Genomic DNA, 123,884 nt, shown 5'->3' on the forward strand with positions numbered 1-123,884 from the left:
AGGGAGAGTGAGGGGATTAAATCAAAAAAGGGAACTGTGGTGGAGTGGCAGGTGCAAGTTCTGACAGTTTTGAATGGTTGCCAACCAGCCTCTGAAATCCTCCGCACATCTGCTCTCATCAGTTGGACAACAGATGGGCCCTGGTTTTAATATTTTTGGATTCGGTTAGATTTAGGAGCTGATGTGAACTGATTGCAGAGCGCAGGTGTGGAAGAGGCAAGCAGCTTTTCAGGCAGGAAGTGGAGGGTCAGACCGCGGCGAGGCGAGGCCTCCCTCGTTCAAGTCTGGGAAACTGTTCGGGGGAGAGTGAGGGATGGATGGATGGCAGAGGACAAGCAAGAGGAAGCCCGACAGCTCCAGGGCTTTTCTCACGCTGCTCGGGTTTCGGATTATTTTTAGTTAGTTGCTTGAGTGTCTAAAGGCAGGGGGTTTAAGCTGGTCAGGAGGGAGCCATCATGCCTCCTGGGCAAAATTTCTAGGGAACCAGCTGCAAGGGAATATGCCAAAAAACAAAAAAACACTTGAGGCTAAGAAGAGGACTGGGAAAATTCTATGCTGGCTGCAAGGGAGGGCTGGAAGAGAGACAGATGGGCAGACAGGCCACTTCTAACCAGCAACAAGACTGTTAAATAACAGCCCAAAGAAGAAGCCCCAAAAACAAAAAAAGCCCAACTCATTTTCGGTTATTGACTGAAATAACCTGCAAGTGGAAATGCTGAAAGGTGAGGCTTTCCTGTTTCTGCAGTCTTCACCGCACAAGAACACAGACCAGACCTTGCTGAGGCTCCACAGCGGAGCTCTTTCTTCATTGCCTTTGGCTATGCTTCTTTGCGACTGGCCATTCTGTCCATGCTTAAGCACAATTTCTTTGCAGGTCTGTGGCTTGAATATTGTGCTTTCTCAGCATTCAAACTACAAGAGCACGGCAATTTCAGTTGTAGAAGAGGCCATGTGGCATGTGGCTTCCCAACTATGGACAGCCCCTGTGACGCCATCAGCGAGGAGAGATTAGCCATCAGCACCCTTGCCTGCTTTTAATCCCATGTCAGGAGGATCATGTTGAGCAGCATGCGAGAAATTAGGTTTCTGTCAAGGCAACAGGGGCGGGGTACTGCCTTTACTTACAAGTTGGGAGTTTACAGCTCCCAGAAAGTCCTGGTCCAACTTGCTGTTCGGCTGAATGAGAGGAAAGCATTTGGAAGGGAGGGTGCTGTTGCCCTCCTGTCCTGCTTGCGGGTTTCCCATGGGCAGCTGATTGGCCACTGTGTGAACAGAATGCTGGACTAGATGGACCTTGGTCTGATCCAGCATCAGGGCTCTTCTTAGCTTCTTATGAAGCCGGATTGATTGGCAAAATTAGATGGCCTGTGCAAGATGGATGGACCAGTTGTTTCTAACTAAATGCAGCAGAAGGCAGCGTCAATGTGTGTGCATGTGTGTGCATGTTACTGGAATTGTACAAGGATTTATTCAGAATGCCGCGTGCTCTGGACCTGGGGTGTCCCAGTGTGGTTCCTATAGGCACCAATGTGTCCGTGAAGACCTTTCTTGGTACCCGCCAGGTGCCTCGACCCTACTGCTTTTTGTTTATTTTTAAGAGATTTTTAATTACTTTTTTTTTTTAATTGGGAGGCTGGCATGCTGCGAAGGGAAGGGCTGCCCACCAGCGCCATTTATTTGGGTTCAAAAGAGCAGTTTTGTGTTTTGGACCTCAGACCACACCTCTGCCCTGTAGTTAAGTTTCTTGGGCAAGTGACTTTTCGTTTAGTCTCACCAGTTTGCCTTCTGGGAAATGATTATTTTGTGACCAGCCATGCTCACCATGGCAGCCATTTTATGAATGGGCAAGCCCCACCCGCCTGGCAGTTATTTTGTGAAAGTGCCCACAACACTCTCTCAAAATTCCAAATGTGTCCACTGACCCAAAAAGGTTGGAGACCCCCAAACTCTAGTCAGGACAATTAATTTAGTGGCCATCATTGTGAGGGACAGGTCTTGGGGGGGATCTGCTAGAGAATTTTCAGAAGGCAGACTGCAAAGATAACTCACTACATTTGTCTTGAGAAATAACTGGACTGTTGTATACATCGTACAATGCATGTGGGAGAGGAGGAGGAGGCCCTGGGCTTATGGCTGAGGGACACATGGGCTCCCCCACCCTGCAACTGCCTTCTTCCCAAAAGAGAGGCTTGTAGGAAAGCAAAAGAGTGAATGGCTTAGTGGCCAGCACACAGGACCTCTGGCCTGCTAAGCTCTCCTAGTGGCAAGAAAGCAGGCTGGGTTCATAGCCCTGCTTAGCAGTTTATTACTTCTTCATCACTAGCCCAGAGAAGATGGAGAATGAGAAGGCAGGGAGAGTGCTTTGGGCTCTCCGAGCAATAGGATTAAAGACAGGCCAAGCAGCCACGCTCGGAGATAATGGAAACCCCACCAGCTAACTTACATGCCACGTCTGTCTTTCTGGGGCTCCAAGGGCTCCGGAAGCCAAGCCGCCTTGTTCCCTCTCTTCCCTCCATCCCCTTTATCAGTGACCCCTGGCCTGAGAGAAGGTAAATCCGGCAGAGGCTTGATGATAAGAGGACAGCCTGTGCTGAAGATGAGCATCCCAGAGGGCGGGAGAAGAGGAGTGGAAAGCAGAAGCATTCTCTCCTCTCTCTTAGCTGGCTCTTGCCTGCTAGAATCCCCACCCGTAACTAGCACAAGGGCCCTCTTGACAGGGCGTGCGCATGCATATCCACTCCAGACACCCCTAGCGAATGTGGCTTCTTGCTGTGGTGAGAAGATGGCCTCCATGGGCACCTGAAGGGAACTTAAAGCTGCTTCGCCCATCAGAGCCAGCCCGAGGACTTGGAGGGCTCTTGGGCAAGGCACCCTCAGTGGGCCCCCTCCGAGAGTCGACCTTCTCACTGCTCCTCATCCTCTTTCTCATCATTGCTTGCTTGACAGGCACAGAGCAAGGAGGCCTTGGCATCTCCTGCTCCTCCTTCTGACCACCACCGTTGTCTGGGCCAGAGCGAGAGGCAGGTGAACAAGAAGGTTGCCATGGTGAGGAAGAGGAGCAGGTCCAGGCGCCTCTTATCCGTGGGCCCCTGCTGATGTGTGGGCCCTCAGGAGGTGTCTGGCTATGCCAGCCCTTGATGCCAGCCCTGCCTTAAATTGCAACCACGCAATACCAGAGGGGCCTTTAACCCTTACAGGCTAGCTTGAGAGAGGAGCAAGAGGCAGGTGAGCAAGCAGGATGCAGTGGTGAACAGGAGGAGCAGGTCCAGCGGGCTCTTGTCAGTGGGGCCCCTAGTGGGCTCTGGGCCCCAGGCAGGTGCCCAACCAGGCCAACTCTTGGTGCCAGCCCTGTCACCCATGACATTGATCAGTGGAAGGCCACAGCATGAAGGGGAGCTCATCCACACACAGTTCGCATATGTGCGAATGAACTTCCAGAGACACCATTCCTATGGGTTTCATTCAGCATCATGTGAGTGTGACTTCCCCTTGCTCCCTTCCCCCTGCAGCCCCCTGCATGCCCCCGAAATCTGCACAGCAGGGTCCCCCAACTGTCTGGAGCAGATTGAGGGGTGCGCCGCAGGCTGCCGGGCAGAGGGGAAATCCATTCCACTGTTTCTGTTCCACTGGTGGACGGCCAGCTTTGGATCCAACCCCATGCCACCTCAAATGCATACCGGTACTGTTCAAGGATCAGAGCACATATCTGGCCGGCTGTCATCAAGCATCAAGTAACCAAGTGGTAGAAACACTCAGGGACCTGGAGGGAAGCGAAATTCATCCAGCCCCAGCTAGGGATGGGTGAATCTTTTTATTTCAGTTTCTCTCTGTTCCCATTTTTCCAATCTTAAGTTTGGTTCATCTTGAACTTTGAGAATTTCTACAGACTTCAGTTCGGGTCATCTTAAACTTTGAGGGTTTTTTTTAAAGTTTGCATGAAAATTCATAAGCCTTTTAATGCACATTACCCCTAATATGTACATTTTTGTATGTATTTTGCCTAACAGACACATTTCGGCAACCAATTTTCCTAAAATGCATTTTGAAATTTGCACTTCTCCAAATTTTTGTCATGGAGTTCTCCAATCAAAATATTTGTACAAAAATGCACATATTAGGGGAAGTACCATTCCCCTAATATGCACATTTTTGCACAAATATTTTGATTGGAGAAGTCCATGACAAAATTTGGATCAGTGCGAATTTCAAAAGATAAATGAGTTTTGGTTAGCATACTGGTTCAAAATTAGGTAAGCTGGCATTTAAAATGCAAACAGAGCAAATTTCTCCCCCACACCTAGCCCCAGCCTTCTCCCAAAGCAAGACCACTGACCCACCAACCTCCTTATGGACCCACCTATCCAGGCCAGAGTCCCAGTTTAATGCATTCCCTCAGAATGCCAAAAGAGCCATTCAAGTCCAGACCTCTTCTGGAGGGGGCAAACTTCACATTTGAACTCAGCAGAGGCCTTTGTGAATTCGCCACTTGTCTTTGAAGCCTGAGCGTGCAGCTCACCAGCAGCCGGCTGATTTGTATAACCGGTATGTGCGGACAATTTAAAATGGACTCGATTTCAAATTATGCACAGTGTATCAGGAATTAGTAGTTAAAAAGGGGAGGGGCACAACTTGACATTTGAAAATTGTTCAAAATAGGTCACCAGAAAGAAGGGTTGTGCGGCATCTGTTAGATAACAACACGTGGACAAAAGAATGGCCCTGGGGGAGCAAAATAATGTGTCTGGAGTGAGCTGTAGGCAGCTGTCTAATGGGAGCCAGGCTATGTGCTGGGGAGTCAGAGCCAAAGAACACCCCAGGGCCAGGGAGAGTGTTGCTCTTCCAGCAAAGTCTTTGACCAGACCGGAAGCACCCTCTAGCCCTTCCTGTCTAGGAGGGCCCCATGGCTGGTCTCGTAGGGTGGGGCCCCGGAGCCTGAAAATACTCCATTGCTCTCAACAGGGGTCGACTACCCTCCAGATGTTTTGGCCCACAACTCCCATCAGCTCTCACCAGTATAGCCAATGGTGAAGGATGTTGGGAGTTGTAGTAGGACAAAAAAAATTCTGGAGGGCCACAAGTTGCACCAGAAGGTGCTAAAAATTGCAGTGCTGGTGTTCCACCACACAGGGCGGCTGCACACAGAGCCAAGGGTTCTGAGTTCCAGTTCCAGTGGCTTTTTACACAAAACTTAATCCTGTTCGGTATTGTCTGGCCAACTATTTGCCTCTGGAAGCTTTTGATAAACGTCTCTCTGTCGAGGAAAGGCTCCCTGTGGAACCTTAGTTTGGACAGAGGTACAATGTCCCCATGTGGGTTGTGCCACCACCCACCCACTGGTGGACTTCTCCATGCCTGCTGTATGGACAGGTGTGGTATCGATGCTGGGTGTGAATGTGCGCCAGCAGTTGGAGGCACTTCCATGTAGATACACCTGGAGATGAGAAAGGATGTGATGCCAGATGACCTTGCACCAATGTGCCCAGGCAAACAGTGGCACGATGCTTACGCCGGTCTGCAGCGCATAATCCGAACCTCAGTTGCACATCAGTGGGCAACCAATGAAAAACGGCAGCCATGGTGGGGCGGATCCTGCAAGTCAGTTGCACCTCAGTATGCACTGTGAAGCCCACTCACAGAACTGAGCCTGTGTGGGCAGGCCTTTAGATCAGCCTAGGTAAGACAGCATCTCTGGTTGCCTCCAAAGTTCTCCACCACACACCAGCCTGGTACCTGAGCTCAACCGTGTCATTGTCGATTTTGCATCGCTTGTGACAGGGTCACTAGTTCCCAGATGGCAAGAATTCTACACCAGAATGTAACGGAAATCACCATTTGGTCTAGCACTTCCTTCCTTCCCCCTACCACTTCTCTCTCCCTCTCTCTGAAAATTGATAATTAACCTTTTGTCCACGTGGCTGTTGTGTTTATTTGGTTTGAGCGGCTGCAGGGTGCTGATATGGAAATTGCAGTGCGCAGCCAACACCTCATCCCCAACACAATCTGTAGCCACTCACAGCCGTTGGGCAGAGATAAGCAGGTGCTTATTCACCAGCCGAGCAGCAGCTGCAAGGCCCACACTCCCCGATCACGCCGATCTCGGTGAAAAACTACTCAAGGTTGGGCTTACGCGATAGTGGCGATACGCACGAGGCGGGAGGGGGCGCCACCTCTGCTCCCCTCAACTTGCTCACTCTCTTCCACCAGCTTTTATTTCCTTCCCTCTCTCTTAATCTCATTTCTCTTTTCCTCTCATACACTTGCCCCTTCTGTCTTCTCTCTTATCTCCCACTCCATACCTCCCTTTGATTGCTTTTTTTTTTCAAAAAAGAATAATTTATTTGAGCATGTTGTGTCCCTTTTCTGTCTGTTGCTTTCTTGCTTCCTGTCCTCCTCTCCCTGCCACCTCATCCCAGTAATTCTTGTTTTCAAGGGCGACTTTGTACCTTTCTGATTCCCATGGGAATCACAGCGTGATGGCTAAGAGATTATGGAGGACACGAGGCCCAAACATCAAAACAGGGCATCCCATCTGGAGATGGCATGGCAGTCATGGAAGGCACTTGTGGACGGGAGATTTTCCACATGTCAGACCACCGACCTGACCCTTGCCAGTTCCCTGTGAACGATGCTTTTCTGCACATTAATCCCCGCTGATCCAAAAGGCAGAGCCCAGAGGATTAGAAAGGGGAACACAGGTGGCACAGTGAAAGGTGAGATGAGTGGGTCATATTCATGCAACTTTGCACCACTTTTGCTGGTGCCACTCCAGGTATGTCTGGCTTCGAAATCGTCCAGCTAAAAGTTCAGTAAGCTGCTGTCTAGATGCACCCTGATTTTGCAGTTTCCTCGTTGTGGGAATGTGGCAGAACCAGCTGAGCTTGTCCTTGGGCAGAAGGCAGCCATGGCTGAGTAAAGCACATGCTTTAGGCAGGGAAGGTCCCAGGTTGTCTCCGGCAGAGGGGTTGCCCAGAATGTAAAAGATTTGGGACCCAGTCTTTCCATGGGCATCAACAGACTGCTGCATTCTACGCTTGTCAAGTGGAGGGGGATTTTCATGGGAGTTTTGGTGGTAACCTTCCCTCCCAAAGTGTTACCCCCCTGGAAATCCTCCCCTGCATGGCAGCTAAGCTTAGGGAAAAAACCTCCCGTTGGTCCCAAAGGATTTTTTCCTTAATTGCCATGTGTGTGGGGGGGGGGGGATTGCAGCATATGAGGGGATTAACCTTTCTCTCTGCAGCTGCAATCCCCCTTGAAAATTACTCATGGCAATTAAGCTGGGGGGGAACCCAGTCCATTGGTACAAATGGACACTCAAGACTCTGGGGAAGAGATCCGGGGTTGTGGGAAATAGGTTTGGTGGTCAGGGCCCGTGAAACCAGGCCTAGCAATGCCCCTGATATCTTGCATTTACAGGCACAACTAGGCTCTCAGGCAATCCATGCCCAGGCTAGAACGGCCAATGCTCTGACTCCAGAGAAGGCAATTTAATATCTTTCTGTGATAAGTGACGATTGAAATGGTTGGTGTTGCAGAGCTTTGCCAGTAGTAGAGCAGAGATTGTAGGAGTGGCAAACGCCGTTTTATCTGGGCATAGCAGAAGGCAAGGGTGAGCGCTCTACGTTGCACGAATTAAATCAAACAGGAAGGCCCAGCAATGCCAGATGTATGCTTGTCTTTATACTGGTGCCCACTGGAGGGCTGTTTTTGATTCTACACTGGGAACAAATTAAAAAAAAAACAGGGTAACTACTGCAAATGATATGCTTGAGGAAAACCAAGAACATTTATTATGGCAAATTTGGAAGCTTAAACTCTCATTTTTAACCTCAAGCAGTGGTGTGTAGAAAGCCTGAAGTTGCAAGTTTGCTCCAGGGCAATCTCCTTTTCTCCAGTGAGATCCATTCACAATCAAGGGAGGACACATTTGAAAGTAGCAATGAGGTTAGGGCAGCCTTCCTCAACATGGTGCCCTACAGATGAGTTGGACTGCAACACCCATCATTCCTATGCCTCCCGCCCTTGCCTCCTGCAACCCATCCTTTTCTGATCACCCCTTCATCTCCTGTTCTGTCCCATGGGGTGCAGGTGGGTCAGTGGGTACACATGGAATTTTGAGAGATTTTCATGGGCACTCTAACAAAATGGCCGTCATGGGGGTGTCTTGCCCATTCATAAAATGGCTGCTAGAGTGGGCATGGCTGGTCACAAAACACTCATTTCCTAGAAGGCAAACTGGTGAAACAAAATGAAAAGAGACTTGCCAAGAACCTAAGTGCAAGGCAGAGGTGGGGTCAGAGCTCCAAAACACAAATAAAGGTGGCCCTGGAGGGCAGCACTTTGCATGGCAACCTCCCAGTTAAAAAATAACTCAGACAAATCATAAGAAATAAAACAAAAAACTGGAGGGCCAGGAAGCCTGACAGGCACCAAGAGAGGCATTTGCGGCCACATCGGTACCCATGGCCACCACTTTGTAAAGACCCCCAGGAAATGCTTGCTTCCCTCCTGATCTGGGGGGTTAGAAGAACCATAAAAACAACCCAGAACTGCTTCTGTTTGTGTGTTTGTTCCGCCTGCCTATGTGGGTTTCTTCGCTGGCGCCTTCCTTGCATTGCACATACAGGTTGGCAGTGGTCATGTCATCTGTTTAAACAGGTAGGAGTTGGAGCTCAGATATAACCATGTTCAGAGGGGGAGCAACACACGGGCTTGGTATGCAAAAGGTCCCAGGGGTGGCACCTCTTTTTAAGGAACTCAAGAGGTCATTGTCAGGGGTGGCCAGGGGTGGGGGCTTTATCCAAGACCTGGTGGAAATGCTGCCAGAGACAAGGGGACTTTGTTGGACTAGGCAGACCATCATCCTGACTCAGAGGCCCTTTTCAAACATGTGGAGAGAAAAGTTCAGCAGCGTACCAGCTGTTCCCAGCCCTGGCCTCCAGGTGTTCAGGCAAAAGTGTGAATACAGCCTACATGCACAGTTTTTTTTTTGGGGGGGGGGAATTCCAGTCATTTATGTAAAATGTTTATATCCCGTCCATTTCAAAGAAATTTACAAGGCAGCTTCCAAAAAAACATAGCAAATAGCATTTAAAACTGAACAAAACACACGATCAGTGAAATGCACTGGACAGCAGAGCACATATAAAACAATAAAGCAATAGAGCAATAACATTTCAAAGCTGCACTTTGGAAAACACACACAGACAAGTGAAATAGTGGCACCTAAAATGTACTTTATGCATCCATTCATGTTTAAGGCCTTATATACCACCTTTCAATGATGTTTCCAGGGTGCATGACATAACCATAAAACCACGATATCATCAAATACAAGAATGATAAATCAGCAATAATAAACACAGCTGTTAAAACAATCAAACTTTGAAAACCTGGGAGGTTTTTAAAAATTTAATCTGGTGACAAAAGACAACAAAGTTGGTGCCAGGTGAACCCCCCAGAGAAAGGAATTCCACAAAAAGGATGCAGCTGCCAAAAATGTACCTTTCCTGCTCGCTGCCTGCCCACCTCAGTTGGTGGGGGCACCTGTAAGAGTATTTGTGTGGTGGCGCCCAGAAGAGAGCATCCAAAGGCAACCTATGGCAGGTTGATGTGGGAGAAAATGCTGCCTTATGTATCCAGGTCCCAAATCATGTAGGGCAGAGGCGTTGAACCTCTCTCAGCCTGAGGGCTGAATTCAGCTTTGGAGAGGCTCTCAGGGGCTGCATCCCAGTGGCAGGTGGGGTGAAAGGCAAAAGGATCAGAGCCCAAACCACCAGAAAATATGAATCTATTTTAGCTTAAGCTCTGACAGCCAGTCACTCAGCCTTTGGAGGGGCGTTTCAACCTTTTAGAATGTGGGGAAAACTGTGCAAAAGCCAGGAAACCACCAAACAATTGGTGGTTGGGGGAAAGGGGCGGGGCCAGGGGACGAGGTGGGTCCATGTGGGGAACTCCAGAGGGCCAGATTAAGACCTCAGGCAGGCTGGATTTGGCCCGTGGCCCTGAGGTTCTGCACACCTGATACAGAACTGCAAAGGGAAGTACCAACATTTTGAACTGCACTCGGGAAAAGGCCAGAAGCCAGCGAAGATCTTTTTGGAGAAGTGTTCCCAATGACCAGTCTTGGTTCATTGCCCAGCAGCTGTGTGTTTCGAACTGACTATAGTTTGGGGGCAGTCTTCAAGGGCAGGCCCAATCACACATTACACTAGTCAGTCCTGAAGGTTACCAGGACATGGATGGCTGTGGCTAGCCCAAAACTTAACCAGGTAGGTAAGAGGAGAACACTGGGGGGAGCACTGGAAATCTGGAATAGATGGACCAATGACCAGACTCTGCACCTTCATATATAAAAACACTGTCAAGCTTCAAGATGTTTGATAGGTGACCTTCAATGTCCTCCATGGCTGTTAACAAAGACACATTTTATGCCGATCATTGACTTTGCTTCCATACTCCGCCAGCAGCTTGGGAGTGGACATGGCAGCAAACAGATAAACCCTACATCAAGGTCCACAGACCACAGCATCTCTGGCTAAAAACAGCTGAGGAGACTGAGGGTGGGGAGGGGGGAACTGCTCTTGGCCTGAGACTTCGGAGACCTGCTGTCGGTCAGGACTGGGCTGGGCAAACCAATGGTCCAACTCCATCTAAGTCAGCTTGCTATGTCCACCTTTCACAGGCAGGTGGGTGGGATGCATGGGATGTTCTTGGGACGTGGAGATCATCTGAACTAGAGGTTCCAATTATGGCCACAGGAAAACACCATCATCTTCTGGCATTGCAGAAGTTTCCATGGTGTACTGCTCTAAATCCATACCAGAGACGCCCTGCACCCAGCCCAAGAGCCAGGTGAGGCAGTTGCTCAGGCAGATTTGGGATGTTTTAAAAGGGCAGCAATTGTTATGTTATTTACTTTGTTATTGTCATATTTCTACTGTCGTGGATGAGGAAAGGTGCTTATGGGATTTTCTGCCTCACGTACCAAAATCACTTGACTGGTTTTGGATACTATGCACGTTGGCCTGGGTGGGCCTGTGGGTGGATAAGTGCCATTTTGCTGCTCTGCAACCAAATGTCTTCAGCTGGCCCTGTCTGGATGGTACCAACATGTAACTGGAGGGCCAACATTTGTCTAGTGAAGGGCTGTGGCTCTGCTTTGCATGCGGAAGGTTGGACTGGCTCTGTAGATGGCAGCTTCTGATGTTCCTGTGATCTTGTGGAACCATCCCAACTGACCTGTTTATTAACACATTCCAGAAAACAGCAGCCTTGTCCAAGAGAAATGCTCCGTTCTCGGTTGACTAAGGCATGGATCCACCCTGTGAGATGCTGAGAGAACTGAAATGGCCAGCAGCTGTTGGGGGGGGGGGTCCCTTTCCACTCTGTTCCCTCTCTGGGCCCGATTTGTGGAAGAGGATGTGAGAGCTGCTGCTGCTCCTCTGAGCTCAACAGGGGTTTTCTGCCCTGCCAAGAGCAACACAATCGGTTCTCCTCTTGTTCATAATGAAACTACAGTGGACTGGGGGGGGGGATTCCCCACCCTAAAATAACAGCCAGGGTATATCATGTGTGGACACCGTGCCAGATTTCTCTTGCACATGAGGCACCGGTGCATATGCAATGGGCATCTGGGGGGGAAGCGCAGGCAGGTGTGGGATAGACCAGCATGGAAATTCATGTCTACTGAGGCAGTGCAAGCTGCTGCAGGTGGCCACACAGAGCAGCGGTGCCTCACCCCAGCTGCCGGCCTGCGTCGGGCCCCTTGCGTCATGACTGCACTCGAGGGAGGCTGCGGGGCAGGCACAGGCGGCGGCCCCGTTGCCCTAGGATGTGGCGGCAGCATGGCAACAGAAAGGGAGGGCGCGAGGAAGGCAGAGGCAGACCAAGAGCGGCTGACAGCCATGCTAACTGAAAGGGGAGATTCTGTGCTCCAGGATGGTATTGCCCTACGAACGGGATGCTGGAGCAAACCATGCGGGGCGCTCTCACCCCCACAGGGCCCATTTGTGCACCCCCCTGCAGAATCAGGCTGGCCTGTCCTGGGAAACAGAATGGGGACAGACTGAAGCTCGGTGGCAGAGCCCCTGTTTTGCATGCAGAAGGTTCCCAGTTCCATCCACAGCACCACCAGTTAGGAGTTGCCCAGGGAGCAGGTGATGGGAGAGACCCGTCTGAGCCCGAGATTGCAGAGTTGTCACCAGTCAGCAGGGGAGGCTGGTGGCTCTGAAATCAGTGGGGCATTGAACCTGCTCTGGGTTTCAGTCAGAGCCACTCAGAACTCTAAAGGAGCTAGATACAATGACCCACTGGCACTGGAGCCACCACCCTCCGCTGCCAATCAGAGTAGACCATGCTTGACTTGATGGACACATCCTCTGACACGACCTAAGGCAGCGTCTGGGGTCCTAGTGCTGAGGGGAATGAACTGGATCTTGCAGGGCAGATCAGGGAAGCAGAAGGAGCACAGAGAACTTTCCCCTAGAAGGCATCCCACAGGGGAGGTGCCACACCTGAAAAGGGCCCTGCTGACTGCCACCGTGACTGTCGAGAGCAAAATGCAGCAAAGGCATCACGCTCTCTGAGGATGTGGGGGAGGCAAGCCAGAGGTTGGGGCTGAGAACAGGAGGTGCCGTTTGATGCCATTTTCCCTCCTGCCCCTTTGTCTCTGCAAGAAGTTGTGAACTGGTGCAAAAACCATGGGTCCTTTGTGTCACTGTTCCAAGAGGAGCGCAACATGAGGTTTAAATTCACAGAGCTGCTGGGGGCTCGTGATGGCAAGACTACCCCAAACGTAGAACTCAAAACACAGGAAACCCTCTTCAACCAGGTCAGGCTATTGTTCTGTCTGGGCCAGTATGATGTACTACAGGGAGCCCTGCAGAGAGCGCACAGCTGTATTTATAATGTGGATTTCCTCCAGCCATTCACTTCTCTTTCCAACAAGTCACTTCTTCTCTTTCCCTCCCTGCCACTCTCCCTACTCCATCCATGTTGATGGAACTGGCAGGCAGGGAGCAGGAAGCCTGGGGGAAGAAGGACAGAACATTGCTAAAACAGGGCAAGCATGTGCAGAAGAGAGTGCCTCTGATCATATGCAGAGTACATTCCTGTTAGCACTGACCAGCCACTGACCACTCACTCCTTTTCACTCTGCACACTGAGAGTGTGCATTCACTCATGATGATACAGGATATAATTCAAGGCTAAAAGAGAGAAGAATCGGGGGGGGGGCTGTTTAGAGGGGTGGCAGCAGAACTCAACATGTGCCTGGAAGAAGCCCTGTTGTCTCATGTCTTCCCAGGTGTGGCTCAGCACCTCCTCCAGTGTTCCACAGATGAAAAGGGGGGATATGATTACAACATCCCAGCTGCCCCCTGAAGAGCCCTGCCCCAGGGCTCATAGCGTAAGACTCCACTCCACGCTTGCTAAAAATATTTTCTCTGCAATGCACTAATGGGTTAAAGATAGGCTTTAAAAACACATTAATATATTTAATTTCTATCCTGCCTTTCCACCAAAGAAAGAAAATAAAAAAAGTGGTGTTGAAGGATGTTAACAATAAAATCCAAATTAAAAACAAAATCTTAATTAAAACATAGCGCAAAAATAAATTAAAAACACAATAAAAGAAATAGACAGCCCTCAACTAATTTAAAAAACCCTTCTGCAACGCACCAGCTTACATGCCAAAGGCCTTCACAAAAACGGCTTTCCCGTTCTCCCCGCCCAAGGAAGGCCAGCAGAGAGGGGGCCAAGCTGGCCGCCCTGGGCAAGGCGTTCCTGAGCCAAGTGTATGGTTGGGATTTCCGTGTGTGTGCGTGTGCGTGTGCGCACACGGATATTCTGCAATCTGCTGTCGAGGGTTCGACATGAGCCCCGCCAGCATGCGAAGCGGGCAGGCAGCGCACAGCGGGCTCCGCACTGTCCCCGCCTGCTCCGCGGAGATGCCTCGCCACTCGCATCCAGGGGCGGCCTCCGCGAGGCCCTGCCGCGGATGCAGAGGAGCCCCGAAGCACCGCCACGCCCGCGATCAACCCGCGGTGCACGAAGGGCGCCTCGGGGGCGCAGGAGGAGCCGAGAGGCACCGGGGCGAGGGCTGGAAGGAAAGACGAACCGGCCGGCGGGCCGCGGAGCAGCGGCTGCCTCTGGGCGGGTCTTGGCTCCCGCTGCGCAGCTTGCGCGAGGGAGCGCGGACCCGAGCGTCTCCCGGGACGGGCGCTGTGCCGCGCCTCGGCCGCAGGCGTGGCCCGCGGCCCGACGTCCCGCCGCAGCCCCGCGCTCACGCCGTGCCTGCCGCCACGACGCAGCTCCGGGGCGCTGCCTCCGGCGGCGGGCGCGGACGAGGAGGCCGCCCTGCAGCCCCTCGCCGCGCCCTCGAGGGCCCGGGTCCTGGCGGGCCTGCCGCGGCGCGGGCCTGGCTCGCACGTCTGGGGAAGCGCGAAGGGGAAGCGGTTCGGGACAGTCAGGCCGGGCGGGGCCAGGCCGCGCCGGCCCGGCCTCCGGCACAGATGGTTCCTGTCGGCGAGGAGGGGGCGCAGCTGCCCCTCGCTGCGCTGTCGCCGCGGCGCAGCTGCGTCGCCTTCCCCTCCCGCGACGGGCCGCGCCCCGGGCGAGAAGCAGCCGGGCGCCTTGGGGCCCAGCCTTCCAGCACCGGCGCGCTCCGGGCGCCAGGCGGCCAGCTTCCTCCCCCCTTCGTGGCAGCGCTCCTGCGCCCTCGGCAGCTGCCGGAAGAGGAAGAAATCCTGCGGGAAGAAACCCTCTTCTCCCCTGCACGGAGGCGCAGCGGCGCGGGGAGCGGCTTCGGTGGCATTCCTGCCTGGCACAAGGCTCACGCGGACTGCCTAGCCGGGGCCCGGCCTTTGGCGATCCGCCTTTTGCAGGGGCGCACCTGGGCCCAGGCGGGGACGAGCAGGGGCTGCAGAAGTCGCACCTCCGGGGCGCTGACACTGCGCAGGGCCCGGAAGGGCACCCAGCGCAGGTCCACAGTCGCCGCTGGCTCCCCTGCTGCGGAGGCACCGCAGACCACCTGGGGACTCGCGGGGCCAGAGGGGGCTGCAGATCAGCTATCAGTGGTGAGGCGCTCGCGGTGCGAGCAAACAAGGGCAGAGAAGTACATCTCTTCCCACCAGCCCTATGTACCACCAGGCCCAGGCCCTCTTTTCTCGAACCTGGCCCTTAAAACAACAGCGACACCAGCAGGAGGCAATCTGGTGCCCTCCAGATGTTTTGGACTACAACTCCCAGAATCCCTGGACATTGGCCATGCTGGCTGGGGCTGATGGGAGTTGTGGTCTAAAACATCCGCAGGGCACCAGGCTGCCTACCCCTGACCTACATCTATTTTTGTCATTTGGGGAGAAATAAGTCCACTGGGTTCTAGGGAACTTACTCCAAAGGAAGAGTGCAGCGTAGAGCAGCCAGGTATCTTAGTTTATAGATGACAGGCCTCTATTTGAGGGGCTGTTGGAGGACAGTTGCCTGTTTGAAGGCATCCTCTATTTGCAGGGCTGTCCAGTCCAAGTCCAGCATATAAAACAGGAGCCATAAGAAGGGAGAACAGGAGCTGTGAAGTTGTTCACCAACAGTGCGCACCTGAACTGAGCAGGCATACAGATAGATCACCTGGCCAGTCTTCCCTGCTGTGGGGAGATGGACTGTCTTTGTGTTTAAAACATAGTAATTATTTCTAAATTTGCATCTATACATATAAATGGAGAAATACAAATTTTATGCAAATCTGTGTCTCCTATTTGGTGATGTGTAAATGGCTACCTTATCACAGCCAGGTTTACACTTCTCAGGACGCTCCTTTCAAATGAGGTGCGACAGGTGGTTACCAGAGAAGACCTTTTCAGTGGTGGCTCCCCAGTTGTGGAATAACTTTCACCAAGAATCTCATCTAGTGCCTATGTTATGGTCTTTTCATTAAAGATTTTTAAAATAAAATTTCCCAGATGTTTTAAGATTGTTTTAACATCATGGCTGGTTGGGGATTGCTGGGAGTTGTAGGACTTTATTTCTGTCTAAACCCGCATAGGATTGCACCCTTGAAGATCTTTGGTGTTTTAGCTTCACCATGTTATTATTATGCTGTTGCTGGTTTTATTTATTTAGTTAGTTTGTATTGTGGTTGGATTTATTCCGGTTTTTTTATTGTTGTTTCGGGCTTTCTTGGTTCTTTTTATGTTTTTTAGCTTCACCGCGCAGAGGACCCTGTTAATTGGATGGTATACAAATGATGTAAATAAATAAAATCAATAATTCCTCTAAGATGAAAGGGAGGCGAGCCAACACGTCCTGTTTCACCACAGGCACAATTCGATGCACACTGAGGTCTGTTCTGAGGAAACGTGCACTTAAATTTTTTTAAGGAAGACTGCAGTGGCCCATTTTGGGATACGTAAATGGGCCACTGCAGGAAAGCCTATTCCAGACTCCAGATACAGCAAGGAGAGAAGTGATGCTATCAATGTTGGAGGTGACTCAGGCAGTAGTCCTTGGAGGGGAGAAGCAGGGAGTAAGGACTGTACAATTAGGAACATTGGAGGCTTCCTTGGTCTGTCTAACCCAGTATTGTCTACTCGGGTAGGGAACCTCAGGCCCCGGGGGCCATATGCTGCCCTCCTGAGCCCCAATCTGGCTCTCTAAGGTTACTCAGAAATCCATCCCCCTTTCCCTGGCCTAATCCCCCTTTCCCCCAACCAGTGATCATTTTGGTGGTTTCCTAGCTTTTCTCCAGTTTTTCCCCATTTCTAAAACGTTGAAAATCATCTCCTAAGACTTAGTCAATGGGAGGAAGCACTTTCAGCTAAAATGTGCAGGTATTTGGGGGTATTTTTGGCCCTGCTCCCTTTGGCTTTGGCCCCACCCACCACTGGAACGCAGCCCCCAAGAGCTTCCCTGAAATAGAATTTGGCTCTTGAGATGAAAAGGGCTCCCCACCCTTGGTCTGCTGTGACTGGCAGCAACTCTCCAGCATCTCGGGCAGGGAGAGAGAGAGAGAGAAGGAGGATTTGCCTTTCACCTCCTTCATGCGATTGTTTTAACTCCAGATGCCTCCAAGAACTGAACCAGGGATTGTCTGCATGCAGAGTGGGTGTTTTACCAGTGAACTACGATCCCTCCCCAAAGTCCGCAAGCGTCCCTGTTTTGTTACTGGAAAATGTCGGAGGCCATGGCAGACGCGGTCCTACTATTGGGGCTAGCAGGGCACCGCCCACCCATGTCAAACGCACCCATGCAAAATGCAGAAGACACGTTGCTGCACTTGCTCCCTAGAACTCCCTGGGTGTCCTCCTGTAGTCCTGCTGCCTCATTTTCCCAGGCTCCTGTGCACGCATGTCAGGAGGGCATGCTTGGAACGTTGCCCCACAATCCAAAACAAGAGCCTGTGTCAGTCCTCAGGCATCCCTGCTGTTGTCTGTAAAATGCTGGAGGTCGCGGAAGTGATTAGCTCTGATTCTACACCAACCTTCACCAACTTGGTGCCTTCCAGGTGTGCTGAACTGCTGCCCCACACAGATGGAGGGCACAAGTTTGGGGAAGGCTGTTACATACATACATACACACACACACACACACACCCATCCTATCCTTCCCTGCTAAACATCAGAGCTGTCTACTTTGTTGACACACCCGGGGACAATCTGTTGACTCATCCCGAATATCAAACAGTCTTTCGGGGCAGAAGGATGTTGTGTTCCAGCAAGGTGGACAGGTGTCAGTCGAAAGCGAGCCGATCACAGCAAACACAGCGCACGGCAGGGCTGAAGGGGCAGATCCTGGCAGAGCAGGTGGGAGATGTGCCTATTTTCCAAAGGGGTGTGTATGGCAGCCGGGGGTTGACATGCAGGAGTCAGAGCCAAGCAGGAGGCTCCACCGCCTGGACATAGCTCCTCAGCAGCTAAATATGTGGACGGATTGGAAGGAGAAGCAAAGCCAAAGGCAGCCACAGCAGTATGTGAGGAAGCACTTGCCTTTGGGGGACTGAAAAGCCCATGCCCTCAGAGTGGCAGAAATAGGTTGCAAGCCTGTATCTTATCTGTTTGGGCACTCAAGCTTGGAAAGGGCCAGTGTGGCTTGTTGGATCTGGACCTGGGATGCCTAGGTTCAAAATTCCACTCAGCAGCAAAGTTTACAGGGTGATCTTGGGCCAGTTGCTCAACCTACCTACCTTACAGGGCTGTTGTGACAATTAAACTACATAATAACAACTCCATATCTGGTGCTCTGGGCTCCTTGCAGGAATGGTAGGCTAGATGTGCCCTCGACTGAACCTCCTGAGCATGCAGCTGGGGCAATGGCTCACAGGGCATTGTTAACCCATCAACAGTCTGGGAGAGGAGATCAATGGTTTATATACATGCTGGCAGCTACCTCACTTCCTGCTTCAGCAGTTGCAGCTGGGACTTTATATACCTACTGCCAACTCCTGTTCTCCCTGGTCCTCTGCTGGTTCATTGTTCACAGCTGGGTCTGAGCTCTTTACTCCTGAACCGTCTCCTGGAGACAGAGGCAGCCAGCAGCCAGACAGGTGCTCCTCTGGGGGCTCTACCTTTGCCACCGGATCTGCTGCCACCATTGCTCTGGATGCCTGTGGGGGAAAGGGAGGCAAAGCAAGGAATGAAGCAGGGTTTGAGTCAGGACAGGTTCAAGGGGGGTATTGGGGACGGGGGTGGCCAGGCGGCCTCAGGGCTGCCTCTGTTCTGCTGCCAGTTCCTCCTGGTCTTCCATGGCACTTCAGTGGATTCCAAGCCTTCTTTCTGAACAGGTCTCTCCGAGGTCCTGGTCTGACGGGATCCTGGAGGGAGGAGTTGGGATTTTCAAGTAGAAGAGGTGCTTCGGATCTGCTCTGGGGCTGCCTGCAGGCAATGCAGCCTTTCCCAACCTGATGCCCTCAGGATGTGTTGGGTTGCAAATCCCATCATCCACAGCCAGCATGGCCAATGGACAAGAATACTGGGAGCTGTAGTGCAAAACATCTAGAGGGCAACAGATTGTTGAGGTCGTACCCACCAGATGTGTTGGACTGCAACTCCCACCATCCCAAGCCAGCATAGCCATTGGCCATGCTGGCTGGGGATGATGGGAGTTGCAGTCCAACAGATCTGGAAGGCACCAGTTTGGGGAAAGCTGACATGAAGCCTCTGTGCTACTGTTGAGCTATGGCCAATAGTGTGGCCAGTCTTCAATTCCTGCTCCAATCTCACCTCCTAGGGACCCCCACTTCCATCCCCTTTCCCCAGAAGTGCCCTGTGGTGGTAGCAATGTACCTACCTCCTGGTTCCCAGTTGCATGCTGAGGGCTAGGAAAGATAAGCCATTCTGGAGCTCAACACACGCGTGCGCACTGGGAGGGCAGCTCCCTTGCCGACACTTGGGGCAGTCAGAGATTGCTGTAAGTGAATACTCAGGGGAAGCGAGATGTTGTTTGGATGCTGGCAAGGGAAATGTGTGCAGGAGCTCCGTACACTTCCCAATCTCCTCGTGGCCCTCGGCAACATGACATTCCGCCCTGGCCCACCCTTCACCCTGGCTACGGCAGGCGGGAAGCCTGTTATCTCCCAGAGCACCGGCGCAGGCGGGGTGGGGCTGGGGAAAAGGAAGTCGACTCAAACAGGCCAGGCGGCCCCTCGGCCACTGATAACAAAGCCCTGTTTTTAGCCTGGGAACTTGGAAATGGTGCAGGTGGCCAAGGCCAGGCCACAACATTGGCTCGCTTCCCGCAGGGCCTCCGGTCTGTTCCATTCACAAAAGTGACTCACCAGGGGCAGACAAAAGCCCAGCGGTCCATGCGAGGTTCTGACCACAGATCAGCAGGCATTTCAAGCACAGGGCCAATGCCACGGAGGGCCTTCTTGGGGGCTGCTCCCAGGCTCTGGAACTCCCCGCCGAGGGAAGCTTGGTTGGTCCTCTCTCCGTTGTCCTTCTGCTGGAAGGCAAAGGCATTTTTATTCATAGAGCTGGTTTCTTGCTGAAGGGGCTTTTTTAATAGATGGGTACTGCTCATTTCTTTTATTGTTGTGTTTTTATTTATTTGTTTTTGTGTCATGTCTCAATTAAGATTTTGTTTTTAATCTGGATTTTATTGTTAGCCACCTTGAGTGCCACTTTTGGGCAGAAAGGGGGGAGATATAAATTAAACAAACAAACACCAGGCCCAGCTCCAGATGTTTGAGGAACCCTTGCAAGACACCCTCAATGCCTCCCCCATGAGTCTACATTCTCACCGCCATTGTCATTTGTCACCAACTTCTCTGCCTCCCCTGCATGGCTCCTCCTGGCTTGCTTGGCAGGCAGAGAGCCAGGGAGCCAGGACGCTGCGGCATCTCCTGCTCCTCCTTCTCACCACCACCACTGTTGTCTGGGTCAGAGCAAGAGGCATGTGAACAAGCAGGTGAAAAAGAGGAGCAAGTGCAGGGGGGTCTTATAAGTGCTGGGGGGTGAGCCCTCATCAGGTGCCCAAAGATGCCTGCCCTTGGCATCATCGCTGCCGGGCCAAGAAGAGACAACACACCTACAACAGGTACCTTAAGGAATGCCAACTCCCCTATCAGTATGTTCCTGGGGATTATTAAGGACTCAACTGAAGCCCTTTGCTGGGGACCCTGTGGGTTATAGAGCTCCCTCCTCAAAGACAGATGCCTGGGACCTCTTTTACTGTAGGTGTCATGCAAAAACTTTGCTTTCAAGTGCTGTGCAAACACCGTTCTAAACTCCTAGGATTTTAAACTACCACCTATATTCTTTTGAAACATTGGTGGGGTTCATTGCATAGCTCACCCTGTTGTTCTTCCATGGTTTTAGTACTGCTGATGGTTCTTTTTTGTATCTGCAGTTGTTTTTGCTTGTGTTTTATTGTTTTAATTTGTATTTGTACTGTAAACTACCCTGGGACATTTATTATGAAGGGTGGTGCATAAATGTTAGAAGCATATAAACCAGCTTTCCCCAACCTGGCGCCCTCCAGAAGTGTGGACTACGGATCCCAATATCCTCCCCCCAACACCAGCCACCATGGCCATTGAAACTATTGTTTTACCCACATGCCAATTCAGTTAACTAAAATGAATACAATTAATCAGCTAAGATTTCTTTAATCAGGTGACAGCCCTATGAAATACATATGGACTGCCGCAATCTCACAGGGTGCCCGTCCGGGGCATTCCCTTCTCTAGGGCTCGTTGTGGGATTTGGGGGCTCCCACATTTCAAGTCAGCATTCCTTTCTCGTGTTGCTTTCCTGCACACACCCCTTCCCTTTGTTTCTGCAGGCACCAAAGCGTTCCTTGCCCAGACTGGGGTTGATACAGCTAGGGATGGATGAAAGTCCCTTACCTGATCCCGCAGCTTGCTTCGCGGTGGGGGGGAGGCGCTCCATCCCTCCCCCCGAAATTCTGGGCGGGGTGGGAGGCGCCCCATCCCTCCAGCCGCGAATCTCATCTCCTGCCGGGATGCAAATGGCGGCGGCCATAGCTGCCGCCGTTTGCGTCCCTGCAGTCAGCCGTGATAGGCTACGTAAATGTTTATGTAGCCTATCATGGCTGACTTTGGGGGGGGGGGGAAGGCGCGTACGCAAATGGCGGTGCCCATGGGCGCCGCCATTTGCGTTCCATATTTGGGCACGTGTAGTCTATTTGCGTTGCCCTTATTTTCGCCATAGACTATGTAAACGTTTATGTAGACTACACGTGCCCAAATAAGGAACGCAAATGGCGGCACCCATGGGCGCCGCCATTTGCATATGCGCTTTTTTTCCCCCCCTCAAAGCCAGCCGTGATAGGCTACATAAACATTTACGTAGCCTATCGCGGTGTTTTTTGAAAATCTAGCCATGATAGGCTACGTAAATCTTTACGTAGCCTATCACGTTTGTTGTTTTGTTTTGTTTTTTACTTGGAAATGGCGGTGGCGGCAGCCGGTCAGAAGACTGGCCGCCGCCGCTGCCGCCGCCACCAAACCGCCGCCGGGAGCCGCCGCCGCCAGGGACATTCGACAAAGGTAAGTCCCATTCCGGGGTGGGGTGGCGGGGGGGTGGCGGACCGTTTCTCCACCAATTTCGGGGGGCCGAATGCATTGGCATTCGGCCTCCCGGAGATTCGTGGAGAAATTCTCCGACATCCCTAGATACAGCTGTCTTCCAGCCTGGGGTTTCACACCCAGAGCTGCCTTCAGCCAGGCTGGAGGACTGAACTGCTCTTCCTTCCTCTTGATTTGTTTCACAGGAGTGGGAGGTGCTAGGAGTGCAATGCGAGCTAATTAAATGCCCATCACTGAAGGGCCCTCCTGCAACCAGTTCCACCCCGCTGAATCATGATGGAACCTGGGCAAGCAGTCCATGAGGGGAGCTGCTGCCTGGCAGAGATAAACAAGAAGGCTACTTGCCCCTCTTCCCTGTCCTTAGCCAGATATCCCACATGGTTCTCCTGGCAAGGCCAGGGAGAAACACTAAGGCAGCAAAATCCCACCATCAAGAATAGGCTGTGTGGGAGAATGGAGATGGATGGGGCAATGGTCCAGGCCGATGTCAGGAGTCGGCATGGTTGGGCACCTGCTGAGGGCCCACAGCCCAGCAGGGGCCCACTGACAAGAGCCCCCCGGAATTGTTCCCCCTCTTCACCACTGCAGCCTGCCTCTCACCCTGGCTTAGACAACAGAGGTGGCGAGAAGGAGAAGCAGGAGATGCCCTGCCCGCTTGTTCCCTGGCTCTCTGCCTGTCAGGCAGGCAAGCCCGTGGCAGCACTGAGGGGAAACAGGATGAGGAGCAAGAGCAGCACTGGGAGGGCGGGCTCACTGAGGCAGGGGCCCGTTGAGGGTGTCTTGCCCAAGGGCCCTCCGCAGCCAGGCGCTGGCACCTGGAATGGGTAGCAGCTGGGAAGGAGATGGGTGAATCGGACCAATCTGCTTTCTCCTGCATTTGAATGTTTAAAGCTCAACTTCTTTCTCTCCTGCATCTGAAGAACTCTGTAGGTTTTGTTAATTCTTATCAAAAATGAACTGGAGCAAAATCTGCGCCCATCTGCGCAAGCCAAACTCAGTAGGTGCAGCTCCTCTCAGCATGGAGAGGGCCATGACATAGCCGCCTGCCATGCAGCTGGAAGACATGAGGGAGCCTGTCAGAAAAAAAGAGGTGGCCGCCCTAAGTCAGCACTAACATGGCTGAATACGCAGGGATTCAGAACCAGTTTGGGAAGAGCCAAGCCCTCAAAGCCCCCGGCCTGGATGAACAAATCTGTCTGTTTCGGTTTTTCTCACATTCACATTTTTTTTAACTCTTGGGTTCTTTTTGTCACAAATGTAGAGAACGTGGGAATTTTGGTAAATTCTTATCAAAACTGAACTGAAACAAAATGCCATTTCTCACCCATTTCTAGGAGAAACAACATGATGGAGCATGAGATTTGGCTATGGGAAATCCCAGTTCAGTTCCTACCAGTCCATGAAGCTCATGGGATGACTTTTGGTAAGCTGCTCTCGCGCACGCTCTCTCACTCTCTCTCAATGTAGCCAACCTCACAGGGTTGTTGAGAAGATAAAATGCCACTCTGAGAAAAGGTGGAATAAGCATGTAATAGATTTTAAAAGCAAAAGGCTAGTGATTAAATGGTAGTGGAAGCAGCTGGGAAAGCAGTCTTGTGGGAGTTGAGGTTTTGGGAAGAATCCATCAGAAAAAACTAGGCAGGTTTTGAGGAGGAACATCGGCTGCCTCACCATATGACCATGTCATGCATGCCAGACACGTGTGAAATGCAAGTCTTTGTGTCATAGAATCATACAGTTGGAAGGGAACTCAGATATCATCTAGTCCAACCCCCTGCTCAAGGCAGGCTCTGCACTGCAGGGTGCAGCTACAGCACCCTTGACCGATGACCATCCAGCCCCTGCTTAGATACCTCCAGTGAAGGAGAACCCACCACCTCCTGAGGCAGAGTCTTCTCCTCTACTGAGCAGCTCTCACTGTTAGGACATTTCTCCTAAAGCTTAGCCAAAATCCGCTTCCCCACAATTACCACCTGTTGGTTCTAGTCCTGCCTTCTGTAGCCACAGAGAATGAGTCTGCTCTGTCTTCTGCATGGCAGCATTTCAAATATTTGAAGAGTGCCATCATGTCTCTCCTTAATTGCTTTCAATTGTTTCTCATAGGACTTGGTTTCCAGACCCTTCACCATCCTGGTTGCTCTTTTCTGGATGCACTCTAGCTTGTCAAAGTCCTTCTTGAAATGGGGTACCCAGAACTGGACACAGCACTCCAAAAGCTCTTACTACCCACGCTCAAACTTGGGAAAGGCATTTTAACCCATTAGAAGGGAGGAAAAACTGCACAAAAGCCAGGAAACCAGTGGTTGGTGGTCAGGGAAAGGGGGTGGGCCAGGGGATGGGAGCATGGCCATCGGGGAAACCCAGAGGGCTAGAGTGGGACCCAGGCAGTCCTGATCTGGCCCACAGGCCTGAGGTTCAACGCTCTTGAACCAGAGGGCCACTGATTCTTCAGCCCTGGCAAATACAATGCCAGTTAGAGGTGCCAATGGTGTGACTTCTGGTGAAGCAGCTTTAGATGTGCCAATACTTAGCCAGCTCCCACCTCGGAAAGAGGAGGGAAGGCCCATTTTGGGGAGGGGGCAGGAGCATTGGCTTCAGCAGCTCTTTTGGCAACTCTGGGACCTCCAAGAAAGAGAGAGGCTTTGGCTCAGCCCCGAAGATCCCTGGAAACAAACAAACAAACAAGGGGAAAAAGAAGTTGTGGCCAGCAACAGCCATAACAAAATAAATCAGCCCCTTCCCCCCACACACATGCACTTCTCTCAAGAACTGGCAAGAGGAACTTCCTGCCTCCTCACAGATGTCGCCCAGGCGGATGCAGCTGCGAGCCGCGATAACTCCGGCGCACGAGGGAGCTGCCTTCCTCAGCCCACTGGCTGCCTCCAAGTCCCTTATCTCCTCCACGCATTCCGACCTGAATTAAAAAAGCTGAGAAAGGGGAGTGCTTCTGTTTCAAATGAAATTAAAAGGCAAGCACGTGCCCTCTGCAGCCTGGCTCCTGGGATTAGCTGCGAGCTGGATACAGACACCGAGATTAAGACAAACACATTCAGGCATCAAGGTGGGGAGGTGGGGAAGGAGGACGCACTGCCTCCTGAATACCAATTGCCCACCTAGGGCAATGGGGAAAGTGTGCATATGTGTGTGCAAGGGGAGGCATGGAGGGGAGAATTAGGCTGCCTCTGCAGCAGCGGAGTCCTGCACAAATTGGTTGCACAGCACATGCATATCAATGCATGGCCGAGTAAGCATCTGCAGGGCTGACATTGGGTCTGGCCTAGAACAGTTTGTCCGTATTGTGGCTTGGCCTTGGCCATGGCAGGGGGAAGGAATAACAGAGTGCTGTCAGCTCTAACCATATGTTTTCTTTCCCTCTCCTCTGCAAAAGGGCAGCCAGCCTTCAGGCTGGCTCACAAAGGGTGGGTTGAGCCCTGTTGCTCAGGGCCGGCCCTACTATGAGGCAGAGTGATGTGCTTGCCTTCAGGCAACAGATGCTGGGAGACAGCTGTTGGAGGAGAGAGCTGTGGGCCCCTGCTGCCACTCCTGTGCCCCCTGAACTGACCCGCTGTTTTCAGGTGTAGTGGATTGCCAGGGCTGGAGAAAGGTTCAGCTGTTGGCCCAGTTGGCTTCTGTTTGTAAGATGGGAGGGGCACCATTTTGTCCTTCACCTCAGGCAGCAAACGGTCTTGAGTCGGCCCCTGAATTGTCTCGAGAAACTCACCCCTGTCCATGTGCATTGCAGATGGATCCAGCCGTAGCGCTGGCATCTCGCTGTACGAGGAGCAGCGCTGGCACCAGCTCACCCCATTGCAGGTGTAAGAGGGACCATTCGCATTCCTTCTACAGGGGCCAACTGGCTTGCTTTATCTATTTAGGGCACAACCCTGTGCATGTTTATACAGAGAAACGTCCTAAAACTCCTGGCATTCCCCAGCCAGAATTGTAGGATTTTTTTTTTTTTTTGTCTAAACAGGCCTAGGATTGTGCCATTTGTTTTATTTATTTATTATAGTTCTATAGTGCCCAGTAGCTGAAGCTCTCTGGGCAGTTCACAACAATTAAAACCATAAAACTACAACATGATAAAGTATAGTATAAAATAAAAACCCATATAAAACCTAGCATCAATGCAAACGTTTAAAATACAGTAACAGATTTAAAACAACAGAAACTGAAAGACTAAAATGCCTGGGGAAATAAGATCTTCCTCTGGCATTTCATCACAGTGTAGGCACCAGGCACGCCTCTCTGGGGAGCTCATTCCACTACCGGGGTGCGTTGGGGTACGGCTTCCGTAGGTTCATGGGCATTTTGATGCACTCATATCTGCATTTGACCTCTGTGGTGCACCTGCCCCACATGATCTATGCACCACCAGCTGCTTTGTATGAGTGGCTTGCCACCTATGCACAGTGGTGTGTGGTACATTTGGGAGTGCAGACGCTCCTTGTGAAGTCCCCATAGCCACGCCCCCAAGGAGAGTCCAAAAATGCAGGCAGCTGGGTTGATCTGTATCAACAGACCACTTCTAGGAGTTTTCATCTCCACAGGGAGCAGCTTTTTTGTAAAGCTAATGGGACAGAATTGCCCATTCCAGACCAAGCACCTCAAAATACTTTGCATTACAACAGGGAACACTATATTGTTGCTGGGAAAATTCATTTCCTCCCAGGTATTGTGAGGCTGCAGCTAAGCTCAGAGGGAACAGAGAAGTCTGGAGGGTGAGGGTGGCAGATGACGAAAGTGTCCCTGCTTCTAAAAAGGTGTCGGTGCTGCTTCCCTGTGAGCCCTGGCTCCATTACACCACTGCCAATGTGCCCCAGTTGCTCTTTGGTTCACGCTTGAGTGTCATTACTTTAGTTTTATGTTGCTGCTGGAAGATTCGGCAGGAAACTTTAGGAGTTGCCTTCTACAAGGTCAGACCACTCGTCCATCTGGTCCAGTACTGCCTAGTCTGACTGGCAGCAGCTCTCCAGGGTACCAGACAGAGAAAGGTCTTCCCATCACCTGTTTACCTGGGATTCCCTTTCCTGGAGATTGAACCTGGGACCTTCTCCATGCAAAGCAGGCATTCTACTACTCAACTATGGCCCCTCCTAGGACTGTATTGCTGCTTCCCTGATAGAGTGGCCAAGTGCCCACTTTCACTAAGGGCAGACCTCAATTTAAAAGGTTGCTAGAAGACTGCTCTCTATTTTGAAGTCATCCTCTGTTTGAAGGGCTGTCCAGTTCAAGTCTGGTTTCAAGACAAAGAACCATTAGAGCAGAGAGCTGGGCCTTGGAGTTGCCCATCAACAGCAGCAGGACAGCCGCCTGAGCAAGGCACACAGATCACCTGCCCAGTCTTTTATGTCTAGATTTGCAGCTATACATATAAATTAGCACATCCACATTTTTATGCAATTTGGCGTCCTCTTTTTGGTGATACATTTCTGCTTTGGGGGGAGGGGATTCAGAAGCGCCCACCCTATTACCTGAGAGTTCAGATGGTGCAAGAACAAGATGCCATTCTTTCTGTCCCCCTAGGCAAAATATTTGGGTTCACAGGACTGATCCAAGACATTTGGAAAGGTCTTCACCAGGACCCTTGTAATCATTCAGAAGTGGCCAGGGAGCAACTTCCAGATGTTTAGGACTGCAGCCTTTAAGGTACAAGAAGCTTCTCTGAGCTTGCAACCCTTTGGGTTTACTATGCACAGCTGTTGATACTGCACAAGAAGCACAGCTGGGGCAACTCCCAACTTCCTTGGCTATGAAAGAAGTATTATTACTATTATTATTGTGATCCTTGTGGAATCCAGATTTCCCCCCTTTTGAAATCCCTTCCCATATAAATCCAGCATCAGTGTTGTACTAAAGGTCTGCATTTAACCACTCTCTATGGCTCCTCATCCTCCAGGAAAGCAGGTTTATTTGGAAAAAAAGCTTACCTGTGTTGTAAAATGTGCAATGGAGTTGGGAGAAGATACAACCTAGTCCCACGCTGTGACAAAATAACCTGCTATTATGAAAGACTCACCTGCTTGTTATGTTAATCTGCTTTATTTTATTAATATTAATGTATTTAGTTTTGCAGGAAATGTATGTACAGGTGAGAAAGATTAACTATGGGCAGGATGGGGCTTGTGCGTGATTGGCTGTTTTAGTTCTACGGGGAGGGGGGAGTGAGGACAAGAGGTTTTTTTCCCAGTTGGTTTTGGGGATGGGAGTTTGGTGGAGCACCATCTTGGATGGGGAGGGAGGATTTAGAGGCAGGCTTAAGTTAATTAGCAACATCTATGTAAATCATAGTAACATCTACAACACCAAAACAACATCTTGTAAAGAATAAACTTCTATTTTATCTGAGTTAAATCCAGGTGCCGGCTTGGTTTTCGTTTACATGACCTAGCCAGCACCCACTTCTGAAATTAGAAACAACAGTAATAGTGATAAGTTCGACACACTTGGCATTGATTGTGCCTGGGTAAAAGGCTAGCTAAGTCAGTGAGTACAGCTGTTTGGCAGTGACATCCTGCTCCTGAAGCTTATTGTCCTAGGTATGCAGGGGAAAACCTGGGTGAATGGAGGGGTGGATGTCACACTTGCTCTGCTCCAAAGCTGCTGGACAAGCCATGAAAGTGCCCTGGCCAATCCAATGATTGCCTCAATTTTTCTTTGGTCTAAATCATGAGTAGGCAACCTCTGGCCCAAGGGCTAAGCTGGCCTATGGAGGTTGTCCATCTGGCCCATGAAGGCCTGGGCCTCCTCCATAGACCCCCCCAAGCCCCACCCCCAGCCTGGAGGCAATCAGGGGCTTGTTATCCAATTGGAGATGGGATGGGACATAACAAGGAGAGTCCCCTGCATGCCCATCCCAATGGAGGGCAAACAGCACACAGGGAATCCCCTTGTTCGTCTCTACATTGTACAGTCCCCCACCCACGCACCCAGGCCTTGAGATGGGGAACGGCGTCGAACTCTCTTTTCTTGTTAGAGGAGAGATCTGGGACTTGGGGGACTCTTCCATGGGAGCCAACCACACTCGGTGAACAGCAGAGGTCCTTCTCAGGGTGCTGTGCAGAAGGAAGTGTGATAGATCGATGCCACGGGCTTGCTTGCTTTTTAGTTCGTTCTTTTTTTAAAAAAAAAAACCTTCCACGTAGGGGAGAGGGAATGCTGCCAGAATACCAAGCAGCTCTTCTTCCCGATGTACCCAGAATGCTATGATCTCAGCAAACAACTTGGCGTGGGGGCTGTCAGGGGAGTAAGAAAAACTAGCAGGCCAGAAAGGCAGAAAGACAAACAAAAGGAGCAGGAGAGACACCGGCACGGGGCAGGTTGGCAAAGCCAGAAGAGGGAGAAGGGCAGGAGCTGCAGGCCGGGTCAGTCCCAGAGACACAGACATTCCCCCACCCCACTGCTCCAGTGGAGTGGCTGGGCCCATGGGCAAAGCCCAGTTTCCCTTCTGCAGAAGACTCTTGCCCGCTCCAGGTGAGCGCTGCACAAAGCAGATCCTATTGCCTGGCTTGGCTCCTCCTTACCTCCCTTTTTCTGTCTGAGCCTCAGAAGCAATCCCCACACTGCTTTTGCTTCTGGCCAACATGTCTCTGTGTTTCATGAAGGGAAGGGAATTCCTGAAGCTCCCCTGCCTCTTCACTTGCTCTCCCTAGCGTAATTCCTAGGGAAAGGACCATAGCTCAGTGGTAGAGCCCGCACTTTGCATACGGATGGTCCCAGGTTCAATCCCCAGGAGCATCTCCTGGTTCGGCTAGGAAAGACCCCTGCCTGAAACCCTGGAGAGCCCTTGCTGCCAGACAGTGTTGACAACACTGGGCTAGATGGACCCAGGATCTGACTCCATATAAGGCAGCTTCCGATGTCCCTGTTTCTGGAGGCATAGGGTTGCCAACTTTTAAACGACCCTCTGCAACTATGCCTTTAACATCAAATTTGATCTTCAGCAATTGGCAGGTCAAAAATATTGATTTCCCCACTGTGGAGAGAGCATCACCTGATGATTTTTTATTTTTTTGCAGATCACGTTCCTGTTAAAGCTATTTATCCAGTTAGTTGGCAACCTGCTAGCAATGAAGCAGTGTAATCATACATGCTTCTAGAGGCCAGCTCCAGAATTGCAGAGGATGCCGTGATTGACACTTGTGAGTGGCAGCATGTCTAAGGCCAGCCCTGCCTCCCCCTCCAGTGATCACCCAGCATCAGCATTCGAGAAGAGATCACCACTAAATATCTCTACTGTTTAATGCAGAAAGCATGATGTCACCCTCTCATTTCTACTTAGGGGGGTGATGTGTGTGTGGGGGGGCACATTTTAGCTCATCCTCCCTTTTTCAGCCAGAGGTTTTCTGGAGGTGAAGATGAAAAGCTCACGCACAACCAGAAAGCAAGAAAGGTCCCTGGGTAAATACACACAAAATGGTGTCACACACACACACATCACCTTCATTGTTATGCATGATGAGCTCTGCCAGGATTAAAGGGCAACTCTTCTGGGAGTGGAGTGAGTGATGCTGTCTCTTGCAGAGTTTTGGAAAGAGGAGACAGGGGGACAGAGGCAGGAAGACTGAAGCTCTTGCTGGATGGCACAAAAGCTTTGCTGGCATCCAAAATCCAGTTTAAACATCCACAGGCTGGTTGTCCAAACCTCACTCCCCAGAGGAAACTGCCCCACCTTGCCTGACTCATCTTGCTAAGGAGAAAAACCAGCAAAAAGAGTCTTGTGGTACCTGAAAGACCAACACATTTATTCCGTTAAGTTATTCTGTTCAAATTCATAACTGCTAAGGAACACTCGCTTGTCAGCTCTGTGTGGCACAAAGCAAGGACATTGAAGGGACATTTGCACATTTTCTCTCTCTCACCCTTTGCTGTTTTGGAAGATCCTGACACTGCCCAGCGATTGACAGACGAACAAGTCTAGGGATCCGCTTAGTATTAAAGAGATCTGCTGCACACATCCAGCAGTTCCTACCAAAGCCCCAAAGCCCTGCTGAGAGGCACCATATGTCCAACAGCAGAAAACAAAATAAAACAAGGGCAGCACCCCCACCATGACCCACCCCTTTGGGCTGTAGCGAGGTAGCCCTGAGCCATCACAAGGTGGCTTGTAGCCCACCCTGCGGGGGCGGGGGGGATGAATGCCAGAGAGAGCTGTGCAGCTCCAGCCAAGAAATGAATTCCATTTCCCCCCTCTAGACAGGAGTTGTTAATTAAATAATGAAGTGTTAGGATTGGGGGGGGTTAAGCTCCCCCTCCCCAAATCTTTGTTCAGATAATTTGCATAGAGGGAGTTAATTTTAACGTGTGTGGCAGGGAGGGATGGTGGAATAGAGGCCTTCTCTTTAAAAAATATCAAAGTGCAGTGGAGAGGAGAGAGAACGCAGAGAAGTTGACAGAACATGGACCCTTAATCCCCAGAGCTCAATCCTTGCACACAGAGCCATCAATCATGTGTCTGGGTGACTGACAGAAACTCATTAGAACACTTTACACACACACACACACACACACACACACACACTCCTGCCCACTCGCTGTCCCAGAACACAGGGCTCTTGATGGCTGGTGGAATCGGAAGCAAAGAGAGCAAAGGAGAGAGGGAGGCGAAGGCCACGATCCTGAGGCCCAAGCACATGCATTGCATATACAAAGCGCAGGTCCAGCATCTTCAGGGGTCACAGGCATTGGGACGGACGCTGTCCCAGGAGAGTCATAGCCAAAGAGATTCGATGGTACCAGGCTAGACAGATGGACCCTTAACCTGGGGGGGGTCTTGCCTGTTCAGAGGACAGACCTAATATAAAGAAAGCTCATGGCAGTTGCGGGGAAAGCATGGCTTCCTCCTGAATTCACAGCCAAAATGATAAGAGGTGCATTCCAGCAAACTGAACACTAGGTCTGCCATCCATCCTGCCTGTCCTGCTCCCACGCTTCAGGCCGGCCGACCGTCTTTTTAAAAAATAAACAAAATTGTACATTTACCCATGTATCCATTTATTCAAGGGTGAACCAGTTCTTAGCATGGGGTGTGTGGGAGACGTTTCTGGATGACATTACAGACATCAGCCGATCAGTAGTGTGCACAGCCAGCTTCTACTTGCAGAACTGTTTTTTAATGGGTATACCCCTGGAGACGAACGCTGCATTTGGACCGAACATGGTGAGGACACTTCAAAAGTGGCCCCACACTTCCGAAAAAGATGTCACAGGGAACCATGGCACTCAGGCATATATATATATATCAGATGTTTTTGTAAGGTTGAGGGCAGATGTAATGTCTTCAGCCTTCCAGAAACAGTAGGCCAGCCTTCCCCAACCTGGGGCCCTCTTCCTGTGTTGGACTGCAAGTCCCATCCTTCCCAGCTGCTTTAGCCCAGCACTGTCTACTTGGACTGGCTCACCAGTGCAATGTTCTTTCCAGCTCCTGCTACCTGAGGTCCTTTTAAATGGAGGCTGAACATGTGAAGATCTGCATGCAAAGCCAGTGTGCTCACTGAGCCATGCCCCCTCCTCTTTGTTTATTCTGCTTCGATGCAACACAACTCAGCCCTACAGTCCTACACACACTTCCATTGTCATTTATGTCAAGAAGTCTACCAACACTCATGGATGGTGCAAAGCAGCAAATAATTCTAGTCAACGAGTCTTTAAGATCTCTTCCATTTTTCAAACGTTGATATCCCTTTCCAGTACACCTTGGCTTTGGAGTCTTGTTGGAAGACCTTCCAACAATACATTAGAGCTGTGCAAAGAACATTCCTCCCCTGTGGCTGATCTTCTCTCTCTTCTCCTTCCTTCCCAAGGGGAACCAAGTGCATGGTGATTGCAGAGAAAGGCTTGCATAGGCAAGATTAGATAGGGCGGGGAGTAGAGTTATGCAGTTCTTAAAGTTCAGCCAATCCCAATGGATAAAACGGAGCAGATAATGAAATTAAACTATTCCCAACATTAAACCTGTCACCACCACCCCACCCGCAAAATAAGAAGGCCTTAACAATTCTTCCACAAGACAATCAGGTTCAGCCTTGAGTGAATCTCCAAAGGTTCAGAATTGGGTCAGGCAACCACCAAGAATGCTTCCCAGTGATCTCTCACTTAAGTGTGCAGTGAGGCATGATTTTTTTTCAAAACTCTTTCCCCTGCCTCTACTGATGTGAGAGATGATGGGAGGATGTCAGAGAGTTGGAGGAAAAGATTTCCTCGCTTCACAGGCTTCTTAGGTTTGTATGCCTCTAAGAACATGCCTGCAGACCAACCACCTGTTCGTTTTCCCCTTCCCAGTGGAGAAGCAGCCTTGGAGACAACAAGTGGGTGGTGGTGGGGGGGGGGAACTAGGACACTCCAGTTTTGCAAGCTGCAAACTGGTCGTGCAGATGAGACAACCTGGGCTGACCCTTGTCTGTGTCGGCTCGATGGACTCGTGAGGGCTAGCGTGGGCCAAAGTGCCCATGGCACATGGAAAGTGTATATCTGATGAGCTGTATGAGTCTGAGAGCCTCCCATCCCCAAAACAGACATTGGACAGATGTGTCTCGACTGCTGTCCCTGAGAGTGAGGATGGCCTGATGGCATGAGCAATGCAAGCAGTCTCTTGGGGCAGCTATGAAGCAGCCTTGTGCAATCGGAGAGGTGCATCACAGGGTCTCTTACACTGTCCAAGAGGATGTTGAGAGCACACTCCTGGATGATGCACAGCTGCAAATCAGCAAAGACTTGAGCCTCCCCAGACCCCCCCCCCTTTGCTACATTGCAAGGACTCTCAGGAAGCACCTCTCCACTTGTACCATGCAACAGCTTGGTGCGCCAACCATGCCTTTACCCCCACCCCCACCCCACCTGGATAAAAGCTGTGGTTAAGTTGCAATTGAACCAAAGTGATGTGTCTTGTGTTTAACATTCCTACACAGCTCTCACAACAAAACCAGCTCAGGCAGATCTTGATTTTTCCCAGTGGTAAATTATGACTTCAATAGGCTGAAATTACAGCCCTTGCGCATACATCGGAGCTGGGGGAGAGAAGGACTTTGGCCATGCAAACTGACATTCACAGGCAACAGGGAGGAAAGGAAACATCACATGTAATGTGATCATCCCCCATTGTGGCAGGTTTGCCTGCCAGCCCACAAGGGACTATAGGCCCTTTCCAACCCTACTATTCTATGATTCTATGACTGCCACCTTGCTTGGAGCCAGCAGGGCCTGGTGCAGGCGAGGTTTGGGAGCTTGGGTGAGGCAAAGCTGCCCCTCCTGCTAACATCACAGCAGGAGGGACTCCTCTTCTGCATTCGACAAATCCCTTTCCTGAGTCTGGGCCTCAGTAGATAGCTGCTGTCAGTGAGGCAGGAGACCTCTGTATCTGGAGGGTATCAATTGCGAGGCTGGCTGGGTGCTCCTTTGCTCAGTGATCCTCGATGTGGCCTCCCTCTCCCCAGTGCAGCCATGTGCATGCATATCAGAACAGTGCAGATTTGCGGGGGGCGGGGGAGCCCAAGACCCAGCTCACAAGAGCAGTCCAGTTAGGTCCAGCTTTTGGTGAATTAACATTTTATCTTATTTTGAGAGCAGTATAACAATAGCATATTAAATGATCTGACAATGGCTGCTTTCTTGTTTTCATTTTTAATTTCAGTGACTTCACTAGGCTATTGCCTTCCACCAGGTCATGAGTATTCCTCCATCTAGCCTGGCAGGGGTTCTCTAGGGACTCAGGCACAGAAGAGTCTCCCAACACCCAATGCCTGATTCTTCCACCTGGAGATGCAGGGAATTGAACCTGGAACCGTCTGCATGCAAAGCAGGAGCTCTACCACTGAGCTATGGTCCACTATCACACTGCGGTGTCGTCACATGAGTTAATCTGGACTAAATACCACTGCCACATTGCTAAACTAGATTACAATCCCCATTTCACTTAAAAACATGGCTTGAAAAGGGAGATAAATCCAAACATGCAAGCTGTGGTTCTCTGTTTCTTTCTTCCCCCACCCCTGGGGTACAATGATATTGCTGAAGGAAGCACCCCTGGAATTTTGATACCCAGGCCTTGCCTAGTTTGCAAATGGCCCAAACCCAGTTAATGTTGATGGAAATTTTTACATAACGAAGGAAACAAAGAAAAACACAGGCCAACATTTCTATCCCTTGGTGCAAGGAGGAAGGTTGTAATAATTCATTCTAGCTTCACAACATATTATCTTTTCCTGGTCTTGTTTCAAACTGGATTGACCGTTTTCTGTGTGGGGAGGTCTAACCCAGATTGCGTTAACTCTCCGCAATTGAGCATAAATAGGTTTGCCACTTTTTGAGGGAGCCTAACTCAGCATTTACATTTTACTTCTTAGGCATAACTCAGCATTTACATTTTACTTCTTAGGGCTGCCAGCTCCTTTTTCCCACTAGCCCCTTCTCCTGTGCCTCTAGCAGCAGCTTGATTTGGAGGCATTAACTGGCAATCATAAATATCTACATTCAGCAAAGCGACCTCTCCTTAAAAGCACAGGAGCAGGCCAGACTTGGGTCAGTTGGCAACCCTGTTACAGGCATTTTCAGCACTGAGAAGTGGGGCAGGGGGAGAATAATACTGTACTGCATGCTGTTCCTGACACCTGTCTGGGATTTGGCTTTGCACACAATGAAGTTAGCTATTTTGACTCCAGATGGAGAAAAAAAAAAGATTGACAGGACTTCTGAGTGATGCATACAGTCAACATCCCCTGACAAAACCCCAATTCCTGGCAGGTATAATAACAGCAGCACACACACAGTTCTAGTGCCAGGGGCCCAGCAGTGGCACCAGCACTCTGATCCTGACAGCAAGGCCTGGATCGGAAAAAAGATATCTTCCTTTGCAAGGAAACACCTGATAACTCCTGAGCAGGAGAGCCATGAATAAGTTATCCATCTCCTTGCTTATGAAGATAAATGCCTTATCAGGCTGAAACCATCATCTGCACTGAACCGCATTCAGTTGCTGCTGCCTGGGGTTCCGTCCCTATCAGCTCTCCGTAGGCCAAGTGACTCAGGCGGTGCTCAGCCTTCAGACAAAAGCATTGCTCCGGCCTTTTCAGGTGGAGGGCTGATGCGCAGGAAATGTCATCTCCCTCTCCACAGATGGAACGCTGCCGGTAACCTTCTTCGCCTGACCTTGCATCTTGCCTTCAGAACAGGCTGAAAAGAGAAGTCTTGAAAGGGCAGGCAGCACAGCCCACGCTCGCTGGTTAATAAACCTGCTACTTTGCAACAAGCGCCTCGATCCTGCAGACTTGCTTCCAACCTGCACAGTAAGCAGCTGAAACCAGGCCTCTGCCCTTCCAGCCATCTGCAGGGGCTGGGCATATGGGGACTCAAGATCTCAGGATGAGGTGATTGTCATGACTGCTGCCCGGCCAATCACTTGCTGAGGAGACGCCTTGGTGGCAGATGTTTTCCCAGGGGAAGAGCTGCGCACACAGGGGGAAAGCACTTTCCTTGCATGCAGGAAGTCCCACATTCAGCCCACAGCATCTCCAGGTAGGTCTGGGAAACCCTGCCTGGTGTGAGGTAGTGGATCTCCTTCATACAATGGAGGCTGGAGGCAGTGTGGAAAGACCATCAATTGCCCTGCAGTATACACACACATTTCTTTCCCCACACTGCTGCCTCTGCTCAAATAGGTTTTGCAGGTTTTTGAAACAAGACAAAAAGAGAAACCTGCAATACCTGTTTTTACAGAGGGGAAAGTGGGTTGAGCATCCATGCTACAAAGCAACAAGTCTTTCAAAGTGCTTCCTATCCTCTGGAGAGAAAAATGGCTGTTTCACCGAATCCCCATTCAACCTTTTATGAGGACCACCAATAAATTGTCGCAGTGATGAGGAAATGTTCATGTTCTGGTGAACAAGGAAACTTGTTCAATGGGCCAACATGGCTACCTGCAATACCCAACAAAACAATCCTATCTGTGTTTACTGAGTCCCACTATGTTCAATGGGGCTCATTCCCAAGTATGTGTCCATAGGATTGCACCCTTTGACACTGTAATAATATACATTATCTACTCAGAAGTAAGCCCCATTGAGGTCATGGGGCCAGGTGGCTGCAATGCTATAGTTTTGCAGTGCAATATTATGCACATCTACTCAGAAGGAGGCCCCATTGCATTCACTGGGGCTTACTTCCAGGTAAGTGGGCATAGGATTGTAGCCTAAAGGTGCAATCCTATGCATGTTTAGACCTGAAAAAGTCCTACAACTCCCAGCATTCCTAGCTGGGGAATGCTGGGAGTTGTAGGACCCTTTCTGTCTAAACATACATAGGATTGTGCCCTAAGTGTCTTTTGGCCCAGGCCTGTGTGTAACCTGTCTGGCCATGGACCCTTCACACTTCCCACCCTGCTGCATTCTAGAATGATCTGTGGGGTTGGCCTGCAACAGGGGATCATTCTAGAACATGATCCCATGAACTGTCCACGAAAGCTTCTGCCAGAATAAAAGGGTGGGTCTTGAAGGTGCCCCAATCTGCTTCATTCCTTTTGCTGCAACAGACCAGCATGACTTCCCCTCTGGCAATCTAAATCCATCCATCCATTATTATAATTTCATAGTAAACTTTTAGTTGATTACTTGAGCCCTCCTGAAAATGACCTAATCAGTTGTTTTGGGAAGACAACTGATCGAAAGTTGACCTAACGATTCAGAGAGCGAGCGAGAGAGTTTTGAACTGGAATCCTATACACCAGAGGTGAGCAACTTGTGGCTGTCCAGATGTTCTGCCCTACAACTCCCATTATCCCTGACCACTGTCTATGCTAGCTAGGGCTGATGGGAGTTGTAGGCCCAAACATCCGGAGGGCCACCAGTGTCCCCAGCCCTGCATGTGCACACCCACACTTGCGTGGGAGTAAGTCCGCTCGAATTCAGCGGCACTTACTTCCGAGGAGGCCCTGCGCTGGCTGGAACTTCGCGAGGGCCTCGTCCTGCCCCCGGATCCTCCTCACGAGCGCCCGGGAAGGCAAAACCGCGGAGGCGCGATTCCCGCCGCGCAGCCGGGGGCGGCGGCGGCCTTCGGTGGCGCGCACATGAGGCGCTGGAGAGGAGGAGCCCCGGAGCGAGGCGGCGGCGGCGGCGGATCTCGCTCGCTCGCTCGCCTCGCCGGGCTGCCGGGGGGGGGGGGCGGGCGGCGGGCGTTGCCGCGGGAGCGGAGCGCCCCCTGCCGGGAGCGGCGGGAGTCCCGCGCTGAGCCAGCCCTCCGCCTCGGCCGCAGCACCCGGCAGGCGCGCTGCTGCCCAGGCAGGCGCCGCAGCCCCGCGAGGAGGAGCGCGGCGCGCGGGGCTGGGCTGGGCTCAATCGGAGCGGGAGCGGGAGCAGCAGCAGCCGCCGCCGCCGCCGCCAGCGGAGGCAGGAAGGCGGGCTGGGGGGCTGCCGCCCGCTGCCTCCCCCGCGGAGCCGCCCGCGCGCCCCGCCAGGCTTGCCGGCCGGCCGGCCGAAGCAGCTCGCCTGCGCCCGCCATGCCCCAGGCAGCCCGAGAGCCGTCGCCTCGCCGGAGAAGCCCGGAGCCCGGCGCTCGCAGGCACTGAGAGAAGGGGCGAGCCGGCGGGGGGAGCGGAGGAGGCTTCCCTCCCGCGCAGCGCGCTCGCCTGGGCTGGAGGGAGAGGGGAAGGGCGGGGGTTCGCTGCCCCGCCACAGGCTCTCCTCGGAAGCCCCTTCCGGAGCAGCGCTCGTCCACCGCTCTCCGGATCAGAGCCCCGCTCGCCGCGGGCTGCCACTGCGGGGGGCGGGCAGCCCCCGGAGGTTTGGGGGCCTCGGGAAAGAGCCGGGCGAGGGGCCGTGTTTGCCGGACGGCGCGCCCGTGCGAGAGCTCGCGAGGAAAGGAGAGGGCATTGGCGCGGGTGGGCGGGGGTCCCTCGCCAGATGGCACACCGGAGGGACGAGCCGAGGAGGAGACGGCGGCTGCAGTAGCTCGAAGGCAGCCCGAGGAGGAGGACGGCGACGAGAGCAAGGCGCGGCGCCGTCGAGGGAGGGACCCCGCCGATCCCGTGTCCAGCCGCCCCGTGCGCCCTGCCTGCCCTGGGAGGCGCGTCTGGCTGGCCTCAGCCCCGCGGCCCCGACTGGGAGGCGGGAGCCCCCGAGGGCCTGAGGGGGCGACGAAGATGCCACGTCCAACAGCAGCGGGGCGTCTGCCTGGGCACGCGGAGGGCGGCGACGGCAGCAGGTGAACGGGGGACTCGGGCGCAGGAAGCGCCACTTACCAAAGAGCCGGAGAGCCGCGGGGACTGTCCCAGCGCCGCCGCCCCCGCACGCTTCTCCCCGACGCCGCTTCGCGGCCAGGAGCCCCGGGTCGTAGCGGCTCGGGAGAAAAGCGCGACTGCTCTCCCGGCACGGGCAGGCGCGGAGGCGTCGAGGGCGCACCCGGCGCAGCGCTCGGCCGTCCCCGGGACTTGGGGCGCTCCCGCCGTAGCCCAGCCCAGCCCGCCCCTCGAGCGCGACTAGCCTCGCGGGACCCGAGGCCCGGGAACCCCTTTTGGATTAATTGCCCCCCGCCCTTTTTTGTGTTTTGTTTTGTTCTCCGGGACTTGCCCGACGCTTCGCCGCGTTCCTTGGCTTCTCCTGGGACTATTACCTCACCCCGCCACCGACCTCAGGACTGTAAGTTCTCTTCTAACCAAGCTGGCTTTAGAGCTGCGGCGATGGGGAACATTGAGATGGGGGGGGGTAGTCGCCTCATCTAATGCCTTTCTAGAAATGTCGTGGATTGGGGGGGGGGATCCCCACTCCCTTTCAAGTCTTCCTCGTGTCTTTGTCATTTTGACCTTTGGGGGGAAGGTTCTGCGGCGAAGGGAGGGGGGGGAGGCAATCTATTTCTTGGCCTCTGGATTTCACACTTGTCCTCACACACACACACACACACACCCAGCCCGGAATGTTTGTGGTGTGTGCGGTGGAGGGTGTGTGTGAATTCTTTCAACTACCTGAAAAGACGGAGGGATCCGCTTCCATCTTCTCTGGTCCGGCTCTCATCTGGGAGGGACCCCCTGGATAGTACCGCCACCCGTAATCCTGCCACTTCCAAACAAAGACGGAGGAGTGTGGGTGTGTGTGGAGAGGGAGGCAGAGAAGCATGTGGCCAGATGTGCTCCTCCGGAGCCTCAGCGCGCGCCGCTTGGGGAGGTCGCCAGGGGCTCCGCGCCGCGCGCTTTCAGGCTGCCCAGGACGGGAGGAGTCTAGCAGCCTGTCTCGCCCTCCCCAAGGGCTGGCAAAGCCGTGCCCTGCGCCAAAGAGCCCCGGACGGCTGTACGGACTGGGAGGAGGCAGAAACTAGAAACAGGCACAGCCTGATGGGGCGGGGAAGGTGCGCGCCTCCTGCCTTCTCAAACTGCCCGGTGGCCCGGCCGTGGCTTGCGTTCGCCTCCTCGGCTGGCCGGTAGAGTGGACCGCCGGGGCGGGGCGGCGGGCGGCTCTTTGGGGGAGGAGGCGGACAGATCGTGCCCTCACCCGTGTGGCCCTTGCGCGCTTTGCTAAAAAACAGCGGGCGCTCGGGTGCCAAAGCCAGAGCCCAAGCGCGCCGCCGAGGCGGTCGCCCGATCGCCATCGACGCGACGTGGAAGCGAAGGTGATTTGCCCTCGCTGGGGGAGAACAGCTCCATCTCCGCAGAGGAAGAGGGACGCCGAAGTTCCCTTCGCTGCCCGAAGTCAGAGCGGCGAAAGTGCCCCAGAGAGGAGGTCCCCCGCCCGTGCCGGCGTTGGACCCCTTCCACACACGCGCGCCCTCGACGGATGCCTTTGTTTGCCCGGCCCACGCTCCCGCGGAGCCCCCGTCCTCGCCTGGCCTGGCCAGGGCTGGCCCTTCGGCCTAAACGCCCAAGCGAGCACAGGCAGGCAGGTGCGGTGTGGAAAAGCCGTGCAGAGGGTTTGTCAGGAAGATGAAAGGGCGTGGTGGGAGACACTGACCCAAACCTGCAGGTTGCCGGGGGGCCCTCCTCCGCCAGGCTTTTCAGCGTCAGGATCTGCCAAATCACCCCCTGTAGAGATGGAAGACCATATGGGCTATATGGAAGAGATGGAAGACCATAGGGGTGGGCTAGCGAGGGGGAGAGGTGAGGTGCAGTTTTAAATCAGCATTTTGTGAGACCCTCTAGATGTGGTTTCAGATGTTACTCTTGGAGCCATTGTCCAGAGACACTGAGTCAGAACAAGGGGCGGCGTTTTCCCTGGGAAGTTCTCCTGCAGAACCCCTGTGGAAACGAGCGGAGGTGCGCAACAGCGCTCCTCTGCAGACGCCCCCTTCGTTTCATTGGGGCTTATGCAGAAGAGCCTCCTGGCACATCTTGCCCCCTTGGCCTGCCGCTCAGTCTGGCAGACTTAATAGCAGGCTTCCCCAACCTGGTGCCCTCCAGATGTGTTGGACTACAGCTCCCAGAATCCCCAGCCAGCTATGGAGGGCACCAGGTTTGGAAAGCCTGCTTAATGGCATCCACAATATTGCAGCTGCCTCCCTTTCCTGTCTCTGGTCACACTTGCTGAAGGAGCTGGGTCATCCAAGCTGAGTCCGGGGAATTTCATTTTTAGGGAATGATTGGTGGATGATGTTCCGGAGAGCTGCCCTCCTGGCTGAATAATGATCCAGCCCCTAATAAGACGCTTAATGCATGTGTTTGTTTTTTTAATGGTACCACCACCCTGACCAAGGAAAAGGTTGACAAACAGACTCCAGTTTGGAGCTGTTCACTGCAGAATTTGTGGTGCATTCACATAGCTAGATTTGCCCCCAGGTTGAGCCCTAGTGTACATGAATGTAAAGAAAGAAGTGCCCCTGACAGCATGCAGAGTATTACCTCTACTGTCAGAGGCACTGTGCTCAGGAACACGAGTGGGAGGGTTCTGTTGCACTCCTGTCCTACTTGTGGGCTTCACTGTGGGGCAGCTGTTTGGCCACAATGGGAACAGAACGCTGGACTAGAAAGGCCTCTGGTCTGATCCAGCACCGCTCTTCTGATGTTGTTCTATTCTCCTCACACCTGTCTGGGCCAAAGCAGCTCCCAGGCCCATTCTGAGATGTGGAACTTCCAGGTCAGAAAATGTGACATCCAGACAGTCTTAAGCCCCAGTACCTCTCATTTTAGAAATCATACACCAGTTGTGTGTGAGTAAGCAGGGTGGGGTGGGGGGATGCAGTAGAGTGTGAGCATGATGAATCTCTCCAGTTATGACTTGGCAGAGTTCATACATTTATGCGCTTAAGATACACACGTGTGTGTGTGTTGGTCCATCACATCAGCTACCATCAGTTTCCAAAGTGGATTGTCCTGGTGCTCAGAATTATATGGTATTTGTCTCTTTTGACTCCATAATCCCTGGTGACTATGGCAATGGGGCGGATTCATTTTGCCTATGCTCAGAGGCATTTTCTTCTTTATTATTACTTTCTGGTTCTCTGGGCTGAGCCCCATAATTGAAAATGACTTCTGGGGCAAAACAGGGGAGAGCCCCAGAAAACAATGTAGGTTGCACACTATTAGTGGCTTTGTCTGGAGCCTGTGTCTGTGGCATGAACTGCTGTAGAAGATTAGATGCTTTGCAGACTCAGTAAATGATCTACCTGCGCATTTGTGCAGGATCGGGGTGCATGTTCACAACTCTCAAGTTCTAGACATTAAAAGAACAAAGGGAGTGGATTTCTTCCACCCTGCCCCTGCCCCACCTCCCAAACCTGCAAGCACTTTCAGCAAAATCTTCTCTTGAACAGAAAGTGTTGTTGAAAGCTGTGAGAAAAAACCATCACTAGGACATTTTCCTGTGCAAGTCCCATAGAAATGAATGGGTTGGAATGGGAGGGGCTTTGGCTGATCCAGATTGCTCAAAAACCTCTTGCTGGGATTTGGAAGTGCCAGTTGGAACAAGCAGGTTGCCCCCATCCTACTAACACTCCCCACCCCCTTTCAGATGTTCATAGGCCTCAATCCAGAGAAAAGTTTTTTGCACTTAAGTTCCATATATCAGTCAGGATTTAATGACCGTAGGGTGAGGGGGGCTTCAGGTGGCCTTGTGTATTGTTTCAGTTGCGACACACACAGACAACATTCCTCCTTGCCCCTAACCGCCATTCCATACTTTATAACTGCTTCTGCATTTCTGGCATGTTAGAACAATAGCAACAAAATGGTTTGCCAACCCTGATTTTTTTTTAAAAAAAATCTGAGCATGTGCGGTTTTGCATTTTAAACTCCCTTAAATCATTGCACCATCAAGACCACAGGAATACAATGGAGTTCGCTTCTGCTACTCTGATGCTCCCATCACCTGCCGCTTTCTGGGGGGTCGTTTGGGAGGGATCCTAGTTGCACCACTGAATACAATTTGCTTTCTCCGGATTGGGGCCATGTGGGTTGAAGCCACGTCACCTGCATCCCCTCCAACTGTACCTATTGAATACATCCACGCCCTCTCTTCTTGCCGTGTGTCTACAGGCTGTGGTATCTGTGCTTGAATTTGTGCCTACTTAAAACTGGAACTCATCTGCCAAAGCGTACTTGTTTTTGGGAGGGCAGACAGCAGCATGACTGTTTGCGTTACAGAGCTGCTGGAGCTTCCTGGGGCTTTTTGTTAGCCGGAGGAATTGAATCTGGATGTTGCAAACAGATTGATACACCAGAAGCTGCAGTCCAAGGAGACTGGATTGCCACTTATTGTTTAAGAAGAGCAAGTAAGGGTGCAATCCTATGCATGTTTAGATGGAAAAAAATCCTACAACTCCCAGCATTCCCCAGCCAATGCTGGGAGTTGTAGGACTTTTTTCCATCTAAACATGCATGGGATTGTGCCCTAAAAGGACTTGCCACGTGATCTGCTGGATGCCGCCTCTTCAACAGGCTTCCCCAAACTGGTGTTGTCCAGATGCGTGGGACAGCAATTTCCATCACTTCTAGCCACAGGGCGCCCGGTTGGAGAAGGCTGCTCTACCATGAGAAGGCATTATAAGGACTGATCGCTGCTCCATTCATGGCTCAAAGATTGGTCATATGCTAATTAGCATGGAAGGAAGCATTTTAACTGAGTGGCTGCAATCTGCAATGAGCAGATCTTTAAGGTTGGGAGCTGCAGTGAACGGTTAGACAGGAAACGGGAAAAGCCTGACCAAGGTTTGGATGGAACCAGTGCAGGCCCTGACACTGTGGCCACCAGCCTCCGCTGGATGGAGCCCCCTTGAAATGTAGGGTGTCGTCACTTCTTGACTGTTTGGTAGTAACTTACCATTTGTTTTCACCATAGGCCTGGGGATAGCCATATCACTGGTTATTTTATTTCATGGATTTACAGTTGTAAAAAGATTGTGCCATGACTGGCAGCTAAAACACTAAAGATGGCAATATCCGGGAACTAAGATGCATGACCACAAATGTGTAAACGGATGGCATCTAAATACAAGCGTCTCTGTGTTTTTCTGCATTACAGTGGAAATGTCTATCGTAAAGAGACAATTCTTGAGAAAAGTATTACCCAGGGGCCAGCCCAAGACGTTTTGCTGCCTGAGGCTTTACAGCAAATTGTGCCTGCCCCCCTCCCCAAATCAAGATTCAGAGTGCCCAAGCACCAGTCAAGTTATTTTGACACCTGAACCATTAAATCCCACAGGTGCCTCTTCCCGCTTCTTGGCACTAAAAATACAGTACAAAATACAAATTTTAAAAAATAATGAAATATGTAACAATTTGCTGCCCTTTCATTATGCTCAAAATCAGCTGCCTGAGGCGCCTGCCTCCGCCTGTCTAATGGTAGGGCCGGCCCTGTATTTCCAGACCCCTGGAAGAGGCTTGTGTATTGGGCTTGCTGAAGTTTGCATGCTGTGTTGGGGAGTTGATTTCCAGGAAGGTTCTATCCTGATGCAGTGATTCCAGGAAGGTTCTGTTCTGATGCAGTGATTTGGAGGCAATGGTGTTTGGGATCCTTTTGACTCTTCACGTGCACCATGCCATCATATCATGATATCCTTTCATCACTCCATAAAACAAGCATCCTGGTTTTTACTCTGTATTTTGGGCCCACACTTTTTGCCTCTGGCCCCACCCACCACTGGAATTTGGCCCCTGAGAGCATCTCCAAAATTGACTTCCGCCCTCGGGCTGAAAGGGTTTCGATACCCCTAATGTACAGAGAAGATTTTGGTTCCAGTCCTTGCCCAGTGAGCTCACAGTCTTCTGGTTGACTCCACAGTATGTAGATGATATGTGAATGAATCATGCCTACCTGGATATTCGTCTCATGAAGTAGGCTCTTGTCCATGAAAGCTTTTTGTTTATTAAAAATAAATGTATTAGTCTTTAAGGTGCTACAAGTCTCTTGGTTGCTTTTGCTGCAAAAGACTGACACAGCTGCTTCCCCCTCCCTTCTGGACGTTGCTGCTGCCCAAACCTCTGGACCACTTCACGCGACATAGTGGCGTGCAGCACTGGTAGAGAGGGGAGAGGAGTTGAAGGGATAAAGAACGTGGTTCACTTTAACCAGACCATGTCCAAACCAAACCTGGTCATGCAGTCTGCCGGAAGAACATCAGAAGAGCCCTGAGGCTGGATCAGACCCAGGGTCCATCTAGTCCAGCATGCTGTTCACACGGTGGCCAACCGGCTGCCCACAGGAAGCCCACAAGCAGGACACGAGTGCAACAGCACCCTCCCACCCATGTTCCCCAGTGACTGGTGTACACAGGCATACTGCCTTTGATACTGGAGGTAGCAGATAGCCATCAGGACTAGTAGCTACTGATAGCCTTCTCCTCCATGAAATTGTCCAGTCCCCTTTTAAAGCCATCCAAATTGGTGGCCATTGCTACATCTTGTGGAAGTGAATTCTATCATTTAAGTCTGTGCTATATGTGAAGAAGTAACAATGTGCCATCTCTACTACCACCAATCCATGCCTCCTCCCTCAATGTTTCAAGGCCTGTCCAGGGGAACTGGGCCTCCATCCTTTCTCTTTCCACTTGTAATGGTAAGGAACAGAGGCATTGCTAGGCACTTACAATATTCAGGGCCCAAACTTTCCCTTGGCAGCAATGGAAGGGTTCACCCCCCCCCCAGCTTAATTGCCATGTGGAGGGGGATGTGGCAGGAGGGGGCAGGTGCAGCATGTAGAGATGGGAGAGTTATCCCTTCCCTCCCCAGGTACAATCTCACTTGAAAATTGCCCCTGGCATGATAACTAAGCTGAGAAAGGAAACCCTTCCATTGAGATCAGTGGACACTCTGTGGAATAGATCCAGGGCCCTGGGCAATCCATGCGAGGGCAGGGGTCCCTGAGCCCAGGCTTAGCAAGCCCCTGATAAGGAATGCAGTTGGGTGTAGCTGTTGCAATAGCAAAGCAAATGATGAACCATTGGAGGAACTAACGAAGAGGGTGCGTGTTGCGGGATGGAGTCAGACTTTGTGGGTGAGAGTTTCTATTTTCTCAATGACATAATGGCTATTTATAAGGTAGCTCCCTCTGCCTTGCTGATAGACTGAGAAATGAATGAAATCCAGCTGTTGGGTGCAGAGGCTGAGTTGCTGCATGAATGTGTGTGTATGTGTGTGTGTTGTAGGCACAACTAGAGGGACATTCATTCCCAGTTGATTTGGAATGGGTCAGGATTCCAGTTTATTTCTGATGTAAATGAGAGGAGACAATTAGTGTGTAATCCCCCCAGCATTCCCCTGCCAGCTGGATTGTACCCTTGCGCACTTTCCCGTTGACACTGTCCAGACCAATGCTGGAAAGAACTGAGACCCATGAAAGACTGAGGTAGCAATGGAATAAACTTAACTCCAGCAAGAGGAATCTGGCTTGAGTGCAGGAGTACCGCCAGGCACTTCAAAGATTCAGGGCCTAGGCCCATAGGATGCAAATCTGCATAAAATCTGCATATGCTAATTTATATCTCTATATGCACATTCAGAAATAATTATGACTATTTATTTAAATTTCACAGGAGATAAAGCAAGTCAATTAAATTCTCATGTAAACCATCTCAAATAAAATATTTCTTCAATTAATTTGTTCTTTGATACAGATCATCCCCAACCAAAAGAAAAAGGATGTGTGTTTTTGTAAGCTTCATTGCCATGCAGGGAAAGGGTTTTTGAGGGGGCATGTGGGAAGGGGGGAGTTAATCCTCCACCCCCCAGCTGCAATTCCCCTTGAAAATTGTCCCCTGCATGGCAATGAAGCTGAGGGGAAAACCCTTTGATTGGCACCAATGGACATTCAGGGCTCTGTGGGAGGGATCTAGAGCCCTGAGAAATAGATTTGAGGTCAGGGATCCATGGGGCAAGGACTTGGGTGGTTGTGAGCAGGGAGAGAGAGTTTGAAGGCAGGGCTGTCTTAGAGAGTTTTGGCCTCCCCCAGGCTGCCGCTATTCCTTAACAACATGAAATGGGTTTTGGGGGGCAGGGGACATGAATTTCTTGGGATATTGATATCTTCCATTTTTAATTTCTTTCTTTAACACGGTAGCGTTTATCAGTGTCACTGTACTGTACAGTGCTTTAAACATTTGTTTAGAACATAATATTTGCATCCTTTAGAACCCGGGGTCATCCCATGAAGCTGATTGGTGGGAGATTCAGGACAGAGAAAAGGAAGGGCTTCTTCACACAGCGCTGAGTTAAACTATGGAATTCTCTACCACAGGATGTGTTGATGGCCACCAATTTGGATGGCTTTAGAGGGGGGTTAGACAAATTCCTGGAGGAAAAGGCTATTAATGGCTACTAGACTTGAAGGCTATGTGCTCCCTCCAGTACCAGAGCCAGTGAGCTTATGTACACCAGTTGCTGGGGAACATGGGTGGGAAGGTGCTGTTGTGCTCATGCCCTGCTTGTGGGTTCCCGGTCGACAGCTGGTTGGCCACTGTGAGAACAGAATTATGGACTAGATGGACCCTTGGTTTGATCCAGCAGGGCTCTTCTGATGTTCTCAAACCAGTGGTCTTCAACCTGTCCAGACCCGAGACCCACCTCAATTTCCAGCCTGCAACATGGAACCCACTTTCACATTTTCACTTGTGCAAATTGGCTGCGCAGCCCCCAAAGTTAGTTAGCTGATTGCTTCAGCTCATTCCTCTCGCACTTGGGAAAATCTTGGGATTTCAGACGGCCTGTGGCTGCAGCCTGCACTGGCCAACCCAGTGCTTTCCTGTATTGCATACCCAGCTTTGCCCAGCTACTACTGTGGTTGGTTCCCCAGGGGCGCCTGGCACGCTGGGTGTCTTGGCACACTAGGCGACTGGCTGCCCACTTTGCCTCTCCCTGGAAACAGCGCTGGGTGAAGAAAGCTTTGTTGGCCTGGGCTGCTCTATGGCAGCCTTCCCCAACCTTTTGCCCTCCAGACATTTTTGAGTGACAACAGCCATCAGTGCTGGCCAGTGAGCAGAGATGATGGGAGCTGTCATCCGAAACATGTGGAGGGCACCTCGTCAGGGAAGGCTGATCTGTAAGGTGGATGAGGGGAAAAACCCCGGACCTGAGCCTCCGTGGTCGAGTGGCAGGAAAGGGGCGGCACTTGGTGTGAGATGAGGCCTAGCAGAGGTCTGCCCCAGAACTCCTGTGCCAGGTTTCGACCCCGCAGAAAGTGAAGTAATAACATGATATAGTTCAGTCTGAACCTCGATGCCTCTCAGTAAAATGTAAGCGTCAGGAAGGGGAAGCAGACTGTTTAGTCCAGCTGTTACAAGGCCTACTTTAAGCAAATGAGGAGAAGCCTCACAGTGGGGACGTCGATCTCCCCCTTACTTCAACAACTCCCCCCACCCCCTCTGCGATTTGCGGCAGCCCGCAGATGGTTCCAGTTTGAGTGCCCATCACGCCATGTCTGGCTGCTGTGATCCTGGCCTTAGAACAGACGGGTGTGTGCCACAATAAGGAATTGAGGGCACGAGCCCCTGAAGACTCTTGGGGAAGGGGAGCTCACTGAAATCGGGAGGCGAAGCTGGAAGGTGGCCAGCTGTGTGCAGGGTTGTGTCCACAACCACGAGCATTGAAATCAGGCTCCCGAGTCCTACCAGGAGCGCTTGGCTCAGTGGCTTGGCTCATCTCCCCAACAGCTGGCACATCCCGGACTGTTCCCAGCACTGTTTTCTGAGGATACAGAACAATTTCCAACCCCTGGGGACCAAATTACTTTCTAAAATGAGATACGGCTGCACTAAAATGAGATATGGCACTTCATAAATAGTTTTTTCAAGTTGTATTTTATTTCATCTTTCTTCTTTATGGCAGTCCGGGGGCTCATGCAGACAGGGAACCAATGTACGAATCTGCCTTATACAGAGTCAGGCTGTTGCTGGCCCAGCACTGACTGGCAGCAGCTCTCCAGGGATTCAGGCAGGAGTATTTCCATCCTACCTTGAGATGCTGCTGGTGTTTGAATCGGGAACCTTCTCCACCACTGAGCCACAGCTTTTTTCACACCCCTCTTTCTGCCTGGAGTGTTGGGAGGTATTTAGGAGGTTCCTGATCATGTGACAATCCTTGTTCTTGTTTAATTTCTATCCTTTCCTTCAATTACATTTTCCAAGCCTGTTCACACAAGCTTCAACAAAATCAGTCAACAATATGAAATACAATAAAATAACAAGATTAAAACAGCAGATAAAAGCAGCAAAAGCAAACCTCACAACAATAGAGGGAAGGGGCGGGGGGGTTGCCTTAGACCTGGAAAGAGAGCAGCAGAGGGTTCATGTGAGCTTTGCTGGGGAGAGAGTTGCACAGATGGGGAGCCACCACCAAAAAGGCCCTCTCCCAAGACACCACCAGCTTCCCCTGTGTCATTGTCAGCTGCCTTGTCTAATGTGCCTCAAACAGAAGGAGACAGAGGGAAGAAGATACCAAGCCATTTTAAGGAGGTTTATTGTTATTCAATGCAGGGTTATCATCAGAGTACATTTACAAGACAGGTCTCTGTCCTGAAGGAGTTATAGTTTAAATTTGATAGATGGGGAGATAACAGAGGAAATGGAATGGAGGGGAGGGAAAAACAAAGTTAGGAAAGGACGGATGTGAACATACGTAGCCACAAGAACTTAAAAGGCTTTATAGTAAGAGGAGGAGGAGTACGTGTGTGGTGTGTGTGCGTGTGTGTAACTGCCATTTAGCCCCCAAAGGTTCCCATGGCAATATACATTTTAAAACACAATAATACATATCAAAACGTCCAATTAAAACAGAAGAGAACATCAAAAAAACAAAAACAAATCAGAGAGCAGAGTTTAAAAACCATGAAAAGCCGTGTGGAACAAAACAGTTCCCTAAAGCTAGGGTGGGCAGGCATCTGACTTTTCCCAGGGCGGTCCTCTATTTGAGGGGCTGCTGGAGGACCTCCCTCCATTTGAAGGGCTGCCCAGTCCAAGTCTGGCTGGAAGCCAAAGAGCCGTGGGAAGGGAGAGCCACAGGGGCCCTGAAGCTGCCCATCCACCGAGAGCCCCTGGACAGCCGCAGGTCACCTGGTCAGCCTTCTCCACTAGGTGAGATGTATTGTATTTCTATTTAAATAGTTATTATTTCCAAGTCTGCATCTACGTATATGTGTGATTTAGCATATGCAAATATCATGCAAGTTGTTGTCCTCTTTTTTGGCAATTCATCTTCTCTTTTTTGGAAACGCATAAGTGGCCACCCTGGCAGAAATGCAGCCAGTGACCGAATTCACAGGACACTCTGGGCTCGTTGGGGGTTGTTTAACCCCGATGAGCTGTGGTTTATGCCGGGAGCATTTTCAGTACCCCTGCTCGGGGGTTGCCATGTTGTGCAAACCCAGCCACCGAGGGGTATTTGAGGGCTAAACAACCCTCACATATCGAAGGGTTATGCGAGGGTTGCTTAACCTCTAATAACCCTCAGTGGCCGGTTTCACACAACATGGCACCCTCTGAGCAGGGTTGCAAATTCAGAATGGTGCCTGGCATTTAAACTCATTTAGAGTTCTGACTGGTTCTGACTGAAACCCAGACTGGATCCCTCCCCCCCCCGATACTGGAGGCACCAGCCTCCACAAGAGGAGGCCCTTCTCTGAACACCATCAGTGGGAGACATACACTACGCATTTCCAAAAGGAGGGGGCTTCCCCGTTGTGGCACCCTGACTTTGGAATGCCCTCTCAAGGGAGATACCAATTGCCACTGACTTTGTTGTCTTTTTGGCACCAAATTAAAATTTTGGCCAAGCATTTTAATATTTCAGAATTTTACCTTAGATTCTGGATTATTTTCAAACAGAATGGATTGTTGTGTTCTGGTTTGTCTCGCTGGTTGAAGGGTTGCTGTTTTAATTTGGCCTTTTAATGTGCTGTGGTTTTATATATTGGATTTGTGTGTTTGTCTGTAATGTTGCATATTCTGTCCTGGGATCCCTTGGGGAAGAAGGGCAGTTTGTAAAATTGAGGAATAACTACATAAGAGAGAGAGAGGAAACAGGATGAAAGCAGGTGGCGGGGGGATGCTCTATATTAAGTGAAGTGGTGAGGAATCAGAGAGAGGGCATAGGAAGCGAGTAGGAACGAAGTGACACCCCGAAGCAATGGGAATGCATCTTTCCCTCCAGCAATGGGAATGCATCATTCCCTCTTCTACACACCCACCACACACAGACTGCATTTCACTTTGGTTTGTTTCTGGAGCTTGCACCAATCCATCTCCAACGGATACTGGTGGCTCCTGTCCGCCTTGCAGCCTCAGCTTAGCTGGCACTGCCCACCCAGCGCACTGCCTGGTGCCTTCAGCTTCTCAGCAAGCTGGGGAGCCCAGGCCGGGACTGCAAGATCGGACCTCTGCTTTGCTCGTTTCTTCCATTTGTTTCCATTCCCACATTTTGGGATTGAGCGTTTGCTTAATTCGTGACATATGGCTCGGGGACAGGACCACCTGTGGCAAGACGAAGGGGTAGAAAAGCAGAGAGAGAGAGAGGCTGGGGAGGCATTTCTGACTCCCGTGGCAACCTGGTGGAAGGAGAGGAGAGGACAGTTTGGTAGCTCCATCATGGAGCACACACCCTGCATGTGGAGGGCCCCACTTTCAGTCCTTAGTCAGAGAGGCACTGCGGTGTAGTGGTTAGCGTGTTGGACTAGGACTTGGGAGGCCCAGGTACAAAGCTGCCATTGTGAAGTGACTGTTGGCCAGTCACATACTCTCAGCCTAATTTACCGCATAGGGGTGTCGTGAGGTTAAACTGGGAGGTGGGGACTCATGTGTGTTCCTCTAAGCCGGTTGGAGGAAAGGTGGGATAATGATAATGACAATGTCATCAATAAATCCACAGCAGAGGGATTTCAGCCCCAAACCTTGAAGAGGTGCTGTGGGCTAGACTAGGGGTGTTGAACCTCTTTCAGCCTGAGGGCCAAATTCCATTTCGGAGATGCTCTTGGGGGCCGCATTCCAGTGGAGCTAAAGGCAAAAGGGGTGGGACAAAGGCAAAAGGGGTGTGGCCAGAATACCAGCATACTTTAGCTTCAAGCTTTTACTCCCACTCACTGAGCCATCTGAGAGGCATTCCAACCTTTTATACTGGGGGGGGGGGAGTGCACGAAAGCTGGGAAACTGTCAAACAATTGCCAGGCGGGGGAAAGTGTGTGGGGCCAGGGGAAGGGGGCATGGCCATCCAGTGAATGCCAGAAGGCCAGATTTGGCCCTGGAGCCTGAAGTTTTTCACCCCTGGGCTAAAAGGACCCATATTCCAGCTCAATAGAAGGCAGCCTCTATATGCCGGTATGAGTGGCAGGAAGCAGCTGTCTGAAGCTGCCTTAGACTGAGTTCATCTGGCCCAGTATTTTTGATGCTGGCTGGCAGCAATGGCTCCCCAGGGTTTCAGGCAGGAATTTTTCCAGCCCTACCTGGAGATGCTGCTGGGGATTGAACCTGGGACTTTCTGCATGCAAAGCAGGGGCTCTGCCACGGAGCTATGCCCCCTCTCGCCATTGATGGATAGTATCTGGGAGGCAGGCAGTAGCATCTGGATCTCCACCCAGCATTGTGCACCCTCCCTCCCACCCACCTCCAAGGAGCACCCGGCTGTTGAGTGAATCTGGATCCAGGCTCATGGATTTTCCCGAACTATCCCCCTCTGCCTTGCTCCCGGTCAGGCTTCTCCGTCTTCCATTCTCCTCCTCCTTTGCCTTGCTCCTAAGCCCAGCTGAGGGAACGCTGGCTGCAACATCTGAGTGGTGAAGGAGAGGCACTTTGCACATGCTCAAAGGCACTCTTATTCCTTTAAATGATGCAGACTGAGCCCTGGTGCTAGGAGGAAACAGGTTTGGGGTTTGAGCTCCAGCTCAAATTAAGCCTTGTATGGGACCCCTAGAGAAAACCTTGATGGGGACTCCACTCTAGTTCAAGAGAAGAGGGATCAGAGAAATAGATTGGGGGATACACAGCTGCCAGTTGTGCTTGTACAAGAATTCAACTTCAGTGCCCATCACCCAGTCTTTGAAATCACTGCCCACTCCCCCTTTTCTGTGTTTTTAGGAAACCATGCCATTTTCAGAACTTTTCTCCAGATCCTCGAGGACTATTTGCAGCCTTCTCTTTAAATGAAGTTTAGTTTGGAATACTGTTCAGCCTGCAGCTTTTGTTAGATACATTTTCCTGGGCTTGCCATCCCATGGTTTTAGAGACACAGGTTCATGGTCCTATCTTGGATACAGCATGCAAATACCTGTTCCTCCTCCTCCTCACCTGTCTTTTCAACATGCTGGAGCCTCCTCTGGTTCCCTGGCTGCAGCTGCACCCAAGGCCAGGCTAGACCGTGCTGCTGTGTTTACTCACGGTGGCCAGGGAGGACATTCGCGTCCCCTGAGCACAAGACAGCTGGTAAACAGTGGTGCCGTTCGCTGGGTGAGCTGGTAGCCAACTCCTTTGTCCAGTGGTGAGATCAGTAAGGGCTCAGCTTCCCACCTGTTCTGACAGGAAGCGGCCCAGCTGCCTGGTCCCTGTTTCCTAGGAACAGTAGACAAGATGGTGGAGCTGACAGTGCCTTCAACCCGAGGATACTTCTGTCAGCCCAGTGTCACCCAGTCCATGCTCTGAAAATAGAGCCACATTATTCACACAACGTGAGCACCCCTTAGCAGGCTGGAGAGCAAGCGGCACAAACCAAGTGAACATCAGAACATCAGAAGAGCCCTGCTGGATCAGGCCATCTAGTCCAGCATTCGGTTCCCGCAGTGGCCAACCAGCTGCCCGTGGGAAACCCACAAGCAGGGCATGAGTGCAACAGCGCCCTCCCGCCCATGTTCCCCAGCAACTGGTGTACATACAGTAGGCACACTGCCTCTGATACTGGAGGTAGCATATAGCCATGAGGACTAGCAGCCATTGATAGCGCATTCATTTGCTGCCATGGCAAACTCCCTTAACTCCAGAAAGTATACTTTCGCCTAGAAAACACCAGTGTGATCACAGTCTGGTTGCCTTTATTCACAAGTGCAGCCTTCCCCAACCTGGTGCCCTCCAAATGAGTTGGGCTGCAATTCCCATCACTCCCAGCCATCAGAGCCAATGGGAGTTGTGCTCCCACACAGCTGGAGGGCACCAGGTTGAGCCTAGGGGCTCCCTCCCTGGAGTTCTTGGGAAATGTGAGCTGATGGAGTTGGCGCAAGGCGTAGGAGCCCTGAGCACCTTCTTTGTGTCTGTTTGTGGAATGTGTCGCACTTCCCTAGACACCGAAGTGGCAAAGGGGGCCTGGGATAGGCGCTGTGCATTGTCCTGCATCCAGACCAAAGAGAAGCACACTGGGGACTCCAGTGCGCAAAAGGTCTCATAGATCCTGGGGTTTGCGCCACAGCTGCCTGGTTGGAAGGAGCGCTTCTCCATCCCGTCGTTCCTTCTCTTTTTTAATGAAGCATCTTTTTAGTTTTGCATTTTGCTGCTTTTTCAGCAGCACAGAAAACTCGCTCCCAAATGACTATGCGTTTCAGAATTTCACATCCTCCCTGTATTTTAGCCATCTTGTTATTTATTTATTTATCCATTTCATTTCTGTACCACCCAATAGCCGAAGCTGTCTGGGCGGTTCACAAAAATTGCTAGACATGGTGCTGGGCTGCAGGGGGAGATGGGTGTTCATGATGTGTCAGTGGGGCCAATCATTTACCTCCAGGGCTCTGCAGCTTGCAGGGTTCCTTTCTGCCACCTCTTACTAATTATCATGCTGAGCTTTTGGAACGAGGTCGCTTCCCCCTCCCCCCCTTTCCAAGCTGGCACACATTTTCTAGCTCCTTGGCTCCTAGGCATGAAGGAAGATGTGGGGTGGGGGGGAGTGTCTTCATTCTTCTCACTTTCTCTGCCATAGGACGCTCTGTTATTTCATGCACTTTCAAAGTCGCACAGCAAAGCTGAACCTGCAATGACTTTTTCGGTGCAGCTGAAAAGCACAAAAAAAGGTTCGCTTGCAAAATACATAGCATGTGAAGGGGGGGTGGATTCTCTTCTTCCCTTTACTGATGCTAGGAACTGCTACAGCTACGTTCCTTTCTCTCCCTTCCCCACTTCTCCCTCCCCTCATCCCCACTCCCCCGGCTCCAACTGCTCCATCTGCTCGCTTGGAAAGCTTCCCACAACTAGGATGCGTGCAAGAAGAGAAGGATTAAGGGAATCTGGCCCCATGAGCCAACAGCCTGAGAGGGCGCTCAGCAACACCAACATGCCGCCTGTTCAGAGGGGCTCTATTGGACAGGCCTGTGCCATTCCCCTCTCCCGGTCCCCGTCGCAGTCTGCCTCGGTGGGAGACAGGCAGCTGTGCCGTTTAAAAACACAGCCCAAAAAACATGTTGTTCTCCTTAACTCGGTTGGGTCCAGGTGACACCAGGCGATACATAGTGCAGCTAGAGCCAGGAAGTGCCCAGGCCCCAGATCTATTTCCCAGGCCCCTAGCTCTATTTCCCAGGCCCCTGGATCTATTTCCCAGAGCCCCGGATCTATTTCCCAGAGCCCTGGATCTATTTCCCAGGGCCCTGAGTGTCCCTTTGTGCCATTAGAAGGGTTTTTTTGTTCTCCGCTTTATTGCTATGCAAGGCACAATTTTCAAGGGGAATTGCAGCTGGGGAGGGAAGGGTTAACTCTCCCCTTCCCACATGCTGCAGCACCCACACACCCCAATAATTTTTTTCCTTGCATGGCAATTAAGCATGGCGGCGGGGGGGAATCTTTTACCATTGGTTTGGGCCTGGGTGCAAATTAATTCAAGAATTTATTTTATTTGAGATTATTTGGATGAGAAATTAATTGGCTGCCTTTGCTTCCTGTGAAACTGAAATAAATTGTAGTCATTCTTTCTCAGTTTGCCTACACGGGTATAAATTAGCTTATGCAGATTTGTGTCCTGTGAGCCTGGGCCCCGGATCTTTCAAGTGCCCAGCCAGACCCCTTGACAAAGATGCCAGCTGGACTGCGGTCACACTCTCGCCCCCTCCAGTGCTAAAACCTATTTTGCAGGAACAAAGGAACATCCGAAGTGGCGCCACCCTATGCACGTTGAGAGAGAGAGAAAGTCCCACAACTCCCAGCATTCCCCAGCCAGCCATGGACTTTTTTCGGTCTAAACATGCATAGGACGACGCCCCTATAGCGAGTCAGAACCTGGGTCCATCTTGCCCAGTATTGTCTACACAGATTGGCAGCAAAGGCTCTTCAGGGTTTCAGGCAGGGTTTTTTTCTAGGAATGTCAGAGAGATTCGCAATGGAAGCAAATGAGTTCAGATTTTCATGAATCCGACCTGTGGATTCTGTAGTGGACTGGTATTTCCCATTGGGTGAATTCCGCAGCCCAGTTTTCTAACTTTCCAAAATTTTGTGCAAATTTCATCATAAAAAATGCGCAAAATAAAAAACACAGCCAAAAATGTGCGTTTCACCCATAGGCTAAAGTGTTTCAGGGGAATTTGCACATTTTCACAGTGCAAATTTGCACAAATGTAAAAGCCCCCTTGAAAAATTAAGTTAATAAAACATTGGAAAACGTTGGGGCGCCAGGTTCCCCTTCCTGTTCCTGAGCTGCCGCGGATCAGTTGCTCAGCAGGCAGGAAGAGAAAGCAAGGCCAAGGGGAGAGGGGAGCGAAGGAGCGAGGCAAGAGGCTGGGAGAGGGGAGGAAGAAGAAGGCTCGGGGTGGCGGGGGGAGAGAAATAGCGAGGAAGGGGGTTGGGGGAGCGAACAAGCGTGGCCAGGGGCTGGGAGAGCAGAGAGAGGGAGAGCGCAAAGGGGAAAGGTCTGTGTGGACGGAAGAAGACTCAGCTGGCCAGGAAGCAACTCTTCCATTTCCCCCTCCCTCCCAGCCTCTAGCCTCACTATTTCTCTCTCCTCCGCACACCTCTTGACTAGCCAGGCCCTGCACGGCAGCCATTTTGTGACAGGCCACATCCTCTGTGGGAGCCATTTTGTGGTGGTGCCCACAGCAGTTTCTCAAATTCCCAAATGTTTCCACGGGTCCAAAACTACTGGGGACCCCTGATCTAGTCCATCATCCTGCCTCCCACAGTGGCTGATTAAATGCCTCTCAGAATGCTACAAACAAGGCCAGGACAACAGCAATCCACTCCCACCAATGCCAATATTTGGAGGTAGCCTGCCATTTCACCTGGAGATTCTGTTTTGCTGTTTGCAATTGCAAGGAACGTGGCCTGTAAAATGTGTCTGTATATATAAGTTGTCTTACTTTCTATACCTTTTCCACATTAGACCATTGTTTATGTACTAGACCACTGATGAAGACTGTGTCCAACGCATTTGGTTTGGGTTTTACTTGGTACTTCTGGTAATTTGTAGGACATCACAGCACAATAATATTTCCTCTGTTGTTTTACTATATGTTTTTAGCCTGCACAGACAGCATGCAACTCTCAAATATTCGTGTATATATTCTCTATCATCACCAGTGTTGCCATCCCAGTTGTTGTATTGTCGGTCCTGATCAGCCTTCATGACTCGTGGCCACTGAGAGACTCCTCCTCAAGCATCAAGGGTAGGGATGGCTCAGCACTGCCGAGAGCCCGCCTGCCACCAGCGGCCCACTGACAGGAGCCGCCTGGACCTGCCCCTCCGCTTCGCCACTGCAGCCTGCCTCCCTCTCTGGCCCAGACAAGGAGGAGGAGCAGGAGATGCTGCGGCCTCCTGGCTCCCTGGCGCCCTGCCTGTCAAGCAAGCCAGTGGGAGCAAGGGGGAGGAAGAGGAGGGGCCGAGGCAGCTGCTGGCCGCGGCGGTGGGCAGGTGGGCTCCCGGAGGGAGGGGCCCACAGAGGGTGCCTTGCCCAAGGGCCCCGGACCCTGGAGCCGGCACAGCTCCTCCCCCGCCCTTGATTCCACCAGTGAATTATGCCCCCTCTGCGTCCTTTTTCACCCTGAAGAAATGTTTATTTGGAAATGAAGGGTGGTTTTTTTTAAAGGCAACAAAAAAGAACATGCATAATAATATTAAAAATCACTAAAGTAATAAAGTCGCTAATTCTCAGTCCATTGCCGACATGCTTGTGGAATGGCCAGAGTGGATCGGCCTAAGCTCACAGTCTAATGGAGGAATGAAAATGCAAGCTACATAGCACACATGGGGGGGGGGGGGTCTGTCGTGTGCACAGTCGTCCCTCCCATTACGCAGAGCGAGGCAGCTGCCTCAGACAGCGGATTTTTGGTATCGTGTAAAGGCAACAAATTGTTAGTTGTTAATTTTTTATTATTGTATTTTAGCATTATTGCATGTTTACTGCCAGGGACAGGGAGAAGCGGTGGTGGGATTTTCTGCATCAGGTGCCAGAATAACTTGGTTGGGCTTGAGTACTGTACCCCTTGACTTGAGGAGTGGGCACCACTGGCTGATCTGCCTCAAGCAGCACAATGCCTTGAGGCAGCTCTTCGTGAGTGTGCGTGCATGCGTGCGTGCGCGTGTGTGTGTTAGTCAGAAAAAATATAGACAGCTGTACTTGGTTGGAATGTGATCAAAAGTCTGAAGGGCTTCCACAGAGGAAATAAATGGAAACCATGGTGTCATGATATCTTTCTTAAAATTAGAATTCCTTTCTGCACTTGCTGAGTAAAGTTATACATAATCATATTCTCCCAAATGTTATCATCATGGTTCCTTTGGAGCTTCCAGTTATGTGCTATACCTCCTTTTGTCTGTCCAGAATCTTCTGGCCACCAGTGCCATTGGGTCACCCCTAGTTCTGGTATTACAAGGGAGAAAAACCTCTCTCTCTCTCTCTCCCCTAATTTCTCCACACCATGCATATTTTTTTTAAATTATACATAGGGAGAAAGGCTTCTTAAAGTTTTCCCTCCATGCTGCTTTAACCCCTGCAAGGGAAAAGATACAAGAAGAGAAAAGTGGATAGTCCTTACTAGGGAAAGAGCCCTTACACCTATTGCCAACACATTTCCTTGAGCACATTCTTGTTCATGTAGATTTCTAACCCATTCCAATCTTAACGGGGTCAGAGTGGTAACAACATTAAAAATCACAATAGAAGACATGCATGTAGAAAAATTTAAAAATAAAAGCTACCGTTGCAAGAAACTGTTGCAAGAAACCCCCTGCTGATCCCTAATATTTGCCTGAACAGAAAGTTCAGACACTCTGAACTTGCGGACACTCTGGAAGAAACTCAGGTTTAGGAAGAGAGTTTCAAACCTGAAGAGCAGCCACTAAGAATGGCCTTTGCTACCTTGCTGACTACACGGAAGGTCCCTTTGCAGACAGTAGCAGAGAACCCATCATTAAACCAGAAAGATGTCATTTCAGAAGGCACTCTACTAGTACGCTCCCATCAGTAGTAACGCCCACCCCCCACCCCAGTCACCATCTTCCCATGTGTGCACCCACCAAAAGAAAAGCAAAATTGCAGTGGCAGGGCGTGTATTGCCAAGGTCTGTGCCACATGGTTCTGCTTTCTGGCAAATGTCTTGGAGTTTTGCAAGTGCAATGTTTCCTGCAGCGAGAGGAGGGGAGAGAAAGCTGCTCAGCGCAGACAGCCAGGAAGGAGTAGCGGAGAGGTGGCATGTATGGTGCGCAGAACATCCAGCGAACTCAGCTGTTTTTGAGACTTAAAATCAAACATCTGGACTCCCCCCTTATGCGCGGAGCATGCTCATGTGCAGCTCCTGTTCCTTTCATTGGCGTTCGAGAAGTTCCCGTTGTGCCACACCTGGGTAGTATCACCCGTGTAAGTCCTGGGTAATCCGTTGAGCTAGGCAGTGAGCTCGCACCCTGCAGCTGGCTGAGCCATCTCCGACTATCCCGGGAGGTGGGTGCAGAGTGGAGGAGGAGCTGTGCAGATGCAGGAGGTGGTGCAGGGGGAGGAGGGAAGGGGACTGATTCTTGATGCTCGCTTCTCCTGCGCTCTTCCCCAAACAGTCGAGAAGTGCATTGCAAATACCCTTCTTGATGGCTACAAGCCATTCCCACCTTAATCCATCATTAGCCGGGCATATTTCAGATCTGCGCCAACCGTGAATTGGTGTGCGTATGGTGGGGTGGGGGTGGGGGTGGGGGGAGTGGATTCTCTCGCTTGCATGCTTTCCCTTATTCCCATGCCATCCTGGCTGCTGCCTGTGTGTAATTAACAGAGTAATTAAAAACAGGATGAGTTAATTGGTATTCATTTATGTGGCAGATGTTTTTAATTGAGATACGAAACAATTTACCTGTTTATATAAACAATAGTGAACGAAGGCTTGTAAAACAGAGTGGTTTTTTTCTTCCTCCAAGTACAGCAGAATCAGAGGGATTTCCAGGCCTTTCCCCATCAGGCCCAAGGCAGAGTTGATGAAGGGGACACAGGGAGGGGCGGGACTGAGGACCAGTTCCAAGGACTTGCGGCTCCTGTTAACTTATTGTATGCCAGCCTCACCTAAGGACTCCTCTTGGGGTTTGGGACCTCCCTCGATATGCGGGAAACGCCCCACGTGTCCTGGGTAACATGGGCTCTGCACTCAGCAGCCTACAGCTGTGTTACTGAGTGCAGCTTGAGACTTGGGACATCTTTTGTCCCTTTGCAGGGTATTTGGGGGCACACTGTTTGGATTGCAACGCATGGTACTTTGTGGATAGGATGGCCATTTATGGATTGCCAGACAAGAGGAAATGAATCACCCCAAAAAGAGGGGGGAAAGAGGACACTGATTTGCATAACATTTGCATATGCTAATTTATACATATCGATAGTTGGGTTTGCAGTACCGTCAGGCAAGCCTTGAAACTGGCCCCCAGTTATTCCCCTGAGTTCCAAATCGTACTGTTTCATTTTCAATGCGTAGAATTGCCCTATGACACTCAGCCAGCAGCACCCCAAACCCACCCAGACAAAACCGTTTCTCAAGACAGACGTGTTGCATCCATTGCAGCTTCCTGTGATAGCTCTGTGGGTGAGCGCATGTGTGTGGGGGGTACATTAACCCAACATGGACCAGAATATTTCTGAGGGAGCAGAACCTGCTGCACAAAGGTAGTGAATGCACACACCTAAGGATCACCAGTGTAATGCTGTCGCTCACAGCCTTCCCCAACCTGGCATCCTCCAGATGTGTTGGATGGAAGTCCCATCATTCATGGCCTGCATGGCCACTGACCATTGTTTGATACGTTGTTTTATTTGCAGATGGGTTTTTAGCAAGTTTAAGTGGGAAGGTTGATATGTTTGTGGACATTCTCAGCACTACCGTGGGGACACCAAAGCACTGTGGTTTTTCACCACAAAATACTCGGCGCAGTTTTATTAATTTATTTTAAATATTTCTTGGCCACCTTTCAGGGCAGGAGCCCTCCCAAGGTGGCATGCAACAATAAAACACATTATAAAACCTGATATGGTATTAAAAACAGCAAAAACACAAAAACAGCAGCAGCAGCAGCAAACATTCTAAAGAACAACAATCACCAGCATACAGCAAAGCTTATGACAGACTGCTGTAGCTGCAACCTAGTCTGGTAGAAACATAATCAGGGAAGGCCAGAGTAAGGTAGTACGTTTTCAGAGCCTTCTTAAAAGCCTGCAGTGACGGGGCCTGGTTTTGAACTGGTGATAATTTGAGGGAGTGACAGTTCATTACCAAGAGCAAAGCAATTTGTTGTGCAAACCACTTTTGAAATTCGGGGCATTGGGAGAGCCTCAAAACCTCACCCAGACAAACCTATGTGCTAAAGTTCACGTATCATTGCAATTTGGTAGTAATGATATGTTGTTCAGGGGTGTGTCTTAAGTAAGTTCAAAACCTGAGAGCCAGTGTGGTGTAGCGGTTAGAGTGTTATCCTGGGACTCACGAGACCCGGATTCTTTGGCCATGAAGCTCACTGGGTGACTTTGGGCCAGCCACTGACTCTCAGCCTAGCCCACCTCACAGGGTTGTTGTGAGTATAAAATGGAGAGAAGTGGGATCATGTATACCATCTTGGGCTCCTTGGAGGAAAAGACGGGATATAATGTAACACACAATAAAATCATATCTGTCTGTCTATCTAATTCACACAGAGCTGAGCAACAGGTCATGCACAGGGAGTTCCTGAAGGGATGAGAGAATCATGAAACTGATTCTCTCATCCTTAAGGAAGATGCGATATGTCCAGTCTTATCAAAACCTGAAAAAGAAGCGTCCCCATCCCACCATAAATGCTGCTCTCCCTCAGGCAGACTCTCTTGCTCCTTCTGAAGGAAAGGTCCAGCCTTTGTGGGCAGAGGTGAGGGGGTTTCCCTTGTCAGGGCAGTTCCTTTAGCCTCTGCCTCAGGTGGAAAGGGTCTTAGCATGCCTTGCTTTCCCGGAGCCATGGTCCACAGCAGATAAGAAATGTGATAGTGGAACATTTGGCAAATGCTGGAAAGAGGTCTTGGCAGTCTGCCGGCAGCATCCAGATGGCTGTAAGCCCAGCTGCGGGAGAGCCGGCTGGTCTCAGGTGTGCTGAGTCCTTGAACGGTCCCAGGAAGCCTTGGCATCATGTGCTAATGAATATCGAAGAGCGGGCAAGGAGAGAAGTCTCTGCTCCTTAACACCGCGATTTTCTATTTCAGCAGGTACTGAATCACTCCTGTCAAACCATGTGCCAACGGTGGGATGTTGAGCATCTCCTAATAGCAGTGTGGGCTTTGAATTCCCTCTAGAAGGAAGGAAAGGGGATGCTGTCCTTTTTCTCCCCCCCCCACACACACAGTTCAATAGTTTTATGTAGTAGTCTAGCATGGAAGAGCTCTTGCACATTTTTCATGACATGCCCAAGGCAGAAGAGCGAGGCCTTTGCTTGTGTGCTGTTTGACCTTCTTTTTGCTGTTCGCCTCCACATGGAAGGGGAAGTGTTCAACAAGATCCTGTGGATGTTTGGGGGATGCTGCATTTATTCAGTGTTGGCTGAGAACAGCAGTAGCATAAGATAAGGAGGGGAAGAGAGCATTGACTAGGGATGGCGGGGGAAACACATACCTAATTTTGCACTTTTGAACCTGAACCAAAACACAATTATCCTTCAAAGTTTGCATTTTCTCCAGATTTGACAATAGAGTTCTCCAATCAAAAACCGTGCTTACACATGGGTATATTAGAGGCAAGTGCACACAAAAATGAATATACTAGTGAAACTAACATTAAAAATGCATGATATTAGGAACGTTGCTTGCAAAAATTTGTATATTGGGCAAAATTTCATACAAAAATGCATGTATTACGAGAAATGCATGTGAAAATGTGTACAAATTTTCATGCAAACTTTTAAAAAATTCTTGAAGTTCAGGATGAACTGAACTATAGATTGGAAAAATAAGAAATTGAGAGAAACTAAATTTGTCCATCCCTAGCATAGAGAAAGGAGGACACCTCTGCATTTTTCATCACAGGTTTGGCTGTTGTTGTTGTTTTAAAATAACAACATACACACAGACACACACTTCGTGTTGTTAGAAAATGAGAATTCTGTGATTAACCATTTGGAAAATTTAAAGTGTAGGAAATAAGGAATTTCTAAAAGTCAAAGATGAATTCAGGGAGGATAATCTGAAGTCGGCTGCATTAGTGTCGGGCATGGGGGACTTACAGGGAGCAGTTCCCTCGTCTGTCCCACCACCACTTGGCTCCAGACATTTAAGGGTCCCTGGGCAAGACCTCCTCAGTGCCCCCTCCCTCCGTGAGTCTCCCTGCTCACCGCAGCTGTCACCAGCTGCTTGCTGCTCTTCCTCCTTGCTACCACTTGCTTGCTTGGCAGGCAGGGAGCCAGGAGGCCGCGGCATCTCCTGCTCCTCCTGCCCACTGCCACCGTTGTCAGCCACAGCGAGAGGCAGGGGAACCAGCAGGCTGCAAGGGTGAAGAGGAGGAGCGAGTCCGGGGGGCTCTTGCCAGTGGGCCTCTGCTGGGGTGTGCAGGAGCCTGACAATGCCTACACTTGACAGGGGCCTGACCAGTTTCCTCCAGCTTTGGGCCTGTTCTCTGGTGATGGCATATAAATAAATACAGCATCAGTAACCCCTAAAACATTTTCTGCTCTGGCCAGGCACGCTTTTATCATGGCCTGTCCCATTTCCAGCCCTCCATTTGATGGGGGAAGAGGTGGGGGCAGGGGTCATAAAGCAGAGTGGTGCTGCCCAGCAAATGTTCTGATGATGCTGGCGGTTTTATTTGCCAAAAAGATTTCAGAGTCCAACTGAACTAACCACCCTAGTTACTAGGGTAACTCTGCTGAATCACCAGTGATGCAAATCTAATTTTTAAGGACATGTTGTGCACATTAGGAGAAATATCAATGTTAGACAGATATTAAGTTGGCACTGTTGGTTTTATTGGCAAGTTTAATGTTTAATTATTTTAATTGGCAACCTCTGGTTGCATGGATTATTGGAACACTTTTTTTGGATTTTTAGAATTGTATCCACTTTGTGCGGTTTTTCTGTTGTATGCCAGCTTCAGAAGGTTCCACCCTTAAAGGTAGAATTAAAAAAAAATCAGATAGACAGACAGCTAGATGTGCACCAAAATGCATATAAATTTTCATACAAAATTTTTAAAAATCTTCAATGTTCAGGATGAACTTGAGTTAAGATAATCGTTATCTTTTGACCGATGACCCAGCAGTGTCATTCCACAAACTCAAATAGCACTGGCAGAGCTCCACTGAATCTTTCCCTTGTGCAACTGGTGGTGCAAGCAGTTGTGCGGCTGGTTACCTAATGCATTGCACAACACATTACACAACGTGTTGCCGAAGTGTTATGTACAACTGTGCTTGCACAAATGTAACTTTAGTTGGATTCTTCTCTTGTGCACAGTTCAGAACCTAGTGTCCGCTAGCGCATCACCATTTGCACTAATGGAATGACATAGTTGGATATTGCCCGTGATGTCCTCTGCATGTCCCCGTTCTTCTGAATTTGCTTGTGACAGGTGTCCGAAGGTCTTACTCAAAGGGCTGCCCCACAACTTCCTCCCCCTCCCACCCCTACTGCCTTCCTTCATTGTAGCTGATTATTTATTTATTTACAATATTTATATACTGCTCCACATCTAAGCAGATTCTGAAGCAGTGAACAATAAAAGATAAAAAGAAAAAAAAATTATTATTATTATCATCATCATTATTATTATTATTTAAAACAGAATACCAATGAACACTGTGGGTGGCCAATCAAGGAAGGCTTATTGAAATAAAGATGTCTTCAGTGGGCACTGAAAACAACATAGCGTTGGTGCCTGCCTGACCTCCAGAGGCAGGGAGTTCCAAGATTTATAGCTCATAAGCCACATGGAGTGAACCTCTGGCTTTCATGGGGGACACAGTAGTATCCCTTTGCTTGCTCCCCTCAGAGGACATTACCTTATACTGAATCAGACCTCTGGTCTAGTTTCAGTTTGGTTTTGATAAGAATTTCCTAAAATTCACAAAGTTCTCCATATTTGGGACAAAACAAACTTAAGATTTTTAAAAATTGAATGTTGGAGAAACTGGAATGGATAGATATGTCCATCCAGGCCCAGGGCTTTGAGTCTGGGTTTGAATCCCTTGGTATGCAACCATGTTAGTGCTGAATTTGGGTCGCCACCCCTTTTTTCTGACCGGCTTCTCTTCCTAACAGCAACATGGCAGCCAGGTACAACATGGGTCTCTCCATGCTGGGAATAGCTGAACCTATTGAATTTGCTGGTGCAGATGGATGAAAGTTTCATTTCAGTTCATTGTTGTTAAGAATTTACCAAAGTTCTTCAAACAGCCAGTGTGGTGTTGTGGTTAGAGAATTGGACTGGGACTCAGGAGATCTGGGTTCTAGTCCCCACTCGGCCATGAAGCTCACTGGATGACTTTGGGCCAGTAACTGACTCTCAGCCTAATCTACCTCACAGGGTTGTTGTGAGGATGAAATGGAAAGGAGGAGGACCAGGTAAGCTGCGTTGGGCACCTTGGAGGAAAGGTGGGATATAAATGTAGCAAAAATAAATAAATAAATAAATAAATATAAATAAATATAAATAAAATGTGGCAGAGAAAGAAGCTGAGATTGTAAAGATTCAAATGCGGGAGAAAGCAAAACTGACTGATTTGCCTGTCGCTACACTGGCCAGCAATGGCTCTCCAGGAGATTCAGACAGCACTCCTTTCCAGCCCCACCTAGAGATGCTGTGGGCTGAACCTGGAACCTGCACACAAAACATGTGCTCTATGACTGAGCTACGGCCCTGGAAGGAGGGCACATGGGCGTAGGCCTGTGACTTCTTTTGTACTTGTCGTTGGTGATGCTTCTAGATGCAACCCGGAGTTTGGCTGCTGGAAGCTTCCACCAGCCCTGGTATTTTAACCCTTAGGGACCATGGTGGGCAGGGCTAGTGTGCCCTCAGCAGTCAGCAGGGCATCAAAAAAGAGGTGAGGGGGCCCAGAGGTGCCAGCTGTCAAGCCTCTGAGCTGACAGAGGGTATCATTCCAAAGAAGCGAACAGGAAAGCAGGGAAGGAGACCCAAGTATTTCCGCATCAGGGGAAGGCAGCAAGAGTGGCAGCCTCATTATGGATCCTGCCCAGCTGGTGTGGGGAGGCTAGTGAAGGGTGAGGAGGACACAGGCTGAGCCCCCCTTCCCCCTCCCTCCCCGTCCTCTGGCTTTTCCCACATGCGAGAGGCCTGCAGTTCATCCCCAGTTTGCCGCCGGCACTGAGCGCTCTGCCTAACACGATCCAGATGGATCAGCTCCGTCCCTGGTGAGCTTATCGGGAGTTGTTCTTGGCCCCGCTGGCACCGGCAGCTGAGAAGCAGGAATGCGCAGCCTTTATTTGGAAGGAGGAGGCAGCGGCCTCAGCTCCTCTGGCATCTGGACTTCATTTGGGGAGCGTGAAATGACAGGCTGGGATTTCATGCAATTGCCTCCTTAACCCTTTCCTCTTCACCTTCCCTCCCTCGGGTCAAAGGAAGGGGGGCAGAAGGGGGCTTGGGGCACGCAAATGCCCTTTCCTGGAGGGCTGGAATGAAGAACGGTGCATGTCTCTCATGCGCCTGCCATCTCTGCCACCCTGCAATTCCCACGCTCAGACCCCAAAGCGATCGCTGGGGCCCCTGGTGCGTTTGGGCTGGCCCACCAGGCGCAATGTGGCCTTCCCATCAGGCCCTTTGCCTTTCTCATTACACTTCCACATGCTACTGATTTGCCTGACCTGCACAGGGCTCCAGTGTCATTAGGGACTGATTCCTCGGACTTGGTGATGGAGCTACTCAAATCCACTTGAGGGGAAATTTTGACGGCTTTCCTATGTCACAATCAGGAAGCTAAATAATAATACCCCCTTCAAGTAGAGCTAGCATAGCAAGGAACGAGCTGGGCAGCTTCCTTTGTCCCTAATGGGCTAGATTTTTGTTTGCATGGAATTTACATCAGGGAAGGGGAGAGCATTTAAAAATGGCACCTCGTCACCTTCACTGTGAAGTCATCTAGTCCACTTTACCAGTCTTATTCTGCTGCATACACAGTTACAACCTTAGGGTGTGACTAGAAGTGACATGGGAGTTCCGCGATCACAATTTCCCACTTGTTTTTAAAAAGTTAATAGCAGCCACAGGCCCATGCTTGAACCAGATTGGGACCACATCACTGGAGGAGAGAGGGCTAACAATTTTTCTCCCTCTCTCAAAATACTAGAACCCAAAGGGGTCATTCTATGAAGCTGATTGGTGGGAGATTCAGGACAGATAAAAGGAAGGACGTCTTCACACAGCACGTAGTTAAACTATGGAACTCACTAGCACAAGATGTAGTGATGGGCACCCATGTGGATGGCTTTAAAAGGGGACTGGACACATTCCTGGAGGAGAAGGCTATCAGTGGCTACTAGTCTTGATGGCAATGTGCTACCTCCAGTACCAGAGGCAGTGAGCCCATGTACACCAGTTGCTGGGGAACATGGGTGGGAGGGTGCTGTTACACTTGTGTCATGCTAGTGGTTTCCTGGTTGACTGCTGGCTGGCCATTATGTGAACAGAATGCTGGACTAGATGGCCCTTGGTCTGATCCAGCATGGCGCTTCTTATGTTCTTAACCCTTTCATTTTGTGTAGTTTTCCCAACCTCCTCCCTCAGCCAACCTGCTATTTGCCCATAACAGCAAACACATCAGCATCATATGGATAATATGCCTGTAGATTGTGCTCCATGGAATAGATAGCAGCTTCGGAAGGGGGGATTTTAATCAGGGAGGCAGCACAGAAAGGCCGGAGTCCAAGGAAGAGAGAGGTTCTCCCAGCGTTGTGACATGACATCCTTTTAAACTGAGCTGCTGCCAGGGATCGGACCTGGGGGCTTCAGCATGCAAAGCATGGGCTTTCCCAGTCAACTGTGGTCTCTCTCCAAATCACAACCTCCCCCCAGTAGCCTTCTAAAAAATAGTAGCTACAGGGGACAACCATAAAAGGTAAGAGGGCAGGCCACCTCTTCGCCCCACCCCAATAATTTGATGCCTGAAGCAACATCAAGGTTCTAATTATGGACGGTGTGGAGAAACTGGATAGGGAGAATGGTGGACAGGGAGAATGGTGGATCTCCCACCATTCAGCTTTATGGGATGACCCCAAGTGCTCGTATGACGGGAGAGGGAGAAACTCCAATGGTGTTCATGGCATGAAGCAGAATGGTGGGAGACCAGGGACAGACAGAAGGGAGGACTTCCTCATGCAGTGCAGAGCTCAAATGCGATGGAGTGGTGGCCTGAAAAGGGGGTTGAGCAAATTCATGCAGGGCGAGACCATCAGTGGCCCCAGTCATGTTGCCCACTGTGGGAACAGAATGCCGGATGAAATAGGCCTCTGGCCTGGCTCAGCAGAATGCTTCTCATGTTCTGAGGCTCACAGCCTGCACTTGGCTGAACCCACAGGGTGCCATGGCCGTTTAGTCATGACTTGCGGGTGGCTCAGGCTGCGAGGAAGGGCATTTTGGCATGGGGGGGGTTACTATTGCATGATTTGTGCCATCCATGCCTAATGCTCTTACCAACGTCGTTTATTTATTTATTACATTTCTAATCCACCCAATAAATAATGTTCTCTTTTGCTCTTGTTCTTCCTGCAATCACCACCTCCTAGGGTTTGGACTGATCAGGCCCAAGTCAAGGAAGTAACAATGTCGGCCATTTTTCCCCAACCCAGCACCCTCCAGTTGTTTTGGACTACAGCTCCCCTAATCCCCAGGTGCATGAATTATCGGAGTTGTAGTCCAAGAAATCTGGCGGGCGCCAGCTTGAGGAAGGCTGGTTTAGCCTGTTGGGTTTATCTATACCATGAAAGAACATTTGTTCTCCATCAAAACCAGCATACAGGCATTCCCTCCTGTATCACTTCGAGCTCCAGCTGGAATCTAAAAGCGGTCCAGCTGCATGGGATGGAATTCACCAAGGTAGCAAACCTCAGGCTTCCAGTCACAGGAGAATTAATGGGCAGGGAGAGGATGGGAGGGAGAGAGACCAGGATTTGGCCTTCCATTCCCACTGGAGGTGTAGGGTGCCAATGGCCAGCCCTCTCGGTCCAGAGGACAAAAATAGCCATCCTTTCATTTTTTTAGATCCTCACTCTTGCCGTCTGCGCTGTGCTGCTCTTAATGGAAAGCAGATGTCGGAAAGCAGACACAGCTCTCTGCAGTCGGGATAAATTATTTCACTCCCCCCCCCATTCCCTTTCCCACCCCAAGGGAAAAAAATAATAATTCCTGCATCCTTTGAGTCATTGTAGGGAATCGCTGTGACATTTGTAACTCCTGCCCAAAGAAGCAGCGCTGTTCACAGGCTCCTGCTGCATAATATGGAAATAGAGTGTGTGTGTGTGGGGGGGTCACATGCTCCTTCAACACACAAACACAGGCTCTCTGTCCTGCATCCCCAAGTTCCAACAATGGTTGCTAAGCTCACGCGGACTGTGCATAAAGGAGCAAAATGGTGCTGGGTAAGGCCAGGATGCCTTCGAAATCCGCCCAATGCAGGCGTGCACAGAAGAGCTCAAAACACGTCACAGCAAGTCCTCTGAAATTGAAGGGAAACAACTTAAACTCTCCTCCTTAGTGAAAACTGGGTTCTGTCTCCACTGAAACATCTCTGGTATAATAATCCTTAACATGTTGCTTTCACATTGCTGTTATCAGGCATGTGTGTATATGCTACAAATCTGTGCAAGCACAAAAAAGCAACCAAATTGGGTACAGAACCTTATCAAGTTTCTAGCCCTCATTACTTTAAAATTCATGGGCAATGCTAGGTGCAGTCTTCAAAGCTGGAGGGAGGAAGTTGAGAGAAGAGATAGCAGGGTTTCCGGGGGAACAAGGGGCAGGATTCCAGGCCCTGCCAAGCTCCTTGCATCTTACCATGGCTAGCAGAAAGGGAGAAGCCAAACTGTCTCTTAAAGTTTCACTCCCTGGCTGGTTCTCCCATAGTTAAAAGAATCTCAAGTCCCAAAGTCTGGGAGAGACCCTTGCCTGAGATTCTGGGGAGCCACTGCCACTCAGAGAACCGATCCTGACCTTATATGGGCTAATAAGGCAGCTACATATGGCTCACAATTATACTTATGCAAAGTAAATAAATCAATGCAGATTTGCAGAATTTATAGAAATCACAGAACCTTCCTTTTGTGGTTCTGAATTTCAATTCTTTTTCTGTTCCCCTCCCCTTTTTCTTTTTTTAAGCACACGCACCTCTATTTTGCTTGTGGGGAAGAGACGTAGCTCCCCGGTAGAGCCCCTGCTGTGCATGTAAAAGGTCCAGGGTTCGATCCCCAGCATCTCTAAGAAGAGCTGGAAAAGCTCCTGCCTGAAACTCACGAGAGCCACTGCCAGTCAGTGTTGACAATAGTGGGCTAGATGGACCAACTATCTGACTTGGTGGGAGGTGGCTTCCTGGGTTTCCTAGGTTCCTTTGCCGTAGCATCCTTTACAAGACTTCTTTTCAAACCAAGACTTCTCTTCAAGGGGGTTTGAATGGCAGGGAGAAAAGAGGCAAGGCTATGCAAAATCTGGGACAAAGTGAAAGAGCATGGACTTCCCTTGCAATGGAAGTCCATGTTCTGAAAACGTCCTGATTGGACTACTGTAATCTTATGTAGTTGGGGCTTCCCTTGAAGATGGTCTGGAAGCAGCAGCTGGTGCAGAATGCTGCTGCCCATGTCTTGACAGGGCCAGTGAGATGTGAGCCTCTCACACCAGTTCTGAAATCTCTGCACTGGCTGCCAGTGAATTACTGGCCCCAGTTCAAGGTGTTAGTGCTAGTGTGCAATGCCCTAAACTGCTCAGAGCCCAGGTACCTTGTAGGCCAGAGAGGCTTAGTTTGTGGTGCCCTTGAGGGATGTGGTTCCTGTGGGACTACCAACGTGGCAGGGCCTTTTTGCTGGTGGCTCCCTGGCTGTGGAAATCCCTCTTAGCAGAGATTTTGCTGTCCCCCATATTGTTGTCATTTTTTGTTGTTCAGTCATTCAGTCGTGTCTGACTCTTCGTGACCCCATGGACCATAGCATGCCAGGCCTTCCTGTCCTGCACTCTCTCCCGGAGTGTGCTCAAGTCCATATTCATTGCATCGGTGATGCTATCTAGCCATCTCATCCTCTGCCGTCCCCTTCTCCTTTTGCCCTCAGTCTTTCCCAGCATCAGGGTCTTTTCCAGAGAGTTTTCTCTTCGCATTAGGTGGCCAAAATATTTGAGCTTCAGCTTCAGTCTCTGTCCTTCCAATGAGCACTCAGGGTTGATTTCCTTTAGGATGGACTGACTGGACCTCCTTGCAGTCCAGGGGACTCGTAAGAGTCTTCTCCAGCACAGTTCGAAAGCATCAATTCTTCGGCGCTCAGCCTTCCTTATAGTCCAGCTCTCACAGCCATACATTACTACTGGGAAAACCATAGCTTTGATTAGACGGACCTTTGTCGGCAAGGTGATGTCTCTGCTTCTTACTATGCTGTGTAGGTTTGCCATAGCGTTCCTCCCAAGGAGCAAGCGTCTTTTAATTTCATGGCTACAGTCACCGTCTGCGGTGATCTTGGAGCCCAAGAAAGTAAAATCTGTCACTGCTTCCATTTCTTCCCGAGTTTTTCTACATGAGGCTGTTAATCTGATATATCTACTTTTGGTTTCGTCATAAAATTGACATCCAAGTGCTATATGAAGAGCTTTTCCTTTCCTGCTTTTTGCTACATAACCTCTAGGTGCTGCCGTGTTATAGTGGACTAATGCAACAAGTAGGAAAATACATTTTCTTTCGCTTTCACACATACTACTCTATTTTCCCCACTCTAAAACCCCCGAAAGTGCTCTTAAAAAACAGAAGGGAAACTGGAGGGTCACAACATCGTCTAAGAACCTGTAAACAACCATGAATAAGGAATGACAAACACACAATAAATGCTTCATGTAGAAAAGCTCAAGGACCTATTTATTTGTGTGAGCTTTGGGGTATGGGCAAGTGCTCTATTTGTTTTTGCTTTTTCTTGTTTCTGTTGATGGTTTTATTGTATTTTATTAAATATTTGTGATTTTGGAGTTGTGATTTTAATGTTGTCTGTGTGGTATATTTTGTTTTATATGGGTTGTTAGCTACCCTTCGTTTTTTGTGAGGAAGGGCGGAATACAAAATCAAATCAATCAGTCAATCAATATTGGCAGGGGCCTGTTCTGAATTTGCCCATTAAATACCGACAGTTGGCACCTCTAAAGAACACCATGGAACTTGCCGTGGGCTCCGGAAAGCAGCCCTGGAAGGGCCCTGTGATGCCGACCTCAGTGGCTCAGGGGGAGCTTTGTTAGGCCCTGTAGGTGCTTCACTGGGTTTCCATTGGTGGGGGGGGAGCCTTGCCCTTTAGACCTCAGCGGCAGAAGCGAAACGCCAGTAAGTCAGGATGTGTTGAGGCACATATTAGAGCTGCGTTTATTTCCATCATTCCAGTGAAGCTGAGGGTGTATTTGACCCTGGAGGGGCGGGTAAGGACATGGCTGTGTTTGGTGCTCTGCCTCAACCAGCAGGCGTGACTGGGTGTGAGTGCACACTGCAAAAAGACAAACCCACCCACCCCCAGTTTTGAAGAGCATGTGCCTGTCATTAGACAGTGAGCATGCCTGCTTATAGGAGCTTTCTTTGTGGGACGGGATGGGACAGTTATATCTTTTGAACTGCCAAAGAAGGCATAGGTGACTCAGGAGCAAGGGCCAGGATTCTGGGAATGGTGCGGAAGGATGCACCACGAAATTCTTTGTGACACTGCAAAGATCCTGGAACAACTTTTCAGATGATGCATTGCAAATGGTTGCATCTTGGGAGAGCTGTGTTCCAAATGCCCAACCCCCATACTCCCTGTGTGCTGCAGTGGGGGCCGTCAGCCCAGGCTGGTCCTTTGCTCCTGCACGCACGCAAAGTGCCTGCGTAAGAGGGCTTGGGTTCAAATTATTGCACAACCACAGAAACTCACCCTTCATTCTCTCAAAGCCTGAATCTCCAGTCTGTGAAATGGGAATGACTGTGGGCTACCTCTTAGAATGATTGCATTTGATTGAGTGATTGATTGATTGGGTCTTGCCCTAAAGCAATGCTTAATCAGAGTCAGAGATTTGACAAAAGGACGATAATACTTTTTAATGTCCTAGGAAGGCCAGTTTATACTTCTTGGTGGAAGCTCATTGTTCCTAGAAGAGGATTCTTTATGCAGAGAGGTATCTTTGGGATGTTTTGAATGGGGAAAGCTATCTGAGCATGGAAAGCGACACAGTGAAGTCCCAGCAGAGGAGAGGGGGTAAATGCTTGGTGGGGGGAAAGATCTAAAGGAGAGATTTTGGGATAAGCAGGAGGGGGGGGGGAGAGAGAGAGAAAGAGAGAGAGAGAGAGAGCTGTGAGTGGATGGGATGCAGGGTGCCTCTGCCTGGTGACAACAGCTCTACTGCCTGGTAGGAGGGTGGATGTCTTGTTTGCATTTACACTCTTCTTCACTTCTCTGCCAGTCGCCTAAAACAGACAAGCGGGCCCCTTCCCCCCTATTGTAGGAGTGGTCCTATTTCAGGCTCCATATCTTCCCCAGGCTGCAAACTGTAAGGAGGGAGCTCAAACATCAGGGTTGGGGGGTTTTACACAGGGCTCCCCCTTTGTTTTTAATTTGCTTTTTTAAATGTGCACTGCTGCAACCCTTGCTGTTCCCACAAGAGTGCCGATACTTCCCCCTTGTTTGGCTCCAATCCGATCAGCCCTCAATCGCCCGAGATCAACATTAAAGAGAATGAAATTACAAAAATGCCGTAAGCCCCCCGTGTTCTCTCCTCCCAGAGGAAGCCAAACCTGAGAAGCACCAGCCCGGAGCATCGTCACGCTCGAGGAAGTGGGGAGCATGTAAAACTAGGAATAGTTGAGCAGGTTCGCACTTGAGTATTATCATGCATGATGGTTGTGCAAAGGAATGGGATACAGATGTCCTGTATGCACTAAGCAGCTTAGTAATAAGAAAGGTTGCGGCAGAGGTGGGAACTGACCAGCTGCTATGTAATGCTTCCATAAGGGCCCTGACGGTTACACCGGCCTGCCTCTGAGCAGCATTGCACTTCATGCGCACTGAAACATCCCATTTCGCAAAGGCTCTGGCTCTTCTTGCCTGCATTCCAGATCCGCTATCTCTTTGCAGTCTCCCAAGGATGACAGTACTCCGGACATGCCAGGCCTTCTGCTGGCTCCCATCTGCTGTTTGGCTGCGCGCTGTCACTCAGGACAGTATTTATAAAGAAAGCAGGAAGTGTGTGTGTGTGGGGGGGTCTGTCAGTGGGCCCACACCATGCCAGGCTCCATTCTCAGGCATCAGTGGTGGCCGGAATGCTGTCATCAGTCAGAGCGATGCACAGTATTCCACATGGTGCTTCTCACCGCTCAGCACTTCCAAAAACAGCATGGGATAGCAGAGAGGAGTGGAAAATTTATAGAAGCGAGCGGACCAGTCTGGAAATCTGTCTGAAAACAGGATCTGGGCCCAAGAAAGACTTTGCGGCAGCCAAAGCGCGACACAACAACTGAGCCCCTGGGAAACTGTAAACGCTTTGCCCTCAGGCATCTGAGCATAAGTGGAGCGCAGTACCTCTCACAAAGGTTAAGGCGAAAGGTCCCCAAGGCTGACCCACTTCTTTCTGGCAGGCTTGCCTCTCAGCCCCTCTCGGCTGAATTAGAAATTAAGCAGCCAGTCTTGGTCTGCAGAGAGCCCACACTTCGCATGCAGAAAGAACGGGCATCTCTGGGTTTTTTTTTAAAGATCAGGGATGTTTCCAAATGAGGCTTTTATGGCACAATTGCCCTGCCTCATTCATGGAAGTTTATGAGGGGGTTCCAGATGTGTTGGACTACAGCCACCATCATCCAGCACAAGCCATGCTGGCTGGGGATGATGGAGGTTATAGTCCGATGCATCTGGAGAGTCCCAGGTTGGGCAAGGCTACCCTGGAGAACCTCTTCGAGCCAGGTGGACAAAGGAATCTGTCCCAGTATAAGGCTGTTGCCTATGTTGCATGCAATGAGCACTGGTTTAATCTGGGGAATGAGGTCGCTCTCCGCCCAGCCACAAGCACATCTGGTCAGGTTCAAGCCATTGTTTCTCCCTTCCGACTGCCTTGAGGCCAGGTCCAAGTGGAACTGAGGAGGTCTGAGGAGACATGGGTACCACAGCCAAGGCTCAGGGGCCTGGCTTGCCAAAACAGCACTGGCTTGCAGAGAGCATCATGCATGCAATGTTTCAGGCAGCCCCATTCCCCTTGATTCCCACCGCATAACAGTTGCTAAGTCAGTGTAGCTCAGTGGCAGAGCCCCTGCTTGGCATGCAAAAGGTCCCTGGTTCAATCCCTGGTATCTCCAAGTAGGGCTGGGAAAACTCCTGCCAGAAACCCTTGCTGCCGGTCAGTGTGGACAATACTGGGCTAGATGGACCAAGGGCCTGACTCAGGATGAGGCGGCTTCCTGCAATCCTGAGAGAAAAGTGGCTACCTAAATCCCAGCCCTGCCATCCTGTGCCTTGTTTTTCCTGCCTCCCCAGCCAAACGGCACTGCAGCCATAACATATGGCCTTCGTGCCCCCAGATTGCCTTCATAGCATCTTTCTGCTCCCAGCGTTTTGTGTGTGAAAACTGGCCAGTCCTCACCTCACAGCTCTGCTCCCCTGGGTGTGTCTGGCTCAGACATGTCTGGTGTGCATTTCCACCGCTGTCAGCTGTCTCAGTAAAGCGATTGCAGCTGTGGTGTTGCAACCACAATTTTAAACCCCCTCCCTCAAGAAGTAAAAATCCCTAGAAAGTCAGACAGACCTCGTGAATAGGGGGAGGGGGGATCCGCTTTTTGTTGGGACCTGACCTATTCTCCAGCTGCCCCTATTAACCAGGGACAGCTCCTGCTTTCCAGCCCCTGGCAAATCACTCTCTCGGTTGTGCTCCTGTGTTTGCATTTGCTTTGTTCAAATGTTAGTGTGAGCTGCAACAGCAGCATCCCACAACCTGGAGCCCACAGAGGTGTCGGGCTGCAAGTCCCAGACACCTAGATTAGAATGATTAAGCCGGTGTGGCAGGGTGACAGAGGGTCCAATCCTGAGCATGTCTTACTATGTTTGATGGGGCTTGCTCCCAAGTAAGGGTGCATAGGATTGCAGCCTGAGATATGAAGGATAAAGTCCCCAGTGCAAATTTCGCCTCTGACATGGACACAGTAGGGTGGCCTTAGCTGAGCTATTTGCTCTCAGCCTTCCCCATCTGCAATAGGGGGGTAACAGTACTGACCCACCATGCAGGGGTGTTGTGAGGATCCCAAGGATTATTGGAATTTGCTGTTTCTGTTGCCTCCACCAGGGCTTCAGAGCTGCAGCAGTATGCCAAGCAGATGGCGGACAGTGAGTGACTTTGCAGCCAAGATACAAAGGGTGTGAGGCAGTAGACAAAACCCTCTGAAACGGTATCCAGCCATTGCTGCAAAATGTATTGTATGGTCTAACTAACTGCCACCAGCTGCCGGTCTTGTTAAAGCCCTGTCAAAATTTCCAGCATAAACATCTTGCTTGCAGACAATCCATTTTTTCCTTGGGAGAAAAAACAACAACATCTTCTGTGGACAGATGGAGACTTGCCATTCCAATGCTCAACCAGAAACTGGGACAGTTTTAGTGATATTTGAGAACATGACTGGAGCTAGGATTGGTTGGTTGGTTGGTTGAATTTCTAGCTGAACAGAGCTCTCCTTGAATTCCACAAGCAGCTGATATTAGAGAGCTAAAGAATATCACCAAAGGCATCTTGGATGGGTCTGTGTCTGTTAAGGGGCTCCCAAAAGTGGATGTAAAGACAAAGAAACATCAGGGCAAATTTCCACTGCGCAGTTGACAGGTTTGCTGCAAGCGGGCATGCTCAGGATTTTCACTTGCCCATTTCAACAGGCTGAAGCCGAAGGTGCAGCCATTTCCTCTTAAAGTGCAGAGGTTCCCCATTAAGAACAAACTGCCGCAACTCCGGATTCAGCCTGTTGGAATCAGCAAGTGACCACGCTGAGCATGCCCACTTGCAGCAAACCTGTCGCATTCTATGGTGAGAATGAGAGAGAAAGAAGACTGACAGCTAAGACTGTGAAGGCGCAATCCTACACATGTTTAGACAAAAAGAAGTCCTACAACTCCCAGCACACCCCAGCCAGAGTTTGTTTTATTATTCAGTCAGAATATGTGATGAAAGTTGGTTTTGCACAACAATCGACAGCAGTCCATCGGTGCAACAGGCTTTACACATGTTTTTAGGTGTTCATTTGCTAAACATCTCAGGCATGAATGTGTATTTGAAAACAGCTGTCTTGTAGAAATCAAAGGGCCAGGTCTGCCTGCACCTCCACTGTTGAATGCACACTTGCTGCCAAACCCTGGCTTGGTTCTGTGCAATTTGTGAAACGACGGTTTGCTGTGAGATGGTCATCAGGGGACCTAGCAGCAGTACCTTGTTTGGAGAGAGTGGACTCATTCGCATCTCCTTCATGGCACCATTCCCTGGGAAGCTCTCCTTCCTTGCCTTGCTATGTGTGGGCACAGGGCGGCAAGGCTGCAGCAATGAAGGGAAACTATTTTTTATTTACTTATTATATTTCTATCCCACCTGTTTTCCTCTTGCAAACACAAGGCGGCTTATGTGGTCCTTCTTCTCTCCATTTCATCATCACACACAACAACCCTGTGTGGTAGGTTAGGCTGAGAGTCAGTGACTAGCCCAAAGTCACCCAGTGGGTTTCATGGCTGGGTGGAGACTTGAACCTGGGTATCTGCAGTCCCAATCCAGCACTCTAAGCATTACACCACCTTGCCTCGCCATATCATTCAATCTTGCGTATACAGTCTGCACTAACTGGCAGTGTCTTTCCAGGGTTTCTGGCAGGGGTCTTTCCCAGCTCTACCTGGAAATGCCAGGGATTGAACCTGGGACCTTTTGCTTGCAAAACATATGCTCTACCACTGAGCTATCAGTATAGCCCTCATAGCTGGTTACAGAGAGTGCGTGACTCCCTTGTTAAAACAGCTTTACTGGCTACTGGTCTGTTTCTGGGCATTACTGAAAGTGCTGGTTATGACCTATAAAGCTCTATATAGCTTGGGACCAGGCTGCCTGAAAGGCCACCCCCTCCCGTATGAGCCTGCCCAGGGCTTAAGGTCTTCAGGAGAGGCTGTCCTTTTGAGATTGCTACCTTCAGAGGTGCATTTGATGGCAATGCAAGAGAGGGCCTTCTCAGTGGCCGCTCCCAGGCTGTGGAACTCCCTGCCGAGGGAGGCTAGGTTGGCTCCCTCTCTGCTGTCCTTCTGCTGGCAGGCAAAGACTGCTTTATTCAAGCAGGGCTTTGGTGTGTAAACAGGTCTGTTGGGTTGGATGCTGTTTTTATTCTGTTATTGTTGTGTTTATAATTGTGTTTTAAATCATTTGTTTTATTTCACAGTAATCACAAGTTTTACCTATGATTGTAAGTGGCTTGGAGTGCCATTGTTCTGGGTAGAAAGGCAGGGTACAAATCAAATCAAAAAATGAATCGCTGCACAGATGCAGTTGTGCACCCCTACATGCTCAGAGGCTCTTCCTGATTTCTCGGTATTACTCCAGGCTGAACTCTGCCGCTGCAAACAGGTTCCAGGGCTGGGCCCTTGGGAGCCCTGGCTCACATTTTAAGCCCTGTGGACAGGGGAACGGAGGTGGGGAAAGATTAGGTAAATGCATAGCATCCCCCCAGCCCTTTTCCAGCCTGTACTATGGAGAGGCCAGGAATGCTTTGCAACGTCAGGACAGGCTTCGGAGCCAAAGGGACTCCAAGACACCGAGCCAGGAGAGGAGCCTCCTCTCCCTCTGCTTGGCCTCAGCCAGAGCTGCCTCGTGATTTACAACCGGCAACGCTGGTGTTTGTTGGCCCAAACTCAGCCACATGCTGGGAATGGCGAGAAGTCAGCCTTTGCTGGGGGTGGAGGTGGTCCATCGCGGGCTCCCCTCCAGAGCTCTCTCCACAATGCATAACTCTTTGGAGGGCGGAATCTAAAAAAAATAATATGGAAAATGACCCATCCGTCGGGGCTTTCTCGCAGACACGGCGGCGGCTGCCTGGGAACCTGGCTGCACTGCCTGGAATACTGGACGGCCCTTTGCATTTTTGGAGTGGCTTCACATAAGGCCTGCTACGTCCGGGGCTTGGGAGCATCCAGGGCTGGCAGGCCATCCCACCCTCCCGGGGTCCAGATCAGGGCAACGCCTTCAATATTATTTTATTGTTATTTATTACATTTCTATACTGCCCCATAGCTGAAGCTCTCTGGGCGGTTTACAAAAAGTTAAAACATTAAAATGCAATATACAAAGTTTAAAAGCCATTTACACATAAAAACACAGGGACAATATATACAAACAACATATAACTAAAAACAACTTTTGAACTAAAAAATAAAAATAAAAAAATCCAACAATAAAACAGCACAGCTTAAAACAACACAACTTAAAAACAATATACAAGAGTCAGAAAAAGGAACAAGCGTTCTAAAAAGGGAAGGCCTGACAGAATAACAGAGTCTTTAATTCCTCCCTCTAACTGGCAAAGAAAGGAGAGGTCTTCCAGCTGCACATGGCATCATTTATGGGCCAATGAGGCAGCCTCCTCAATGTGCGTTAGAAGGAGGAGGGAGGCATCCCAACGCTGGCTACATGGACACTTTTTAACCAGCGGGACTAGAGAATGGTGAATACTTAACACTGCAAACATTTAAGGCAGGCGTAGCAACGTGGGGCCCGAGGGCGCCCATGTGCCCCCAAACACTTTTCTTGGCACCCACCAAGGTGCCCCTCCCACTTAATTTTCTTTTAATTAACACATTTTATTACTGGCAGCTGCAGTCTCTGTAAAACTGTTGTGAAGGTTCCTGATGGTGCTGAAAATGGTGGCTTCAAAGGAATTGTTTAGTGTGTTGGGGCTCAGACTCCACTTCTGCCTTGTACTCAAGTCTTTGGGGCAGATGACTTGTCCTTTGCTGTCTCCTCCCATGGCAGCCATTTTGTGGTGGTGCCCAGGACAGTTTCTCAAATTGCCAAATGTGACCACAGCCCCCAAAGGGTTGCCTAGCCCTGATCTAAGGGAAATGGCACAATCAAATGAACAATGGGTAGTGTTTCCACACACCCCACCAGGAAGGGAGGAGCGTCCCGAGAAGCCAGAATTATGAAATAAGGAGCAAAAGTCTCTGTGTGTGTATGAGAGAGAGATCCTGTGTTATGAAACAATGTGGGAAGGGAGAAGGCCCAGGACCCTTGCAGGGGAGGTTCAGGATGGCCAAAAGGAAGGACTTCTCCATACAGCGCAGAGTTAAATGATGAAATTCATTTCCACAAGAGGTAGTGATGGCCACCCACTTGGATGGCTTTAAAAGGGATTAGACAAATTCCTGGAGGAGAAGGCTGTCGATTGCTGCTAGTCCTGGGGGCTCTGTGCTCCCTCCAGTACCAGAGGCAGTGAGCCTGTGTACGCCACTTGCTGGGGAACGTGGGCGGGAGGGTGCTGTTGCGCTCATGCTTGGAACCTGCTTGCGGGTTCCCAGTCAACAGCTGGTTGGACACCATGGGAACAGAGTGCTGCACAAGATGGACCCTTGGTCTGATCCAGCAGGGCTCTTCTGATGTTCTTATGGCAGGAAAAAGGAATGTAACTCAGTGGTAGAGCACCTATTTTGCATGCAGAAGGTCCCAGGTTCAATTCCCAGCGCCTCCAGTTGGGACTGGAAAAGGCCCCTGTCTCAGATCCTGGGCACCCACTGTCTATCCGTACAGACAGGGCTGGCCCAAGACATTTTGCTGCCTGAAGCAGACAAGATGGTTCCTCCCCCCCCACCCCGCTTCTGCGCACAGAAGGATTGGCAATTGAACCCTAGTTCAACACTGGCCACGGTACGTGGCCCTCAGCCACACCGCAGGCCAGCAGGCTAGCTTAGGGAGTGCAGGACAGGCTGTGGGGCACAGACAGCTCCGGCCTCCAAGAGAAGGGAATGGCTAAGGAGCTCATGAGGAACAGCTGAGGGGCTGCCACTGCTGCTCCCCAACAGCTGGCGCCTGAGGCATTTGTTTCCCTCTGCTTAATGGTAGGGCCGGCCCTGAACATAGACCATACTATGCAAGATGGACAGCCTGGCCTGGCATAAGGCAATTTCCTATGACAGAGGAGTGGATGCTGGCACACAACCCTCCGATCAGCGAGGCAGCCATGTCCCTGCCCCGCCAGCTTGGGCATGTGCTGCATCACTGCAAGAGATCCTGGGACTGCAAGCCTTCCTCAGCCCGAATGCCCTGCAGATTGGATTGCAGCAACCATCATCCCCAACCAACATGGCCATGCTGGCTGGGGCTGATGGGAAATGTAGTCCATCACATCTGCAGGGCGCCAGGCTGGGGAGGCTGCCGCAGACAGTGCAGTACAGCTGCTGGAGGGTGACAAAAAAAGGAAAAGAATTCAGGCTGGCCTTGCTTACGGTTCCATCGAGCAGGGCACACAGCACTTCTGGATCTGTTGCTTCCACTATAGGGAGATTCTGGCTTTGGGCATGGCTGCGATACACACCTCCCCATATTCCTAGCTCAGCCCAGTAATCCAGAGCATGGAAAATGGCCTCTGGAAAAGGCAACCTTGTTTGCAACTGAAACCGCTGAGGCCAAAAGCAGGAAGCCATCCTTGGTTGCCAGACAACTGGAACTGCTCCCCCTGCTACAGTGGAGGGCAACACCTGGACTACAGACCTAATCCTGCCCACCTGGTTGCCCAGCCTCTCCAAACCCTGCCTCCTTCCCCAACAAGCCCTGTCCCCTGCCCCAGGGAGAGGAATCTCTGATCTCTGATGGGAGATAACAAGGGGAAGCCCCTGCACTTGGCCAAGTGTGAGAGCCAGTGTGGTGTAGTGGCGAGAGTGTCGGACTGGGAGCCGGGAGATCCGGGTTCTAGTCCCCACTCGGCCATGGAAGCTCACTGGGTGACTTTGGGCCAGTCACACACTCTCAGCCCAAACCACCTCACAGGGTTGTTGTTGTGAGGATAAAATGGAGAGGAGGAGGATAATGTAAGCCGCCTTGGGTTCCTTGCAAGAGGAAAAAAGATGGGGTATAAATGCAATAAATAAATAAATAAAGCTTGCAGGGGCGAGTCCTGCAAGCCCTGGCCGAGCCCAGTGCCACCGGTTTGGGACATGAACAGGGCAGGAAGGAGCTGCTCAGCTTGGCCGGCGCTTGCCTCTGTTGCGATACTGAGCCACTGCAGATCAAGGCAGGCTGGCACAGCTCAAGCATATGTTCTGCAGACCTGATGCATGACCCCACCAGTGTTAATGGTCAGAGACCCTTCTGGGAAAGGGCCGTATGTAGCTCCTTGGTAGAGCCCCTGTTTTGTATGCAAAAGGTCCCAGGTTCGATCCTTGGCATCTCCAGGTATGGCTCAGAACAACCCTGCCTGAAACTCTGAAGAGGTGTTGCTACCGGTCAATATCAGCAATACTGGGCTAGATGGACCAAGGGTCTGACTCGGTATAAGCTCTCAAGAGAACTGAGAAATACGTGCTTTCTCCAGGTGCGTCCTTTTGCGCCCCCTGCGTGGAATTGAGCTCCAAAGCGCTGCTTTGGTGCCCTTCATTGATGCCAAGCTTCTCTGCCTTGAGAAGTGTTTCTCTGCACTGTGACCTCTGCTCCCTGCAGAACTCAGGCATCCAGAATCCCTACCAGAGAGCCGGACCAACGAGCAGTTAAAAGCTTAGCTTGCGCTTCGGTGGCTGTTCTGTGAACCCCAATAACATCTTGCTTTAGTTAAGATCATGGCTTTATTTAGCCTGGAGCGCATTCTCTCTCTCTCTCTTTTGCTCTCTCTCTCTGTCTTGCGAGGTTCAATTAATTGTGCAACAGTTGCAGTGGATTAGGAAAGTGCGGCAGATTAAAGTTTAACAGTAGCACCCGTCTGCTCCAAAGCTTGGCTGATCTTATAAAGGCAGTGTCACCTCGAGGAGACGCTGGCTGACCCCAAGCATAGGCGGCAGAAGGGGATACCTTCCTTCTTTGGTTCTCATCGGGGCCTCGGAATCGCCTGGCTGCCACGAGGCCCCGTGATGGATCGCCACAGCTGCTGGCACACTTGCGCTCAGCCATCAAACTCAAGTGCATCCTCTCAATGGGGCAGAGAAAGAAATGAACTTGGCGGCCTCCGAAACCCTGCGGCAGGTGCCTTCGCACAGACCAGGCTGGCAGCAGCTGCTCCTTTTGGCCCGTGGGCCGTCCTTCTCCGTCGGCTCCTCTCCTTGCCCTCGTCCCATCCTGATATCACTCTGCACCGCCACAGCCATTACCCCACAAGCCACCATGGCCACTGGGAAGCTCCATGTCCAGAGGCAGGATGCCACCAACTACAGCGGGGGCGGAGGCTAAATGCCCTGCTTGTGGGCTTCCCAAGAGACACCTGGTTGGCTATGGTGGGATGCAAGATGCTGATGAAACAGACCTCCAGTCTGATCTAGCAGGGCCTCTCCTGCATCATGTTCTATTACAGGCTTCCCAACCTGGAAAGGTGGGGTGTTAATCAAATAAATGAATAAATAATATCTGTAACAGTATTCCCCAGTCGTGTACCCTCCAGAAGTTTTGGACTACAACTCCCAGCATTCCTGACCATTGCCCATTCTGTCCAGGGCTGAATGGGAGCTGTAGTCCAAAACATCTGGCTGTGCCCGATCTCAGAAGCTAAGCAGAGTCAGCCCTGGTTAGTACTTAGATGGGAGACCGCCTGGGAATCAGGCTTCCTGCACTGAGCAGGGGGATGGACTCGATGGTCTCGTAGGCCCCTCCCAGCCCTATGATTCTATAAGATGTGGATCTATAAGTATGAGACTGGGGAAAGCTCTTACAAATATTAGTTATTCATTTGTTTGATTTATACCCCATCTTTCCACACACACCCCAAAATGGGACTCATGGCAGCTAAACAGTAATAAAACTAAGTTTAAAATAAGTGTAGTTAAAAACAATAATAAAAACAAAGTAAAAATGGAATTAAAAACGAAGCTGTTACTACATTTTTATGTCATTCGTACATCTCATGACATAAAGTTCTCTGGGAGGCTTACAATAAAGAAACATAATTAAAAAAACCAAAAAGAACGTAGAACATAAAACCCTAAGCTCAAAAGCAGCATTAAATACAACAACAAAACAAACCTCCCATACTGCCTGTGATACTGGAGGTAATGCATAGCCGTCATGCCTAGTAACTGTTGAGGACGAACCTGATCCTTCAGGGCAGCCTTTCCCCAGCTGGCACCCGCCAGATGTTTGGGACAACAAGTCTCAGCATTCCTAACTATTAGCCCTGCTTGCTGGGGCTCATGGTAGTTGTGGTCAAATGATTTGGAATGCACCAGGCTAGGAGAGGGCTGCTTTAGACGGGGAGCAACCCCATCTGGAATAGGCTGAACACCATTCACCTGGGTGGATGAAGCACCGTCCCACAAATCCCTCCGGTCTTGTCTGGATTGGGTCCATTACCATGACCTAGCTAGCACTGGTTCAGGACAGCCACAGCCTCACCATAACAGCAAAGCAGTTCAAGATCGAGGTGTTCTCATTTCTGGATTCTGCAGAAAGGTCTTGCCAGAAGGTTCACACCCACTGCTTCTGGTCTGCTCGGAGGCCCAAATCTGGGATGGGGCTGCTCCCCTACACCCTGAAGGTTCTGGAAAGCCCTTTGGCAGCCACAGAAGAAAGGAACTTTTCCTGCCGTGAATTCCTTTGTGCCTCCAGAGGGCATTCCACTGCCCTCCCCCAGGGTGGGCTTCCAACAGACCAGGACGTGCATCTTCTGCCTTGCCGTACACAGGGGGGAGGCGGGCAGTGGGTTCCTGGGATGATTTCCTCTGTGTGCCCTGTTCTGCATTTTCCTTTCCTCTCATTAGTATTGTTTTCTACTTACAGAAAATCCTTAGCACAGGTTGGTGCCTCGCTGTGTGTGGATTAAGGGCTTGTGGGGGTGGGTCGCTTCTGCTCGTCCAACCTGGCATTGCAGCCCCTCCCCCTGGAGTGCATCTACTTGACTGGACCCCGCCTGCTGCCCAGGGGGAGGTGTCAGCCAGCCACGTCCTCGGACAAGATGCTGCGTTACATTTCCCCGCCCCCAAGTCTCCATTTTTCTTGTCCAGCTGACCCTCAATACTCTGTGGCTATGAGCATGTAAAATCATCCCTGGGCTGTTTGGGGGGCTTCCCCCCTTTGTTTTTTTAATACTACTTGTGCAAATTTGGGGTTCCTCCACGCACGCTCATCTCTCCGTCCCATTTCTCGTTGGCCCCATTCTAGTTCCATTTCTATCGAAGGCCGTTAGCTGTGAAGGTGAAACAGAAACTCCACGTCCAGCACCAGTACGCTGCTGAATTTCCCCTGTAAAAGCCACAGGGGCTCTTGTCATCATGCCCTGTTTGTAAGCTTCCCAGAAGCGTCAACCTGTCCACAATGAGAGGCAGAAAGGTGAACTAGATGGACCCGTTGTTCGATCCACCTTCAGGGCTCTTCTCATGTTCTTAGCCCCACAGCCGCTTCCAGCACATGCCCCGAGTTCAAAGAGAGGAGTGAAGGCATAACTCAGGGAACCTCCCGTCCACCGGCTTTTCTCCCAGACCCTGCCCCAATATTTACTGTTACTTAATTACTTTCATTTCTATACTGCCCAATAGCTGAAGCTCTCTGGGTGGTTCACAGAAATTTAAACCACAAGTACAGCATAAAGCAACATAAAATATAAAAGCTTAAAACTGCAATATAAAAGTACAACCAGAATAAAACCTAGCAGCAATGCAGAGACTTACAATACAGATTTAAATCATCAGAGCTGAAAGACTAGGATGCTAAAATGTTGGGAACATAAAAAGGTCTTCACTTGGCACCGAAAGGAGTAAAACGAAGACTCCAGGCGAACCTCTCCAGGGAGCTTATTCCATAACCAGGGTGCCACAGCAGAAAAGGCCCTCTTCCTGGTAGCCCCCTGCCTCACTTCCATTGGCAGGGGCTCCTGGAGAAGGACCCCAGAAGAAGACCTTAGGATCCAGGCAGGCACATAAGGGAGGAGGCGATCCTTCAAATAACCTGGCCCCAAGCCATTTCGGGCTTTGAATGTTAAAACCAGCACTCTGAATCTGGCCCAGAAAGGGACTGGCAGCCAGCGCAGCTGGAAAGGCACTAGCATAATGTGATCTCATTGGCCAGTCCACGTTAACAATCTCGCTGCCCTGTTTTGGACCAGCTGAAGTTTCTGGGCAGGTTACAAACTCATTTTATTTGAGATTATTTTTATGGGAAATTAAGTGGCTGACTTATCTTCTGTGAAATTTAAATAAATCCTAGTAATTAGCTGTACATTTGCATATATGGATATAAATCATCAGAGGCACATTTTGTGCAGATTCGTGTCCTGTGGGCCTGGACACCCGAATCTTTTCACTTTTAGCAATAGCCGTGCAGAAAGGGTTTCCTTTCTGGAGCGCTGAGCTAGGAAACAGATGACATCAGAGGGTGTCGCTTTGGGGGAGGGGTGCAGCTTCAAGATGGAGGGCCCACCTCCTGACATGATTCAGCCCCCGGGGGGTGTCCCTGGCATAACTGGAGATGGCATCAGCCTCCCCCGAACTGGTGTCCTCCAAGTGTGTGGGACTACAACTCCCAGCATCCCCCAGCCAGCATGGTGTCTTTCTCACATGCTTCCATTCCAAGCCTGCACTTCCCCCTTCCCAGGTAGTGTCTTCACGTCCTCACCCCTCCCCCATCCCTTTCTCTCCCCCTTCTCACTCTCTCTGCACTTTGCAGGTAGCACAGAGAATAAGGGCAGCCACAATGCCTGACTCGCCAGCCGACGTGAAGACGCAGTCCCGATCCACACCACCGAACATGCCACCGCCATCACCAGCCGTCACGCAAGGAGCGACGCGGCACCCCACCTTCACGCCAAACCCGAGTGAGTAGCCAAGCTAACACCCAGCATCAAGGGGGTCTTGCGTTTGACGGCCTCCCCCACTTTGCTGTTCAGTGAAATGGCCCCTTTGGTTAAAAGAACCGTACCGCTCGCCCCCTCTTGTTCTATGCCGGGGTGCAGAACTACAAGCCCAGGGGCCAAATATGGCCCTCTGAAGTTCCCCAGAAGGCCACGCCCACTTTCCTGGCCCCACCCCTTTCCCCCAAGCACTTATCATTTGGGGTTCTCCCAGTTTTTGTGCACTCCCCCCCGCCATTCTAAAAGGCTGAAATGCCTCTCCTAAGGCTCAGTTACTGGCAGTAGGTGCCTGAAGCTCCAATACGCTGGTGATTTAGCCCCTTCTTCCTTAGGCCCCACACACCAATGGAATGTGGCCCCTGAGAACCTCTCCGCAATGGGACTCGGCCCTTGGGCTAAAAGAGGTTCTGCACCCACCCTTGTACAGTGCTAAGCAGTAGGCTCCCGCCTTTTCCTTGGAGACACAAGCCCCAGTGTTCTGCTGGCCCCCTCGCTTCAGGTGCGGGCTGTCCATGCCACCTACAGTCAGCTGGTGTTAACTGGACAACATTAAAGTGTGCTGGAGTCCTTTGAGCAGGGCGAGCTGTTGCCTCACCTTACTCTGCTGCATGGTTTGGTTGAAGGGGTGGCAGCCTTGTGGGTGATCTCCTAAAAGTGGACTGGAGGTGGAGGCTTGCATGGCCTTGGCTGTATAGGCTTGCAGAGGCTCCCTTTGCTGTAGGGAGCAGGATGCTGGATGGCCGGCCTTAGCAGCATAAAGACAGGTGGTCTGAAGAAACCTGCTTCTCCTTGGCATGGCTAGCACCAAGAAGTGCTTTTCCAGGGCTTTCGGTCACAAAGGGCAGCATCTCAGCAGTGCTTTTCAGCCTCCAGCACGGGGGTGCCGAACCCCTGTCAGCCCATGGGCTGAATTCCATGCTGGAGAAGCTCTCGCGGGCCGCAATCCAGTGGTGGGAGGGGCCGAAGGCAAAATGGGTGGAGCCAGCCATTCAAAAAATTGTCAAACGTGCCGGCCTATTTTAGCTTAAAGCTCTTCGTGCCAGCTGCTGAGCCTGAGGAGGGGCACCTCAGTCGTTTAGAATTGCGGTGGGTGGATTCGCTCAAAAGCCAGGGAACCACCAAAAATCGTGGGGGGGGCGTGGCCATGTGGGGAACTCTGGAGGGCTGGGTTGGGCCCTAGGCAGGCCAGATGTGGCCCACAGGATGGAGGTTCAGCACCCCTGCTCCAGGTCTGCCTGCACATCTTCCTTGTGCTCCATTTCCTCCCAGAACTGAAACCGAGTGAAGCGCGCGCTTTGCGTTCTCCTGCTCTGCACAGCAGGGATGTGGGTGGAGGGCTGTTTGCTGGCATTTCCGGGAGGAAACAAACAAAACACAGTTCCGCAGCCAGACCTGCTTCCCAGCACTGTCTGCGGCCCAAACTCTTTTCTCTCGAGTGCGGCGGTTCTGGTTGTCGACAGGCCCAGAGCTGCTTCGGATGCCCGGGTGGGTGGGCTTAGATGCCACCCACCTCCGCGCTTGCCGCTTCTTGCCTCTTGCCGCGTCTTCTTTCAAACGAATGGCAGTGCCATATGGCACTGTGTTTGGAGTGCCAAGAAGGCAGCCCCCCCGCCCCCCCAGCCCCGTGGGAAGAGCTTGCTTCTGCGGATGCCAGCCGTCCACGCTCAGGCTGTTTCAGTGTGGAATTTGCTGGTAGGAGGAGAATAGAGTAAGGGAGGAATCAGGAGGAGAAAAGGGAGAGGAGAGGTTAGCTCAAGCAGCTGGGCCAAGTGGGTCTGAACAGGCGGGATTAACTTCTAGACTGAGAGATTTCATAGCCCAAACCTCACTAGAACTGGGACCAGCAGAGGCTGGTGGCTCAGATGTCAGTGGGGTGGCGAACCTGCTCCGGGTTTCAGTCAGAGCCAGTCAGAACTCTAAAGGGACTCTCCAAGGTGCAAAGCAAAGAAGGCTGTAAAATGTCTTGGATTGCTCCGTTAGAGTTTTAGCTGGTTCTGACTGAAACCCGGAGTGGATGCACTGCCCCACTGCCATCCAGGTCACCAGCCTCCACTGACCTGGACCTCTCATCCCGGACGCGTGGAAGGATACTGCATGGATATACAGCAATGAAAGGAAAGCACTCTGCATACCCGCATAGGAGTGCCGGCACCAGGTTTTGGAGGGCCCTTGGAAAAGGCCCCCGCTCTCAGTGGCCCCCTCCCTCGGTAAGTCTCCCTTCTCACCACCGTTCTCACCAGCTGGTGCCTGACCATGGCTACGGTTGACGCCAGCCCTGGCTCAAAGAGATGATGTTCTCCGAAGCTGAGCCTTAAGGAGCCCTGGTTTAAACCGGGCTGTGGAGCAGCCGAGGAGCAAGAGCCAGCCCTGCACAGCTGGGTTGCATGAGCTTCACATCCCATGGTGGGCGGGGTTTGTCCGTCACCACCACTCCTCCCGGGAAGAAAGGGGCCTGCAGTTTCCTGTGAATCTCTTTGTGTGTATCCTCCCCACCCTAGGCTGATCTGCTCTAAAGTAAACCCTCCGGAAGAAACTGATCTTAAAGCAAATGCACATGATTTTACAGATATTATTCTGCTTACAAGATCCACCCCCACCCTGCCACTACCCGGATTATGGGCATGAGACGACAAGAGAGGGGTGGTGGGGCTTGCAAAGGGGAAGGTGATGTAGAGAGCACCGAAGCCCATGCTTGCACCCCCAGCCTCAACTTACACTTGAGCCCCTGCCATTTTCTAGGAGTCATCCTGCAAAAACCAAGCTGTTGCGGGATCCTCTTCCAGAGGGGAGTTTTATTAATGTATTATTTTTTTGTTATATTTATATCCCACCTTTTCCGCCAACGAGCCCAAGGAGGTGTACATTTACCTTCCTCCTCCTCTCCATTTTATCCTCACAGCAACCCTGTGAGGTAGGCTAGGCTGAGAGTCAGTGACTGCCCCAAAGTCACCCAGTGAGCTTCATGGTCAATTGGGGATTAGAACCCGGGCTTCCCCAGCCCCAGCCCCAAACTTTAACTGCTACGCCACACCAGCTCTCACACGGGGAGTTATGATCTTGCATTTTCCTTTGGCTCCTGTGTAGAGGGTGGGAGAGGGGATGCCTTCTGTGTGAGATGCTCGCACTCTCAGCTGCTCAAGAATTCCTCTCTTTTTGCAGCCCCAGGAAGGCACCAAGAGGTGGGTTAATAGAGGCCCCTGTGGGCTACTATACATGGCTGATACAGACTGTTTGGCATGGTGGGTTATGAATGGAACAAGCCCATGATACTGGTATGAGACAAGGGTTCCTAGCATAGGGATAGAGCATATGCTTCGCATGCGAAAAGTCCCTGCTTGTGGGTTCCCAGTCGACAGCTGGTTGGCCCCTGTGTGAACAGAGTGCTGGACTAGATGGCCCCTGGTCTGATCCAGCAGGGCTACTCTGATGTTCCTATGTGCTGGGCGCGATTCTTGTCATCTTCAGGGCCGGTGTCAAGGGCTGGCATGGTCAGGCACCTGCCGAGGGCCCAAGTCCCAGCAGGGGCCCACTGACAAGAAGTCCCTGGATTTATTCCTCCCCTTCAGCGCTGCAGCCTGCTTGCTCCCCTGCCTCTCGCCCTGGCCCTGACAACGGTGGTGCTGGCGGCGAGGAGGAGGAGCAGGAGCTGCCGCGGCCTCCGGGCTCCCGGCTCTCTGCCTGCCAAGCAAGCGAGAGGCAGCAGCGATGAGAAAGGGGATAAAGAGGAGCAAAGGCAGCTGCTGAGAAGGTCGCCTCCCTGAGGGAGGGGGCCCAGTGCAGCTGTCTTGTGCAAGGCTCTCCCCCCAAACCTGGTCCAGTTCAAAAGATCAGCAAACTTGGAGAGGTGCTGCCGGTCCGAATAGACAATATTCGGCTGCATGGACAAATAGTCTTGACCTGGTAGAAGGCAACGCCCTATCTACAGAGCTCCAAGTGGTCCTTCCAGAACAGGCCGCTCCAGAGAACATCAGTGGATTCGCCGCCGTGGCCGAACGGTGGCGCCTTCGCCACATGACCCCGGCTCATGGGTGGAGCTTGGCCCAGGGTGTTGGAGAACAACGCCGCACAAGCCCCACAACCTCCCTGCGCCCCCTACGCGAGCCTGCTGCCCTCGGGGGGGACAGAGGTTGCTGCCCATCGCCAGGGCTGAAGGCAGAGTTGATTGCCAGTCAAGGCTGCGCCTGTTCCCGGGACTGGGGGGGGTGGCACCATCTCCTCCTTTGCGTCAGGCAGCAAAATGCCCCAGCCTGAAGTCACACCCATCTGCAAGGCAGACGGTTGCTTGTCCGGCTGTACGCCAACAAGCTCTGCTGGCGTGGCCAACCCCGCACGGGGTGTGGAGTGGCACAAAGGCCACCGGGGCCACAGGAAGGAAGGCGGTGCGCTCCTTCCCAGCTGTGCGCCTTTCCTCCACTCACAGAGGAGAGATCCAACGGCAGATGGGCTGCTCTACCCGCAGGCGCACGCTTCGGTGCCGAAAGCACTGAAATAGCTGTCACTATAATAGCTTGCTGCCAGATTCCTTTACCCTTCAGCTGTGAGCCACACAGGCCAGGTCAAAATTCACGGCTTCATGCTTTCAATCTGAAAGAGAAAAACTCGTCCCCCTTCTTCTCCACAGCCCCCCAACCTCTTCCCAAGTGTCTGTGGGCTGCATTGACCTTCCAACCACAAAGTCTCAAGGAATCGCGCCCACCCTCTTTATTGTGCATGGGGGGGAGGCTGGGAATGTTCTCCCCACACACGCACACTGCCCAATTTGTAGTGACAGCTCTACGTCAGCCTTGCTTTTTGGAACCAAATGTTCTCTAATTAGAAATCAGATTCTGCTCCTCCCTGATCTGATGGGGTTGGCTTTTAATCGTTTTGGAGCAGATGTGAGCCCTCTTTGAGCCCTTCTGGGTTTTCCGTAAACGGCTACCCCTGCCTTCTCATCCCACTCAAAAACGACAACTTGTATCAGAATAGCCAACTCCAGGCCTAGTCCCCGTGCCCCGCCCCGCCCCCCCCACACACTCTGCCTCCCAGCCCCTCAGTGTGTATGCATTTAAAGTGCTTCAAGGTTAGGGAAAGGAAGTTGTGACTTTTGCACTTAATTCGAGAGGACATTAGTCCACAGCAGGTGCCCTGCCCTGGCAAAGAGCTTGGCTAAGAAGTTTCAGGCTAAACCAGCAGCTCTAATAACTCCCTGACTTGGTGGTTCACCACCCGAGAACTGTGGCAGGGGCTTAGTTTTTGTTGGGATCCCACAGCCAGGGAACAAAATGCCAGCGCCAGCTCCCAACCGGGCCGTGGATTTGAGACTGCGCAGATGTGCAAAGCGAGGGTTGGAATCCATTATCCACTTGACCATTCACAGGCCCTTTTTGTGGAAACCTCCCCAGGAAAGCTGTACCGGCAGCCTATCCCAGTGTTCTGTCCCCATTCAAATATGCTTGGAGAAGAAAACACACCAGCCAAGGCTGGGGAAACCCCAGGCACGTGGTCCCCTGGGTTTATAAAACGTTGATGCCAGCACCAAGGAATGTTGACACCAGCAACCTTGAGTGTGCGTGTATAAATATATATACACACACACACCATCATGTAAACAGCACTTTACAGAGTACAAGAGGGTAGATCCCTGCCCTGAGGAGCTTACAATTAAAAAGAGAGAGGATACAACAGAGAAAGGGGGAGGGGAGGAGTGAACAGGGGAAGAATGTGCAGTATGCCCTTACACATACTTAAGACTTCATTACAGGCAGATTTCTTATCCAGAAAACTTCCGCATGGTTCCCTTTTCTGCAGTGGGCTCCATTTCTGCATGGAGCTTTCTATGAGGTAACAGAAACAACATCCATGTCACATGCATACAAATAGGTGCATGAGAGAAGTGGAAGGGAGGAGGCTTTTTTTCATCAGCAGGCCAAATGGCAACCGTTTGTGAGCCAGATATGGCATGAAGGCTGCCAGTCGCCAACCCCTGACTCATGCGTTTTAGGATAACAGGCACAGGCAACCACACAGATATGGCCATCCACAAAGTATTGAAGTGGGAGTGGCTGCCCTGAATCTGCATTACAGTTTATGGGACTGCTCTAGTGCAAGTTGTCCCTAGGCCACTCACTCCCTTAGGTCTGCTGAGCTTGTATTCCGTTTGGGCATTGCACTACACAACCATACTGTTGTAGAAGACCCTAAAAAGCAGGGACAAGGATTTATGCAGAGTTTTGTCATTGCACTAAGCTCACACTTTGGAACTAAATCTCCTTGCCAAACTGAATAGGCAAAGGCACTCCCATTAGCCACCTGGCTATGGGGAGAGGGCAGCCTGGCCCAGCTCAGGGACTTGGGAAAGTGCCTCCCTGCCTCTGGCCTCTCCTGATAGCGTATGTTTTATTTTGCTTGCAGATCGCGAAGCTGGGCCACCGATGTTTCTGCCCCGCGGCCGTTTTCATGGTTGCTTGAAATGGTCCATGGTGTGTCTCTGTAAGTAAGATGAAACGCGCCTGCCAGCAAGAGACCCAGAGGCTGTAGCTCAGCTTTGCTGCCCATAGATCAAGGGCGAGGAACCACAGGCCCAGGAGCCCAATCCAGCCTGCTTGGGTCCGCAACTGGGCCCTCCAGCTTTCCCCAGACAGCCACACCCCTTCTGCTGGCCCCACCCCTTCCTCCCAACCTCAAATCACTGGCTTTTGTGCAATCCCCCCCGCCCTTCTGAAAAGCTGAAAGGCCTCTCCTAATTCTTTTTTTTTAACTTTTTATTATTATTTTTTTTAAAGAAAAACACAACATAACAACAACAACAACATAAACGCACAATACACATACACTAAAATATCTCTTAAGATTGTAAGTTATCTAACTTTGGCTCCCCTTACACAACAAAGGCTTATTATTATTCTCTAGTTCTTATCTTAGTTGTATATCATGCGTGGAGTTCACAGACATTATCTCCTTTCTCCTGATTTTAACAACAGAAAAAAAAGAGAATCAACCATCTCAGAGTTCAAAATCCACATACATAGATATCATTTTTCTCTGTTTCTTGTACAAATTCTATAAAGGTTTCCAATCTAACATAAATTTAGTTGTTGACCCTTCTTTAATTATAATAGTAAGTTTTGCCAGTTCCATCATTTTCATGATCCACTCGCTCACAGTTGGTATTGTTTCATTCTTCCACTTTTGTGCATACGATAACCTTGCATGGCCTCTCCTAATTCTTAGTTGCTGGCAGTATAATATGCTGGTATTTTCTTTTTTGAATTTTTGGCCCTTTTGCCTTTCCCTTCGGCCCAGCCCACCACCGGAATGAGCCCGCCCACCGACACCCCGAGACCGAGAGCTTCTCTGAAACTGAATTAGGCCTTCGGCTGAAAGGGATTCAACACCCCTCTGTCGTTGGGAGGGGGAGCCAACGGGGCGACTGCACTGCTGGAGTGGGTGCAGGCAGTGTTGCCTACAAGGTGCTGTTCCGTCACTTACAGTGCCTCCCCCCAGCCCATAATGTGTCCACTGAAGGGTTCCCAGTTAGCCAGCATAACAAGAAACATGCCCCAAGTCACTTTATTCCTTTCCTTGCCTCTTTGGCAGGTCCTTTAGGCCTGTCACAGTTTACCCTTTGTGCGAGGCAACAGGCCATCTTGAATCTGCAAATATTTCAGTCACTCAGCTTCTGCGAATGAGTGAGAGCGTCCGTCGGTAAAAAGTGAGAAACTGAGTCAGCTGTGCCTTCTGACCTGGAGTCGCCATCTCCTGATCCTAGAGGAGGAGGGGGCGGGTTGTAGTTACTCTCGAGAGAAAATCACTTTTGACATGCTTTGGGGCATCTGTCTCTGTTATTATTAATTCACACTATGAGCCTCCAGCCAAAGAATTGGGCAGTTAGTCCAAATCAATCTGTGAAAGTCAGTTCCCTTCTCCCGCTCTCCACTTGCCCCTTTTTGCTTCCGTGCTTTTCTCCTCAGGAAGGCCATTGCGTACACTGCGCCATATCCTTCTGCCATCTTCCCTCTGAACACCCTACCCCTTATCTTCCCAGCATCCCAGGACCTACTCCATCCCCTAAAGCCTATGTGAAACTTTGATCCCAGCCAAACTGACAGTTTAACCCTTTCCTCAGAGAAATTGGGCTGCAAGCATTCTGACAGCCTTATTCCCTGGGCCAGTTAGGATATTTGAGAACATTGTGTGCCTCCATCTCACCAGCTCAGCCAATCAGTGTCAAGAGGCTTCATTGCCACAAGCACAATACAATAGTATGCGGGTGTTTTAGGGTTATGCTCCAGCAATGGGATGGGCCCTGGATCAAATGAAACCCTGCAAAAGAACAGTGCCCAGTTACAAGTTCTTCTTATTCGCACAGACCAGTAGTTGTAGTGTATGATCCGTGTCAAGCTAGTCCCATTTCTGTGACTTGCACCCCAGAGTTGTCATCTGTTCCATATACCAGGGTGGCCCATACTGCCTACAGAGGCCCTTCTCCAAGCTCTGCCCCTCCTCCAAGCGTCACCCTTTTGGGGCCAGCAGGGAGAGGATCCCCACTGTTATCTCCTATCACTGATTGGAGATAACAGCGGTGATTATTCCCATGTGGGATGCAACCCCTCCTAACTGGAGGGTGAGCGGTAGGGTAAGAGGAATCCCTGCTTTCTCTCTAATCACTGGAATGTTGGGGCTTGTTGGAAGGGTCTGCTGTCCTTTCCTAGCAGTCACCAGGGCTCCCATCCAACTTCCCATGCATAGTATTGTGAAAGACCACCAGCTGACTCCACAGCATTGCTGGTGTTCCCTGGGAATAACAGGGGAAGATATTGGGGGAGGGGAGCCTGAATGCATAAAGGGAGAGGGAAAGAAGCTTTTCTTCTGGCCAGCCTGGGCTGTCGACCTCTTTTGGCTGCCTATCGAGGAGCAGAGTTTTATTGACTAGGACTGGAAATGGTAGCATCCTATTCTAGTTGGGTGTACCCTGGAGCTAAAAAGATTCCACACCAACATAACTTACATGCCCCAAAGATGTGACCCGTACAACGGATGCAAAATAACAAAATGCAAGCATGCTTTGCTTGGTTTCATTTGCATAATTTATGGGTCAGACAGTTCTGCAAGGGACAAATGCCTCCCCCCCCCCAATCACGTGGTGACGCGTGCACCTTAGCATCTGCAAACGGGCAAGCCCTGGGCCCTGCAGTCTTCTCACGGTGGCCTCAGAGCAATTTATGCTCAGGTGCAGCTCAAGGACACGCTCTGTCACCTTCTGGGTGCAAATGAGACAGTTGTGTGGTGTGAGGCTGACACCCACTTTTTCAAACACCCCCACCCCCGTTTAGCTGAGGGGGACCCTCCGATGCAGCCCCGTCCCCAAAGCATCCGCGTCAGAGACGTGTGGAGTTTAACTTAGTAACACACCTGTCACTGGAATAAAAGCAGTTGTGGCCAGGCGGTTATTTTCGGCACCTCTTTAGCAAGCGGCGGCTCTCGTCCGGCTGGAGAGCGAGAGGCAGCCCGAAGAAAAAGGCAAACGTCCGAGGGGCCACGGCTTCCCAGGAGGTGTCGTTATAGTGGGGAAGGTTAGTGACTCGTGAGGACAGAAACGAGGCCCTGTAAACGTGGCACCTTCCGAGGCCTACTCAGGAGCTCTGCTTTTCCCAGAAGGATGTTGGGATTTGAGGCTTGCCCGCTCCAAGGCAGGGGATGGGGTCTGAGGGAGGCTTGTTGGCACCGCGCTTTCCTAACCGGGGCTGCAGACAGATGGTCGTGGCTTCAGAGAGTCAGTTTGGCTGTTGGTGGGATGGGCACACCTTTTGCTTTGGTCTCTGATAAATGGGTTTCGCAGGGGGATCCTTATGGTTTTAAAACCTGCAGCACCTGTTTGACTGAGATGACCGTGGATCAAAAGAAACGTGTGTGCATATGCCACAATGCCTCTGTCAGGCTGCATTGAACCGTCTTAAAAATGGTTGTTTGTCCCCAGCCAAGGAACGCATGCACCGCACAGGGCCGGAGGACAGTTTTTACAGTCTGGGAACAGGTTATCTCTGTTTGATGAGGAACCATTTGTTGTCATGGGGAGGCGTTCCATCTCTTGTTTACTGCTTGAGGTGGGTGGGAAGGGGGGGAAACCAGCAACCCCTTGCGTGTCAAGGGACTAGAAGTGGTAGGGCTTTTGTGGGAGACAATCTATCACGGAATATTATTCTGGGATATTTAGGCTACAATCCTGCCTAGCTGGGAGTAAGTCCCTCAAGTGGGGTCTACTTATGAGGAGACATGCAACGGCACAGTCCTAAGCAGGTTTACTTGGAAGTAAGCCCCACTGTGTTCAGTGGGGCCTACTCTCTAGTAAGTGGCTTTTTAGGATTGCAGCTTAAGGACCTTATTATTTATTGATTTGATTTATATCCCACCTTTCCTCCCCAAAATGGTGGAGAAAATTAATCAAGACCAGTGTTAAAACAAAAAATGAATTAAATCAATCATAAAAATAAATAAAAGCACAATTAAAAACTGAACCATCTTCCAACCTATCTGCACTCCTGGAGCAGAACCTCATACACTGTGATCATGCATGGTTGTTGCTTCTCTTATGTAAAACAGCCAAGGCCCAATCCACCAGGAAAGTCTCCTGCACAGGTCCCATTCAGTTCAACAGAGTTGCACAGGCGATGCCCAGTGTGGACTGGGCAACAGTCAGTAACCTGCTTTTGGAGTTTATTTTCACAGCCTGACTCTTCTTAATGTTAGACTGATATTTAACCCTATATCTCTTCTTCATCAGGTTACGCTCATTGTGTCCTCTTGCCCTAACTGCCTTTGGGGATTAGGTATGGGCCTGCATGGGTTCAGAGAAGCCCATTTGAGAGGTGTATATTTATGGTTGTGCTTTCTCGGGGAAAGAGGAGGGGAAAAAATACCATGTGTGTGCTGCTTGCTTGCGTCAGTTAGTTTGATTTAAATTTAGGCATATTTAAAATTGCCCATCTTCATGCGCGGGAAAAAAATCCCTCTGGGTAGAAAACCAGCCAGGGCGAACCCTCCTAGTTTGATTCCTTTCACCAGGATATGCCCATCCAGTTGCTTGAAATCTTCCTTGGTCCTTTTCAGTTAGTTTATCATCTATCTTTAGCCACCTTTTGAAAACGCCTTGGGTTTGTTAGTGCTAAAATGTGGAGATCCAGCTCAGGCCCCTTCATCTTGGCTACAATGCTCGGGCAAAACACGCACCCCCACCCCGCAAAGGGATATACAGTGTGTGTGTGTGTGTGTGTGTGTGTGTGAGAGAGAGAGAGAGAGGGGTTGGAACTACATCCCACTGTTGACTCATATTCAGTCTGTGCAATCCACTATAAATTTTCCCTTTCTCTGCCTTTCTCAGCAGTGTTGCTATGAGTCTAGTTCTCCCCTTTTTTAAGAATGTGCATTTCAGGTGTTTCCCCACAAGATTACATGCTTTGCCTTGCACTGGTTCTCAGCATGAGATTTCTGTCTGCATCTTGGATTTATCCAGCTGGGTTTGAAGTCTGATCCCACCCTCCGGAGTGCTTGCAGTCCCTCCCACTTTCCGTCTCTGACACACCTGGTAGAGATCCTCCTCCCCTCTGCTTCCGCATCCCACCAGGGCTGCTCCTTAGGTGATTCAGCAAGCGGGCAGATTGTGCTGTATGGGACAGACAGATTTCCACTTGCATTCGTCCCCCAAACATTCCAGCAGGCCAGGCTAGAGACCTCGTCAGGCCTGACTTGGGCAAGTCTTCAAGCTAAACATGAACTGAAATGACGTGAGTCTATGGAGGGACGGGCACTGGCCAGTGCTGCCTGAGCAATAGGCACTCATTGGCACCATACTGAAGCCAGGGGCCAAATCTTATTGTCTTAGGGATGTCCTACAATGCTGAGCTTCTGTGATGTTTAAAGAAAAATCACTTGCTAACTTTAGCAGGTATTTCCAACACCTGTCTCATTAACTTTATGCAGTTCATGAAAATGGTGCTGTCTCTAGGGATGGGGAATGGCAAAGGGAGGGAGGGCCCATAGCTCAGTGGCTCAGCATCTGTTTCACAGTAGAGTTTCCAGGTTGGATCCCCAGCATGGCAGCCCCTCCAGTTAAAAGGATCTCAGGACACAGAGCTAGAGAAGGCTCCGGCCTGAGACCTGGGTGAGGGGGCAGCTGTCAGTGAGGAGAAACACACCTGAGCTAGTGGGACCCACGGTCCGACCCAGTAGAAGGCGGCTTCCTATCCATGCAACCCTCCTTGAGGGACCGAGAGGGAATCACTGAAAGGGGTGGAGACCTCCCAGAGACCCGACAGAACTATTGACTGGATGTATCAGCCACAGTCAGCCCCTCGTTAGGGATGTTCTTGCACCCTGGAGAGCAAAACTGACCAGCTTGGATGAAAGTATTTCAGCAGTAATTGGCTCTGCGGCTCTTGCCTTGCGCTTTTAAGAATGGGGCGGTTCTGAGGACGAGAATGCTTCGGCTGCAATCCTACACAGGCCTGGCACCGAGGGCAAGCATGGCTGGCACCTGCCAAGGGCCCACCCCGTCCGCAGGGGCCCACTGACCAGAGCCCCCTGGACTTGCTCCTGCTCCGCCCCACTGCAACCTGCTTGATCACCTGCCTCTCGCTCCGGCCCCAGCCACAGTGGTGGTGGTGGTGGTGAGGAGCAGCAGCAGATGCCTCAGTCTGCTTGTTCACTGACTCTCTGCCCTCCAGACAAATTGTAGCTGTGATGGGAAAGAGGATGAGGCGCAAGAGCAGCTGGTGACAATGGCATTGAGAAGGTGGACTCACTGAGGGAGGGGGCCCATGGAGGGTGTCTTGCCCCAGGGTTCTCAAAATCCAGGAGCCAGCACTGAACACTTCCCTGGGAGGAAGCCCCATCAAACGAAATGGGACCTCATTCTAGGCAGACATGCCCTAGGATTGCACCGTTAGGGTATTTTCAGTAAGAGAAGCACATGACGCGTGGAGTTCAAGTATAGGCCACAAAACGGGGAGGAGAAGTCCCGAATGCCCTACCCTCAAACCTGGAGGTGTGGGAGGAGCAGGCAGGCAGATGCGAGCAAAACGGTCCAGTGGTGTATTTGCAAAGAGGGTCCAGCCTGGCACGCTCCTCACCATTTCCCCCTTTCCATTGCAGTAATGAATGGGAACAGCCACTCTCCCACAGCCATCAACGGAGCACCCTCCACCCCCAATGGCTTCAGCAATGGGCCCGCAACTTCTTCCACCGCGTCCCTGTCCAATCACCAACTCCCTCCGGCCTGCGGCGCCCGCCAGCTCAGCAAACTGAAGCGCTTCCTCACCACTTTGCAGCAGTTCGGCAACGACATCTCTCCCGAGATAGGGGAGCGTGTCCGCACCCTGGTGCTGGGCCTTGTGGTAAGTTCACATCTGCCATTCTCTCCTTGGTGGTAAGATCTCGAGTCAGAGATCCTTTGAAATTTGGGGTGCTGTAAAAACAACAGCTGTGCATAAGGTGGCCACTTAAGCATCTCAAAAAAAAGAGGACACCAAGTTGTGTAGCATTTGTTTATGCAAATTTATATCTATAGGTGCACATTTAGAAAGGAAGCTGGGCAGGTGGCTGCAAGAGAGAGGGCCTTCTCAGTGGTGGCACCCCACTCCTGGAATAAACTCCCCAAGAGATTCACCCAGCACATATGCTGTTATCTTTTCAGCGCCAGGGGAAGACCTTTCTTTTCTCCCAGGCATTTTAGAGACCTAGTTCTAGGTTATTATGGCTGTTTTATCTATTCCTGTGCTGTTCATTGTTTTGCATTATATTTATATTTTATTCTTTTAAATATTGTATTTTATATTTTTTTCCTGTGTTTTAAAATAGGATTTTAGTTTTCTAACTGGTTGTAATCTGCTCAGAGAACGTTAGTTATTGGGAGGATTAGAAATGTACTAAATAAATAAAATAAATCAGTAGAAATAATAATTATAATTTAAATAGAGATACAGTCCACCTCACCATAACGGGGAAGACGGTGACCTGTGTGCCTGCTCAGTCTGTTGTCCAGGTGCAAACTGTGGGTGGGCAACTTCACGGCCCCCGCTCTGCTCTCCCTTCTTATGGATTTTCATTTTTAAACCGGACCTGGATTGGAAAACCCTTCAAACAGAGGACTGTCTTCAAATAGAGGAGTGTCCTGACAGCTCTCCAAAATAGAGGACTGTCCTTTGTAATGTAGGACACATGATGACCCTAGTCGCTAGGATGTTTGTGTTACCAGCAACAACTGCACTGTGAATGACCATTGTTAATAATGTGATCGTCACTGCTAGCACTTTCTGTGTTTAATTTCCTTCTGGCCTCACTGTTTTCAATCCCTCCCCCGCCACTTTCCCCAGCACGTACTGTGGGAAAACATGAAATTCTCCATAACACTTCCTCCATCTGATGAAGCGGGCTATACTCCATGAAAGCTTATGCCAGAATAATTTTTTTAGTCTTTAAGATGCTACAAGAATTGTTGCTGTTCTTAAAGTCTAACAAGTTTATTATGGCACAAACTAGAATCTACTTCCAGCTGTTACCTTCAGTTGGCAGGTGCGTGCGTTTGTGTGTACGCACAGTTACACGTTGGTGTAGAGGGAGAAAAATGGTTAGTCTTCAAGGCATACAAGACTCTTTGTTGCTTTTTGCTACAACAGATTAACACAGCTACCCCTCTGGAAACCGTCGTGCAACATGGATGGACCTCTGCATAGGTGGTCAGGTTTATGTCGTCCTAAAAAAAGCCCCCAGGGATTAAACTGTCGGCAAAACAAGCAAACTCAATCCGTATTGTGGGGGCGGGTTGCCACCTTTCTTACTGGCTCTTGAGCATAGGGACATCAGCCGCTGCCTTATACAGAGTCAGACCCTTGGTCCACCCAGCCCGATACCATCGACTGGCTCGCAGTGGCTTTCAAGGGTTTCAGGCAGGGATATTTCCCAGCCCTACCTGGAGATGACAGGGGTGGAACTGGGGACATTCTGAATTCAAAGCAGGGGGCTCTGCCACTGAGCTACAGCCCTTCCCCACAGTGCCTTTAGGAGCAGCTTGAGCTGGAGACATGAGCAAGCGATAGCACTTATCTCTGTGCTGTGAAAAGTGAGAAAGAAAAGCCAGAGACATCTGAGGGACCGGGACTGCTTTGGATGGTGGTGGCTGACGAAGGTGGAGAGTGAAGGTCATGCGGCAGGTTGGGTCAAGGCATAAGATCAGAGAAATAAGGGGCCATGGAGGGCTGCAAAAGAGGAGCTTCAGGGCACAATCTTATGCATGTTTAGACAGAAACAATCCTACAATTCCCAGCATGGCTGGCTAGGGAATGCTGGGAGTTGTAGGACTTTTTTCTGTCTAAACATGCATAGGATTGTGCCCTAAGTAGTTTAAGGAAGGGCATCAGATGTGGCTGCAAAAAAGGCAAATGCTATTTTGGGCTGCATTAATAGAAGTATGGCTTCCAAATCCCGGGAAGTACTAGTTCCCCTCTACTCAGCACTGGTTAGGCCTCACCTGGAGTACTGTGTCCAGTTCTGGGCACCACGCTTTAAGAAGGATGCAGACAAGCTGGAGAGGGTTCAGAGGAGGGCAACAAAGATGATCAGGGGACTGGAAACAAAGCCCTATGAAGAGAGACTGAAAGAACTGGGCATGTTTAGCCTTGAGAAGAGAAGACCGAGGGGAGATATGATAGCACTCTTCAAGTACTTGAAAGGTTGTCACAGAGAAGAAGGCCAGGATCTCTTCTTGATCATCCCAGAGTGCAGGACACGGAATAATGGGCTCAAGTGACAGGAAGCCAGATTCCGGCTGAACATCAGGAAAAACTTCCTGACTGTAAGAGCAATACGACAATAGAACCAATTACCTGGGGAGGTGGTGGGCTCTCCCACACTGGAGGCCTTCAAGATGAGGCTGGACAGCCATTTGTCAGGGATGCTCTGACTTGGATTCCTGCATTGAGCAGGGGGTTGGACTCGATGGCCTTGTAGGCCCCTTCCAACCCTACTATTCTATGATTCTATGATCACATAGGCATGGATGAATCTCTCCTTTTCAGTTTCTCATTTTTCCAGTCTTAAATTTGGTTCAGCCCAAACTCTGAGAAATTTTTCTAATCTTAAGATTGATGTATGACAAACTTTGAGAATTATTTTAAGATTGATGAAAATTTGTATGCCTTTGTGTTCATTTCTCCCAGTGTATGCATTTTTGAATACAATATTTCCTAATGTAGATGTTTTTTGCAAGCAACTTTTCTAATATAGTGAATTTTTTCAACATTAGTTTCAGTCATAGATTAATTTTTGTGTGCACTTTTCCGTACTAGACACATTTTAATATTGGAGAGAATTGCAAAATTCAGAGAAGTGTGACTTTTAAGATGACTGAGTTTTGATTCATGTATTGGTTTGAATGTGTGAAATTAGGCAAGTTTCCATTAAAATGTGAACCAAACAAATTTCTCCCACATCCCTAGCGTCACATCATCAGAGCAAGGAAAGCAGGTGATGCTTAGCAGAGTGCGGGATGGAGATGAGGGAACCAAGGTGGGACAAAGAGCTGCTTCACATGATCACTGCAGCCTACTGTGGCTTATTAACCACAGTGGTTGCTGATCCAAGCCCTTGCAGCTTCTTGTTATGTGAGAACTGGGCATGGGTCAGTTGTTGGGGTGGTTGACAAGCCACCCCAAACCCATGGGCTGTGGTAGGGTTGCTTGTCAAGCACTTCAGCAACCCACGCTCACCAGGTTTGCACGTCACAAAAAGCTACGGCAGGCCACTGCCATGCTCTGAATATTCGAAAAGGGTGCCACAGCAGCAACGAAACGCCCCTCGGGGAAGTTCACCCACAGTTGCTTCTCATTACGTGCGAACTGGGCCAGTGAATAGTTATCTGTGGGTGAGAGTGCAGAGAATCCACTGGACAGAGCCAGTTGGGGGCCCACCTTGAGCACTATTGCTGACCTGTTGCTGTTTCTGCCTTGCAGAATTCCACGCTGACCATTGAGGAGTTCCATTCCAAGCTCCAGGAGGCCACAAACTTCCCTCTACGTCCTTTCGTCATCCCGTTCTTGAAGGTAGCCCCCTCGTAAAACTTCCAGCTTACACGGCTTGAATCCCACCTATCCCAGCCTCATCGCTTCAGGGAGAGGCTTTATTACCCAAACAGCTAAAGGTCTGCTGGCATGCCCAGATTCCTGTCAAGTCATGCTTGGGCAAAGTGGTTGTCTGAGCCCTCCCTCCTGGAAACACACGAGCACATAAATGTAAGATCTCAGCGCAAAACACAATTGCAAAACTCATAGGAAAGTATATCAAGCAATGAATAGCCTGTGCTTTGTTCAGACTCTTCCCATGATCCCCCCCCCCCTTAATGCTGAGTCCATCGAGCAATTTGAGGACCTGTGGAGTGCTGGCATTTCTGCCGATGCAGCGACTGCTATCAGCTGCCCTTGTTTATCAGAGGCGTGAAAGGAAGAAGGGCTGCCTTTCGCCTCTTTACTCGTCTTCCCGTTATCTGGAGCTGTAATTTCCATGGCTCCAAAGAAGCCACAAGAATCCTTTCTGAGCAGAGGGCTTCTTCTGTAGTCCCACACCATACATCCCCAAACGGAGAGGCTGGGTTTAAGGGCAAACGGCACATAACATTAAGCACATCGCTAGCAATTGCTTTCTTTGCTAAATTGCCGCTGGGCAGGATGGGGTGGGTTCTGATCAGGATCAGGACCACCACAGCATGGCAAGAGAGGGAAATTGATCCTTCGCCCCCACCATGGCCCCACTCTCTCCCCTCCTCCCCTGGAGCTGCTCCTTAGCAAAGAAAAAACAAGTGTGCAGCTGTCAATGGTACATTGTCAATTGCATGTGTAGCTTGGTCTCAGGAAGAAACCTAGAAAGCTTTAGAACAGATGCATCTCAGGTAGAGCTTAGCCCTGGAAACTGTTCTTAATGCACACATTCAGCCCTGGAAAATATGGGGTGCCTCTGGGTATGTGTAAAGTGCATTTCCCCCTTCACTAAATAACCACAACGAGCGGCTATACATCTAGGATGAGGTTGCAAGGGCTTCCAGATCAAAGAAACAAAACTTCCAAGCAATTTTTTGCCCACTGGGAAGAGGAAGGCACTCTGCACATGCTCTATAGTAGCATGTCTATTTAACATTGTCACTATTATTTTATATGCTCCACCATGTAGAATAATAGATGCACTGTTAAGAACGTAGGAAGCTGCCTTATAATGACACAGATCATTTGTCTATGTTGCTCAGGATTGCCTCCTGCAGCCTTCCCCAAACTGGTGTCCTCCAGATAGTTTGGACTTTAACTCCTAGCAGCCCCAGCCAGCAGGGCCAATGATCAGGAATGCTGGGAGTTGTAGTCCAACTTAGAATAATAGAATCATAGAATAGTAGGGTTGGAAGGGGCCTACAAGACCATCGAGTCCAACCCCCTGCTCAATGCAGGAATCCAAGTCAGAGCATCCCTGACAGATGGCTGTCCAGCCTCATCTTGAACGCTTCCAGTGTGGGAGAGCTCACCACCTCCCTAGATCACTGGTTCCATTGTCGTATTGCTCCAACAGTCAGGAAGTTTTTCCTGATGTTCAGCCGGAATCTGGCTTCCTGTCACTTGAGCCCATGATTCCATGTCCTGCACTCTGGGATGATCAAGAAGAGATCCTGGCCTTCCTCTCCGTGACAACCTTTCAAGTACTTGAAGAGTGCTATCATATCTCCCCTCAGTCTTCTCTTCTCAAGGCTAAACATGCCCAGTTCTTTCAGTCTCTCTTCATAGGGCTTTGTTTCCAGTCCCCTGATCATCTTTGTTGCCCTCCTCTGAACCCTCTCCAGCTTGTCTGCATCCTTCTTAAAGCGTGGTGCCCAGAACTGGACACAGTACTCCAGATGAGGCCTAACCAGTGCTGAATAGAGGGGAACTAGTCCTTCCCAGGATTTGGAAGCTATGCTTCTATTAATGCAGCCCCAAATAGCATTTGCCTTTTTTGCAGCCAACATTGTTGGCTCATATTCAGCTTGTGATCGACAACAATTCCAAGATCCTTCTCGCTTGTAGTGTTGTTGAGCCACGTATCCCCCATCTTGGAACTGTGCATTTTGTTTCTTTTTCCTAGGTGCAGAACTTGGCATTTATCCCTATTCAATGTCATTCTGTTGTTTTCTGCCCAGCGCTCCAGTCTATCCAGATCACTTTGAATTTTGTTTCTGACTTCCAAAGAATTAGCTATCCCACCCAATTTTGTGTCATCTGCAGATTGGATCAGCATTCCTTGCACCTCCTCCTCCAAGTCATTAATAAAATTGTTGAAGAGCACTGAGCCCAGGACTGAGCCCTGCGGTACCCCGCTCGTTACCTCTCCCCTGTTTGAGAAAGTCCCATTGATAAGCAGTCTTTGAGTCCGATTCTGTAGCCAACTGTGGATCCACCAGATGGTTGTTTCATCTAGCCCACTTTGAGCTAGTTTGCTCATCAGGAGATCATGGGGCACTTTGTCGAAAGCTTTGCTGAAGTCGAGGTATGTTATGTCTACAGCATTCCCACGGTCCACAAGGGAGGTTACCTGATCAAAAAATGAGATCAGATTCATCTGGCAGGATTTGTTCTTGACAAATCCATGTTGGCTTCGAGTCATCACGGCATTGTTTTGAAGGTGCTTGCAGATGGATTGCTTCATCATCTGCTCCAGAATTTTCCCAGGGACTGATGTCAGACTGACTGGTCTGTAGTTCCCAGGTTCCTCCTTTTTACCCTTTTTGAAGATAGGGACAACATTAGCCCTCCTCCAGTCATCTGGCACTTCCCCCGTCCTCCATGATTTCTCAAAGAGAATAGACAGCGGTTCTGAGAGTTCTTCTGCCAGTTCCTTTATTACTCTCGGGTGCAGTTCATCTGGCCCTGGAGATCTGAACTCATTCAAAGGAACTAGGTGTTCCTTGACCATATGCCTGTCGATCTCAAGCTGCAATGCTGCCCCTTCAGCCTGGACTTCACCTTTGCCAGGGGGGGTCATAGACCCTCTTTTGGGAGAAGACTGAGAAGACTTCTAGAAGGCACCAGGCTGGGGAAGGGGGTCTCCTGACTGACTTGTTCCTTCCCTGGCCTTTTGTGGACATCCCGGGAATTGAAACTGGGACCTTGCATGCAAAGCGGGGGCTCTAATCCTGAGCCCCCACATTGGTCAAAGGGAAGGAGTGAATGAGACAAGAGGTTGTCATGTGGGTTGGCCCTGGGTGCAAGGTTTTTTGTTAACGGATAGAGGGCACGAGGGGCCCCAGCCAGACAGGAACATGCCCACTCCCTTGGATCCGCAATTGGCACTGATGGGAGATTTCCTCCTCTTGCAAATGCGGGGGGGCGGGGGCGCGGAGGAGTGTAATTCTGCTTGGGATCATGGCAAGGGCACAGGGTGAAGTCCCCTCTCCCTCACGCAGACTATTGGTTAACAACAACAACAACCTCGCACACGAGGCCAAACCACCCTGCCTAGCTTGGCCCTATGGCTGGGCAACTCCCTCTCCCCTACCCACCCTGTCTACCACTTTGGTTCTGCCTGGCAGAGTTTTTGGGACAGCCTGCAAACCTGGCGCCTTCCTGCCAGTCTTTCTGACTAGAAAGGAACCCTTTGACAACACACCGCCTCCCGTGTTCCCCGCGCCTGTTCCGCTCCCCAGCACCCCTGCTTCCAGCTGCTTCCACCCAGGACTCCAGATGCTTCTCATTATGCTAACTGCAACCAGCCAGCCCCCAGCGCGCCTTTCCCAGAGATGTTATTTATTCCTTTTTATTATTTTTCTTCCTTGAAATGTGGAATGGTGGTGGGGAGAGAGGGAGGGGGAGAACACGGGGGAGGGGGGAACGGAGGGGATGTTTGCTACCCTGGAATCCACAGTGGTGCATTTCATCAGTTCGCGCTCTAACATGTTCAGCAGATGGGGATTTGGCTGGTGATCAGCTGCCTAAATAGGAAACCGGGGTTGGCTGACGGCAAAAGCGCCACTCGGCTGCTTAATCACTTGTGCTCCTGCCGATGCTCTTCTTGGGGTCGACGCTCCGTGAGAAACTTGCTGGGTGGGGAGTTGAAGGAGTGGGGGGGTGGCGGGTGGGGGAAGTAGGGGACATATTTACAAACACTTCCCATTGAGAGTGTTTGAGACGGGAACAACGGCCGCACGGGGCCCTGAGACCATCGATAGCTCCGCTGGTGCCCAGCCGGGACTGCGTACGTTGGCAGACAGTGAGGCTGCGCACGGGCGCCTATTTCTTGGGAGCAGGAGGAGTGGCCTCCCACAAAGACCAGTCCACAGTTAGCAGCTGGACAGCCACGCACATGCGATGGCGAGCGTCTCTATGGGGAGTGCTCCAGGTGGGTTGGGTGGCAACTCCCTCGGCTCCCAGCATTTAGAAATTAACTACACCGCCTGCTAATGCATCTCTAGTCTAGTCAGTTTCACTCTGCAGGGAAACTTGGCCACACTCTGCTTTCTGAAAGGCCCATAGCAGGGAAGATATTCTGTCAGATACTAAAACTGTTTAATCAGGGCAACTTTTAAAGAAAGAAATCCCCAAAGTGCCCAGAGTACGGCAGTGCAGTTGCATGACTCGTCGAATCATGCTGTGTCGTGGTTGAGTTGATGAAATTCTCTCCCAATGTGGAAACTTACTCACTGTCTGAAATTGTTAGGCAGGAAGTGTAAGACAAGCCAATGGAAGCATTTTTTCCATGCAACACAGCTTAGCCTTTGGAACCTCTCACCACAGGACACTGTGGTGGGCAATAGCATTTAGCAATAACTTTCCTGTACTTTTGCCTTTGTGCACAAGCACTGAACTGGGCATGTAAAAGGGTCGATACCTATCAAGACCAGGCTATACTTGCTTTTACCTAAAGCTCAGATGATACCTGACAGAACACCTCTCCCAATATGAACCTTCCCGTACACTACAATCAGTATCTGAGGCCTCCTCCAAAGGAGGTTTGGAGGACAGCAGCAAAGGAGAGGGCCTTCTTGGTGGTGGCCCCCAACTGTGCAATGCTCTCCCTAGTGAGGCCCACCTGGTGCCAACATTGCCCATTTCTCAGCGCCAAGTTAAGACTTCCCTCTATTCCCAGGCATATGATGCCATATGGTGGCCTCTTTAATGCATCCATTGGATTGTTTCAATTGTCACTGATGTTTACTTGTTCTATGGGATGGTTATATTTTAATGGATAATTGTTGTGGCTGTTTAAAATCTTGTGTGTTTTAATTTTGTTGTAAGTCACCTTGAATCTTTTTTGAGAACAGCACCTAAGATGGTGATGATGGTAAAACAGCAATAATAATACTTTATAATAAGAACATAAGAACATAAGAAGACCCCTGCTGGATCAGACCAAGGGTCCTTCTAGTCACTGCATTCTGTTCACACCATAGCCAACCAGCTGCCCATGGGAAACCCACAAGCAGGACATGAACACAACAACGCCCTCCCACCCATGTTCTCCAGCAACTGGTGTACACAGGCAGACTGTCTCTGATACAGGAGGTAGCGTAGAGCCATCAGGACTAGTACCGATCGATAGCCTTCTCCAGGAATTTGTCCAACCCCCTTTTAAGGCTATCCAAGTTGGTGGCCATCACCACATCTTATGGAAGCAAATTCCATAGTTTAACTGCACACTGTGTGAAGAAGTCCTCCTTCTATCTGCCCTGAATCTCCCACCAACCAGCTTCACATTCCCCCCTCCTCCTCCTAGGCCAACCTGCCCTTACTGCAGCGCGAGCTCCTCCACTGTGCCCGCATGGCCAAGCAGACGCCTGCCCAGTACCTGGCTCAGCATGAACAGCTCCTCCTGGATGCCAACGCCGCCTCGCCCATTGACTCCTCGGAACTGCTGCTGGAGGTCAATGAGGGCGGCAAGAGGAGGACGCCAGACAGGTACGGGCCTCCTCAGTGCTGCTTGGGAGGAAGCAGCAAGAAGGAAAGTGAGGGGAGTGGGATTGGCTGGAGACGGGTGTCCTGGCCTGGATGCAGCCTTGGCCTGACCCAGTTAGTGTTACTCATCTTTTGTTTATTTATAAAGCACTGTCTATGTAGATCAGGGCTGTTGAACTTCAGGCCTGCGGGTCAAATCTGGCCCACAGGTCCCAGTCCTGCGCTCTGGGTTGCCCTGCATGGCCACGCCCCCTTCCACTGCACCCCCCCCCCAACCACCCATTTGGTGGCTTCCTGGCTGTTCCCGTTTTTCCCCATTCTAAATGGTTGACATCCCTCTCCTAAGGCTCAGTGACTGGCAGGAAGAGCCAGAAGCTACAATAGGCCGCTCTTTTGCACATTTTGGCCTGCCCCTTATGTCTTCATACCGTGGCCCCCGAGAGCTTCTCCTAAATAGAATTCGGCCCTTGGGTTTGACACCCTTGGTGTAGACAGTGCTTTACAAACAACAGGCATGACAGACCTCTACCCGAAGGAGCTTTCCATCTAAAAGCGACACAGGGAAACCAAGATTTTCTTTTAACAAAAAAAGACTGATGTGCTGCCTTTGGATTAAAGGATTTCCAAGGCAACTTGCAGCACCCTAAAAATGCAAGAACCACCCGATGCCCTCATTTCTTTGGCTGGTGGCATGTCAGAGGGCAGAGTGTCCTCCTTCCCTTGCATGTCTTGTCCTGGGTTAACTGGCAGTTGGATGCGTGTTATTTCCGGCATGCAGGTGGGGGGAAGCAGCTCCCTGTAGACGCCCCTTTTCTGGCTGGTGGGTAGGGCCAGGCTGGCCTTCTCTTTGCTGTGATGCTTTTCCTGGGAGGCAGGGAGCGCAACCTCCCTGTGGCCCATGTTCCCCTGGCAGGCAACAGAGGCCTGAGTGTGCTTCCCCCTCACATCCACAGTCCCAGCCACTAGGAGTGCTTCCAGACAGAGGGCTCCCAGCGCTTCCTGTCCAAAGGCACAGTGCATCTACAGAGCTGGCGTGAAGTGTAGGCATGGTTGGGCACCTGCCAAGGGCCCACACCCCAGCAGGGACCCACTGCCAAGAGCCCCCTGGACTCGCTCCTCCCCTTGCCCATTGCAACCTGCTTGCTCACGTGCCTCTCGCTCCGGCCCAGGCAACAGTGGCAGTGGGAAAGAGGCGCAGGAGACGCCGCGGCCTCCTGGCTCCCTGGCTCTCTGCCTGCCAAGCAAGCAAGTGGCGGCCATGACAGGGAAGAGGAGGAGGAGCCAGAGCAGCTGGCAGCCGTGGCGGTGGGGAGGGAGACTCACCGAGGGAGGGGGCCCGTGGAGGGGCCTTGCCCAAGGGCCCTCCGAAACCTGGAGCCAGCCCTGCTTAGCAGTTGTCATTTTGCTGTGGCAAATTAAAACACTCAACCCTTTCCATGTTGAAAGAATGCACAATGGCATCCTGACGTCACGGCATCCCTTTTTGCAACTGCAAAGATTGTGCGAATTCACCCACCTGTCACTAAGATGAAGTTACCTCCCAGGGCTACTATGCAGATAAAGCGTTCCTAAGAACTGCACTGGCAGGGTGCTTTCAGACAAGGCTTTTATCATGCTATTGCCGTGCCTTGTTCACAGTTTTACAGGGGATCAGGACGATGACGTCTTCCACTCATAGCCTTCCTGTGTTTTCTTGCTGCTGCTTCCCTCTTTTTTTATTACCGTGGAAAATCTGTTAAGGGAGGAAAAAATGGAATGATTGCACAGCGCACACTGAACAACCAGGTTGCAATGGCGGAGATGAGGAGCAAATCCGGGGGGGATCTTGTCAGTGGACCTCTGCTGGGGGGTGGGCCCTTGGCAGGGGGCTGGTCCTGCTGACCCTTGACCCCAACCCGCCTGCTGTGTTTAGGGGAGGAGGGTGGCTTTATGAGACGGACAAGGGCCCCGTGGTTCTTAGTGCGGCATCCCTAAAGCCCGCCCTTGCTTTCCTTTGAAAAGGGCACCTAGTTGTTTAAGCTGCTGCTACTGTTGCATCAAACTATTTATTAACTATTTATTAAATAAATAACAGAACCTGGGTGATGCTCCTCCCTCTTTCCGGACAGGACCAAAGAGAATGGCTTGGATCGGGACCCTCTGCACCCCGAGCACCTCAGCAAAAGGCCGTGCACCATGAGCCCCGCCCAGCGCCACAGCCCCAGCAACGGGCTCAGCCACCAGCCCAACGGGCTGCCCCACCCCACGCCTCCCCCTCCCCAGCACTACCGCCTCGAAGACATGGCCATAGCTCACCACTACCGGGACACCTACCGGCACCCGGACCCGCGGGATCTTAGGGAACGCCATCGGCAAGCCGGTGAGTGAGCAGGGGAGGGCGTGTGTCGCGGAGCGCCAGGCAGGAAGGGATGGAAGGAGAAGGGGGCCGTGAATGGGGTGTTTGGCATGCGTGTCCCCGGGAGGAGATGGGGCCTCAAAGGCACACGTTGCTATCCAGTCCTGGCAAGGCTGAGCCTCTGGGAGAGTTGGGGAAAAGCAAGTCCTGCCAGTGAAAGGGCCGTAGCTCTGTGGTAGATTGCAGGCAGAAGGTGCCAGGTTCGATCCCTGCCATCCCCAGGCAGGGCTGGGAAAGAATCCTGCCTGCAACCCCTGGAGACCCCGTCGATGTAGGCCAGCGGAGCTGAACCCCTTTCAGCCAGAGGACCACATGTAATTTTGGAGACGCTCTTGGCGGGGCAGGGGGGAGCACATTTCATTGGTGGGTGGGCCTGCTGGCAAAGGGGGCATGGCCAAAAATCCCCAAAAGTACCAGCCATCTCTCCTTCATGCTCTTCCTGCCAGTAGCTAGACCTTCGGGAAGGCATTTCAACCGTTTAGAATGGCGGAAGAAGACATGCAAAAGCGCTGGGAAACCAGCAAATGGTTGGTTGTCAGGGAAGGGGTATGTGGCCAGTGGAACGCACAGGCCCGTGGGATTTGCCCATGGGGCTGAGAGGTTCCACACCCCTGGTTTAGATTCTAGAGAAGGTTAGGAAAGAGGCATCTCCCAAACCACGTCCTCCTTGCAGCCCCTTGCATGGCTTGTTCCCTTGGCTCTTGACACCCCTCTGCACCTCCTCTCAAGAACCTGATGCCTATGTAAGAGGTTTACTGCACACACACCCCATCACCCCCCAGCCTGATGGGCATATTTTTCTTCCCCAGCTGTGCACAGTTCCCGGCAAGAGGAAGTCATTGACCACAGGCTAACAGACAGAGAATGGGCTGAGGAATGGAAGCATCTCAACAATGTATGTACCAAATCCTGCCGCCCGGTTTTGCGGGCAGGCCAGCGCTCCTGCTGCTGGGGTGGAACTTGGGAGAGGGGTGGCATTTCTCTGGTGCAAGTGTTTTAGTGTGGCCCCCAAACATTTTGCAACCAGAATGGCATCTGGTGCTGCTGTGGAGTGCCCAAAGGGTCAAAATTAGCAAACACACTAATTTTGCCCCTTTTGATGTTCTGTAGCAGCTCCAGACACCATTTTGGTTTTGTTTTTATTTTCCCTGCATTTTTGGCACCCATGGGGGGGTGGCACATGGGGGGAACCAGGGGAGGCAAAAACAGTCTCCGAACCTCCCAAAGATGACCACCTCTGATCTACATGCTGCCTTCCAATCAAACAATCTCCAGATAGGGTTGTGACAAATTAGATATAGGGCATCACTACACCATCCTAAAATCCTGCATTTAAAATGGGGCTTTGTCTGCTTCCATTTTAAATGCAGGATCTCGACTCCCTTTTTCACCCGCTTCCTTTCCCCCCTCCCCTTTCCCCCTCCTTCTCCCCGTATCTGAGACTTCTATTATCTTTCATTGTTCTCACTCCTCTTCTTGCCGCTTTTCCTCATTTCACGGAGGGAACTCGAGCGGAACACAACAGGGTAATTTGATAGCTCATTATCTGCGATCTGTTTAAAAATGGAACAAAGGGCACCTAGTGCAGGAGACGCCCTGGAGGGGTCACAGCATCATGTAAAGAGCCTGCAAACTTCCGTGAAGGAGCAATCTCAATTGCAGGAAAAAAGCTCCGTGTGAAGAAAGCCTCAGTCTTTCCCAACCTGGCATTCTCCAGATGTTTTGGACTACAACTTCCAGCCTCCCCCAGCCAGCATGCTGGTTGGGATGCTGGAAGTTGTAGCCCAACACATCTGGAAGGTGCCAGGTTGGGGAAAGCTGAAATTAGATCGATACAGGAATAAAATACAAAGGCAATGAACTCGACAGAAATTGGCAGCAGAGCAGTATCTGCACAATAATAAAGCAGCACAATTCTATCCTGTCAACAGCATTTTCACTTGGTGCCCAACAGAAAGTAAAGCACTTGGTAGGGAAGCATGTTCAGGTAAGGTGTCAGGCAGGTGCCACAACCAAAAAGTCCCTTCCCTATGCATTGGCCATAATCCAATTGAGGAAGAACTGGTTGCCCATTTTAGGCTTTCTCGTTGCCAGTTATTCCAAGCATGGAGCCTGCGGTATGTCCTATGTATCCAAATGTCTGTTGCTTTTCCTATTGCAACTTCACTTTTGCTCTTCTGGATCCCAACTGTTGGCTGGAAAACTGGGTGATGGGAAAACACACCTGCCCATAGTGGAGACAGTTTTTCACTCAAGCCATCCGAAAGGATATTACCATGCTTACATGATCCCTGTACACTTCATCCTCCCTGCTATAAGAACCCCAAGGGTGGTAGACAATTCTCTCTCTCTCTCTCTCTCTCTCTCACACACACACACACGTTTGATTTAGTTTAGTTTCTTAATTTATACTCTGTCTTTCTGTATAAAACACAATGAAAGTGGCTTACAACAGATTATTTATTTTTAAAAATCTGCCTCGCTTTTTCTTCAGGAAAACGCAAGGCAGGAAAACCCAAAGTGGCTCACAGAATACAAATCAAAATAAATCATCCTACATCCAATAAACAACAATTCATAAATGCAGAATACAAAATAGATAAAAGCACAGTAATAGATAACAAAAGCAGCATCCAAATAAAGAAATTGCAGCCGACTCGAGTGATCTTTCAGGAGACAGCAGCAGGTTCCCTCTCCTTTGGACATCGCAACTTGGCCACCAAGTTGGAAATATGTTCGAAGCTACCTGGAAAGGTGTGGGCAGGGATGGAGAAACACATTCATCTTAGTGATTAGGTCTTACCACACAGCCACCCTGTAAGGCTGGCCACTGCTAAAATGAGGAACTGCCTGGGGCGAAGCCAGTAGGTTTGGACTAGGGAGAGGCGTATCCTCAGCAACCCAAGATCTCATGTGCAGCTTTCACCCAGCAGCTGCTGAACTGCATTATGGACATGGTGGAGAAGACGCGCCGCTCGCTCACTGTGCTGCGCCGCTGCCAGGAGGCCGACCGCGAGGAGCTCAACCACTGGATCCGCCGCTACAGCGATGCTGAAGACATGAAGAAGGGCTCCAGCCCCGCCACCCGGCCCCACAACAGCACTGGCAACAGCGAAGCTCCTCCTCTGGGTATGGATGCAAAGGAGAGGTTGGACTCATACAGTCTGGCATGTGCTTGGGATAAAGCAGGAGTGGGGAATCTTTCAGCCTGAGGGCCGGATTCCATTGTGGAGAAGCTCTTGGGGGTCGCATTCCAGTGGTGGGCAGGGCAGAGGCAAAAGGGGCGGGGCCAAAAATACCAACCTGCTTTAGCTTAACGCTCTGACTGCCAGTAACTAAGTCTTCGGAGAGACATTTCAACCTTTTAGAATGGGGGAGGAACTTGAACAAAAGCCGGGAAACTACCCAACGATTGGTGGTTGGGGAAAATAGCTCAGCGTGACAGAGCACATGCTTTGTATGCAAGAGGTCCCAGGTTCGATCCCTGGCTTCTCCAGGTAGGGCAAGGAAAGAATCCTGCCTGAAACCCTCAAGAGCTGCTGCCAGTCAGTGTCGACAATACTGGGCTAGCTGGACCAAGGGTCTGACTCGGTATAAGGCAGCTTCTTATGTTCCTAAAAGGGGTATAGCCCTCTGAGGAACCCCAGAGGGCTGGATCTGGCCCCCAGGCCTGAGGTCCTGCACCCCTCTACTAGAATCTGGGGCGGGGGGCGGGCACCCAGTGAAAGTGATGGGCAGTCGATTGAGGACAGACAAATGACAGTGTTTTTTCTCACCATGTGTAGTTAACTTATGGGACTCACTGCCACAAGACAGGGTGATGGGTGCTGCTGTAATGGCTTTCAAGGGGGAATTCAACCAATGCATGCCGGTCCTCCCTCAGGCATGTGTCTGTGGCCCCTTTTAAAGCCATCCCCACTGGTGGCCATCACTGCATCTTGTGGAAGTGAATTCCATAGTTTCATTCTGCACTCTATGAAGAAGTTCTTCCTTTTATCTGTCCTGAATCTCCCACCCATCACCTTCATGGGATGGCCCCGCTGGGTTTTAGCATTAGGAGACAGTGGTCTGTTGGTCTGCTCCGGCAAGCTTTTCTTAGGTTCTCAGTGGCGCTTCGTGGAATCACCCCTGCTGTTCCACATCCTCCTTCCTCACTGTGAGGCCTTTAGCCCCCTGGCACAGCACAGGGGCAGTTGGACCTAATAGTGCAGTGGGGTCATTTTAAAGCCTGAACACAGAGGGTGGGGAGCTTTAGACGGCCATGTGCATTACCTCAGTTTTGAAGCACGCAGTTAACATTCCTCTTCTCTCCCTGCAACCCCACTGTTCCATCCTTTACAACTCCTCCTACATTCCTGACTTGTTAGAGCAAACAAGAACAAACAACAGCCTGTTCACCTCCCCAGGTAAAAGAAGTAACTACTTTAGGCATATGCAGTTTCGTGTTTTAAATTCACTTATGGTGCAATCCTATGCAGGTTTAGACAGAAAAAAGACCCACAACTCTCAGCATTCCCCAGCCAGCTATGCTGGGAGCTGTAGGACTTCTTCCTGGCCAAAAATGCATAGGATTGCGCCCTCAAATCAAAATGACATGATGACTAAAATGGAGCTTGCTTCTGCTGCCCTGATGCTGAACACATTTCCTTGGGAATAAGCACCGTTTTGATGTAGGAAAGGAGAATACGTTTTAAAAGTAAAAAATTACGCAGTGAGCATCTGTAACCATGTGCATGCCTCCCTGGCCATCCCCTAACTATTGCATGTTTTTAAAAATAAGAAGAAAGAACGGAAGCTGTGACAACCTGAACCCAGGCCTGTTGCTGCTGCCCCATCACATGTCACACTCTGTGTTGTCATTTGGGGGGCCCTCAGCTGCCGGAGCCTCAACTTTGGCCCTGAGGTTCAGGCCTAGTGGCACCACTGACTGGGCTCACTCGCTGCCTTCAGAACGCCATAGTCCTTGGATGAACATCTGGCTGGAGGCACCATTCTGTCCTAAGCCCTGCGGTATTCTTCCAGGTTCTCTTAGGGATGCTGCTTTGCTTGCTGGTTAGAAAAATCGTCATCAGACCAGTTAACATTTCTAACTTTTGTTAGTCTTTAAGGTGCCACAAGACTCTGGTGTTCTTGCTGCAAGAGACGAACAGGGCCACCCCTCTGGAAACCATTTCTTAGCCGGTTCTCTCTTTCTGTCTTTTCCCCCAGATGCTCACCGTGAGTTCGTATCCAGGCCCCTGTCTGGCTACATGCCGGAGGAAATCTGGAGGAAAGCTGGTGAGTTTGCTGGGAAGTGAGGAAAGGCTTTTAGAACAAACTTGGCTCCTCCTGCACTCCATAGCTGGGAGCCAGAACACAGCAGAAGCAGGCGCTTGCCAGGGCCCTGGCTCGACTTGTGAATGTGTCCGTGAATTGGAGGCTGTGCCCTCCCTTGGCGCAGGCTCCGGCCAGCTCATGCTGCCCCCGAGTGGACTGAGCCCAGCACCAAGGAAGAGAGTGCACCAGCATCCTTTGCGATGACGATGCAGGGAACCCTGGGCGATGGTCTATGCCATACTGCCCCAACCTAGCGCCCTCCAGATGTGTCAGACTGCAACACCCATTGTTCCCAGCCGGCAGGGCACCAGTCTGGGGAAGGCTGTTCCAAGCTCATGCACCCAACTGCTCTCTGCTCCCTGCTTCTCCGGCACAGATGCACTCTACGGCCTTCTCCGTAAGCAGGGGGAAGTTGTGGACACAATTTGTCCTGGATGGGGGAACTTAAATTGCTCCTCAGCCACAAAGCTCTTTGGGCAGTACTTTGCTCACTATTTCCCAGCCTCACCTGCCTCACAGGGTTGTTGTAAGGATGAAAACGGGGTAGCCTCCTATGCACTGCCTTGAGTTTCCAGGGTCAGGGAAGACCAGGAAGGCAGGTTGAGGCAGGGGAACAGATACAGACGGCAGAGTGAAAATGCCAGTGGCTTCATGGCAAATGTGGATGTGCAGGCATGCATTGTGACAGTTCCCATAGCCTCGCCCCCAGGGAGGGCCCAAAATTCCAGGCAGCTGTCTTCATCTCCACCCCAGCAGGTCTTTTGTAAAGCTAATGGGTCTGAATTGCCCTTTCTAGACCAAGCCGCCCAAAACCCTTTGCATTACAACAAGGAACGATGTATTGTTGCAGGGAAGATTCATTCCACCACAGCTACTGTGAGGCTTGCAGCTAAGCTCAGAGGGAACAGGGACATCTCAGGGAGGTGGCGGATCATGTCAGCATCCCTGCTAATAAAATGGTGCCAGCACCGTGTCCCTTCGAGCCCTGGCTCTGCGACAACTCTGAAAATGGGACAGCTAGGTACCAGACAGGCCTGCCCCACTGGTCAGTAGCCGTCCTTCAGGGATCCTATTGCCCTGGCTACTGTGTCCTCCACACCCTCTCGGGATCCAGCGGTCTCCACTCCCGTGCCGTGCCTTGGTTGGCGTCCCCTCCATGATTTCCGCCTTGCTCTGTGCTCTTCCTTTCAGAAGAAGCTGTGAATGAGGTGAAGCGCCAGGCCATGTCTGAGCTGCAGAAGGCGGTCTCTGACGCAGAGCGCAAAGCCCACGAGCTGATCACGACGGAGCGGGCCAAGATGGAGCGCGCCCTGGCGGAGGCCAAGCGCCAGGCCTCCGAGGACGCGCTGACGGTCATTAACCAGCAGGAGGACTCGAGTGAGGTAGTGACCGGCATGGATAATGGCAAGAGAGTAGTGGGCTGGAGAAAGTAAAGACCTGGAGGGCATTGCTGGTCCCGGTGGCCCTGGCAGTGTTTTGCCCTTCTCCTTAAATGTATGAATTGCGCTCGATGTGGACCTGAGCTAACGCCCAGTGGAGAGACTGTCCGTGTGTCCAGTGGCCCCCCCGGTGAAGAGTAGGCAGTCTCTTGCCCCCGCGCTTGTCTTTCGGTCCGCCCTGATCTGTGTGCTTTCGCCTTCTCCTGCAGAGCTGTTGGAACTGCGGGCGCAAGGCGAGCGAGACGTGCAGCGGATGCAACACGGCGCGCTACTGCGGCTCCTTCTGCCAGCACAAAGATTGGGAGAAGCATCACCACGTCTGTGGGCAGACTCTGCAAGGCCTCCAGGCCTCCCCCGGGGCAGCCTCCTCGGGTGGTGTAGGGATGGCCGTGGCGTCCGCTCAGCCGGATGTAGGGGCTGTGAGCACCTCCGTCACCAGCGCTGCCGCCACCGCGGGCAGCCCCGGCGACTCAAGCTCCGCTTCCGCCTCGCGCTCCGGCACGCCTGCAACGCCCGCTCCGCTGGACGCGGCCTCCCGCTAGCCAGGCAGGAAGGACCCGGGGGACCGGGGGACCGGCCAGCCACTGTCACTGCTGCTACCACTTCTCTCCAAATGAAAAAAAAACTGCATTCAATGCAAATCCTCAGCTACCTGACACGTATTTGACCTCCAAAACGACCTCTATCTCTCACACGAAATCCTCACGAATTCTCAAAACCTGGGCTTTAAGTGGAGTTAAGGCAAATACCAACCTTCTCCGTTCACTCGTCAGTTTTTTTTAATTATTATTATTATTATTAATACTTCTTACCGATATGATTTGGGGGAATTCCTGATTATGATTTTTATTTTTTGGATGAGGAATTTGTCTGCAGGTATCACACATCTTGACTTGGGGGCGGGGGAAGGAAAATGACAAGATACTTCCATCTGTCTTCTGCTGGAGATGTGTTCGAGAAAATAAAGGAGTGAAACCCCTTCCCTGAAAGGAGAAGGGGGAGAAGGCGGGGGGAAAAAAGGATTTCAGTTACAAAAAGCAAGATTTTTCTTTTTTGTAAAAAAATAAAAATAAACAATAAAAACATCAAACTCTTTGGCTTTAAGTAAAACAGAAAAGAAAAGAGAAAATCCAAAAAGAACCCAACAAAACCAAGTGAAGGAAGCTTACCTGTAAACTACCTTGCTAGTTAGCCAAGAAGATACCAGATTCACCTCTGCTCCAAAGGAAATCCAAAAACCGAAAAAAAAATCCAAACATTTTTTTCCACTGCCAAAGTTTCTTTTCTTTGTTTGCTTGGTTCCTTCTTTCTCTTTCTCCTCGCTTTGGGGGCTTTTATTTATTTATTTTTTTTGCGAACCGAGGAGTAACCTATCTTAGGTCCAGCACAACCGACTGCAACTTTCTACCGAATGGCTGCACAGCTGGCGGAATTTCAGCTCCTTGTGTTCTTGGATGGGGTGGGAGGGGTAGTTCTGCACTTGGACCTTCGACCGTTCTGATGTATATCCTTGAAGGAGGACAGACGTGCAACTGTGGGATCGAAAGGAATTTTCGTAGAATAAAGCAAAAAACAAAACAAAAAATATATATCCACCACTTTTGTGTGTGTGCGCGAGTGTGTGTTTACGCGTGTGTGAGGCGGAAGTGAGTCTTGACGCTCCCTCCCTTGGTGGATTATAAATCTGTTGTGATTTTCTCTCAAAGAGCATTTAAAAAAAAGTTACAGCCACCTACACATCCACCCAGCCTGTTCCAGAGAGAGCACTGTTCCAGAAAAACTGTGATAACCTTCTGCCTGTTCTCTACTGTTTTCCAGAACGTGAGCAGAAAGTAACTAACACCAGGATTTTCTGCCTGGAGTTTTTCACCACTACCTCTCTCTGTTCTCCATAACCTACCAAACCCCAGGCAGTTTTTTGCAGTTGTCATCCTGACATCTTCCAAACACCCACAAGAGTCAAAGGAAGTCTTTCAGCCCACACACACCACACACACACACACACACCCTCCCGAAGACTTTGTTGATGGCCTGTAGGTTCTCCTGGCTTTTGTGTCTCATCTTTCAAAATGTCTTCTCCGGTCCTGTGACAAACCTCTTCGTAGGGTTCATTTATTCCCCAACCCTGCCCCCCTCCTCTGGTCTGGGTTTTCTCTTTTCCTTTTTGTCTTCCATTCCCATCAGGTTTTGCAGTTATTTCTGGGGAGGAAACCAACAGATGCTTGTCCTTAAAGAAAGGAGGAGGAGGAGACAATGCCAGTTTGTTGCATTTCTTGCATCGTTGTACAAAGCGCTGAGGACAGGAGTGCAATACGGGGGAGCGGGATGGCTGTGGGGAATGGGGGAACCCTCACAGACTGCCCAGCCATGGGCTCAGGGCGGAAATATTGTACCTTTAATGTGAATGTATATAGTATTTGCAGAGGTCCAAAAATATGACTAATAATAATGAATATGATAATGGTGGTGATAACAATAATAATAATAATAATAATAAAGAGACATTTTGCCAAATAATAAAGAGAGATAAACCACTGAAGTGTGTAAAGGTTAGGAAGCAGGCTTTCAAAGACAGACAAGTTCATGTGCTTGTCAGGAGGTGTAGTTTTCTGGAATTCACAGAATACTTCATGCTTGACTCCCCCCCCCCATCCCCCAACAACGAACAAATCTTGGAAGACAGGACAAGGCCTAGCTAATCCCGTCTCTGTGAGCGACTGACCCTGTGTGGGGGGGCGGGGCGGTGGCTGTACTGTGTTCTTCTTTGTAGGGATGCCAGAGAAATCTGCAATGGATTCAAACGAGTTTGGGTTTCTACGAACCTGACCTGCGGCTCCTACGGTGGACCGCCTTTCCCGAGTTATGTGGATTCTGCAGACTTATGAACCAGCGGTTTACTTTTGGGAGGGGAGTTGCACAAATCTGCATTAGCGCTAATGCACACTTGCGCAAGAAGTACGAAATTCTTGTACATTCTTTAAAAAATCTGATTCTGTCAATGAGTGGATGATGGAACAAAAGATGCCTGACAATCCACAAAATACAGTTGGGACGGATTTAACGAAATCTGCTTCCTTGTTCCTTTTTCTCCTTGCCCCTCTTAAAGCTGGCCCTATGATTAGGCAGAGGGAGGCAATTGCCTTCAGCAGCTGATTTGGGGTGTCACAAAAAGGGCAAAAAAGTGTTATTTAATTTATTATTGTTGTCTTTTTCTTACTGCCAGGGAGGAGGAGAAGGCACCCATGGGACTTCCTGTGGCTCCGCCGCCAAATAGCTTGACTGGCCTTGGGTACTATGGCTATACACCTTAACTGGGGAGGGGGCACAACTTGCTGCATCACTTCGGGTGGCCGAATCCCTTGGGCTGGCCTTGGGCCCTTTTATTCCCCTTGACTCCCCCCACCCACCGCCTTGCCTATCTTCTGCATAAGCGCTCTATCATCTTCAGCCCCCCAGCCTGGAAAGAGACATGTGGGGAATGAGAGAGGAAGCAATACCAGGCCACCCACAGCTTCATCGGCTCTTTCCTGGTGCCATTTTGTTTTCTCTTTTCCACACAGCACCCCCAGGAGACATCACAGCTGTAGCAAGATCCCCTTCCTTTGTTCAATGTTCTGGGTTGTTCCCCACCCCCCAGGTCAAGGATCCCTCAACTGTGCCCCACCGTGGAGGGATTTCTTTTAAGCCGGTTGTGGTTTATTCATTGCTGGCACCCTGACGGCATGGCCGCCCTTCCGGTGGCTGTGCTGCCTCTCGAAGACGGAGCTGTGAGGCGCAGCCCACTGGCCCCTTCGGCATGTGCCACGGGCAGCATGCTTCCTCTTACAGAAGC

General features: G+C 50.8%; 2 protein-coding genes across 12 annotated transcripts; one reads left to right on the forward strand and one right to left on the reverse strand.

Annotated features, from left to right (window-relative positions):
- Positions 1–9,214: 9,214 nt before the first annotated feature.
- Positions 9,215–25,015, reverse strand: LOC146338775 (uncharacterized). 5 transcript variants are annotated; one of them, XM_084812766.1, is made up of 4 exons: positions 24,838–25,015; positions 19,766–19,932; positions 18,425–18,595; positions 12,940–13,025 (listed from the first exon to the last, which is right to left on the reverse strand). In XM_084812766.1, exons 1-3 carry the CDS (start codon positions 24,945–24,947, stop codon positions 18,459–18,461), a joined length of 414 nt encoding a protein of 137 aa, XP_084668892.1. In that variant the 5' UTR covers positions 24,948–25,015; the 3' UTR covers positions 12,940–13,025; positions 18,425–18,458. The 5 variants fall into 5 exon arrangements, 3 of the variants coding, with proteins under 3 accessions (XP_084668892.1, XP_084668891.1, XP_084668893.1); XR_014784710.1 differs by lacking the exons at positions 19,766–19,932; positions 24,838–25,015 and adding an exon at positions 19,279–19,681 and having other exon boundaries at positions 9,215–13,025; XM_084812765.1 differs by lacking the exon at positions 12,940–13,025 and having other exon boundaries at positions 18,342–18,595.
- Positions 25,016–38,353: 13,338 nt separating this feature from the next.
- On the forward strand, positions 38,354–121,619 carry CBFA2T3 (CBFA2/RUNX1 partner transcriptional co-repressor 3). 7 transcript variants are annotated; one of them, XM_084812747.1, is made up of 12 exons: positions 39,378–39,660; positions 87,788–87,935; positions 94,365–94,442; positions 101,100–101,341; positions 104,954–105,043; positions 110,724–110,905; positions 113,011–113,261; positions 114,107–114,192; positions 116,231–116,426; positions 118,506–118,574; positions 119,805–119,995; positions 120,262–121,619. In XM_084812747.1, the coding sequence occupies exons 2-12, from the start codon at positions 87,815–87,817 to the stop codon at positions 120,592–120,594; spliced, it is 1,839 nt and encodes a 612-aa protein (XP_084668873.1). In that variant the 5' UTR covers positions 39,378–39,660; positions 87,788–87,814; the 3' UTR covers positions 120,595–121,619. The 7 variants fall into 7 exon arrangements, with proteins under 7 accessions (XP_084668878.1, XP_084668873.1, XP_084668872.1 ...); XM_084812746.1 differs by having other exon boundaries at positions 39,580–39,660; positions 116,228–116,426; positions 120,262–121,279; XM_084812748.1 differs by having other exon boundaries at positions 39,580–39,660; positions 116,228–116,426; positions 119,808–119,995; positions 120,262–121,279.
- The last annotated feature ends 2,265 nt before the right edge of the window (positions 121,620–123,884 follow it).

The sequence above is a fragment of the Heloderma suspectum genome, chromosome 8 (genome assembly GCF_057233095.1).
Source record: "Heloderma suspectum isolate Gila_16-S chromosome 8, 16-S_ref, whole genome shotgun sequence".
NCBI classification, from domain to species: Eukaryota; Metazoa; Chordata; class Lepidosauria; order Squamata; family Helodermatidae; genus Heloderma; species Heloderma suspectum.

Excerpts from the sequence above, each read along its gene's own strand:
- LOC146338775 (XM_084812766.1), bottom strand. The coding sequence starts at position 24,947 with ATGCGTGGAGGAGATAAGGGACTTGGAGGCAGCCAGTGGGCTGAGGAA. Across the intron at positions 19,933-24,837 it reads CATCCGCCTGGGCGACATCT|CAGAAGGACAACGGAGAGAG; the intron begins GTGAGGAGGCAG and ends TTTGCCTTCCAG. Across the intron at positions 18,596-19,765 it reads TGGGCTTTTGTCTGCCCCTG|GCATCCAGAGCAATGGTGGC; the intron begins GTGAGTCACTTT and ends TTTCCCCCACAG.
- CBFA2T3 (XM_084812746.1), top strand. The coding sequence starts at position 87,815 with ATGCCTGACTCGCCAGCCGACGTGAAGACGCAGTCCCGATCCACACCA. Across the intron at positions 87,936-94,364 it reads CACCTTCACGCCAAACCCGA|ATCGCGAAGCTGGGCCACCG; the intron begins GTGAGTAGCCAA and ends TTTTGCTTGCAG. Across the intron at positions 105,044-110,723 it reads TCGTCATCCCGTTCTTGAAG|GCCAACCTGCCCTTACTGCA; the intron begins GTAGCCCCCTCG and ends TCCTCCTCCTAG.